We start from the raw sequence: 143,726 nt of genomic DNA, 5'->3' as shown, positions 1-143,726 counted from the left end.
CCCATTCTCCTGAACCTCCTTTCCAAAGGGAATTGTACCTTGTCCCCAAAAGGGAGCACCCCACTTCCCTGGGACTACAGCCGGTGGGTGCTCATGTGGCCCTGCCTCTTCCAGAAGGGAGCCCATTCTTGCAGGAAGATTCTCTGTTCAGCCCCCAAACTTGGATTCTGGCCCACAGAAGCTCTCCCTCCATGGGGTCACAACCCTCTCAGCTTAGCCCTAGGGGAAAAGGTTGTAGAAAAACAATGAACATAAACTGATTTAATGTTTTCAAAATATCATTCCGGTTGGAAACAAAACCCACTGTTTGATAACCTTTCTTTATGTTGACGATACACAGTGAACATCGCCAAGAGACAGCTCTCCACCTGCGTCCTCTGGCCTGCCCTTTCAGCTCCATTCCTGACGACCCTCTTTGTTCCTTCTTCACACCTGACACTTTCCCGATATTTGTCAGTGCACGCCTCCTTGCCCCACCGGGACTCTTCAGGGATCCCTGCACTTAGAACAAGACGATGGGACTCTTCAGGGATCCCTGCACTTAGAACAAGACGATAGTTTTGCAGATTCATGCAAGGGGAACTCCAGCTCCCCTGAGCTCACACCTTCAAGCATATTAGCTGGTCACAGAACAGAGACATTTTTGGAATAAAAACTTGAGTTAAAACTACCCCCACAGGTCACTCATGGTTTACTGCTTTACTATATTTAATACAGTAAATCCTTTTTGTGTGAAAACTGTAGTAGTGTCACGTATTTGTACAAAAGAAAGCACCCTTTCAGATGACAGAAATACTCTGGGAGTGTTTTTCATTGAAACATGAACAGCTTGCTTTACAGATGTAGACTGTGCTTTAATTGCACTAAGAATTTCCAAAGGTGGGGTGCCTGGGTGGCTCAGTTGTTAAGCTTCTGCTTTCCACTCAGGTCCAGATCCCAGGGTCCTGGGATCAAGCCCCGCGTTGGGGGGGGGGGTCCCTGCTCAGCGGGAAGCCTGCTTCTCCCTCTCCCACTCCCCCTGCTTGTGTTCCCTCTCTTGCTGTGTCTCTCTGTGTCAAATAAATAAATAAAACATTAAAAAAAAATTCCAAACGTGAGTTGAACAGACATAGGGTCTAATCGGATTCTTTCACCAGCCCCTGCCTTCTCTGCCTTACCACCCCCGAAGTGTCCCAGATAGTTTAAAGCAGGACTTGGAATGGAAAGGACGATATAAGAAGTCCTCATACATTTAATTCTTCCGCTTTATAGTTTTGTGGTGTTGTGAAATTTTATTTTAATAGAATGAGTCAAAAAAAGACAATTTCTTAATACTGTTTTAATTGAAATTGGTGATTTATCTTATTAATTTTATTTTTAAAAACTATATCCTAATTAAACAATAATGAGAAATAACACAAGGGGTTTTCTCTCCTTCATAATTTATTTGGGGAAAAAATATTTTATTTTTTAATACCATCTATTGAATGATATACAGGCCTTCAAAGCACAATTCAAGTTTTCATTCCAGAACTAAAAACTACTTTTGATTTCTCCTTCTTGATTATTCTTCTCACTGATTAGGTGACAAGCTATGTGAGGATTCTACTCCAAAAATGAATCCACCCTGTCTTCACTCTGGGCGTGCCTTTCCTTGCGGTGGCCCCACTGGTTAGGCTACACCACCATCAACCCCATGGGCTCCAGGCTGGCCCCGTCCCAGTGGTCTCTCCAGAATATTCCTGGGCTTAAATTCAGGTAAGTATTCACTATAGGATGACATCCAACTTCTTTAGCATGGTGTCTTGGTCTCTTGGTAGTCTTCCAACTGTATCAAGAATTCATCATTTTCATCTTCCAAAGTCTGTCTTCCAATGCTGGGCTCTGGGTAACATTTAAATAACTATTCTTGTGGATGCTTACAAAGAGCTTTCATGTCATAAAACCATCATCTCTCCAGACATGCTCTAATGCAAACATGGGATTTTACAGTAATTCAAAGGTAATCTATAGTAAAGTTTACTCTTGTATTAACTATTGTTTAAAAAATTTTAAACTTGGCAAAGCGAGCGAACAATGTAAATAAAACTTCAAGAAATAATCTCTTAAATGAATAAATGCCATGAAGTAATTCAGAAACCTAAATTTACATACAAATGACTCACTAATTATAAACCATTCTTGGCTGTTCATTAATTCAGAAAGCCTCCCACACTCTCCCTCTGGTTAGGCTACCTATTTCCAGGCCTTCTGCAAATCCTATGGACAAACTTCCCTTTATATACCTTTGTAGTGGCAATTCCTAGTGAGGGTCACCTTTAGTTTTCATTCAGATTAGAAAAGGGTGACCACTCTGGATGGAGAAACCCACATGGATGAGTTTGGCCAGCAGAGCCTGGTCTAAATGCCAGTTCCCACTCACTCCCTTTGCCAAATGCCCTTGTGGATTGAGCACTAGACACAGCTGAATGTTGTGACTGTCCTTAATATTTTTAATTATTACATACAAATTATAAAATAAAATTCATTTTTAAAGTTAATTAAATATAAAAGAATGTGATCATTTGGTATAGTCATGAATTCTAAAAGTAATGTAAATTTATTGACTAAGAAAGTGGTCATTAGAAGTTCCATTTTTAGTAGACTAGGATCAATCTTCCTTCCTGGGACTCTTATAAAAGCTACATCATGTTTTTTTAAAAATCTATTTGTGGGCATGGAAAAGCTAACAACACAGACAAGAAGTATAAGAACATATCCAGGAGAAATTCTGAAATCCAGATCAAGGAGCCCAGCCCCTGAAATCAGCCCAGCCCCTTGCCCTAGTTCTGTTGGCTAAATTGGAAATTGTTAAGAGCCTGGTGTTGTTGGCTAACATGGAGTTTGGTGAGACCCCTAGGTTTGGGGAGACAAACATGAAAGACCAGTACTTTCCAAGGGTTGGGACCCGGCAAGCCCCCTGAGTTTTGGTATGTTACCAAGCTATAAGAAGACTGAAAATAACCCAGCTTTCATAAAAACCAAACCATGGCTTCAGGTTCTCTGAGTGGCTTAGAAACAACTCAGTCTATGCAGTTGGATTAAGGAAATCTTGGATTGGTAGTGTCCCAGAAACTCGACAAAAGAAAGAAAAATAAAAGCTCTCTGGAAGAAGATAAGCTCAAGACTGAAATTGTTTCAAATAAAACATTCATCACAAAATCAAAAATAACAGGCATAGGAGGGGGTATGACATAAAAAAACAAGAGACAATAGAAGTAGACACATAGAGACTTTGATTAAAATAAGACTTTAAAATAAACATGAAATTGGGACCCTAGAACTGAAAGTAAAGTAACTGAAGTCAATGTAAATATCTTAAATATAGAAACTAAAATTTAGTGAATGAGTTTAACACTCTGGAAAGTGGAGTCGGGGAAGTCGCACTGGGAGGGAGTCGGCGGGGGTCTTTTATCGGGCCAAGGCAGGGCATGGGCTCACATCCATATACAGTAGGGTATTTGGTGATCGGAGGGTATGGGGTGGGGGTGGGGGTGTCCTGATATTTCTGTTTCCTGCATTGGTGTCGGGTTACCTATGGAGACGTGAGCTGGGCATACATCCTTTTGGTGGGAGAGTCAAGGGTTGAGGAATGGGGGGGACTGGAAGATGGCGGCCCCAGCGGTCATTTCTATTGTTCCTCCTGCATTCCCGGAGCCACCGACCCAACAGTGTATAGTGAACGTCATACATATGAGTGAAATGTGAGTTTTCTTTTTTAGGGATTAGGACAAGGATATCCTCTATCAGTGTTTCTTTTCAACATTTTTCTGGATGTCTTAGTCAGATCAATAAGGCTAAAAGAAAAAGAGAAAAAACAAAGGAGGGAAAGGAGAAAGGGAAGGAGGGAGGGAGGAAGAGGATTACCATTATCTATGGGTGATATAATTGTATAAATAAAAACTGCAAAAAAAAAGTATAGATAAGCTATTAGGATCAATAACTGAGTTTAGCAAGATTTCTGGGTGTACACAAATCAGTACTTTAAAAATCAATTGCATTTCATACATGTAAATAATCAAATAATGAGATACAAAATATCAGATATAATAGCAAGAGTCCTGAGATATATCATAGCATCAATAAATGGGAAAAGTGGGGCGCCGGGGTGGCTCAGTGAGTTAAAGCCTCTGCCTTCAGCTCAGATCATGATCCCAGGGTCCTAGGATCAAGCCCCGCATCCGGCTCTCTGCTCAGCAGGGAGCCTGCTTCCTCCTCTCTCTCTCTCTCTCTTTCTCTCTGCTTGCCTCTCTGCCTACTTGTGATCTCTGTCAAATAAATAAATAAAATCTTTAAAATAAATAAATTAATTAATTAATTTAAAAAATGGGAAAAGAATTTAACAAGAAATGTGCAACACCTCCAGACAGAAAATTAAAAGTCATTAGTAAGGAAATTCAAGATCTAAGTAAATGGAAAAACATATCATGTCTATATGTCCATGGATGGAAAATTCAATAACGCTATCAGTTCTCCTCCACTTGATAAAGATTCAGTGCAGTCCCAACAAAAATTTCAAGGGGGTTCATATATGTGTAGTTTTACAAGCAGATTCTAAAATTCATATAAAAATACAAATCATCTAGAAGAGTGAAGACACTCTTTAAAAAAGAAAAATGAACCAGGTGGGCAAGTTCACTCTGTTGGATATCAAGACTCATTATAAAGCTGAAGATCATTAAGACAGTGTGCTATTAGCCCAAGGATAGAAAGAAAAAAACCAATGAGACAGAATGGAGACCCCAGATACACATCAAACATATATGAACACTTGATTTAAGACAAAGATGTAGGAAAAGGGGTCAAAGATGGTCTTTCTAATAAATTGTACTGGGACAATTAGATATCCATATGGGTAAAAACTAAAACCCGACCCCTACGTCATGCCACACACTAGAACTGATTCCAGGTGTATTACAGATCTAACTGTGAAAGAACAGATAGTAAAGTTTTTACAAAATAATATCAAAAGAGAACTTCATGTTTTTAGGCTAGGGAAAATTGTGTTGGGAATACAAAAAGTACTAACTTAAGGAAAAGACTGACACACTGGACTACACTGAAATTGTGAATTTCTATTTATTAAATGATGCCATTAGTAGAGTAAAAAGGCAAGTTATAGAAGAAGACATTTGTAACACACACTACTGCTGAGGGCTCATACTCAGAACATATTTTCAAATGCCTTAAAATTATTAAGAAAAAGATAGATATACTAATAGAAAAAATAGGGAAAATGCTTGACTGGCATTTAACAAAAGAGGAAATCGAGATAGCTGATAAACATATGAAAAGCTGCTCCATCTCTTAGGGTTCTCCAGAGAGACAGAACCAATAGGCGATCGATCGATCGATCGATCTATCATCTATCTATTCTCTATGAGAGAGACAGAGAGGTTTTTGCCCATCTTCCTCCAGACCCTTTTTCATGAGTCCTCTGCTTGGCCTCAATATTCCAGCTCCCCAGTTCCCTGTGTCTTTTTTCCCTGGTTCTAATATCCTTCTCTGCAACTTGCCCCCTCCAGAGATAGAACAGGAAACAGCTCTCAAGGTGCATAGCCCTGGGTCCTCACATCACCTGCTTTCTGGGGCAGGCCTGAACCAGAGTGGCTGGGTCACAGCACCCAATTCATTTCAGTCGTTCTGTTTTGCAAGGAGAGTCTTGGAATAATCAAAATCTCAGCTCACAGAAATGAGTTAGGCTGAGTTAAAAAAATTAAAGGGGACAGGTCCCATCCATAGCCTAGAGTGTCTGCAACTATTCCATCCTCGGGAAGAGAGTGTCTGGTTGATGATTGGCTAAACATAACAGGTCACCGTTGTACTCAGTGAACAGATGAAACTGAAGCCTAATGGCCAATCTAAAGGAAATGTATTTCCCTGGCCAATGTCATACAATCAGCTTCTAAGAACTCAGAGAGGACTTCTATCTCATCCTTTCATGACGGGGTGAAATATGAAGCCTCTTTTGGGATCCAGGGAAAAGCAGCTCCTGGCCACACATATGGCACAGTTGTCAGTTCCTAATGGCATGTGTAGAGTTCCCTCTGAAACCCACAGAATTAAGAGGTTCCATCATGGAATGAGGTGATTACACATTAGCATTTACACCTGCAACTTGAGGGAAATTAATTTTCCATTCTGACCTGTGATTTCTAATCAGTGTTACCTTTAATTAAATGCTTGATGATCACAATTCAAGTTTTGTTTAAACACCAGCCTGAGCCAGAGGTAGGAAGTGGCCAAAGGACGACAGTCCACCAGACAGGTCCTGTTTGCTGCCAGGCCTCTGGTCTCAGCAGGAGGAACTGGCATCACAGAGGGGAGGCAACCTCCTTAACGGAGGGGACACGGAAATAAAAGAGTGATGGTATAGGATAAAAGCCAGGGGACCCACAGAAGAGCCCCTTATGCATTTCACTGCACGTTAAGTTTTGTAAGCTAAGGAGCTGTGGCCGGCAGGCACAGCAGTTGGCTTGCAGACACGGTGCTTGAAGAGCTGAGGTTGGGTCTTTCTTTGCGTTCTAATCCTTTCCTTCTGCCTTATTTCACATTCCTACAAAAGGGGGTTGGGATCAGAAAAATAGTTATGCAGAAACTCACTTTGGAAAATCTCTTGAAAGAGGATCAGCAAAATTGATGTGCAGGCAGTTAATAACTTTAAAAGTAAAGCAATCTCAGAAGATCTTTGACTTTTTAACAAAATAAGGGGAAGGTGGGCAGCACTCAAAACAGAATGGTGGTAATTATTCGTAGAAGGAAGTCCCTAATGAAGCTGAAAACAAAACTCTAAAGGAGGAGAAAGAAGATCAGCTCCAAGTACTGTTTACGTAACCTCAGGGGGTTTGAACACCAAGAACTCACAGTGCCTGAAACACTGTGAGCAAACGAGATGGAGGGTGGCTGAGCCTTAAGAAATAGAGGTTTTGGCAGAAGGTCAAAGACAGTGAACGGATGTGGTGGGGCTGGGGGAGAGGGAGGGAACCGGGGGTGAGCATAGCTTTCATGTTGAAAGAAAGTTAGCAAAAATAAAAGCTTGGTTGCTGAGGAAAACATAGAGGGAGGAGGTTTCTGTTGACTGGGGCATGAAGTGTGGCTTTGCCCCACGCTTCCGGGCGTCTACCCCAAGGGCCTGGAGCCCAGGCACCATGCCAACAACACTGAGGCAATGCTCCTTTTCAACCACCTGGTACCACTCAGCTGAGCCGGATGTGAGTCTACGGCGGAAACTACCAGAAGAACACGATGGCCTAAGGCTGTGCATCTCTCCTCCATGTTTACTGACTGCCAGAGCAGGTCAGATCTTAGAACTAGTCAAGTAAGCACAGATGAAATCTGCCCCCTCCACTCAGAGCCAGGCCAACTGAGGCAGAAGTGCTGGGACCCACAGCACTCCCTTATTGTGGTTGAGTAATCACAATAACAATTTAGACTTGGACATCCTCGCAAAAGGGATTCACACACTTTAGCTCTCTGGGGCCTCAGTGACCCAGTGAGACAAAGGCCTCAGATCATACTAATTACAGTATATACACCTATCATATTAGCATGCCTATTAGTGCACACACTAGTAAGTAGTATGCTTACTCTTGCTGAACCGTTCTATAAAGAAGAAAATCAAGTCTTGGGAAAGGTTCAAAACCATCAAGAGGCAGAATGTGGTTAACACCCTGGTTACAGAAACTAAAATGGTCCAGGAATTTGAGCACACAAGGCTTCAGTATCGTCCTCCACGCTCACGGAAAATCTTTCTTATAGGAGACTTGTCCTGCCCCAGCTGCGCTGTCACTAACCACTCCTCTCCTCCTCAGGGACCCCTTCCTTCTGCAGGTGGGCCTATGTCACTCCCTCACTCATTCACTCAGTTCACGATTATTGCTTACTTCCCACGCACTAGGAACTGGGTTGGACGCCAGTACCACATCTGACAGGTGGCATACCTCCTAACTTAGAAATAATCTTTCAGATGACATAAAAAGACCTGCTTCATTTATGTGAAATCCACTTAAGATAGAAATTTAAGAGTAAAAAAAGAAAGAAATTTGAGGAATTTTAAGTCGTGTAGCATAATTTGGGTAGAGAGGGGGTAGGGCTTCCTACTTTTGCTTTGTTGAAGCAAAAGCACTAAAATACAGGGCCTGCTGAGCTGGGAGCCCTGAACCATTTGCTGAGGATGTGTGGGTTTGAGAATAAGGCTGGACACGCAGGTTGGAGATCAGTCTGAGGAGCCGTTGAATCCAGGCTGATTTGCAACTATTTGCACAGGCAGAACATTCTAAGGTAGCAAAAAAAAAGGCAGAGGTGGTATAATTGTTTTTGAAGAAAGGTGTCTAGGAGGGCAGGCAATCTAAGACCCCTGGGCACACTCAAAGAGGCATTCAACAATGTCTCCTGAATGAATGAAACAAATGATTGAATGAATCAGTGATTATAGAGGTGGCAACCAGGACCCTTGTCAGGAGAGGGTTAGTGTCTCTGCAGCAGACAGAGGCTGCCCACAAAGGCTGTGACGCGCCACATTCATCTGAAGGAACACAGCTTCTCAGCATGTGATGGTCACAGTGAAGCCACGGACGCTGCTGGAGACAAGCCTACAGAGGGAAGGGTAGGGAGGACAGAAACTCTCGGTGGTCTCGGGGCCCCTCACCGCAACTTCAGCAAGGAGAGGCGGGAAGAGACATGCAGGGGACAGGGTGCCTGGGGCGATCTGCTCCCCGGTGCCCGCCGTGGTCACCCCGGTTCTGCATGTGGAATCAGTGCCACGAATTAGGTCTACGGGGCTCGACCTGCTGCAGCATCTCTTCTTTAGATGGTCTGGAAGGACCCGTTCTCCTCATGCGAAAGGAGAGTCACATACTTTGTGGGAGAGTTAGAGGGTCCCCTTAAGAACCTGCCAGGAAAGGAGCTACATCACTCTTCCTCAGCTTCACCTACATGTTTTCCTGCCGGAAGTCACCCCCATTTCGCCGTTCTGATGAAGTGTCACCCATTTACACAGTATTGTCCCCTGTTGTTCCTCTCTGGAGGCCTTCCTAACTTTATGAAGCAACCCACAGGCATGAAGAGGACTGACAACAGAGAATGTCCGGGTCCCCAGCACCTGCACCCATGTGGAAGTGGAGGCAGGCAGGGACTTCATGGGACTAGGTCTTAATACTGAGGGCTGAAGGGTCCTTTGTACACTTAAAACTAATACAATGTTAAATGTCAGTTATTGCTCCATAAAGATGGGGGCCCAGATGTCCTATTAATAGTAATAGCTATAATATTGCCTTAAATCTTCCTTCCGGAATAAATAAAACAATTATAGCTAAAGCAGCAATAACCAAATGATTTCACATCTTTACCCTGTTTACCCTCCACACGCAGGAGCTGCACATAAATGTCAAGGACCCTGAGACCCTTTGGCTGATAGAAGTGGCGGTTGAGTGGATGATCTCTAACATCGTTCCCAATGCTCTAGGCTCAGGGTCAAAGATTCTGTGTATTTGCATACGGAAGAGAGAGCAGAATTGCATTTTTTTTTCTTAACTTTACCTACTCATTTGAAAGCATCATCAACTGCCAATGCCTGATGCTCTTCAAAGGCTATGGAATAAAAAATTAAGAGAGCTTTTTACCATGGATATTGGGATCAAGATGCTTGGGATATGGAAGAGCACAATGGCGAAGGAGCTCAGAAGTGTGCAAATGTTGACTCACTGGCCCCCACCCTTTCGCTATGATGTGCCAGTCACAAGGGAGATGCCATGCAGGAGGACAGAGCATGGAGCATGGAGCATGGAGCATGGAGACATGCCATTCCCCACTGGGAGGGCAGGGGGAGGTGGGAACACCCTTCTGTTTGGTACAAGGGCTAGAAGGGCCAGCATCGCTTTAGCAGAGCTCAATCACCATACAGTCAACTATGGCTCAGTGTTGTCTTCATACTTTCAATTAGCCATGAGCATCAGGTATCAGTTATCAATAAAAATTCAGCAGTGCATTTTTTTTTAAAGATTTTATTCATTTATTTGACAGACAGAGATCACAAGTAGGCAGAGAGGCAGGCAGAGAGAGAGGAGGAAGCAGACTCCCTGCTGAGCAGAGAGCCCGATGTGGGGCTCGATCCCAGGACCCTGGGATCATGACCTGAGCCGAAGGCAGAGGCTTTAACCCACTGAGCCACCCAGGCGCCCCAGCAGTGCATTTTTTAATGTTACCAGGAAATCCTTGAGCTCAGAGAGTTTGCTCCTCCTTACATCCACAGGACATATGTTTTAACCTTGAGCACATAAGTCGTTGCTCCCTTGGAGGAGTGCTCCATGAGTGGCAGCTCTAGAGGAAGCGGGGCAATTCGGAAACAGGCAAGGAAGTGGCCTCTGGCGGGAGAAAGAAGACAAATGGCAGGGAGGTTACCATGCATGCTGGGAGGCCTGCCTCACCTAACCTACCCCTTTCCCAGGGTCAGGGCCCCTCATCAGCCCAAGACCTCATTCCTGGCCTAAGTTCTGCTTCGGATTCCCTGAAAAGAATAACAAACAACATTTGCACAGCACATCAATGCTCCATCCACATTAGTCCCTCAATAATGCCGTGAGGTTTATCACCATTCCTAGAATGGCAGCCGAGGCTCAGGAAGGTTCAGTCCTACCCAAGGTCACAGAAGTAGGAGGTAGGTGCAGGGTTGGAGCCCCAAACTCTTGGTTTTAGGTGCCTTGGGCTTCCTCAGTTTCATGCTGCCTTCAAAGGAAGAAAATGTTATTTGTCTTCAAGATTCAATCTTTCCTTATGTCTTCAACAGCTCTACCTTGAAGCCCCTGCAAAGAAACAGAATGCCCAGGCTCTGGGCGGGGTCAAGGAGTGTCCTGCAATGCCCAAAGGGGAGTGTGTCCAGCAGCGTGGGGAGCACACAGGGGACAGTTAAGAAACTATGCCAAAACAGGTGTTAAGTGAAAATATTAACTATAGAAAAGCATGCACAAAACATGCATGAAGACAAACATAAATGTAAAAACAGAAATACATGTGGTTTGACATGACTGGTGTTGGTTCTGTTTTTTCTTGACATTAAATTTTCAATGATTTTTTTTTAAGTAATTGGCAACTCCGAACTAGCAACCATCATGAAATATGAATGAGGAGCCATGTTGACCTTTCTCCCAGCCTAAAGGGCTCTGAGCTTTAAGGATGTAAGAAAAATAGGCTGCTTTCCCTCACTTAATTGCAGGATTTATCCAGTGTGTCCTCCCCAGGAGATCAGGACTGCTGGTCAGTCTTCTTTCCCCTTGCTTGAAAGTTAAGAAGGGACCAAGGGAACAGTTGGTACCTCAGATGTGCAAAAATTGGCCATTGAGAAAAATACACTTTCTTGCCTGTGCTGAATCCTCCTGAACTATTTTTCCAGGCCTGGGAAGGACCTGGTGTGCACTCAGCTGCCTCTCTATTCTGATCAGCTCTGGATGGACACACGTTGGGAGCCGCCCTGCCAGGCAGGAATGGGGTCTGAGTCTGGGACGTGATCGTCAGGGTCTTTGGAAGGGTGGAGGGAGCACTATGAACAGTCATGCCTCGAAAGGAGGTATCCCCTGGGACTGTCCCAGTCCCACTGTGGGAAGTCAGAAATCTGAGAATTAACCATGTGGCCACCAGAATCTCAGCATAAAGCTCTAACAAGGGCACTTTCAAATTTTCTTATAATGATGCCAAAGCATATTCCAAGAACGCTGCAGGCTGAATGCTTGGGTCCCTGCAAAGTTCACTTGTAGAAACCTAGTTCCCAGTGTGATGGGACCTCAGAGAAGCACGTGGGGCATAAGTACCACTAGGGCCCTGATAAGAAGAGACATGGAAGAGCTTGCCTCCTCTCTCTGCCACATGAGGACAAAGGAGAAGGAGGCCAACTGCCACCAGGAGAAAGGCTCTCACCAGGAAATGAATTAGCCAGCATCTTGATCTTAGACTGTGAGAAATTAATTTTTGTTGTTTAAGCCACCCAGCCAATGGTATTTTGTTATAGCAAAATACCCTGATACCTTCTACTCTAAAATCTTCCTGCAAAATTTTGAAGTTTTTGAGAGTAGCTATGCAAAAATGCAAAGAGATGAAGGACTGTTTGCTGATGTGATCTGTTTCCTATATACTTAAACTGACAAACATTGTAAGACAGAGTTTATAAATTGCCCCAATTTTATCTTTTTCCTGAGTAAGTGTATAGAGAATTTTTTTATACATTCATGATAACATTTATCTTCTCTTCTTGAAACCACGAAACTGTTTTACCCAGAAGTAAAAGCAGTGATCACAAAGCATAGGCACCTTATCTTTTTTTTTTAAAGATTTATTTATTTGACAGACAGAGATCACAAGTAGGCAGAGAGAGAGGAGGAAGCAGGCTCCCTGCTGAGCAGAGAGCCGGACCCTGGGATCATGACCTGAGCTGAAGGCAGAGGCTTTAACCCACTGAGCCACCCAGGCGCCCCACCTTATCTTGAAGAAGTAATGAGACTCACTAGGTAGAAACAGAGAGCTCTAACAGTAGTACCCGCAGACATCAGCAAAATTGTGGCAGGAATGCCTGGCAGCAAAAAGCTGTTTTAAATCTCCTTTTAGTGACTTTTTCTTTTATTGTTTCATACATAACAGTTTTCTGCAATGAACATGTATTACTGTTGTGATTAAAAGGGCAATTTTTTAAAAATAGCTCTCTAGTTGTCCTGTTTCCTAGATTTTCTTTCTTTTTTAATTTAATTTTGTTGTTGTTGTTGTTGTTTGGTCACTAAGGTTGGAATTGCTCATTGTAGAAGGCAACAGTGCTAGAAGCTCTGTCCATCCTGGGGCACTGCTGATAACTTAGGACAGCCCTGCAATTGGTGATTATAATGTTATAATGATATTCCTGAGTCATCATGAAAAGGTGACCTACATTATGTACTTTCTACTTAGGAAAGACCAGAAGTATTTGTACATGTCATCAAGGTGCTCATGAGAAACGGTGACTTTTTAAAGTTTTGACACTGCAAAGGTTTGAACGACCGATGATCCGGAAAATGCACCTTTGTGAGCGCACGCTCTGCAGGAACACCTCCCAGTGTGAGGCCATGCACAGGTGAGCAGCGTGGACGCGGGCTATCTGAGCCCCAGTGGAGTCACAGCTTTACCCCAGAGAATGTTCACGGACAAGGTGGTGCCCCAACACACACCTCTGTTTTAAACCATTGATTCATTCCTGACAAAAAGTTGGTCCGTAAAGCAGTGGTGGGGAGGAATGGAATTTGCCGAGTATTCTGGTGTTTAGTTTGGAAACAGGAAACAGGCAGAACTGAAAACTCACTTCTGACCATAGTGTTGCTGATCCCCAGCGGCAGCCCGAAATTCTCTGGGTCAGCTCAAGACACTGCAGCAGGACGCCGGTCCTCGTCCCCAACCCAGAAGCAAGGCTGAAGGGCAGAGGAGTGGAGGTGAAGGGGTGCCGGTGGTGGTGTCAGCAGGAGCGGTTGCTGGAGCACTGGCCTCCTGACCTGAGCACAGTGCCAATCAGTGCCCAACACGAAGGCAAGCCAGGACCCACAACTCTGTGCCACTGTTTCCAGAAAGCTTTTGAAACCTGCAAGTCTCTGTGCAGGCCAGTCGGAGGCTTGTGTAAGAGCCACATGCCATGGTCGATCCGCAGGCGAACTCCTGCTTGGCCCCAGGGTCCATTTCAACATCTAGAGCAATTCTTAATCCCTGGAGAGGTGAAAGTCATGTCCTTACAGAGCCCCTTCTCATTAGGAAGGAGAAATTGTCTTAAAGGGACTTTATTTGGATTTCCAAACACCCACGTGGCTGCTTCTGCAGTCCCCTTTTTGCTGAACCTCGGGGTGCTGTCCTGCCGCTCAACAACGAGGTAAAGCCTCCCAGGTCCTTTGCTCACAAGCCCATGTTGCCTGGGCCATTGCTGATGAAAGAGAAGCCGCTAGAGAGGCCAGCTGTCCTCATAACAGCTTCCTCTTCCTCCATTCCCTAACACCCTCCTGATGCATCTCCTTCCATCCGTCTTCTCCTCCACGTCCTCAGGCCCATAAATCTCGGTCTGGTGCCAGGATTCAGCATTCATTAGGCAGAGCCCTTCTTTGCCATCATTTCTCATGCAAAGACAGGACTGTAGCTTATTGCTTGATTAGCACTGAGCAAATTGCCCCCATCCAGAAACAACCCACGCAGCTCCTCAGACTGTCTTCTCCAGGACCCCGTACCTCTGCCGTAGATCCCTCTCTACCATTTCCCAGTTCCTTTTGCCAGAAAAGGAATTTGAAATGATTTAAAGTGGCTCCTGCTTTCAGAGGCAGAAAGTGTGGCCCACCTGGCTTTACCAGTGCCCTCTGAGACTGAGGGACAGCCTGGGGGTGACGCTCCCTCTGGTTTCTCCCACCTTAACAATCGGGGTCTTCGGGTCTCTCACTGAACATTTCTGCCACCATGTCCCCCAGACAAACAGTTCACCCTCTCAATGCCCAGACTTGCGAATTGTTTTCAGCAGGCTAGGTTTTTGATAATACTTTAACTGTTAAAACTAAAACCGCTCCCTATTGTGGGTGGGTCTGAGCCATAGTCCCCTGGTCAAGCAAACCTGTCTGTCTCTCAGCCAGCCTCCCTCACTGACCTGCTGGTGGTGTCTCCTTTTACCACTCCCCACGGGGAGATGACAGTCAATGTCATCACTGGGCTGCTTCTCCCCAGCCCGGTCCAGGGCAGCTGCTCAGCGGTGATATACTCTCTGGGCATGCGCAGCAGAGCTCACCAAACAACTGTGTCCTTCGCCCTGGGATCTATGACTCTGGAGGGTTTTCCTTCTTTGCTCTCACTGAAAATAGCCTTCATCTCTGGAACCTTCCGCTGACCTCCTCTCCTGCAGGCTGTTCAAACGGGAGGCTGTTATCGGGAATTCTAACCTCCTTCGTTTGATCTTGGCCTGTTTCATAAACTGGGGGAAAGGTGATTACAGGCTTCTTGTGGTGGCTTGTCTCTGATGTTCCCCTGAATGGCCAAGCTTTGAACAGTGTGCTGGCAACATCTGTGCTGTTTACTCTGCCTGTGCTCACTGCCTAGGGCTGCCTTTGTTGTTGTGCAAACGGTGCTCCTTTTGCTCCCTCATCGTCCTAGCACGTCCTGCCTCCCTTCAGAAGCCCCTTCCCCGTACTCACCGTGAGGAAGTCATGAAAGGAAATGAACAAATCACAAGAAAAGTAGTGTAAAAACATGTCCCAAATGGTTCCCTGTTCAAACAACGTTGCTCCATGGAACACACAGCCCCAGAATGACCCCCTTTTGTTTCCTCAGCCCCTGTGTTCCCTGGGCTCTGTAACTGCTCGTTTAGAGCAGGTGACCCTAGAGCTCTGTCGCTGGAGATACACACATGTCCCATGCCAATGGAGAGGATTTCAGAGCTGTATTGATTAGAAAGAACCACTTGGTAGGGACTGAGCTCACTAACAAAACATAAAACCCCAGACTTTTATTATCATGTGGACCGAATAAGCCAATGGCTTCAAACATTGTTTATTCAGCAGACAGGTAAGAGGGAGATGGATGGATAGATAAATGAGTAGAAAGGCTGATTCTTTTTAAGCCAGTAGGAACCTAAATAGAAATTGCATACTGGCAAAAACCAGTGAGGCAAAAATCAAACTAGCACATCAAATTGCTGAACCAAACCAAGCACTCTTCCAAGATAGCCTGGATCCTCTGTCCTTCCCGTGAGGAAGGATCTGATCTAGAATGTATGTTTCTGGACAACAGTCATAAGTTCTAAGTGCATTTTAAACTAAATGCCCGTTCCGTCTGTTCAACAGACATTGAGTACATGCTATGTTATCAACACCATTCCAGTGCTGGGTCCCAACCAATGGTGAGCAAAAACCTGCTACCCTTACAGATAGTTAAAGAATGTATTGGGAGAGAAACTTAATCCAATAAGCAAATGTGTGACTCTGTATGCGGTAAGTGGTGTACATGTTTGTAACAGGGGAGCTTGACTAGAGGGTCAGGGTAGTTCCTCTAAGGAAGTGATGTCATTGCTGAGCCAGTGCCTGAAGGGGATAAGCTGCAGCTAATGACTGAAGCGTGGAGAGGGGCAGTCCAGACAGAAGGAAAGCAACGCAGGAGGCTATGGCTGCCATGGGAAAACAGTGCATAGTGATGGTGCACAGGAAGGAGCCAGGTCTGGCTGAACTTCCAAAGCAGAGGGAACCACTGGCTCCCAGGGTGACAGGGAGCCTTTGGAAGGAGTTATTCAAGAGGCTAGGTGGGGCTAGAAGGATGACATGAGCCTGTCTGTTTTGGAAGAAGACCACTCTCAATGAGGTGCCACAGAGCACATGGCAGGCCAGTTAGCAGGTGGTAGGCTATTCTGAGTGGGGAAGGCCTCACTCAAGTGATTTTGCAGTTTTGCTCCTAATTCCTTCTATCCTGCTTTGAGAATCTCCATTCCTGGGTCTGCCAGTGAAAGTTACTTTCTACTTGCAGAGAGAAGCTAATTAATAGGATAATAAGATAGTTATTTATCCCTGTAATAGAAATCTTCATGTTAAATTTATACTTGGCAACATTTCACTTTAAGTTATAATTGGATAGGCCTAATCTGCCCATTTCTGACCTTTTGTTGATTCTAATCCCGAGGCAGTGGTCTGATTTTAAGAAAATGGTTACCAGTGCAAATGCTCTTTTTTAAACAATAGGCATCATTACCTTTGCTTCACTGATGAGGCATCCATGAGATGTGGAAGTCAGGGATAGATCTCCCTACCATTTTAACTAGAATGTTCCTCACCTCAACGACCATTTCCACTACCCTCAGGCAAAATTCAGCATGATTATCTTAAAAGCAAAGACAGTATATAAAAATGGGACTGCCAAGCTCAGTCCCAGCGAGGTTTAGACAGGTGTCTTGCCCCACAGCGAGGTTTAGACAGGTGTCTTGCCCCCTTCCAGACTGAGGGGTCTCTGCCCCTAAGAGCTGATTGTTGCACTGTGAGTTTGTTCACCACAGCTCATGGCAGGCTGAGTGCATCACACATCCGAGGGTCACCTTTCCATTATAAAATATCCACTGACCTCACGTGCCAGTTTTGCCCAATAAAATAAATAAATCACTATAGAAAAGGAATGGAAAAAACAAGGAGCTAGAAAAGTCACTCTAACTCAGCTGGGTGAGGTAACATTTCAAAGGCCTTCTTTCAGTTCATACAAAGGTTTCTCTGAGTCTGCCCAATAGTGTCTGAGAAAGAGAGGCAGGAAGTCAAAGAAGCCAGGCCAGCCAACAGCAGGATGAGACACCACTACCTCCACTGTCCTGGGAATTCCAGGGTCTGTTGCTCCCGCTGAATGCATGCTCTCTCTCTCGCTCTCTCTCTCCTCCTTAGAAGCTGACAGGAGGGATCGAGCATGCTAAGATGTCAAGTCATTGATTCCATGGAGCCTCGGGATTACACCAAACGGGTTACATCCCTCTGCTGCCTTAGAAAAATAGTGACATATTCTGGGCACAGGTGAAGAGACAGCATTTCCAGAATCTGAATTCTCACCTGTCCTTCATAGTAAGAACCTTTGGCAACCAGAGAAAGGCAGGGCTTCCCCTGGATGTGAATCAAAACTAGAGCCTTTCTATGCTGATTTTTAAAAAGAGAGGGGTTGTGAGAGAAATAGAAAGAGAGAATGTGGTCAGTATAGATACATGCTGAGGAAAAAAACAAAAAAAAAATGGCCTCTCTGCAGGTTCAGAACAACCGATCTTCATGCACCACGCTTTGCAGTGAGATTCTGAGAGCAGATTTCCTTCCTAGGTCTGCCTCTAAACCACCCTTCACACTTTAGCTTCCATGCCATTCTTTTTTTTTTTTTTTTTTAATTAACATAAAATGTAATAGTTGTTTCAGGGGTACATGTCTATGATTCAATACACAGCACTCACCACAACACATACCCTCCCCAATGTCCATCACCCAGCTGCCCCATCCCCCAACACCTCTCCCTTCCAGCAACCCTCAGTTTGTTTCCTGAGATTAAGTCTCTTTTGGTTTGTCTCCCTCTCTGGTTTCATCTTGTTTCATTTTTTCTTCCCTTTCCCTATGATCCTTTGTCTTGTTTCTCAAATTCCTCATATCAGTCAGATCATATCATGCCATACTTCACGTAACCTTTCCACAACAGTTAACTCACTTTGAGTTAACAATTAATTAACATTCCCGTTCTACCTGCCAGTGATCGCCACAATTATGCTGAATGAAGAGCCACCCCCAAACTCCCTGGTTTAATATCCTCACTTATTCTCATTCACGCATGTTCAGACTGTCTGGGCAACAAGCTGGCTTTGGCTCTGAGAAGTGAGTTGGGGCCGGGTCTGCTCCACATGTATCTCATCCTCCCCATATCAGAGAGGGGTAGTTGGGACTTGCCACTCTCATGACTGATGGCTGAAGCTTAAGAGCACAAGTGGGAGTATGTAATACCTCTTAAGGCTTAGGGGGACACTGGCTTGCTGTCACTCTATCCAGACACCGTTGGCTGAAGAAAGTCATGTGGTCAAGCCTAAAGTCAAAGGGTGAGGAAGGGCATTCCACTTCGAGAGGAGGAACTTCAAAGGCACGTGGGAAACAGAGGATATAATATTGGCAACAATAACTCCCCTACTACACCTGTTTAGAAAATAACAACAATCACAACAATGATGATCCTTTCTAAGCACTTTCCACTTGCTGGTATGTGCACTTCCTATATATTAACATATTTGTTCCCCACCACACCTCGAGTTCTATTCGTATTAGTGGAGGAGGAGAGGGAGGAGAACAGACACTAAGGAACTTGCCCAAGTCCGTACCACACACCTTGTTGGACCTGGGGTTTGGACGCCTGGTCTGGCTTTGTACCCTGCACCCTTCACTCGCAAGCCATCCTGGATATTCTAACAGAAAGTCTCTGAGGATGTGGGCTTGGGGGGGGTGTTGCTCACATACATTCTGCACTCTGGAGAACCTTGTCAGAAACAGCATTCCTTATAACTTTGTTCTGAGTCCCAGGAACTTGTGCAAGGGATACAAGTCACCTCTTCCTTGCATAAGGTTGCCAGTGAGTCACTGGTTGTTTCTAAAATAGAAATTGGCTCAGGGACACGTTTCTATTTCAGAAAATCATGCCAGCATTTATTGGACAATGAATGTTTTCTCTCTTGTTCATTGATACAGACTATAGATGCTGAGAAAGGAGCCCCAGACTCTACGGAAAAAGATTCCAAACCACAGGGAGGCCCTGCCCAGGGAGCACAGGCCCAGAGCACATTCACACCAGGGGTCTGACGTGAGTTATTACCACATGGCCTTCAACACAGCCTGAGTGTCTCACTGTGTTTCCATTCAGGACCTTTTTATCTATCTCTCAATCTTCAATTGTTTAAGCAATGACTGTGTGGGCAGCCACATTGAAAAGAAAGGCTGCATTTTCATGGGTAGAAGATCTTTATTGTCTGGCAGGAGAAAATATAATTGATTCCAATGGCTTATTTTAAAAATTACTTCATTGGGACACCAGTATGCTACAGTTAGTTAAGCATCTGACTCTTGGTCTCAGCTCAGGTTGTGATCAAGAGATCATGAGATCAAGGTCATGAGATTGAATCCCCCATGGGGCCCCATGCTCAGCACAGAGTCTACTTAGGACTCTCTCTCCCTCTCACCCTAACCCCTCTTTGTTCTCTCTCTCTCTCTAAAATAAATAAATAAATGTTTACAATTTTTTAATTTATCATAAAGCTGTTAGTCTGGCTTGTCCATAAACAAATCGTTGTCCTTAAGACACCTGCATTCTGGTTAGTTTGTCACACTGTCCAGTAAGACCAGAATTGGAATAGTTCCACTGTTGTTCAAGAGTGGGGAGCAAAATAACTGTAACTGACTTTTGAACATAGACCTTACCTAGTAACAAGCCATAAATGGGAGTAGGCAAAAGCCATTAAGAATGATTAAGAAGAGATTATCCTGCACTTTACAATATAAACATGTTTAAATAGACATCTGTGTGTGTCAAAGAATTGCTTTACCACTAGGCTGCCAGAAGCACACTCTCCTCTGTTTTTCTAATGATGTGTTTGTGCATTATTAAATCATCTGTGACCCAAGCCTTCTGACGCATCCCATTATCTTCTCAAACTGGTCAGGTGTGCCTCTAAAGTGAACCACCCATTCTACATGGAAGAAAAGTGGTTTCTTCAGGACAGTAAATCATTACACTGAAAATGACGCACATAACCTCATAAGCTAGTATAATTACCTTTTTGTCAAGCTTCCATTAAAGTTTTCTAAAAGGAAGCAAACAAAACTCCCAGCCACTTGCTCCTTGAGAAAAGTCAGTTGTAAAGTTAATAGTTAATCACCAAAAAAACTATGCTTACCACAGTGATAGCTTATGTATGAAAAAAAAAATCTAAACTAAAAAGTAAGTAAGAAAGAAAGAAAGAAGGAAAGAAGAGAAGGAAGGAAGGAAAGTGCTTTTCACGTTGATGATAAAAAGGTCTTTCTTGGTAAATCTGCTGTGAACTTGGAAGCAGATGACTGACAGGACATGTCTGCAGAGATGAAACCCCTAGTTAATACCGAGTAGGGAAGAAAATGAATATCCTTACTGAGTTGCTTGCCCCAGGAAGGAACCAGAAACTTATGGCGTGAGAGTTAGAGAAAGTGTGTGAATCAGCCAGTGGACGAGAACATGTCAGAGATGCACCCCTTGGTTGGAATGACACAAAAGTGTTAGGTAGGTACTAGCAAACTTTTTACCCCTGTTGTGAGCAAGGAGCCACTAGACCCTTCTTCAAGGTTCGCTGGCATTGTTTATAGAAACTTCCCCCCCAACCCCAAGTATAAAAAGTTCCTCTCTTCTGAAGTTTAAAAAAAATTTTTTTTTAAGAGAAGGACAGGGTTGCCTCTTTTTTACTCAGGCACAAAAGAATCAGACTCCTCTGTTAATCCTGGATCAGCACAAATGCCTCTTCGAGCTAAGTCAGTACCTTGATGTGGCCTGTTCGTGAATTACCTGGGAATGAAGACACCTTAAATTCCTGGAAAAGGTGGTACCTATTAAGATACTGACTTGAAACATTACCTTTGCTACCTCCCAAACCTCACCAAAATGGACAGAAAAAGGAATTTCCAAAAGGACACAAGCCGTGGAGGACTGAGAAGATGAGAGATTTGACAACAGAACAGCAGAGGCTGCAGAGCAGGTGGGTACTTGCAGACCCCAAAGTCACAGCCTCAGTGGCAGGAAAAGCCGGGCACTGCTCCTCTGCCTTGCATGACGACTGCCACATGATTTGGAAGGTGACAGTGCAGGTGACCAGAAAAGCAGGGCAAAGGTGGGGCTAAAAACAGGATTTGAGGATGTGATGTTTCATTCTGTGCAGTGTTAGAGAGAATACCTCAGAAACAGAGCCCTCACCTTCTCCTTCATTCCTGCTGCTCTGCAACCCAAGGCAGGGCCAGAAGTGAGGAGGGAGCTGGGGAAGGTGACAGAAAACCCCAGGTTGGATCTGTGGAGGTTCCTGGACTGTGGGATGCCAGGTGAGGTGAGTCTGTAAGGAATCAGGACTGAGGGAATGCTGACACACCAGGCAGCCCTTGCACACTGGCAGTCAAGCTCATGTCCTCCAGGAGAGAGACAAGATCCTTCTCAGGAAAAGGAAAAATCCTCAGGATACTGATGAGTCAAGGTCCCATAAAATGGTTCTGCTGTGTCATCACAAGATAAAGCCTTATGTTGACAAATCTCCAAGCTTCCAGTCAGATTTTTAATCTCCTGAGCTCAAATATGAGCAGAATACAAAGATAGCCAGTTATCTAAGTAAGCCTGAGATGTGAAACATACAGACAGAACCAGACAAATAAAAAAAAACACAAGAAAGTAACTTGAAAAGACACCAGTATTAATATCTTCAGAAGGATAAGAGAAGGCATAGAATTTAAGAAAAAAGAAAAGAATCATTCACAAGTACATGATTTTTAAAGGAACAATTAGAGAACAAGAAGAGTTTTTGGAAATTAAAAAATGATAGCAAAAATTAAAAACTAAATAGACGCATTTGAAAGTAAAACTGAGGAAATTTGCTGAGAGGTAGAAGGGAAAAAGGGCAAAACCCAACCAACCAAACAAATGGAAAACAGAAGAGGAAAAGGAGGAAAAATAGAAGACTCAGTTCCAGAACATTCCAACACACATGTGGTAGGAATTCCACGAAGAGACAACAGAGAAAATTAAGGTAAGGAACTTGGTAATAAAATTACAGCCCACTGAATGCCCAGCACACTGAATGAAAAGCCAAATCACACATCATCACAAAATTTTTCGGAGCTTTAGGAACAAAGAAGATCCTGTGAGCTTTCAGAGAGGAAAACGAACAAAAAGAAGTATTACATACAAAGCCCAGAAATTAGAATGGCTTTGAACTCCTCAACTTCAACACTGGATGCTTAAAGAACATTTCTAACCCGGAATTAAGAGTAGGAGTACACTGGAGACACTGTCAGACATTGAAGACCTGAAACATTCACTGTTAACGAATTCCTGTCTTAAGTGTTCCTGATGATGTGATCAACAGAAATGAGAATATAAACCAATAAAGGGGAAATTATGACATCTAGGGAATAGGAGGTCTAGGACAAAAGAAAAGAGGTAAGAGGACTCACCTGGATGATGAAGGGGATCCCAGGATGAAACACTGCACCAGCTACAGAGCATGACCAGTCCTGACTGCAACAGGCTGGACTCCTTCAAGTAGATAGGGTTGGTATTTGAATTGGGTTAACATCGCTGAGCCCAGAATTCTCTTCCTGAATGATTCCGGATTAGCCTTGGCCATGCGATTAGCCTTGCAAATAGCCTTGCATGAGATTTGGAAGGTGAAAAGGTGGGCAGCCCTTTTCTTACATGTTAAGAAGGTGAGTACAGGGCCCCAGGAACTGTAACAGCTCACACACATTGTGACTCATCTGCTGGCTCACCTGTGGCAGCCAGGCCCACAGTAACCTCAGCTGTTTCTGGGTCTCCTCTTTTGGCTTCTCTGAATCCTGGACAAATTTTAACTCTGGAGAAACAAAGAAATGTGCCAGAATTGAAAAGTAATCATTGGTGGCTTAGTAGTTCCTTGGTGGCTTAGTAATAACTAGCATTTGCATGCACATAACAATGTAATATAAATGCTAAACGCTAATATCACCAGAGTTATAGGAGAGACGAGCTGAGGAATACAGGGATGAGCAGTATGTATGTGCGGTAGGGCCGAGCTGGGTGGGGGGAGGGGAGTGGTGAAACACAGCTAAATGTTTACCTTCTGTGGAGAAAGCTATTAGTGCCTAAAACTGAAGACACAAAAATGCATTCATATAAGTACATTACTGCAAAATATGGAGGTAAATTCCTAAAAAATCAGCGAAAAGAAAGTGATTGCCTCAAAGGATCCAAAGGCAGAGCACAAGGAACTGCTGCTTTCATAAGAAGATTTTAAAAACTCTGTAAACTGTGTAAATGTACACATTTTTAAAAATGTTTTGAATGGAAGTATCCATTCACAATGTCCTGGCTTAGAAGGATTGTTAAATACATTACAGTGTATCCAGGAGACAGAACTTTCAGTAGCCACTGAAACTATCCTTTCAAGAAATATACATAATAGCAAGGGACATGCTCAAAATACAGTTTCGATAAAGAGGGCAATCTATAAAGTTGCATGTACCTTGTGATCCCAATTATGAAATTAAAAATGGTTGAAATAATTAATATCAAGGTCTTGGATGGTGAGATTATAAACTCCCTAGGTTATGCTGTATCGTCCAAATTATCTTCAACAAGCCCAAACTCCTCTTACAAGTGAAAGGAAAAAATAAGAAAAATTATTTTTAAGCTCTCATATAACAAAAATTCCCCACAGAAATTAATCAAGCTATCTTTTTACCTCAGTATATAAAATGTAAACAGTATCAGGTACAAAAGGGAGGTCACTGTATATGGAATTTTTTTCTTATTCACTTCTTAGCAGTTGCCAACCACACTCTGGCACCACATTCTGACATGGGAGACAGGATGAGCACCAAGGTCCCAGGGCCCGGTCCCAGGTTCTCATGACTGGCATGGGTTACCGGAAGGCACCAAAGTACTGGTTCTGTTAAAATACTGCTTGGTTAAAATACTGAATTTATTTCTGCAATTCGGTGTTTAGTGGGTGCAACTGGGAAGTTAATGATAGTCCAGTCTCCTTCATCTGTGTTATTCCACCTCATTCATTCATCCATTCATTCATTCCATAAGCGTGAATTGGGCATCTACCTTGTGCTTACCTTCTCAGCTATGTTCCATGTGGAGACTCGGAGTTGGATCCTGACCTCAAGAAGCCTGCTCTCCAGCAATGGAAACATATGTGCACACAAATGACTATGATACAGGATCTAATTTGTTAAGGGCCATGAGAACAGTACAAAGAGTTTCTGAAGGAATGGAGTGTGAGAAATACTCTCAACTCTTTGTAAGTGTGGCACCAGGTCTGTAAAATAGTGTTGTGTTGCTCATTCCCTGCATGACTTCTCATTTCACAAAAAGGCATTCTTTAAAAGCACACTTTGAAACAAAGAACAAGTCACCCTGAGGTGGTCAGCTCACGCTGCGATGTCTGCTCTTGCCTGCCTGCTGTTCTCTGGTCACTAATGCTGCTGACAGGTTTAGATTTCTTCTCTTAGTTTCTTGATTATGTAAGTGTGCAAGAAGGCTGCTTTTCACCATTTCCATTAGACAAGAGAACTGATCTCTGTTTTCTAAGACAACACAGATGAGATGTCCATTTCTAGCCACACCCATCCCAATAAAATGCCTGTTATTAATGGAGTTTTCTCTTTCCACCCACAAGCAGCAGGCAAAAGGTCCACACTGAAGATTTATCTCCTTCTCTGACTTGTCCTGATCCCCACACCAACCCTGTGCTTTGTGGGAGGAAGTGGGAGTCAGAGGGAAGCCCCCACACCCCTCAAAGGGCGGCCCTTAGACCCCAAAGACAGTAAGGTGCCTTTGTTGAGTAGAGGTGGCAACAAATACAGGGTGAGTTAGACTGGGAGTAGCTGCAGCCTCACTCTGAGGAACTAAAAGCTATAGACACATATTGTATAGCCAGGAGAGGCTTCCAGAAAATCAGAATGCTAAATTAGTCAGCCTCATACAGTGTGACTACAGTGTACCCCCTCTGCAATGGTTTTCCAAGAACAACAGGCATGTATCTTATCTGATACAAACACTAGGGGGTGGTTGATCAAAAAAGCCAATTAAAGTGGGCGAATCCATTAAATATATATAAACATAGCCATTTTAACTTAAAACTCAGAAACAGTACATTTATTTGTCAAGCTTCTGAATTCAGGCCAAGGGCTTCCCTTGAGTCTCGGTGGTCCTTTTTATAAAAGCCACATATGTAATGCATCAAATATGATTTCCAGTTTGGGTTTCTTCAAAACACAGAGCTAAAAGACACCCTAAAAGCAATCAGAGTACAGAGACCCCTATATTTTTATAACCTTCACCCCCTTTCCCCAAAGTTGTCTCACAAGCATATTTGACAATCATTTTTCATTCAGTTCAAGTTTTCCAAAGTAGTTAAATTTTTATTTAAAAAATATTTTTTTCAAGGATTAAGAGTATACTAAGGGTGATGAGCACTGAGTAATAGAATTATTAAATCACTATATTGCACACCCGAAACTAACATACCACAGTATGTTAATTATATTGGAATTTCAAAAAAATAATGAAGTTTTTTCACTCATATTTCCATTTTACTAAACAATTTATGCGACATCAATTAAGTTGAAAGGTTTAAGTAATTGACGTCGCACGCATAACTGCCCTGAAAAGATTTAGGAACCACCCCACTTAACGCTTGGTAAGCATGCAAGCCCCCCAGAGGAGCTTTTGCAACTGTACCTGCACCTGACCTGCTGTCCCTGAACGCTGCCACAGCAGCGGAGGTCAACGCCCTGCTTGACCCGGTTAGTTTTGCAGAGAAGTGGGACACACCGCTCCAGCCAGTGGAGTGGAGGTCGGCCCACGAGCTTCTACTTTTGCTTGTGACCCACCGCCACCAAGCTTTGTCCTCCGGACTTTGCCCTGAGAACAGCCAGCAAGGACAAAAGCAAGACCCGCCCCCAACTGAGGTCATCCCTCGGCTGCAAAGACACTCATGCATGCATTTTAATCAGCAAAATTACCTTGTGTTTGCTTGGCCTTTTAATGTAAAGAAAGAAAACACTTCCGAGTTCACCACGGCGGGCCACACTCCCAACATGGCCCACTTGTGCCTAGCTGCACCTCCAGCACGTGGGCCTTCAGTGGGACCACGTGACTGGCGCTGGCCAGTGGTGTTGGTGGAAGCAAGGCGGACACTCAGGCCGTTGGTGGGATCCGCCCAGGACCTGCTCACGTGACCTCTGCCGGTTCTCTTCCGCGCTGAGCTAGATGGCGTGGGCAGCCCACTGCTCTGAAGCCACTGGAGGGGGCATGTCGTCGGAATGAGCCTGCGTCTAGCATGACCAAGAGGAACAGGGTGCCCATCTGTTGGGTGGTGACGAGAAAGCGTCAGCTGCTGACACTTGGGGTCAGTGCAGCTGCCTTCGGTGGAAAACCGTGATACTGGCTGCGAGAGAGCGTGGAGTAAGCAGAGGCACGCAGCGGGTGACCCCGTGCTCGGGCTGGAACCTGGGTTCTGGGGGGGTGCAACGAACGCTGGTGTAAGAGCTGCTCGTGAACCCTGTGGTTTAATTTCAGGGACATAAGTACATGTAAAATGGTAATTTATGCCACAGGTCAGTATGTGTTCAGGGCCAAAATAGGGGAAAGGAAGCATTTCAGGCTGTGACTGTCCAAGAAGTTTCAGAGATGTGATGAAATAGAAGGTGCTTCTGCAGGCCGGGTGGGGAAATAGGGTATACCAAGCAGGAGGATGGGGCAATCAAAGAACAGTCGTGGCAATGCCCATGAGAGTTTGGAGGGACAGTTTGCGGAGGACTGGAAAACTGACTCCTAGAGGTCCAGGCTGTAGGTGGTCTGCATGGAAAGCTAAGGAATTTGGACCTGGTCCTCGGGACAACATAGGAAACACATCGTGAAAAACTTATGAGTAGGGGCTTGAAATGATCAGTTTGGGGAGATTAGTCTAATAATAGTATACAAACTGGATTACTGAGAAGAAGACCTGGAGGAGAAGGAATTGATTATTAATCCTCTAATGATTCAGAAAATCAATTATTCAAGGGCAAGTGTTGATTCTGCTTTTTGTCCCAGTGGGGGCTGGCACAGTGCATTTCAGGTTCTAAGTACCTAATAAATATTTCCTGAATTGGATTGGGAATAAGAGGGTCTTGAGAGGAGTTGAAGCTGGGAAAACAAGGAGCAAGAAATTACATTAAACCTATCACAGGGGGGTCTGTGGAAGAAGGTGAGAATCCATGATTGCTTGTAAACCAGAGGCTTTTCCAGCACAAGGCTTGGCCACAGGAGGCCCTTGGTAAATAATTGTGAGAGGGAGGGAGGGAATAATGGCCAAATGAAGTGAGATTACTTAAACTGGGAGAAAATGGTGAGTTTTCAGATGTTCCAGATTTGAAGTTGTAGTAGACTCTGCAGATTGAAATGACTAGTAGGGAGAAAAACACTCAAGAAAGAAGTAAGGAAAGAAATTGGAGATGAGAGGTTCTCCCTGAGGAGTTCAGAGCTGGAAACAGGTTGTGGATTAACCCAAGGGAGAGACTGGAGAGAGAAAAGAGGCCCAGGAAGAACCCTTCATTCACCATCTCCTCACTCCCCACTGTGCCTTCCCCAGGGATGGAAGCCACCCCTAGACCCCAGAGCCAATTCCAGAGAGGGTTGGGCTATGAAAGTGCTTCCCAAACCTGAGAAAGCATGGAAGTCATGTGGAACATTCATTAAAACTCAACTTACTGGGCTCACCTCAGAGTCTCTGTTTCCAGAGGTAGAGGAGAACTTGACAATGTGTGTTTCTAACACGTGGTGATGCTCATGCTCTGGGACCACTCTTCTGAGAACCTCTGAACTATGGGAAAGAAGTAACAGCATCTTTGAGCTCAGGTCCCATCCTGAGACTCAGGGCAGGTGACAGAGGTCTATGGGAGTTTCAATGTCATTCCCACAACTTGGGGAACTTGGTTTACAAAGAGATCCCCTCAGGCTGTTCCCATAAAAGACCAAGTCTCCTGGGCTTGCAGCCTTTCTACCAAAGTGATTTTTCCATTTCTTTACAAAAATGTGCTTATTCTTTTCAGAATAAGCAAGATAAGGAAAACTTATCTCCTGTTTGTTTTTTGTCAGCCGTCTCATTTCCCTCATGACTGCCAGCTGTCTTTGATGTCAACCAACCAAGACTAGAATGTCTGCCACTCAGAGACCTGGGAGACCTCATGGCTCTGTGAGGCAGTAAGGAATGACCATTCCAGTTCAGGCAAACCAAGAGCCAACTAAACAGCTCTGCCGGTGTTTCTTTTTCCTCTGCTGTGACCATGCCCGGAAAGCTATCTTCCAATATCCCTTGCATGCACAATTTTGTTCCCACATGCGGAATAGAGCTGCTTGAGTCTACTCTCGCTCAAAATGAGAGCATTAAAGGAGATGACCACACTCATTCATACTTCTGGCAGTTTATTGAAAAATTGCTACCATGTGCCTGGTTCTATGCTAAGTTCAAAAAGACTTGTTCTTTGCCCCGACGGAGCCAACAGCTGGTGAGGAAGACAGGCAAGTGAATACATTTCCTGGCATCTGGAAAGCCTTCAATAAAGGGACATCTTGGAGGATGGGCTTCATGGGTGAAAATGGGTGAGGGCATTCAGAGCAGAAGAGACAGTATTGGGGCACAGCATGACACCAGTTTCTGCAAACTGTGAGTGTGTTAGTATGACCAGAATGAAGGATTTTTATTTATTCCACCAAAAAGCCCAAGTGTCAGACCCTGTATTTAGAGCATGCCTCCTTCTCCATGAAACCGTCACCAGTTCCCAAGTGGGAGAAACCTGTTCTGCCTTGTGCCTTCATAGGACTCTATTTGCATCCCTCCTTTGGTTTGTGAGCTTTCTACATCAAGTGTGTGTGGTTTGCTTGCTCACCTTCTTGTCTCACACACTATTTTCTGCCCTGACCCTGACAATCCCAGATAGGTCAGAATTTTTTGCAGGACAGATGTTCTGGCCCTGCCACTGCTTTGCTAAACTTCTGCCTGATATCTTCATGCTCCCAGAAGTTGTTCCTGTTCCCGGTTTGGGTACAGGAAGCACATCGGTTTGTCTAGAACCTATAGGTTGCCTTTGGGTGCAGGCAGTTACTTAACTAGGACATGCGTAAGGCAGCAGCCCAGATGCAAGAGCATAGGATGAGACTGAGACTGGGCAGGTTAGAAACATTGATGAAACCTGCATCTCTTATAGCCCCAAACTCAAACAAGCCTGTGACATCTGCCACTGATGGACGGTCACACATCCAAAGTGTCTTCATTTCTCTCCATGATCTCTACCATATTTGTGTAAAAGTAAAATGGGAACTTTTTTTTAATTATTCAGTATGTACCTTCTAGAAGGCCTAAAACCTTTAACCACAGAGATTTCACAAGCTTTCACGAAACGGAAGAATGGAATAGTGCACACTTCACAGTTTGTGCTTTTTGCCACCAGCCCTATCAAGAATCTCCGGATGTCACCGCCATATCAAAGACTGGCAAGCCTCTGTACTAAAAGATTAAAAAGTCACGGTTAGTGGCCTCATCTCAAAATGAAGCAAGTATTTAATATTTGATCAAGAACAGGGTCTCCCTGCTCAGTGAACAATGTGGAAAGCTGTCTTGGTTCCTTTCGTCCTGAACTGCAGGGAGCGGCTGAATCCATAAGTCACCTTAGTTATAGCCAAAGGTAATTTTACAGAATGAATTGGGTAGTTTGAAAAGATGGCTAAATTCTAATTAATGGGAATAGGAGATAATGTCACTTGACAGCTATGCCAAGTTCCAGGCTGCGTCTGTGCATATATTAGAGCACTCACAAAAACCCTATGGAGTAGACACTATTATTATCACTAATTACAGATGAGGAAACCAAGGTTTACAGAGGGTAAGTAATTTAGACTCTGTGCTGGGAAAAGGACAACTCTGTCGAGCATGAAGGCCTCTCCGGACAATTCCATTTTTATGCTAATAAAAATTTTAAATTCTTTGGTCATCTGAACAGTAAGAACATGAAATGGGTGCACTTAGTTGCAAAAATCATTTCAGAAAAACAGAATGGCCTGAGACTGTAAGCCTTTGGATGCTAGGAGAGTCTGAGGTTCATAGCAGGCTTGGGGACCCATGAGACTAATGTGGAACCAAGGTCTGGTAACAGAGGGTACAGGTTCAGCCCTCAGCTTTCAGTTCGGAGAGCCACCACCTGGCAGCCCAGGGACCTAATCTAGTTCAGAGATTTCTGTGTATGTTTGTTTGGGCCACACAGATTAGTAGCCAGTATTTAAAAATGAGAAGATTTCATGTTTTTTTAAAGTCCAGATTTTTTTAGTTTCTTTTTTTAATTGATATATTCAATATCATATTTTTCAGGTGTACATCATACTGATTTGATATTTTTATATATTACAAAATGATCCCCATAAGTCTCGTTATCATACGTCACCTTACGAAGTTATTACAATATTATTGACTGTGTTATATATTCATCCTTGTGACCTATTTATGTTATAATATTATAAGAAGTTTGTAGCTCTTAATTCCAGTCACTTATCTCGCCCCCCTCCTAAGCTTCCCCCAACCTCCCGGCTCTGGCAGCCAACAATTATGAGTCTGTTCCTTTTGTGTTCTTTTTTTTTTTTTTTTTTTTGAGCTTCTTGTGGAACTCTGTGTACCTACATTTCTGCAACAGTTGGCAGAAGTTAATGAGTGGATGCCTTCCCCATTCCTTTATGAAGGACTGTAGCCTGGGGCTCAGGATTTGAGTTCTTGAGTCAGATGGAGGCTGAATTGGGAAGTCAGAGACAGGAGTCAGAGTCCTGTCTCGAGTCAGAGACAGGAAAAACAGAAGGATGTTATAATCCTAAGAGGACATCATGAGAACCTGAACTAGGGCAAAAACAGTTGGAATGGGATAGAGGGAGTAGATGTGAAACATATCCAGGAGGTGGAACTGGCAAGATTTGGGGTCTAAGAAAGAAGACAGCCTCCCCTTAGGAGACTTAGTGTTGGTCCCAGCTGAGCTAGGGAATGAGGTAGAGGAGCAGGGTTGGGTTGGGGAGGATGAACTGTCCACAAAAGACCAAGAATCACTCATCAGAGACAGATATAGGAACCCCAAGGGTTGCAGAATGCAAAGGAGTTGGGTTTCACATGGAAAGAAGGGACCGATGGTCTCGGTTGTAATGGGGTAAGAAGCTCCGGGAGAATAAAGACTAAAAGGCTTCTGTTGGCTTTGGCAGTTAGGAGGTCCCTGGTGACATAGGCAAGAACAGTTTCAGAATGTAGGGAGAGCACCAAGTTCTAGCAAAGTTCACATACAACCCCTTCATTGTGAAATTCCGTATAACCTCGTGAGAGGCAACCACCGTTCTCAGGTGTGTGCTCTGAGACCTGCTGAGGGTGGGTGGACAGTGAGGGAGAGCAGGCTCTCAAAAACAAGATCTTCAGACTCCAGGGCCAGAGCCTCCAGCCAGCCGCCCAGCCTCTTTACATCGGTGTTAGACAAACAACCTTGATGAACATGCAATCTGTCCTCTGGTTCTTTCTAAACCATCAGCAACCATAATCCTTTATTTTCATATTAGGCCACCTATTTTTCATGCCAACTATTTAGAAATGGATCTGGAGGAACAGACAGAAGTTGGATGCATTTTGGTGAGACAGTGTGAGAAGCTGTCTTGCAACAGAGAAATGTTATGCATGCACAGATCCCATTTTCTCTCCCTGGACACATAAGGACACTGCATTTCCCTCAGTTGTGGTCAGACTGGGCACATGTGGTGGGGTTTTAGCCTTTTGAAATGATATGCTCCACTGCCAGGCCTCACCCCAAAGTGTGCTCATCCACACTTACCCTCCCCTGTCTGTCCTGGGGTACAGGACTCCAGGATGGTGGGGCCACAAGATGGAAGGAGCTTGGATTTCTGAATCACTTCTTACAGGAGAACCATCCAGAAGAGCCACCTGACCCCCATCAGAATGGGATGTGAGCAAGAAGTAAGTTGTCACTGCATTTTGCCACCAAGATTTCCGTCAACATCACCTGGCCTCCACGGACTGTTCCTGGAAGGGAAGATGACTAAGGCCCATGCTTAGAGAGCAAATGAAGATGGTTAACAACACTGAAAGTTAACTCATGCTTCAGAAACTCTTTTTAAAAACATGAAAACATTTTGGCAGCCTTCTCATGTGGTCTGATTAACCCTGTTTTTACCATGTAAAAGAAATCATAGGAGAAACACATCCCTAGATTTGATATGAGTAATACACTGTTTCTTGTATTTCAGACACTGGCTATCAGTGTAAGTGGAAGTTCTAATGTTCTGGCCCCACCCAGTGAATTACCTCGATCACGTCTGCGGTGTCTATTTCCACTTTGGAGAGCCCGCGTACTCAGTTAACAAGGACAGTATCCTAAAAGTTGCCCACCCATCCAGAATCTTTCTTATACTTCAAGCTGCCCAGTGAGCATGGTTGGAAATTGTTGAGCACCTTGAAGGAGTGGGCCAAAGAGAGGCTTGTTGTCTAGTCCCATTGGGATTGTAAGAAACCATGTTGAACTTACACCCATACCTCTGCATCTAGGGTGTAAAGATACCTAAAGTGCGTGGCTTAGAGTGGGACCAGCCCTTGTCCACACCCTGCTGGGGTTCAGACTGGGTCAGAAGCTGCAGCTGGGCAGCTCTGGCTACTCCCTGGGCTAGAGTTTCTGGCCCCCAGAGAACCACAGTCAGGCAGCAGGGGGCTCTCATTCTTCAGAACCTTTTCAGTTAACCAGCATTCAGTTCCTTGGAGAGTCATTTTGCACTCTGAGTGATACCCAGTACAACCTGGTTACATAAGCAGTGAACGTGTAATTGAAATTGATCTTCACCAAGAATGACTTTCTCTGTATGAAAGCGAAGATCGTCATAGAATAGACTTTCTTAGACCTTGGTTATCTAGAAAAAAATGACTTGCATATCCTGATTTATCATAAGGAGAGAGGGACACCGTGCACATTATTTAGGCTTTTAGTGACAAAGGCCTGAGCACAATGGCTAAAAGACACAAGGACTACTCCTTCCATCAGTGAGGTAGGTAATTCAAGGCTGACATGACCACTCCACCCAGGGGCCAGAGCTCCTCCTGTGCTCTTGCTCTGCCCTCTTATACCAGTTGTCACATTCACTGAGTGACAGCCAAGAGTGAAGTGGAAGGCGGCACAACTGCTCTCTTCCAAGAGGAGAAATCCCCTTACTCAGGCTTTTTGGAAGTCTCACACCTCTGCAATGGTTCCGTGGGTGGTCTTGAAGCAGGGGGCACACCTGCCACATGGGGAGTTGGGGACTGCAGCCACTGAGCCAGCCATGTTGCCCTGAGCAGAACCAGAAAGGTACGAGTGAGATGGGAAAGGGGAGCAGGTGGCAGGGACAGACCTGCCAGCCAGGTTGAATTCCCATTGAAAAACATTTTTGTCCCCATTCTGCTTTTCTCTCAATAACCACAGCTTTTGAGGGCAGTGATCTCCTGTCAGTGGTAGGTGACAAGTACAGACATACTAAGTACTCTGTAGAATCACATGTCTCCCAGGAACACATTGGCACTCATAAAGTAATTATTCTTCTGCCTATAAATGTAATGAAGTTTCATTAATAAATTGTATTAAATATAACCCAATGAACAGATAATTTTGTGCATTTATATTATGGACTCTTATTTCCCCTACTGTGAGCATTCACTGGTATTAGAATGATAAGCTCATGAACCACTCACTAACCCCAGAGCCATGAATTATGTTAGAAATATGAACTCTTCTATTGGAAGAATGAATGTGTTGATTTTTAAATGAAGACATCAATATTCCATATTTCCAAATTCAGTCCCAACCCCCTTTGATTTTTCTGGCTGGTACGGTGCAAATAGGTTTTATAATATTCTTGTGGTTTTCTTTTATTAGAAAAATATACTGATCTGTACTGTTGAGCTAAATGACAATATCAAGGGTCATAAAAAAGATTTAGTATTTTGAACCTTTGCACTATTCAAGTTCCCAAAGTCATTCTTGGTGAGGATCAATTTCAATTATACTTTCACTGCTTATGTAACCAGGGTGGGGCAGAGTGAAGGAGGGGGATTGGGGTAGAGGGGGTGGGGACCCAGTAGCAGGAACAGGGAAGGCCAAGGGCTCAGCAGAGGGTTCATGATAGTACTCTCTCCGTGTGACCAGACTCATTACTGACAGCTGAGAGTTCCAAATCCAGGTGACCTTTTTCTTAAACAGTGTCCAGGGTAAAGGAAAGCCAGACTTTTATTTCTTTAATTAGCAGTGGGGGGTTGAGTATGGCAAAGTTAGTTAAATAACTCAATGCAGAATCTCATTCTTCCAAGAGAGAAAATCAGTGGGAAGTCCTGCTTGTTTACATTGCCTCTGACTTGGAGTTGTCCCCTCTTATTTTGCGCTGGGAGAAGACAGATCACCCAGGCTTTTGCTAACCACTCACTCAGCCCTGTATTCCCCGGGGACTGGTGTGCAGAAGACCCAGGGCCCAGCATGTGCATGTGCCCACCCCAGGGTCCCCAGACTTCGTCTCTCTCCTTCCTTCATTTGCTGATGTTAAAACAACAGTGACAAAACTCAGTGGAGTAAATTCTCAGATCAAATTGGCTTTATTAAGCAATTCATGAAGGGTAGCATCCCATCTAGCAGGTAGAGAGATAACCCCAGGAGGTGCCCCAAATGGGAGGTTTTTATAGGAAGGAGGGTGGGGCAAGATGGTATCAAGAAAAGAAAAGAAAGGACTGTTCCCGAGAAGGTCATTTTCCCTTATCATGCAGGTGACTTCATCTTTCTCTGGGGGATGGAGAAAGCCCATGTGACAGAGCATCTAGTTGGTGCTGACCAGAAAATTCCTGTCTGACCAGATAAGACTGTTTGTCTGGTGGAGGTTGAAACTGCAGTTAGGTTGGGTATTGACTGGACCCTCAACTGGGTGACAAGGCTTAGCATAAGTGACTCCATTTAGAGCTGTGCTTTTGTTTTTGACGCTAGGGATAGAGGTGTATTCTGAAATATAATTGCATTATCTTCAAATCATGATATACTTGGAATAAAATCCAAACCCCTTTACTGGGCTGTGGTCTCTACGGCCCTTCCCAAGTCCATCTCAGCCTACTCAGACCAGCTCCCTCACTGCTTTTGTCCACATGGCTCCTCTCTTGGGTACCTCGGTATGCTTGGCTCTTTCCCAGGGCTTTTGCACAAGCTCTTCTTTCCACCCAAAACAACTTTCCTCCCTTACTCGGCAAGACTCCCTCCTTCCTCTCAGAACAACCAGTCCTGACCCTTTTATCAGCCAAAGCCTCACCCTCACACATGCTCTCTCACCACCTCAACTGCTGGCTTGCCACTGACCTCCATTTATAGCACTGAACTCCATTCTCGCATTTTGAACACCTGTTTGCAAACCAAGGCCCTCCACGGGGTTTGTACTTTGGGGAAAACATTGTAAGGGTTTAAATCACCAGTATTTATATTCCTGCTTCTTCTGCTTGTGGAGCTGTAATAAACATGGGCAGCAAGGAGCTTTGAAAACTAGCTAGCCCGCGCTCTCGGGATGGCAGAATTGAAGCACTGACAGCTAGCAGAGCCGGGGTCTTGCATTTTCTAGAGAAAGGGGAGGCATTGGGCCAGGGCAGGCATGAGGACTCTGGCGTCCTCATCATCACAAGGGCAGGTTCCCCAGGAAAAGAATTTCAATTCCACTCTAGTTCTAAGACAGATTCGAAGCTGCAAATTCCATGCCACAGACAGAGCTATGGTCATCTTCTTCTGAAAACCTCTGTGAGTGTTACTGAGCACCCCGTATGGGCATACAAAATTTCACGAAACCCTCATATGCTTCCTGTGAGTTGAGGAAAATAATTGCCCGGAAGACACTCCAAGGGAAACTTTGTAGGTAACCAGAAGTTTACTTGCTGCGGCCACTTGTCGTAGGTCAAGGCAGTTCAGGGTTTGGGGTGCACTGCCGAAAAGCAGCATCCCTATCTGGGGGATCGCTTTCCCAGACAGTAATCAGATGGCAGGAAACTGTCACTAGCAGACAGTCACACTGCAGCCCACAGTGGCCAAGCATCCGGCAGCCCCTCGCCCACTTATCACCTCCAGGAACAATATATTATGGTTATTTCAGAACTTGGTGATTCTCTGCCTCTGTGGCGCTTTCTTGAGGCCAGAGTTTGTCTCTCTCGTAGTATCCTGGCTCCGAGAGGTGAACCATGCACTTGCTGAATGAGTAAATGGTGCCCAACGCACAAGAATGCTATTCTGATAGCAGGAGCGGACATCAGGAACCTTCTCTCCAGCTCACCCAACAGTCATGACCCAGGGATGACCAGAATACAGCTCAGTGTTGCTCACTGGTTAATGATCTGATCTGCTAGATTGTTCCCACCAATGCATGAAAGTTTTCTACAGGCTGGAGAGTCCTACTGAATCTCTGCGAGCATTTGTAAAGCCAAGGTTCTGCGGTGCTGGGAGCTGACACCTGCCCCAGGCAGCGAGCCTCAGGGGTGCTCTGGGCTCCCAGCTGCATCTGTGCTCGATCGCTCGGGGAAGGGACACAGCAGGCTGGGCAGGGTCCTGCTATGTATATCAAGCATGCGTTCTAAATTACACTCCATTCTCCACAGCCCCAAGAGACCCCAGTCACCCAGCCGTGGTCTGCACTCTTGATTCATGTTTTTATTTAAAGAAATGCTATTGATAAGCTTTTGCTATTTCTGCCTCAGTCTTCTAGAAAATGTACAAAACAGAAAATCACATATCTTCAAAGCTCTGGGGCCTTAAGTGATGGAGATAAGCAATAATCTCTCTTGTTCCATTCTTAATCAGCTGAATTAATTTGAATACTCCTTTTCATTTGGCTATGATGGCCGTGAGCATTGCAAGCGCGACCATCTACAACCCTTCTAAATAGCATAATGTTTGGGATTTTTCAAAAGAGAAAAAAAAACTCTGGGGGGCTTCTGCTATGTCATTCATATTCAGCACCTATTCTGATTCTTCCTCCTTTGTTCTTGTCTTTTGGAAATATCAGTGTCCTCTCTTTTTAGTAAATTTAAAGTCACCAAAAAATGTTGCATCTAAGATAATCTTTAGCCTCAAACACACTTATCAAAATGAATGTGCTAAAAAGTCAAAATTATACACAATAGAAAAGATTAGCCCAGAATACTTACTTCCTTTTCATTTTGTAGGTTCTTAACTTAATAATTTTTAGTGTTTTCAATTTATCACAGACCCTCAGCTTGAGCTCCATGTGGGCATATAAAAGACTGAACCTGAAAGTTCAGGTTAAAATTCTTATTTGGGAACCTACGTTATGTGGATTAACCATTGACATTGCTCAAGTAAATTGGGTAAATACCATTCTGCCCCACCTCCCTGCCCCAGTCCCAGACATTTCTGTCTCTGTGTCTCCCCTGGGCTCTTTATTTTCTCATGTGTGAATTAACTTGCATGTATTCAGGACAGAGAGGACAAGATGGAAAGGGACAACATAGAAATTCAGCCCCAAGTTGTTGCTCTGTTCCTCTGTGTGTTGGTGGGCTTGGGGGTGCAATGTCCTTTCAAAATGTTTGTGTTTCAGATATCTTCCTGATTGTCAGCTGTAACTAGGGTGGAGGGATGGAAGAGCCCTTGGTGTGGGGGTCACAAACAAACCAGGCTCGGCCACTCACCGCTGACAAAAGCCAAAGGCAGAGAGAGGAGTAGTGGCGAAATAAGAAGGAATTTATTTCAGTGAGGCCAACACTGGGAGGACAGTAGACTAATATCTCAAGACCATCTCCAAAGTGCTAAAAACACATCCAGGTTTACATAAGGAAAACATGGAACAAAGTCTGGTGGTACATGTAGGTGGGAAATAAAGGTCAGCTTGGTCATTGTCATGGGGTTGGTCATAGGGTCTTCCTGGCTCAGGGAAGTCTTTACCACTTGAGGGGATAGTTTCAGTTCCCATAGAGGGGGCTTTACCCACAGGGTCTTTTGCCTGAGTTAAGAGATAAGCTAGAAAGAAGAAGTTAATCAATTAGAAAGTACAGACTGAGGTCAATATGGAGGAAACTGAAGTCTTCTTTTATATTTATATGTAAGAGATACGTGGAGTTACATGGGATATATATGGCTGTCTGGCATTTAATGGGGTAGATATGGCTATTTGGAATTTAATGGAGTATACATGGGTATCTGGAATTCAATGGGGTATAGGTGACTATCTGGAATTTAATTGCATATATTTGGCTATTTGGAGTTTAATGGGGGTATACGTGGCTATCTGGAGTTTAATGGCATATATATGGCTGCCTGGGGTTTAATGGGTTATATGTGACCATCTGGGGCTTTGTGGGGTATATGTGACTGGGGCTTTGTGGGGTATATGGTGGTGGGGTGTCAGGAGAGAGGAGAGAAAACAGATCTGGGGACTCAAAGCCTGCTGTAGGTTTGGGGGGGAGAAGGAGAGGAGGACAGGAATGTGCACAGACATGTGAACATGTCTCGGAATGATGCAGGAGTATCCATGCCTGTGGCCAACTCAGTAGGGGGTCCTTGGGTGAACAAGTCTTGATTAATGGACTTTTAATGCTAATTTAGTTTTTTGGCACTCCAGTTGCCAAAGGCCTTGGTTGTTCTGATAGAAGCAAGTTTCCTTCTCTAAAAAAGAGAAATTGATGATTTTACAGATTCCAGCTGGTGTTTCTCAGGGCAGGAAGTCAAAAGCCAGGTGTGTGTGTCAGGGCGGGCTGCAGAGGGGGTTAACCTGCGCAGCGCGGCGCCGACATCTCAGTGCTGGGAGAGGCCTCTAGATGGTGCAGGTGAGTCCGCAGTGAGGGAAAGCCCCTCTTCAGGGACCCAGTTCGCACACTCGCAGACGGGTCGGAGCAGTCAAGGAAGAGTTCGCGGACAGCCCTTTGGAGTAGAAGGAAAGTGGGGCCGGCCAAAGAGCAGTGCCTCGCCTCAGGCAGCTCTGCAGTCCTCCCGAGACGCTTGGCCACCTGCCGCTCAGAGCGCTGCCTGACGGCCACCTGGGAAACCTGTCGGCCCTGCACAGGGCCCTGCCTGCCTTTCTCCCCAGACCGTCTTCTGTTGGGATTAGAAACTGACCCGCCAGCAGGTCCAGGTAAGTCTCGGTCCTTCTCTTTGGGTTTCCTAAACTCTTTAGCTGTTGGAGACAGAGGTGTCATGGGCTGAGAAACTGCCTGAGTGCATTTTTGAAATGCACGTCATTTTTGGGTTGCGTTTGAACAAGCTTTACCAATTACAGTGCATCTGCACTACCAGTTCTAAGACTTGAGATTGTTCCTTTGTTTTCAGGAAAACATTAGAAACCCCGCTTTGCTCCTGGTTGCACATTTGGTTAGTGAGCCGAATTCTCTGCGTGTTTAGCTGGCTTTAAGATTTTGGCTACCAAATCCACAGGGGTCTCTGGAGAGCGTGAGCAGTATGTTTCCGAGGTTTGCCCCTGAGCCTGGCTCACGGGACCACAGGCAGTTGCTGGAATTTAGCTGCATACCTGCGTCTCCCCTGAGTTACCTGCGGTGCACTAGCAGAACTTCCCGGTGCAATTTTGAATCAAGTCTGAGACCCCGTGTGTCAGATGTCTCTGGGGTGCACAGTGGGGGATGTATGTATTTCTGATGACTGAGGCATTTATTTCCAGTCAAGAGGCTCTCCTGGGTGCTCTGACACATCACGGAGTAGTCTGGGTCCTGCACAGGAGCCTGCTCTGATTCCCCGTAGCAACCGCTCCTGAGCTGCGGGGGCGGGAGGGGTTAGGGCAGAGCAGAAGGGGATCGCTGAGTGGGAGGGTGGCTGATGGCAGTCCAAGAGGGACAGTTAAAACAATAAGTGATGGGATAGCAGAGCAGAAGCCCATCAGCAGGGGCATTGCAGAGTTGGTGGGACGCAGGGTACAAGAAGGCTGGCGGAAAGGACAGAGAGCAGAGGCTGACCCGCCTTCTCTGCTGTCTAGCTAGCCACTACTCTGTTCTGAGGCTGCATGTCTGAGACACTCCCTAAGAATGAAACAGCAGCTAATTCAAAATATTAACAGGGTCAAAAGCCATAATGGACTAAGGAGAAAGGAATCAATTCAAATAGCTAACATAGAGACTATTCCTTGCCTGACTTGATGCTCTGACATTTCAAAGGTAAAGCCATTTAAAGTTACTTTTTGACAAAGCCCACCAAAAAGAGAGTTACTCATCCAAGTTGGGATGTTCCCATTTGTCCTGGTGATTGCCCATGTGTCCACTTCCCCAGTGGAGGAGAAGACTGGGGGCCCTGCTCTGGGCTGGGTCAGCTTTCTCCCCATCCTTCCATGAGCCAGGCTATACAAGGGAATATTAATTTGTGATGGCACAGTGGAAGAGTAATCCTGGAAGCACATGTTTTTGGGAGGAAAAAGTAAATAAAATTTCCCTGAAATGTTTGGTTTTCACTCTCTGGCCACTACTTGATTTCTAAAAGTAAACACGATTTTCATTTTGTTGAAGATACATACTTGCAAAGCTCAGAAGTGTCTGTCTTAAGCATCAGCATGTCCCCGTACCCAGCAGAGCACCTGCCACAGGCAGCAGCCCCATGTTGGTTCGGGGAAGTGAAGACAGACCTGGCCTTACCTCCTATTTCACACATTACAAACCAGATTGACTCTTTTCACTGGGGAACATTCTCTCATCGAAGCTCCTTAGGTCCCAGAAGACCACAGATGGAAGCCAGGTCACTCGAGTCTCCTCTCTGTGTCTGGCTGAGTGAGTTTTGTGGTCTCTAAAAAAATGAAGTTCATTCTCGAGGAACTGCCCAGGAGCCCAGCTGCAAAGACTCAAGCAGATCTGAAATTCAAACACAGGAGCTATAAACAGGATGGCATGTGGGAAGCCAGCCTGGTGCTTCCGTGGCTCAGCCTCTCCCATTGCCTTCCTTCCCCAGGCCTGCTCAACATGCTGCCTGCACGCCTCCCAGCAACTTTCCTCCGGGGCCCGGTTTGCCCAATTATCCCAGAGGACACCTGCCTACTCTCCTCTTTGATGCTGTGTGAGGCTCTGCCTAGGTGATTCCACCCCCCCAATAGTATCATTAATTAACTTACATTAAGCTCACTTAGCACATTAGGTCAATTAGGAAACTGAGGCCCCAGGCCTGTCTCAGAGAGGGCCGCCCATCCCAGCGGGTCACGCAATCCATCCTGAAGTCACGTACCAGGGAAGGACTTTGATGCAATCTCCAATTATTATTTGCCAAAAGAGTGAAGAAGGGACGATATGCTAACGTCCCATCGCTTCACTTCTGCCCTACATTTCTAGACCATTTGCAAAAGTGTTTCCATGCATTTCTCCCCTATTTTCCAAACAAGGAAATGGAGACTTAGAAAAGTTAAGTAGCCTGCCCAACCCTATATGGCCAATAATGACTGTGATGCCAACACTAGTCCAGGGCATCATGTTGTGTAACTTGTAATTTGGAGGGGCGGGACTAGAACCTCTGTCCCCTGAGTCTGTGGTGGACATACTTGCTTCTGTAAGGACATGTGGCGAAGGTTCTGGGACAACCACCTGATAAAACTGAGGGTAGCAAGAGCAAACTTCTGCCCTTTTTGGAGCTCAGCCCTCACACCACACTGTTGGCTGGCCTCCCATCATTATCAGAAGCAGGACCAAGGAGGAAGCAGTCTAGGCTCCATTCTTGTGGGCTGTCCCTGTGAAGACTCAGTAGTAGAGGAGATCCTGCTGTGGGAAATACCAAGTTGCTCTTTGTAGATAGTGCAAACAGAGTCAAATAAGGTGACTCCGTCCAGGAACTAAGAGAAATTGCAAATGGCTTTTAGGGTTCAGGCATCCCAATGATTTCTTGGCCTCTGTTAGTATAAATGAGACTGGACTCTAGTTTTTCACTGTTGTCTGTCCTGAGGTCATCACAGAGAAGTGCCCAACGTGGGTAACCTGCACAATTAAAGCCAAGGAAAAAACTTTGCCCTGGGTCTTAGCATCGGGTGGGCCACTCATTTGCTGGTAAATAAGGGATCCTACAACCCAAGGTGTCTTCAGTCCTCCCATAGGACATAGTGGGCACTCAGCAAAAGTGCAGTTGACCTTTGAACAATGCAGGTTTGAATTGTGCAGGCCCACTTATATGCAGATTTTTCTTTTTTATAAATACAATATAGTATTTATACAGTCAGTATGTTTTTTCTTCCTTAGGGTTTTCTTAATAACATTTTCTTTTCTCTAGCTTACTTTACTGTAAGACTATGACGTGTAATAGATATAACATAAAAAATGTGCATTAATCAACTGTTTATGTTACTGGTAAAGCTTCTGGTCAACTATTAGTAGTTAATTTTTGGTGAGTTGAAAGTTCTCTGTGGAATTTTGATGGCTCAAGGGTTGGCTCTCCTAACCCCCACATTGTTCAAGGGTCAGCTGTATGTCCATGAATGAATGAATAAGATCCTTCCAAGAAAGGCCACCAGTTGCTCCAATCACACAATGGGGAGCAAGGGGGTGCCTAACATCAAAGTGTACCCCAAGTCAACAAGCAAACCATTACCAGTAGGCAGAGCTACCCTCTCTGGGTACAGAAATGCGTGTTATTTCTAAAAGGGTAGGTGCCCCGGGTGTCAAACACACTGTTTGGCTACAAGGTGGAACAGACATGAGCTGGCAAGGCTGGAGGACCTGTCTCCTCTGCCCAGGCCTCCGCCAGAAAGGCCCAGGAGTCTGTATGCACAGTTTCCCACATAACCAGGAGGCCTTTGTTTTCCATTCTGACAAATCAGATCACTGTGCAAAGCAGATGGGTGGTAATGAGCCTTACATAGGGAAAGGCCCTTGTATTGATAGCCACAGCTGTGCCACCCACCAAGCCAGTTACTTCCTAAGATGGGAAATCAGACTGTGCTCTGCACGTGGTCGGAGGTGCCCTGGTGTGTGAGTCCCGACAGAATCAGCAGACAGAGCCAGAACAGCCACAGTCGTGTTGTCATTACTCATAGTAGCAGGACCTAAGGTGCATGGAAGCCAAGCTTAGCTGTGGTGTTTCTAGATCCTTTAAGACTGACACTGTTAAATGATACCATCCAGTAGCTGTGTACAAGCAACTAAAAGGTAAGCCCAAATACTGAAATAAGATATTAGTCTCTTGCAAATAATAGTGAGATAATTCTGCAACAACACGGTAATCCTGACAAAAGGTGCTTTCTTAGGAGATGAAGAAAGACATGCAGATCTAGACTACAGATGAGAAATGGCGGGCGGTGGGGTGGGGGGCAGTGTCAGAGTTTTGACAACTGTCAGACCATTACCAAATCTTTTCTCTTGAAGTTTCCATCCTGCCATAGTTCTAGTTCCATACTTCTTAAACGCCAGGCACAAAAGAGAGAAGAAGGTAGAATTTCATGTTGGTTTTAATATATACATTCTTTCAGCGAATCTTTTCTGAGCACCTGCTTCACGGCAGGCACTTTATAGGGACACAGTGATGCAGTGTTACTGTGCCTGGGTGAGGACAGCAGATGTTCTGTTTGGTGGAACTTACATTCTAACGTGGAAAAGGAAGCCATAATACATTAATATGGATGTAGTTTTGGGTAAATCCAGGGCCATGAAGATACAAGTAAGCAAGGGAAGCAGAGAGAAGGCCCTGGGGAAGCGGACCCCTTGAGAAGATGTTATCTGGGTGAAACCCTAAGTGAAGTAAGGGAGAGAACCAAGGGGGGGCCCTGGGGATGAACTCAAGACATGCCAGCACCAGCAGGAAGTCAGTGTGATGACAGCAGAGGAAAAGGTGGGAAGAACAGGAGATGAGAGAAGAGAGCCAGGAGTCAGAGGATGTCAGGCTAGAGGCCATGGTAAGAAGTCTGGGCTTTCACTGAGGGAGGTGGGAAGGCAAAGAAAACCATGTATTAACTCAGGCTGAAGTATTCACGCCCCATGCCATTCGGGGACCATCAGTGCCCACAGCACCCTAGTTGGAACATTGTGAAACCCACGCCCACGTGCCGTGAGTCTGGTCTCCAGCTGTGCTCTTCTCGAGAGGGCTGGTCTGGCTCATGTATAGACCGAGGCAGGACAGATCCCTTTCAACCCAACATCTGCTCCCTTTGCAATTTACAAAGGACAGAGGGGCCCTTCCTGAGAAATTTTTAAAGATACCAACTTGAAACACGTGCTTACATTTCTTTACAATCTCAAACTCGGAAGAAAACACTGAACATTCCCATAGAGTCCCACATTGCCTCCTACCCTTTCGCACCCTACCTGATCCTGCTGCAGCCAGCCCCAGGTCAGTTCCACTCACCCGTTTCTCACTTGGAGAGATGAAGAGGCACTTCCCAGCACTGGGAAAGATGGAGTTGGGCTGGCAGAGCAGCTCTCATAGCGCAGCCCAGCACCCTGACATCCAGTTAGGAAGCCTCCTCTCCCAGGATGCTGTTGAGGAACTAATTGAGAGATCAATTTCACAGCCAGTTTGGCATGCCAGAGCTATTCTTGTCCATTGCCCATAGCCCTAGGAGCTGGGGAGAACCCTAACTGCTCGGCCCCATGCAGCAGCAGGTGGCTTGCCAGCACCTGGCAAATTTGAGTTCCTTCCAATAATAGGACTGTGGAGATGGATGAGGATGAGAGGTCAACCTGGAGGAAAGAGATCCCATTGCAGGGAAGCCCAGAGCACTGAGGGCACATGGATGGGTCATGAGGGAAGAGGTAGGGGTGGACTCAGGGGCGTGGCATCTGGCCGAGTTCCTAAAACTATGTACGGGGCAAGGGGTGGGGGGGGGGGGGCTAGACCACAGAGGACAGTCAGATGGGATGCACATGTCTGTTGCTTTGGCTGATTTTGTTTACCCGGCAAATATGGTTTTGTGGCTTAATATTTTGATTGAGGTTTTTTGTTCTTGCATAACAAATATTACCTCTGGCCCAGAAAAACTGTAATCCTTAAAAATCCTGGAATGCACCACACTTGCTTAAAAGCACCTCAGAGGACTTTCAAGGTTCATTTTCTTTAAGATTTAGTCCTTAATAATGGCTAGAAATGGTTGTTCCTAAACCCTCCTGTCCGTAATGAAGAAAATCCTTCAGAATGGACACTTTGGGGATGTGGCTGTTCGATGCTCCCCCCTCTCCTCCCCCACAGAAAGCCAGCATCTCTACAGAGGAGGGGCTGGGCAGCTGGTGGGGTGGCACTGGTACATGGTGCAGGGCGACTGGGCATGAGGGGATTTGCAGAGTGGTCTTCTGCTTGATGGATTCCTCCCTGGGTAATAAAATCTTCAGTAAGTATCATTTAAGTTAGAAGAATTTAAAGCAATTCCGGCAGAACCCCTTTCAGAGTTTAGCTCATCCTTGCAGACTGGGGGAGCAAGACCCATCCACGCAGCACACGTCTGATCTATCCCGGTGGCCTCCGGCAGAGACCAGCTCTGTTCCTACGACCACTGTGATGTGAGCAATTGCCTTGGTTCCCCTCCAGCACTCATTTAAGCAATTTCGCTCCTCATTTTATGGACAGAAGAAACCAAGACAGGGACATGCCAGTGACTTGGAACGCTTGGTTTTGAGTCAAGTCTGCAAACCAAGAGACCCAGCTTCCACCACCATCGCTGCCAGTCGGTTTCCAACGTGAGTTTTCCACATGAAATTCATTATCCAAACAGACCACACACAGCTCTCTGACTTGACTTCTGCAATTGGCGTGTGTGAGGGAAGCGGCACTTCAGAATATTACCCTGATGATTATCACAGTTGTTGCTTTTGAAGGCAAATATTTATTTTGTGAGGATTGCAAAACTAAGAATAGTAGAATGTGGGGCTCCTCCTTATGTTTACAGAATAAACAGAACTGAGACAGCGACAAATGCTACGTCCCCTGTTCTCGGAGGACCCAGCTATTTGCCTCCTGCTTATAAAAACAATGAAGTAAAAGCAGGGGCCTCTGGAGAAGCAGGTCTCTGTCGAGCTGAGCATCCTTCTGCCCACCCCACGGGGCTCCAGTCAGGAGGATGCGGGCTCCCTGCGTGTGCACTGGCTGGTGGGTTTGGGCGGCATCTGTCCTGTTCACCCCGGTGGCATGAACAGCACTTCTCCAGGGTCTCCCTGGAGGTTTTCCTTGTGAAATTAGAGCAGCCACTGCATTTGCCGTAGAATACCAGGCTACAGATGTTGCTGGAGGTTTTGTAAGAAGAGCTAAAAGAAATGGAAGACCTAGCCCCTGTTCTTAGGGCGCATGGTATCGAAAGGAAGAAGTAGGACAAATAGCCCCATATTCACACAAACAGAAAGACAGATTGATATAAGAAATAGAAAAAAAAAAAAAAAAAAAAACCAGCACTGACCACGTTGCCTTGCATCGTTCAGTGTAGGTCTCTGGTGTTGGGCTGTGTGGTGCTCTCTGAGGCAGGAGCACATCTCCATGGGGAGCACCCCAGAACCTGTAGCACTGGGGATGTACGTGCCTCACATGTAATAGACACTCAGTTAATGTTTATATAAACCAGCCTTTATGAACACTTACTACCTTCACATTTGCATTTTATTTAATCTGTGTAACAATCCTGGGAGGTCGAAATTATCATCACGGAGTCACAAATGTGCAGGAGAGGTGAGGTGACTTGCCCCAGACCCCCTCCTGGTAAGTGGCAGCATTTCAGCTGAGGTTTACAGACATCAACTTGGTGTCTTTTCCATGGGTTCCTTCAGAGATCAGGTCTGGGGCAGGCTGTTGCAAATTAGATTGAAATTTAACTTTATATCATAATCCTTTCAGGGGTGGGGCATGATTTCTAGATGTCTAGATGTCTAGAACCCTAGACATCTCTGAGTTCCCCAGATCCCTTTTTTGGCGGGGAGAGAGAGAGTGGTGGGGAGAGATAGAGAGAGAGGAAGAGAGAGAATCCCAAGCAGGCTCCACGCCTAGCATGGAGCCTGAGCCAGGGCTCGATCTCATGACCCTAAGATCATGACCTGAGTCGAAATCAAGAGTCAGTCACTCAATGACTGAGCCACCCAGGTGCTCCTCCCCAAATCCTCTGCAGTAGCCCTGCCGGCTGGGCCCAGAGCCTGTGCATATGTTATTTAGGGCAGCAGGATGCTGGGAGCTGTGCAGAAAACAGAACCTCTCTTTCCATCCACCAAGGGTAAGAGTAAATAAGGCAGCCAATGTCCTCACAACGGCAATGTTAGAACTGCATGAGACCCAAGACAAGCCAGTTCCACATCAACTTCAGAGGCCTTTCTTCCCTGATGTTGGGCTGGACGTGTCCTGTTGGGGTCAGAGAGAAGTGGGCACACCATGGGAGGTAGACACAGCCACAGGAGGTGACAGGACTTGAGAAAGGATGCTGAGGCCAGGGCCTATGTGGAAGTGTGGGTCAGAGTGAGAGGGAGACATGGGCCCAAGTCCTGGCTCCTCCATGGGCTAATGATGAAATGGGACTGTGATCGCTGGGGAAGTATGGCCTACCGGTTACCCTGAGAAGGATAACAATACTCAGCTCATGCAATCTTTGTGTGGATTTAAGTGAGGTGAGGCAGGCAAAGCTCTGAGAACAGGACAGGGCACCTGTAAGTCCTGCCGATAGTCTGCATGTTCTTATGGGATGAACTTAATACGTCAGCTAGACCTTGGCTTTATTGGTCACTCACAGTGGTTTGGGGAAGGTCAAGGCCATCTGAGATGTCCATCTTTCCCTGGAATAACCTATCAGTTTGGCCAGGATCCAGAATAGCCCTGGGGCCCTGCAGTTAAGGTGCAGCTACACAGAGGACAGAGAAGAGTCTCTGACCCCGTGGAGCATGGTATCTGGTTGGTCCCCCCTGACGGCACTCGGGCCACTCCAGCCTCCCTGCTGCTCCTCACACAGGCCACAAGGTGCTGCTTTGCTGTTGCTTCTGCCCAGAATGTTCTTACCCAGGATCTTTGTGTCCTGTTCATCCCCTTCCGGTCTCTGCTAACAAGGCACCTCATCCCAGAAACCCTCCCGAGCCCCACTCAGAATCAAAAAGGGGCTCCCACCTCCAAACTCCTGTTTTTTAGCGTGGATCGCTAGAGGACTCCTTATACACACAGTGTAACCTAGAGATCATCATACGGATGTGAGCCTAGGACTTGGTGGGAAATCAAGTTTAGAGTCTCATTTAGAAACACGGGTGGCTGCTGAGACCAGAGGCAGTCATGCCTGCCAACCTGGGGATGGGAATTTCCTCCCCTGCTCCTGACAGCCTCCCAAGGGAGGTTTCACTATGCCCATCCCTGCTGCGGTTTCAGGATGTGACTCTCGGGAGACTTCCTGGGAGCCTCTCACTGCAGCTCTGTATGGAATCAGTGAAGCAAATAAAGGCGAGGATGGACCAAGCGGAGGTTAAAGATCTACTAGGAGGCTTGGCCGCTGTTGAGTTTCCTTCCCATGAGGAATTCCTAAAGCATCGAGTGTCCAGTGCCCCACCCACACCCCTGTCCCCAAGCAACCTACAGTGGCCGGCGTGGCTCTGCACAGGGGTGGGCACAGTCACACACACAGAGCAGGCGTGGGGGGCAAGTTACCACACTCTGTCACAGGTCGGGGGACTGCAGTCTCCTCCCCACCCCCACCCGCCTCCCCAAGTGCGCAGTCAGGGGCCCATTAGGAAACACAGAAGGTCAAGATGAAAACACTTCGCTCAAGGGGCCAGTCATCCTCTGAGAGCCATGCAGAAGGGACCACAGCTTTGCCTCCCCGGATACCCCGAACTGTCCTTTCACCTGTTGGAAGCCATCGTCTGAAATCCGCCGGGGTCCTCCGCCTATCTTCAGTTCTCGCCCTAATGCCTCTAACCCTGGGTGGAGCGGCAGCGTCCGGCTCTCAGCAGCCTTGCCATTGGAAATCTCCCCATTTCCTGGGGCTTCTTTCCCATCCTTTCCTTCTCTTGTTGCTCATTCATCCTGCTTTGGCTAAACAGCTCCACTGATGTGTGCAGTCCCTGCGTCCGAATGACCGGGTGGGCAAGGCTTTACCATCTCTGCTCCCCAGCCCCTGGCACCGTCCTCAGCTGCTCTGGAGTACCACGTGGGGCGCGTGTGTGTGTGCGCAGTGCATCAACCAGAAGAGCTCAGGATGAGGCCGGGACGGGGCTGGGGTTGTGGAGGAGTGAGGGGCAGAAGCAGCCTGGCGTGGGCACCGGCAAAGGGGCTTGTTGGAGGAGCCGAGGTCCCCCCATGGAGGCAGCAAACCTGGCTCGAAGTTTCTCCGACTGGATGATACCTTTACTTCCTGCACCTCTGGGGTCTAAGCTACAGTTAAGGGAGCTTAACTAACTGCAAGAAAGGTCTGTTCCTTAAGTGGAGTTAAATACTTGAGAGGCATGACGAAGAAAGGCAGAGGGCGGGTAGGCGCGTAGGCAGGAGTGCGTCGGCTTCCTCCGGTGGTTTGGTGTCTATGAGTTTCAGTTGAATCTCCTTTTCTACAACCCTGAACATCTTTTAAGCTGGTACTTCTCTGGTTTCCAAGTAGACACCTGAGCCCTCACTGGAAATGGACCATCTGCTCCTTATGCACCACTCCCCTCCCCCAACTGAAAACTCTTGAGGGTTAATGGTTTCCTTTTGGAAAACTTTCAAATTGTATTCATCTGAGTTTACATTAGCTGCTCCCTTCTGTTCTGTGTGTGGAGTATTCTCCTGCTGGGTTTAATTTAACCAGATTCTCAGCTGTGCTAACAAAGTCATTGATGCCCTCCTGCTTTCAGAATGGATTTTTCTGAGTCTTTTCTCTGGCTTTACTAATAGACTGTGTCCATACTGAACAAGCCGTGTCGGACACTGTTTGGTGTTCCTCTTGCTTCAAAACCCATTTCCTCTGACCATACTTCTTATCTCAGAGGCTAACAGGTTAGTTTTAATATATTAATGGTTAAAATTTATGATTTATAATAATCACTGTTAAACACAAAGAAACAACACAAAAAATGTTCCCCTTAGTGGAGGCAGCCTCAGCAACTCCTAGAAGGATCTGTGTGTTCCATAAATATGAAGACCCCCTGGGGGCCTACATTTTAGAAATACATTGTGAAAGTCTGAGTCTTAAAAAAATATTTTAAACATGCCGATTGGTAAAGACACCCAGAACTTGCCAATTTCAATTTTTTTTTAATTTTTTTTCAATTCCAATATTTTTGGTGAATTTTTTTTAATGAACTTCTTGTATTTTATTTGACTTGAGAAGAGGCCTGGCCACCTAACAAGATGGTGGTTATTGGGAGCCAGAGAGAGAGATACAATGGGGTGTTGTAGGCCCACAGGGTCTACTTTACCCCTTGAAACACTATTCCTGTACATTGCCTGGATCCTTTTGTACTTCAAAGATGGGTTTCTAAAAGAGATTCTGGGTGAAGGCGGCACCCCAGCAGGCACGCCCCATGCAGGCCCAGTGCTGGCTGTCTTCGGGCCCTGGCACTTCCCTGTGCGGACACCCTTTATCAGAAGGAAAATTGCCTGCAGCCCAGTTCTGTTGGAGGAGGTTGGTTGGAGGTCTTCTATTGGGAAAAAAAAAAACTCCTTGAGGGATCTCATCCATATCCATTGATGCCGTGAGTCCTGTCCATGAGTAAGAATACGCATGTGCTATCGGACTCCAGTCCATCCTACAGTATCATGTCTTGGATTTAGTAAGGGCTCAGTGATTAGTTTGTGTGTATGAATAAGAGACTGAGTGAGAAAAGAAAACACAAATGATGATTTTTCCCTCTCAGCAGTTGTGCTAAGGCCCAGAAAATCCTACTGGCCTTTCACAGACACTGAAGCCCACTGAAGCTGCCACAGTCGGCTCTGAAGTCTTATGAGTCTTGCTAGCTTCTTCAGCAATGAAAACAACAAAGACTCAATGAGAAAGTGCCCTTGAAGTCGAGGAAGCAGGTATTAGGACAGGGGACTTGCAGGCATGCTGGGTCCTTCATAATTCCTGGAATCACTTTTTACTTAAAGACTGCTCAGAGAGGGTAAGATCCTCAAAGAGCCAACGGCAAGAGGCCGTGGACCTCTGAGGGCAGCACTAATGATCCGTGAAGGCAGAGCTCGTGGTGAGCAGTCCAGGATCTGGAAACATGCAGGGGCCAGCCACTGGCAGGCTGCCAGCATCGTCAGGGCACAATCACTGACTTGCTGTCACAACACCGTCACCTGCATAGTGGAAAGCTGGTTCTTTCCTGCCCTGAGAGGTAACGGGCACCCTCAGGCATCTCCTCATCTTGCCCCACACCCAGACCCACATTTCTAATGCCATTTGCAAGTGGTATCAGAATTCCTTCGAGAGAGGGCTCATCACAGGGTTGTGGCAGGGAAATAAAGAAAAGCCTGCAGCATCCTCTAGTGCCAGAAAGCAGGGAAGGGCAAAAAACAAACAAAACAAAAACAAAAACAAAAGACAATGGGGTTAAGTCTGAGAGACATAGGAATCAAGTGAAAGAGCTCCCAGTCACCAGATCTGGAATAATGGAGCAATAAGGTACTATTGGATTATAATCCAAAATTTGATGTAAATATCCCTGCATCCAAAATTAATAATCATAAATGATTGCATGAATAGAGGACAAGATACAAATCACCGGTGCAGAAGACTGAAATAGAATATGTAGACACACCTGTCTCCAGCCCTTAAGTGTGGCAGCTCACAGTCATCAGAGGGCACAAAGGACAGTACAGGATGGAGAAACATAACTGGAGAGTGGGGAGGCCTGGCACGTGCTCCAGGTCAGTATCAGCAGTGACACAGGAGGCTGACAGGATGTGCATTTGACAGGACGTGATGAAAAGGGTGCTTTACCCCTGTGGTCTCCCTCCCCCAAACCCATGAACCCAGCCTGACCATAAGAAAAACCGAATGAACCCCTCAGTTGAGGGATTATCTGTAAAACACCTGACCAACCCTCCACCAGACTGTCAAGGTCATCAAAGCAAAGAGAGTCTGAGAAAGCTGTCGTAGCCTGGAGACGATGTGGAGATAAAATGTGCTGGAATGTGCTGTCCGGGATGGCATCCTGGACAGAAAAAGACATGAGGGGAAAACTAGAGACAGCTGAATAAAGTATGAATGTTAGCTACGTATCATGGACTAGTCAGGCCCATTTCTGGGTTCAGACCCAGAGCCCACCTTGCCCCTCAGGCTTTGGGAACGTTCCAGCTCCTGAGGTGCTGGCCCAGGGTACTGCCCCATCTCTTGCCCCCTGAACACTGCCTGAGCCCTGTAGGCAGTGTCCTTGCACTTAGGTGTGGACTCAGAGGAAAAGCAAATTCAAGGACGGGTTCTGGTTCTCCAAGCCAGCTGTAAAGGCAGTCCTTGGGCAGGAGACTACCAGTGGCTGCCTGCATGGTGTAGGGGACAACTGAGTTCCTGCCTCCAAGGGCTGCTGCAGCTCCAGCAGACTCCTGCAGGCTGCCTGTGTTCTGTGCCTGCCCCGGTGGGGGCGATGCAGGTGGCGACACGAGCTAGAATTCCACCTTTGACACTTACATTAAAGTCCTTCTCCTCTGTGAATCTGTCAGTGAGATGAGAATAATGTCTACTTTCCATGGTTTAAGAATTGAAATAATGCTTATAAAGAAGGTACCTCTGATTCTAACCCATAATCCACCATCAATATGTGGCACCTGTTTGTTTCTTTTTTAAGGATCTTATTTGTTTATTTGAGAGAGAGAAAGAGAGAGAGAGAGCACAAGTAGGGGGAGGGGCAGAGGGAGAAGCCGACCACTGAGCAGGAAGCCCTACTCGGGTTGTGATCCCAGGACCGCGAGGTCACGACCTGAGCTGAAGGCAGGTGCTTACCTGACAGAGCCACCCAGGCACCCCTGGTACCTTTCATTTGTATTATTCCTGTTTGGAGAATAAATGGACGGGAAGGTCTAAGGTCTCCTAGAAGCGGAATGTGGAGCCTTTTGTGAACAAAGCTGAGGCGTACAGCTCCATACTTCGATGAAGATGGGTAAGGACTTTGTGCTGAACATATCCTGGGGGGCTGATCTTAAAGCCCAGGAAAAGTTATTAAGTTATTTTCATAAAAGCAGTGGCCAGTGGGGTGTCCAAAAAGAGCCCTGTGTTAGGGGCCTTTGAGAATCCTCATGTTTTTCTTACCAGGAGATGGAAAGCCAAGCTTGTGGCCAGATGCCAGGCACTTTGCTGTGTTCGGAGTCTATGGTGAACAAGTTATAAGTGCAGCCTGGGCTCCCTGACTGGCTCTCTGGAAAATGCATTCCTCGTTTTTTTCCCCCCAGAGAAAGCTAGTACGTTGGCAGGTAGAGGGGGAAAGGCAAGTGGTTCCCGGAGCCACTGCTTGCAGGCTGTGACTGTTCTAGCACAAAGTAGAGAGTCAGAGGCTCTGCTCAGTGCCAGGTTTCGGGCCCAAGATGTCCTTGGGCACCAGAAGCAGCCTCTGGGCATCCCCACCTGTGCTGCTGCTGGGACAGCTGGCCAGCTGCTGTTCACACCCCACTGCCCTCCTCCTCTGGCCACCGCTGGGAGGAGCCATCCCACTTCCAGTGGCCTATTTTCACTCAGGGCAGGTACGTGGCATTATGAATACCTCGTGAAGGCCCTCCTAGGAAATGTGAAAGCCCAGCTTAGAAAGTTCACGAAGGCACAGAGAGAATCTCCCTAGCCAGGGGAGGTGGTGGAGAATGGGAGCAGGAAGAGGTACAGAGCCAGCAGCAGCAGGCGGCCTAGTGACCACCACCTTTTCTCACACCCTTTCTGAGTCTCAGTGTCTAGTTTCTGGGCCACCGGCCATTGTGTGGCCATTAACAGATCAGCTGGGTGTTGTTTGTTTGCTTTTCAAATTAGCCAGACAAGTTCCCACTCCAGAGCAATCACAGCCATGGCTGGGAGACAGGCGAAGTAGGGGAAAATCCTTCCACCCTGCTCAGACGCTGGTCCTGCCAACACTTGGCAGGCAGGGCAGATATCCCGCTCTGAACCCAGGTTGCATCTCCGTTCTCTGACGCCGCCGGCGCCTGCCCCAGCCCTGCCCCCAGCACTCCCGCAGCCTGGCAGGGCAGGAAGGGGCAGTGGCTCAGAGGTTGCCACCAAAGCCAGCCAGAAGGGCAGGGCCAATGCCTGAAGGGCTTCCAGAAAGGAGTGGGAACCATAGCACGATTGTGTGGGCTGGGCGACCACACTGTGCCGGGCCTTGCCTCCCTCTGAGTTTAGATTCCAACGTCATTGTCTGCTTTAACCAAAGCTTCTAAAGAACTGGGTTAAGCTTGTCTATTTAAGTTCTGTGGAATAGAGCCTGATGCCACACGATGTCTCGCTGGGGCGCGGCCCACAGAGTGGACTCACAGGTGAAGTAGATCAAACAAACCCAACACTTAGCAACTTCAGACCACAGGCCTTTGCCATCTCACTCCATTCTGGAGGGTCAAGCTCAGGGTGTGGCTCAGAGTCTCACGAGGTTGCAGTCGGCTGGGGCCACACTGCCTGAAGACTCGATGGAGGATGGGGAGCCATGTCTACAGAGGCTGGCCAACATGGCTGCTGGCTGGAGCCTCTCCATGGGCTGCTCCACGGGCTGCTTGAGCATCCCCACAACATGGCAGCCACATGGTCCAAGACAGAGCAAGCAGGAAGCTGCAGTGCCTTTTAGGACCCAGTCTCTGAGGCAGCACACGGCAACTTCTGCTTTTTCGGGTGGTTGGAGGCAAGTCACTAAGATCAGCCTGTAGTCATGGGAGAGGACATAGGCTCCACCTTCTGAAGCCAGGGTCAGAGTTTGTGTACACATTTGCAACCAGCGCACCTGATTTCTAACGCTAGCTTGTCCCTGACTACTATGTGACCTTGGTCAAATCACTTCAAATCTGGAGGCTTCAGTTTCTTCTATAAAATCAGAGAGCTGACCAGGTGCCTCAGAGCCTCCCCTTGGCCCTCATGCCCAATTGTTCATTCATTCTATGTATTTGTTAATTAAACATTTACCCAGTTCCTCTGTGTCTAGCTCTCTTTGCAATTCCCATCCTCATGCTAGAATAGCTGGGGAACTTCTAAAAAATGCTGGTGGCCTAGAATCCACCCAAGAAACCCAGCTTTAATTGGTCTGGAGTGGAGCCAGATCTCTCCCAAGGATGCCATTGTCCAGGAAGGATTGAGAACTCTTGTTCTAGACTCATAACCTTTAACATCATGAATTACCTGGGGATGTGGTTAAAATGCAGATTTTGATACTGTGGGTCTGGAGTGAGGCCTCAGATTCTGCATTTCTAACAATCTCCTAGGTAGTACAGTACATTCCAAGGACTATGCTTTGAATAGCAAGTTTCTAGTTGCTGGGGAAAGGTGCAGAAGTGCAAGGATAGTTCCCATCCCCAAAGAGCAAAGAATCTAGCTGGAGAGGAAGACATAGCATGACAATGTAAACAGCACCCCAAGACCTCAATGCCCCATATGTGGTCCAGATAGGACGTACCAGGAATTGTGTTGAGGTGGTGAAGAGCATCCCAGATGACCCGCTGACTCCTGCCGGGACTGTCACAGCCATGACATCGTTCTCAACACCCCCCCAACCCCTGTTCCTCCATCAGCAGCACAGAAGGTGGACAGAAAACCCAGGTCCTTCTGTAAGCTACGGAAGTCTTTCACAAATTAAGTGAACGGTAGTTCTTTCCACAGGGTGAGGAAAGAATTAGCAAATCAATGATTTGTATTTGCTCAGTCTTGTAGTGTATTCCCAAGACACTTTTATTGTTTAGTGAGCCTGCTTTTATTGGCGCCACTAACAAATTAAAATGAGTTTTCTGAACTTATGTTAATGGTGTGAAATTCTAGGTTTATGGAAATTCTAGTAAAATTACTTTTCATGAAAGCTGCAAGTAACCATTGTCCTAGTTTTTCTTCTTTCTCTCTCATGGTTTTTCTGTTTGGTCTGCTGTGTCGTCTCCTGGTGCTCTGCATAGGAAGAAACTGAAAGATTCTCAGAACCTCAGTTCTTAGCAGAAGCCCTGCTCCTCCTTGGTTACTCTCTTCCCTCAGAACTAGTCCTGACTCTGGGGTTCACTGCTGTGTGTGGGCTGACCACACTTACTCAGCCCCTCGGCCCCAGCATGGCTCCTGAGGGCAGGTCCAGCCACGTCCATGTGGTGCTATGCCCTCTGTCAGACAGCATGACATCTGGAATGACCCCGGGCCCCCACAAACAGACTCCTAGTTGAACTCTGGCTTCCAGGTTCTCTTCCATTAACGGACTCATTGTCCTGAAACAGTTCCTTTGCCCTCACCCTGGTTACACACACTCCTGGCTCCTCACATCCCAATGAAGTACTTCTCAGATTTTTTTTAAGTGCAGTATAGTTGACATTCAGTGTCATATTGGTTTCGGGTGTGCAACATGGTGATCCAACATTTCTACTCATTATGCAGTGCTCACCTCAGTAAGAGTAGCTACTGTCCATCACCTTGCAACATTATTACAATATTACAGACTACACCCCCTGGGCTGGACTTTTCACCTCCATGACTTACTGATTTTACATCTGGAGGTTTCTATCAGTGCTTCTCAGATCCTGAGGTGCACCACCTGGGGACTCGGTGGAGGTGGGGACTGAGCTTACAGTGCTGACCGGCTCCCTGCTGCTCCCCATGCTGGGGCTGGGTCTGAGCCGCAAGGTCCCTCAGGGTGCACTCCAGAGGGCATACCATCCAGGGTTCACCGCCCTCTGGCCGAATCCTGCCCATCCCACAGGGAAGCACGGGGCTCTGCACATCGCCCTGAAGCCCATGATCCACTTTGACGTGAGCCTTTGCACAGCTGTCCCCTCCATGAGCAGCTCTCCCACTTTATTCCTCCTGTGTTTAAAGTCTGTGTCATCTCTGTGACCCGTGTCAAATGCTCACATCGCCTTGAAGCCTCCCTGGCTGTCGTTTCTTTTACCCTCTTTGGCTCCCTCACGACTTGTTCTTGGCTGTTCTTTTGCTCTTAATCACACTCTGCCAGGCATTGTTATTTCAGATTTTTACATGTTTCTGACTGTCTTTCTAACTGGATGGTGAAGCCCCAGGAACTGGGACTTACTCATCTTTCACTTCTTTGTATTTCTTTCAGCACGGAAATGGTGCTGTGCATTTATTAGGCACTTAATAGATTTCTTTAAATGACTCAAGGTAAAATTCCTGCACTTAGTCAAAAATTAGTCTGAGAAATGGAATAAACAGCTAAACGGCAACAGAATCACCCCGCTTTATAGCCGTCCCTGAATTGTGTAATTGTCTGTGGACATTCCCCCATTGGATCCCCAGAGTGTGACCTGCCTGTTGTCAGAGGACTAGCAGGGTTCCTGGCCCAGCAAACATTTGGCAAATGGAGGGTTCTTGAGTTTGCTGACTCTTCTCTTCTCACTGGAGGTGTAAGTCAATCTGTCTTCTGCTGTCACATTTATGAGTCGTACAAGTCAATAGCAGCAAAAACAAGACCAAGAGGAAAATGGGTAACTTCAAAAGAGATCTTAGAAAGACAGAATCTGTGTATCTTTTTAAAAGGTGGGGGAAGGGTGTGGCTGCGTGGCTCTGTTGTTAAGTGTCTGCTCAGATCACGATCCCAGGATCCTGGGTTCAAGCCCCACATTGGGCTCCCGGCTCAATAGGAAGCCTGCTTCTCCCTCTCCCACACCCGCTGCTTATGTTCCCTCTCTCGCTGTCTCTCTCTGTCAAATAAATAAAATCTTAAAAAAAAAAAAAATGTTAGTGGAGGCTACCTTAGGACCCAGACATAGAGAAGAACAGAAGTAAAGGAAGGGCATAGGGCAAGTCAAGTTCAATCTCGCGCATTCTCTTTGGCACGTCAAACCAGAGCGGATGTTGTCCTGTAGGCTCATTTCTCAAAGCCAGTGCCGGATAACTGAGAGGAAGAGAAGCCCTAAGAGCAGATGTGTGTTCTTCATTGGGCCTTGTGGAATCTCATTGTGAAGGAGCTAAAACTGGGGCTTTTACACAGAAACTGAGCATGTATCAGGGACTTCTTCTGCTCATTAGTGATGGGGCCCGGGAGGTGGCAAAGCCACTTCCAGAAGCATCTGAGGAGCTGGATGTTTAGAGGCATTTTTAAGAAGAATGTTAAGATAACAAAACTGCTTAAGGTCCTACAGAGCAACGAAACTGTAATCTTTGGGGTTACCTTTTCTACGAGGCCCAAATCTGCAAGCTGACATGTAACCTCACAGTGACATGGCCTCCAGACAGTGGCTAGCAAAGCCCCCACCAGGTACCCTCACCTGGAGAGTGACATCATCTCGGGCGGTCCTAGGTCATGGTGGCCTGCACTGCCCTTCCAGGTTGCATTATTTGCAAGTGTTGGTTCTTTGATCAGGCTCAAGCTTTAGGCCACGGTGACCCAGAGGGGTAAAGGGAATAAGCCCCAAGAAGAAAAGAAATTCCCTTGGCTATTACCAGGGGACTATGGATAGTCAGGCCTCCCTCTGGCCAGAATGCAGCCCATGGTGCTGCTCTCCAAAAGCTCCTCCCTCCAGCCTGCCCCCCAAGGATGGGGGGGGGCGCTGGGCACAACCCAGCGGGCTGGTGACACGAAGGTCCTTCCTGCATCTTCTGCTTCAGCTCCCCAGGAGCCACAAGGGCAGCTCAGAAAAACCTGCCCATTACTAACATGGAAAGCTACAACCCTGGTTTTCAAAGTTTAACAACCATAGGAGTTTTGCACCATTAGCAAATAAATAATTGCTTTTTTTCATCTTAACCTCATGCTTTTACTTTCTGTATCTCTATGTACAATGTACATAGCATCTTAGTATAATAGGATATCCCACATAGAGGATGCTTACTCCATCTTTTTACTATTAAAGATGCCCAAAAAAGCTTGGAGACCTGTGTGCAAAGCCATTCCTCCTCAGGTAGTTCAGCATTTCTGAATCACCTGGAATCTTGTTGAAATGCAGATCTTAGGAGCGCCTGGGTGGTCCAGATGGTTGGGCATCTGCCTTCGGCTCAGGTCACGATCTCCAGGTCCTGGGATTGAGCCCCACGTCAGGCTTCCAGCTCAGTGAGGAGTCTGCTTCTCCCTCCTCCCTCTGCCTCTCCCCCTGCTTGTGCTCCCTTTGTCTCTCTCTTTCAAATGAATAAATAAAAACAACCAAAAAAATTTTTTTTAATTTTTTTTAAAAACGCATATTTTAATTCTTATAGATCCAGGAGGGCAGAGACTCTGCACTTCTCATGAGCTCCCAGGTGATGCTGATGTAGCTGGTCTACAGGCCACACTTTGAGGAGACAGCATGTTCTGGCTCCTAATCCGTAGAGAGTTGCTGATTCAGTGCCCCCCCGCACCCGGGGGTGGTGTGCACCCAGACACCAGAGCAGAATGAAGTGCTCTCCAGCCCACCTGCTTTCAAGAGATGGGAGCAGTGGCTGCACTAGGGTTACCCAGCATGGGGCAATATTCCTAATCTATCACTCACTGGTTATCATCACCTTAACTAAGTTATTTAGCCTCTCTAGCCCCAGTCTCCTCCTCTACAAAGTGAGATCAATAACAGCACCTCCCTCAGGTTGTTCTGTGAAAATCCAATGATACGGTGTGTGTGCAGCCCTGAGCACAGTGCCCGAGGTGTGCAGGTTGGGGGCTTCCGGGATGCAGGATTCTGTTTTGAACCCAGGACAGCGGGATGCTTGGTCACATAGTCAGTGCTCAGCAGCGCATCTGTATGCTGTCTCCGTCGTCCAGGCTCCGCGGCTCCATTCTTGGGTGTCGGTCCAGTCGTGGGAGTGAGCACAGGCTCTGCTCCTGCCAGAACACCGGCTGTTCTCAGAGCTGGGGCTGCTGGGCCAGGGGGCTTCATCACCCAGAGCTCTCTCTGACACATTTTAGGCTTTCTAATCTCTAGGGGGTTCCACCGTCTGTCCCTGAAGTTGCTGCTCTCGGTAACATTGTGACACCAGGAGAAATTTATCTTAATTGGCTCTTTCCTTTTTTAAAAATCCACACATGAAGCCCTCAAACAAACAGAAATCCATGGTCTACTTTTATTCAATAGATGGTGTTATCTGGAGCTCTGAGGGAAAAGAGGAAAGAAAATGGTTTATGAAGTAAAAGTGAACCAATTAAAAGATCAAGCCCATCTTAACTTTTTCTACAGAGACCCACTTCTCCATGTACGGACAGCACCCAGTTCTCTTCAAGTTTTATAGCCACCTCATTTGGGCAGAAAAATCAGGAAGTCACTTGCTGCACATAGGACTGTTATAAGCCTCTTTGATAATAATAATTTTTAAAAAAGGATGAAAAGCAAGGAAGAAACCAGTAAACACTCATTTTAAAACCCGAAAGCAGTGGGCCTCGCCTTTCCTCTGCTCCCTTTCTCACCTGCAAACCCCCAACCATATATTCCATAGCAGTCACTGCAGCCTCAGGGAAACATGAAGTACTGAAGTAAAAGAAAATTCTAGCCTTTGATATTCTTAATTTTTTTTTTCTGGTTTTCTCTGTGAAATATGAACCCACTGCTGATTATCCCAGGGACTTGATCTCAAAAACACACGATGGGCCGGTGCCGGTGGGGGAGATCCTGGTAAAGGAGATCCCACTCTCTGTCCCCCGCTTCTCTATGCACTTTGCCTTTGAGTACCATGCTTACGGGTTTGTCTGTCCTGTGTGGCCAGCGTTATAACAAAATGCCGTAGCTCGGTGCTCCTGAAACCAGATAGGTTCTCTTACTGTTGGGTGAACTAGAGAGGTAGAGCTCTGTTATCACTGCTATCCGGATGAAAGACAGACTCTCCCTCAGAGGCACTTGGCATCATCTCAAGGAAAGCATGCGATGTATGGCTGAGGTCACAGGCTCCATGCTGTGGCCCCACAGGACCAGTGAGACATCACACAGTGGGACTTCCTGTCCCTACAAGGAACACTGTCCCAGGGGACTCAAGCCTCGGTGGGCCTCCAGTGCCACTGCCCATTTTAAATTCTCGGGGTGACCTCTTAGACCCTTCACCACAGCCCGTGCATTCCTTGTAAAGATGACCCAGGGGTAGACATTCGTAACAGACATGACAAAGATGGAACTTGGAAAACTACTCAAGGGCTGCCACAGATACACCCGTGAATACTTGGAGTGTAACTCGTGAGAAGAAACAGGGGCAAAAAAGACCAGGAGGAGAGGATTACATCCAAGTTAGTCTGATCTAAACACCTTGATGTGCAGATGCCACCAAGTGCATCAGACCCAAGGATACGTGATGTCAGATGCTTTACCTGCGCACACTCGGAGCCAGCGGGACACGGCAAGGCGTCACTTGCAGATAAGGGAACTGGGCCCAAACTCTAGAACCTAATTTAATTAGCACTGATCTGAGGTGACTGGTACCCGGTTTTTCCAGTTTTCAGGAAATATATCTTGGCCTGGGGGTGATGGGGTGCTGAGGGAGGACGAGTTCGGGGAGGCTGGCGGGGAGCTGGGCTGCAAGACTTGAAAGGCCTCGATATTGGATTTCACCTGTGATGTGATAAAACCTCAGGCCTCCCTCTCTTCACCTGCCAATGTGCACAGAGAGCCCCACCTATCCTACATCAAACATTCAATTACCATAAACCCCAAGGAAGGGCGAAGGAGACTTTCCACTGTGGCAGTCACTGGAAGGGAAATGATAGAAGTGCACAGACGCCCAAAGGTAAGAGGAAAATACCCAAATCCCTCTAAAGCCTGTGGAGCTCAGGATACAATCCTTAGGGGGTGAAAGACTTGGGAGGATCCTCCTATGTTTGCTGTCTCTTTCTGTCACTAGAAGAACCGTATCGGGGGACAACTGGGACATTTAGGATCATTAAAAGATAGAACACCTCCACATACACACACACACACACACACACACACACATTTTCTGATCTGTGGGATAATATTTAAAGGGGGGTAATATGAAATAAGGAGTAAGTTTTTAGGGAATTGTAAAACAAGCCGGTTATGTTACTGAAGGTGAAGAAACTTACAATATTCAAAATACATAGAGTATTAAGCTGAACCTTATAGGATTTAATTAGAGTGAATAAATTATCCCTTATTCTCAAAATGCTGTTAAGTATGTTTCTATTGTGCTACATGGCTTGGAGAATTTCTGCCCCGTGCAGTATCTGCCGCTCTCTGGAAGCTCATGATGAAGGATGGGTCTCCTGGGGGAAGCCCACCCAGGGGGCTGGTGTCAACCCTGAATGAGCCAAGAGCTCAGCCCAGGGGAAATAGCGAAAATCTCTTATTTTTTGAGCTTTCATGTGGATTTATCTTAAATGTTTTTCTTTCTAGAGTTCTTTGCTATTTATTGTTCCATTTTGCTCACAGAAACCTGGTTCTTTAAATAGGAGTGTCTAAGTTGTCAAAGTCTTATCCTTATTTCAGTCATTGGTTACCACGTTTTGCCTTTTTTTTTTTTCCCCCAAAAGTGCCTGTCTTTCTCTTAGTTAGAACATGAACTTTTATTGCCCATATTTTGGATTTCATATTCAATGTAGGGGGAGGTTGGACAGTTGCATGAGTCCATTTTTTTAATCACAGTAAAATGTTGGTGGGGTTGCATTTGACTCATCATGTAATACAAAGAAGGAGGTGATGTGGTCTAAAACTCACATGACCTGGGGTATGCAGCGGGCTCTAGCACAATTCACCAGTGGGACCTCAGAAAATTCCTGGAACTCTCTGAATCTCAGCTTCCTAAGGGTTAAAGCTCACCCCATCTCACAGGGACACCACGGCAATGGGGCGGTAGGGACAATCTGGATAAGCTTAGATATTGTAATTAGTAAACATTTGAGAAGAGGGAGGAATCTGAAAGAGCTTCTCCTGTCCTGCCCAGTGGTATAGCCACTAACCCCATATGGCTTTACATTTAATTGATTAAAGCTAATAGGCATTAAAAATTCAGGTCCAGAGTCACACTAGCCATGTTTCAAGAGCTCAGCAGCCACACGTGTGAAATGGCCATCATACTGGGCAGCTCCAGCTCAGTGGCCCCATCTTATGGCCAAGGAAGAGGATCTGAGAAGTGAGTGCAGGACTGGCCAGTGCTGGAGCCAGGGCTGATCTCTGGTTCACTGTTAGTACAGAGGGTGTGGCCATCCCTCCAGCCAGCTCCCACTGTCCTCCCTCTGCCCACATCTTTTCACGAGAAGGTAGACTTACAGAAAAAAGGGGTCCCTCATTGTAGTTTGCAGGTAAGGGGTGGGCACTTCTATGAGACCTGCAGCCTGGGCATTGCCCTAAAGTTGTCACAATGTCCTGAAGAGCCCCGGTTCCTTCTTCTGTCAAAACAGCAACCTGTTTTTGCAGATGATGGAGTTTTACAAAAGAGCCTCTAGAAAGTCTCATAACCGATCTGAATCCTGACTGCATGAAGGTCAACGGCCGCTGTGAGGGCAAATTACACTATAATTTTGCAAGATGAAACCATTGGGGTAAAGAGGACACCGGATCTCTGCAGTATTTCTCATGACTGCATGTGAAGCTATAGTTATCTCAACACAAAAAGTTACTTTTTTTTTTAAAGGATTTTATTTATTTATTTGACAGAGAGACACAGCGAGAGAGGGAACAGGAGCAGGGGGAGTGGGAGAAGGAGAAGCAGGCTTCCCGCTGATCAGGGAGCCCATTTTGGGGCTCCAACCCTAGGATCATGACCTGAGCCGAAAGCAGATACTTAACTGACTGAGCCACCCAGGCGGCCCCCAAAAGGTTAATTTCTTAAAAGGTCCTTTTGCAGCTCTTACTGCAAAAGTCCTTTTGCATGTCTTTTTCAATTTAAGAACGTCTGCATTCTTAAACACCCTAGAAACAGATTGTGGACAGCCCCTAGATGCAAAGAGAATTCTCTTCTCCTAGCTCCTAAGAACCTCAGTTTTACTAAATTTAGATTTCATGATGATATTTCACTTACAGCAGCCATTTTGCATTGAATGTGGGCCTCGAGTGGGAAGTCTTGGTTGGACTTCCGTTTTCATCACTTAGTATTGGTTGTGTGAACCTAGATGATTCACCTAACCTCTCTAATCCTCCGTTTCTTTATCTGTGAGACAGGCACAGCAACACCCACCTATTTCATGGGATTGTCATGAGATGTAACTTCAGTTAATATGTGCCAAGTGCTTGAAGGAATGAGTGCGGCTCTGCAGTGGGGAGTATGGTTTGTGGGTTCATAGAACAACAAGGAAAGGCCAGGACTGGGGTGCCTTGAAGGCGTCGCATGCACTGGCCCCAGACGGGGTTCATATTCCCGCTTAGATGTTTTTGTACATTTCCCTTCTGTGTTTCACAGGCAAAGTCCAAGCAGGAGAAAAATCTCTCTAGGATTTTATCCAAACTGTTATATTCTGAGACCGAGTGTTGGGAGAAATAGCTCATGACTCATCTTACAGCTGCATATCCCTTCCTCGGTTTCCCTGAACACAGCTGGGGCTTTTCATACAAATATAAGCTTAGAAAAATGAGAGTTGGCCTGGCCATGTGTAACATGGACACACAGCCTGTGCGTTTTCCCAGCCTGGCAACCACTCATGAGGCAGCAAGCCCAGCACACTCGGGCTGCAGAGCTGGGCCCAGGACCCCTTGCATGAGAACCAGTTCATTTTGACCCCAGAGCTTCAGAAAAGAAAACAGTTGTTAACACCTGCCTATGAATGCTCATTTAATACAAATATCTCTTCTTTTTAGCATCTCCACAACCAAAAAGGCAGCCCCACCTATGACACATAAATCTAATGTTTGTTCCACAAGAACTTGGCTTGTCTCTCTTGGGTCCCCTCTGCTCCAGGCATCCCCATTGCACAAGTCCACCAGAGAAAGGGTTCTTGGAAAGATTCCAGATGAGCGCCTGGCAGCCTCTCTCCCGTGTGAGTCCCAGAGCAGCTGAGCCCGTGTGAAGAGAAGCAGCTACAGCAGATCCGCTGCGAGAGGCCAGGCTGTGATGGGGTGGCTGGCCTCCAGGGGGGCTGTCCTTCAACTCTGCTTTGCCACACAGGAGCCCCCATCTGAGTCACCACAGCTAGGCCAGCCCAGGGCTGGTGGCTCAAGCAGGCAGAGGTGTGAGCTTAGGCCCTAGCCTCCTTCCATGAAGATCTCCCTTCAGCTTATCTAGAAGGGAGAGAGCTGGACGGTGCTCCCTTGCTTCTATCTGATTCTTTGTTTCTGTCATTTCAAATCATGCTCCCTTTTCTTCTTCCCTCTGCAACTCCAAAATCTAGTCAAAGACCCCCAGAAGTCCTTGGTGGTAGCCTTCCCGCTGCGCCCTGCCTGCTGGGAGAGGCTCTGAGGGAGGCACGGTAAGGTGGCTGAGATCACATCTGTGATCTTTGACCCAACAATTCTTTCCCTAGGAATTTATCCCAAGGAAAGGATTAGAGTTCCTCTTACTGTGTGAGTTACGTACATTGTAATGTTGATGTAACAGTAAAAGGGTTTAGAAGATGGGTCAGCTATTCATGGGCCATCCCTGTTGTAGAACACTGTGCAGCTATGCTCCTGGAGAACATTTCATGACAAAAGGAGAGGTGCGTTAAATCGGTGAGCAAAAGGGATACAAAACTCTATGTACAAAATGATTCTTGATTAGATATATAACTGAATAGATAAGATGATAAGGTAAGATAAGATAAGACAAGATAAAAGATGATAATGAGAAACATCAAAATCTCAATAATTCTGGATGGTAGGACTATAGGTGCTTTCTAGTTTTCTTCTTTATAGTCTTACATATTTGAAGGCTTCCTACGACTAGTAAGTATTGTTATTACAGCCAGAGAATTAGGGAAAACTGTCAGCGAGGCTGATGATATGATGAATGAGATCATGGTCCATTGTTCTGTTTGCTGGGAGGGCAGTGGAGACAGAAGTGTGTACCCCATCTGCTTCCTCAAGCTCCTTACGGACGTTCTAGGAGATACACTTGATGATCTGGGTTTTTTTTTTTTTAAGCTTTTTTTATTTATTTGACAGAGATCACAAGTAGGCAGACAGACAGGCAGAGAGAGAGTGGGAAGCAGGCTCCCTGCTGAGCAGAGAGCCTAATGCAGGGCTTGATCCCAGGACCCTGGGATCATGACCTGAGCTGAAGGCAGAGGCTTTAACCCACTGAGCCACCCAGGTCAGATCATCACCCCGATGATCTGGTTTTAAGAAAGTCAGATATCAAGTGTTTTGGAGGAGTTTCACTGTGATCTGTAAAGAAACTCACCAACAACATCACCTCATGAGCTCAACCCATCCTCCACTAAAAATTCTAAGGTATCGATCACCTGTTCTGTTCTCTTTTTTTAAATTAACATATAATGTATTTATGCTGTGAATCATCAGTCTTGTACAATTCCCAGCACTCACCATAGCACACACCCTCCCCAATGTCCATCACCCAGCCACCCCATCCCCCCACACCTCTCCCCTCCAGCAACCCTCAGTTTGTTTCCTGAGGTGAGTCTCGTGTGATTTGTCTCCCTCTCTGGTTTCATCTTGTTTTGTTTTCCCCTCCTTCCCCTGTGATCCTCTGTCTTGTTTCTCAAATTCCTCACATCAGTGAAACAATACGATGATTGTCTTTCTCTGATTGACTTATTTCACTCAGCATAATACCCTCTAGTTCCATCCATGCCGTTGCAAATGGCAAGATTTCATTTTCTGATGGCTGCATAATATTCCATCCCAATCACCTGTTCTTTGTTCAGTCTCCCAGGAAAGCACCAAGTCAGGTCCCAACAGAGAGTTAGAACTTCAGGGATCCAATGCAACAATGTCCACCTGTGGAGAAATGAGCCCAGAGAGACTGGTGGTTGCCTAAGGCAGCCAGCCTGACCAGGACTAGGGCCCATCCTCCCCACTCCCAGTCTCCTTGGCACTGTGTCAGATCTGTAAGTCCCTCCCATGAGCTGCCTTCTGTTCTCATTGCTAATCGAGAGCATTTCGTCAGCAGCATTTTGTCAAACAGCCAGGTGCCTCTCCTTAGTGCATCATGAGATTGACACAGTGGGTCAAGACTCGTGTTTATTCGTTTTGCTGGAACGAAATACGTAGTACAGCATTGTATCACATAGTGGGAAATATCAGGTAGAAAGGGTGGTTTGTAAATCTTTTATTCCAGTTATATGCATATGTGCCTCTGTGTACCCATGTTCAAAATACTCGGGCTCATGGGGACAGACCCTTGGAAAAGCTGGCATCTCAGAAGACACATCTTCCTCATTTTCATGCAGCATTTTGTGCCAAGCTGCAGAATAACATGTGGACATGCGCTGAGGAAAGCCTCGGCCTCTGTCCCCTCTGTGAGGCCAGTGTCCCACCATGACTGTGCCACTGGAGGGGTAGCCATTCACCGGGCACACAGAGCTGAGTACTCAGGGTGCACCCCACACTAGGTGCTGGCCTGGCTGGGTGCCCCAGAGTGTGAGGCCCCAGCTCCCCCTCAGCCCAGGGACAACGGCTGCAACAGGGCTCCTGGAAAACCTGAGACTTGAGTCATTTCATCCTAGGTTTGAAATGTCACAGAAAAGCAAGCAGTGAAAAGAGGCAGTGTTCTGGTCATGAAAAACCAGGAGGACCCCAGATTGGACCAGAGCAGGGGGAACTCCATGAGACAGGCCTGGCAACATGACACTTGAGCTTCTGCATACCAAGGTTGGCTCTCTTCTTCGCTCCAGGCCCCACCTTCCTGGGACTTTCTTAACACCAGCTAAACGGCAGTTTGGTTTCCATTTTTTAGACTCACCTCCAGACTTCTGGCTCCCTACATCCTCAGACAGTATCACAGACACCAGGAAACACATTTCCTTTGCATCCGCTTGCTCGCTGGGAAAGCTGATTGCCAACCTCAAGTCCCCTTCTCCTCTACCCACTAGGCTATGTGAGCCCCCGACCCCAGGCCACAGGCGTCCGTGGAGTTTGGTCGGCCCTGCCCACACTTGGCCTTGCAATGCCTCCCTTTGGCTTCACCTGAGTCATCTCCACATCCATATACGCTGGCTTTATTAGGCACGATTCCAACATGTTCTCAGAGTCAGGAATTCCAGGGAAGCCACAGAGAGCTAGATGTTGACACAAAGGATTCTCTGGCTCTGGCCCATTTTCTAAGCATGACCTGGAGAGCACCGTGTTCCATTCTCTGTGGGTGCCAATTCAAATTGCGTCAGCCCCCAGCCAGAGGCCGCTTTGTGTGGACTGGCCAGAGGAGGGTGGTATGTCATGAGGGGGCCGTAGCTCCCAGATTCTTTCACGGCTCTGTTGTCAACCTGGTGCCTTTTCTCAGCCAGCCATGAGCCTGGAGAGCCCACTCCCCGCACTGGTCTTTCAGATTGGCCTCAAGGTCACAGCGTCCCAAATAAAGCCTCGCTCTTGGGCTTTTAGGTTTCCTGAAGGACCTGATCTCTCAGGCTGTTAGGGCTGCTGCAAAGGCTCAAGAACCACACTCCAGCCCCTGACTCCAGGGGTGAGTGGCAAGAGAAACGAGTTCTGACTCTTGGCTTTGCCATTTTAAGTAAGGGTCCTAAAGCATTGGAGGGGCTGTGGAGTGCCCCCCAGCTTCCCTTCCTGTCCTCTGGGTGCTGTGCTGTGTCTGAGTCTTTCTGAACACTTCGCTCTGTCCTCAGCTCCTTGCCTCTTCTCCTCTGCCCCATGCCCTCACCCTCGACCCCTACCCTCACCCTTTGACCCCTGCCCCCACCCTCTGCCCTCTGGCCCCTGCCCTAAGGAAGCCCTTCCCCACAAGCCTTCAACCTCAGCCCACTGAGTGTATTTGCCTGTTTTATTTTCTTTTTTTTTTAACCTGCTGAAGGAAGGAATATTTCATGGTTATTAATGAAAGTGATAGCAATCCCTTGTGTATTTATCTTAGATTATGTGGTCGTTATAAGATGAAGTACCTCAAGCAGTCAGTCTGCGGTTGATTTGAAAACAGACGAGTCTCAACAATGAGCTTAAGGAAAGGTGTCAGGTATAAATCTTGTCTTCAAACAGCCAGGGTGCATTCCAGACTTCAGAGACACTTCTTTGTATAAAGGTGCTTCCCCCCCACCCCGCCTTTCTTTTCCTTGGGCCTGGAGGAGGATGAAAGTGCAGGGGTGTGTGCGTTCGTTCGTTTAGTCTGATAATGAGGGCGAGGCTCACGGGCATGGTAATTTGGCAGCTTTGGCACTTCCTGTAACAGTTTTAATTTTTTTTTTTTTATCCAAAGTCTGCTTAAAGACAAACATTTTTTGTTAAACTGCTGGTAGTTCATTTTCTGCAGGAACCGTGCAATTAATCTTGTTTATATTAAAGAGACAGGTTGCCTTTGTCAGCTTTCCTGAGCTATAATTAATGAAGATCAAAAACGTTACAAAGACATAATATTTAGCTTAATGCAGATGAGGCTGGGCAACAGCTGCATCAATTAGAGGAGCAAAAGGGAAAACAAATATCCTTTCCTTTGGAGTACCTCCGATACGTTAAAAAGCAAGGATCCCGAGGCATCCTCCCTCCACCGGCCTTCCCGGGTAGGCCTGGTGAAAGACGGGGTTTGGATAGCAAATGGTGGGTGATGCCCCATCAATTACACTTTAAAGGCAGTTGGAGGAACCGCACGTCTCTCTTCACTTAGCTGAAATGCATCCAGGTGTGTGGCTGTGGTCTGAGAATGTCCTCATGGAGGAGGCTGTGAGGAAACTGGGACGGCAGGTAGAACCTGGCAGAACCACCTAGCCCATGGGAAACACGAAACACAGCCCGATAACTTTACTTAGGACCTCTGTTTGAGGGACCGTTATTAGAAAAGCCCAAGCAGAACCGACGAGGTGTGCTCCCAACAGCAACATTAGCGGCCCCGCCCATGACTTCCTGACCTGGTGACTAAGACCTGTGGTCTCCAAGCCAGAGCGTAAGAGGGATCGCCTCCGCCTCTAAACAAAACAACCTGGGCTTTCATCTGCCGCAAGAAGCCAGTGGGAGACCTGGAGGGGCTGGGACTGGATGTTGGTGGCAGCCATGACAGACCCTTCCCCCCAAGCTCGGGAAATAGGACTGGGGAAATTGGAGAAGATAGTGCAAAGTCAGCCAATTAGAGTCATCACCTCCTCAGCTGGGATCCTAACTGCAAAAGTCCAGAACAAGGAGTAAAATGCAAAATAAACCATCAGCCAAAGATTTTCAGCAAATTCCAGTGATGCATGATGATGGCTGAGCAGGTGGAAGGAGCTGCCCATAACTGGGTATCTACAAAGGAAAGGTCAGTCCATCAGCCAGGTTATAACCATCTAACCAGAGAAGCCCCCCGTGGGACCCCTTGCACGACACCATGTGCAGAGTCTACCTGGAGGGACTGACAAATGTCAGAAGCTTCCTATCTGAAGGACTTGGTGCACAGCTGGTGAGCAGTAGGTGGAGGACATGAAATGTTTTCGGTGGCATCAGGAACACCCAGTGTTCAAAACCAAACTGTGTTCTTACCCGAAACTAAACCAGAGGTCTTGTCTGGGTCATAAAGGATGCCTATACAGGAACCATCCTCACACATCATGCCTTTAACTTTGGAATTGCCCTTTTATGGATCAGTGTCATCATTGACTATCATCAGACAGCCTTAAAGATGCTTATTGTTCAGTATTTGTAATAGTAAACATTGGAAAATGACCTGAAGATCAGATATTAGGGGATTTGTTGATTGAATTATGGTCCACCCATATAGAGGAAAAGTTCTAACCCATTAAAAAGAATGCAGTTTATGAATAATTAAAGCTATAAGGGAAAAAAAGGCAAATGCTGAGGAGTATGTATACTGCTATCCTAATTTCATTCTTAGAGATATCTATGTGCAAATAGAAGACTGAAAGAAAATGCATCAAAATGGATGGATTGTGATTTTTATTTCTTCTATTTTTCTTTTATTTTCCAATTTTTTTCATTGCAGAAAATTTCCAAAATTGGAAAATAGCTTGTGTTCATTAAACTTACTATGCACCAACCACTGTTAGCACTTTATACATATCTTCTCTCTTAATTCTTGCATGCTGAGATAGGACCTAATGGTATAATTTTACTAATGAGACACCTTAGACACAGAGTAAATTAAATGATTTGCCCAAAGTCACATAGCTAGTAAATGATCAACCCAGATTTTGAACCTAAGAAATCTGACTTAAGGGTCCTAAAGATATAGTCATCACCCTCTAATGCTATTATTCCAATCAGTTTGTGAGTGCCTTCCTGGGAAAGATGCCCCAGTCACTTGCAACCTTGTATGAATTTCTGTATAAAATTATTTTCTTAGGGACAGTTGGCTGAATCAAAATCACAGAGGGAATGGGTAGAGGAAAGCAGGTAAAAACAGAGAATTCAGGGACCTGACAAAACACCATACAAGGCACAGGTCTAAGTGAGAAAGGCACTGACTGGAATGGAAAGACAAAGCATATGTTTCACAAGTTTGCCAAAAGGAGTTGGTAGGGAATCTTTTTCCAAATATAGTTTCTGGGTGGATAGCCGTATGGATGGGATAGAAGCCACACTTACCCAAACCTATCAGGGTCTCCAATTTGGAAGAGAGAAGACAGGTTGACTTCAGAAAATCTGTGAAATTCCATCAAGTCATTAACCATTTAAATGATAAACAGGAATTTCAGGCCATGTATCCTTTGTTTCCATCCATAACCATCTGCCCAGCACGCTACATTCATCCTGCTGGTTCTGGAATGGGTTTCTTGTTCTGAAGAGAACATGCTCAAAGACACAGAATTCATGCCTTTAAATACTTCCTGTGCTCTTTGCGTGGCTGTAACTGAAGGATCTTATAAGGATGTGGTGAAGGAATTGGTGGGTCAAAAGTGTTACATCTCTTCATCAACTGAGTGATAATAGTAAGAAGTCTTGGACAGGACAGTCTCCTACACAGAGAGTCTCCTTGAATTGTTTTTCTGACCCTAGAATTTTTATCATACTTTTCAGGAGAGAGCTGAGAAGTGCAAGGATCTTGGCAATCTTTTGTGTCCCATTTGTAGTTTGTAGGAAAATATTATTTCAAAGAATAACCATGTTCTTGGTCCCTTCTACCTACCAGTCTGGTTCAACTTCAGTTGATTCTTGGACAAACAGATGACGGTAAAAGTGCAGAGGAAAGACTCGGCAACTCTGAAACATTTTCTTCTGTCCAGCTTGCCCCCTCCGTCAAGTTTTCTAGATGCTTCTTTTTTGTTTCCATTGCCACCACCCTACTTTAGGACCTTATTTTCATATACCCACCTCCAGTGTCTCATCACTCAGAGCTATCCTGCAAGGACACCATCAAACTAATTTTCCTGTGTCCTGGCCCATCAAAAAGAACTTCAGAAATGGACAGATATAGGAGCCAATTTCAACTGTTTTCAGGCATTGGGCAACAAACAACACAGTTTGTGTTGTGATCCTTAAGAGAAGAGAGACATATTCATTACCCAGCTTTCTGCTGGGAGGCACTTTCTAGGCCACAGTGAGGCCAAGCAGAGAGGCCATCTCACTGAGATGAAAAGGCGATGATATGGGAATTTGGGGCTTATAATGTATCTAGAATCTATCGGACAAGATACCATATAGGAAAGAGCTACACTGAAGGGAAACCCATAAACTGACATGAGGGTTCCCCATGGGTCCTTGGCTAAGACTCAACACAACACAGCAGAGAGCAGCTTCTACAGGGTTATGAGCTGAATAGAGCTCAGAAGTTTCACAGAGCTGGGAAAGTTTGGAGTGTTGGCACAACCAGGGTGGAAAAGCCTCACTGAGAACTTCAGGCCATCAAATGGCACCCCCAAAGTCCATGCCTTAGGTGTAAGGATCATGCATTAGGACTAAAGAGAAAAAGCTAAACAGATGTGCCCTAATAAAGAATGAAGTCCAGCCTGACGGTTCCAAGAGAATATGCCAGTAATTTACACCTTCTGTAGTGAAACCCAACACTCTTCCAAAGTTGATGCTCTACAACAAATCATTATAATGTCCAGCAGTAAAATGATAATGTCCAGCAGTAAAACCACTACCAGACATAAGAAGAAGGATAATGTGACCCATAATTCAGGTAAAAGTAGTCAATAGAAACAGATCCAAAGACAACAAAAGTGTTGGAATTAACAAAGACTTTAGGACATTTAATATCCACATGTTCAGTGATTTAAAGGAGAAGTTGGATGTAATGAGTGAATAGATAACAATTCTCAGCAGGGAAAGTGAAATTATTTTTTTAAAAAAGGGAACTCTAGGGCACCTGGGTAGCTCAGTGGGTTAAAGCCTCTGCCTTCAGCTCAGGTCATGATCTCAGGGTCCTGGGATCGAGCCCTGCATCGGGCTCTCTCCTTGGTGGGGAACCTGCTTCCCCCCCTCTCTCTGCTTGCCTCTCTGCCTACCTGTGATCTCTCTCTGTGTTAAATAAATAAATAAAATCTTTTTAAAAATAAAAAAATAAAAAGGGAACTCCAGAACTGGAAAGTACAATATCTGAAATATATTCACCAGAGGATTTAACAACATGTTGGAGATTGTAGAAGAAAGAGGCAGTGAATTGAATTCGGATCAACTGAAATAATCAAATCTGAAGAAGAGAGATTTAGAAAACACATCCTGTTTTCCTGTTGTTCAGAAAACCCTTGTTTGGTTAATGAAAACTAAATCCTATTATTTAAGGCCCTTTGCAATCAATCTCCAAACTACCCTCCAACCTGATCTGCTAATACATTTCATGTGAACACACCATTTCAAACAAACTGCCCCAGCACCACCTGTAACCTCCCCACCCTCGCCCCTTCCACACATCATCCCCACACCTCAAATTCTTTTCTCCGCCTCAGATTCTTAAGACAATATCAAATGCCACTTCATCCATGAAATTTTCTTCATTCTGCCCAACCAGCAATGTAATTTTTCTCTTTTGATCTCCTCCCAAAAAAGCAAACAAAAAAGCAAAGCAAACAACAACAAGAAAAAACTGATGTTTGTGCTCCCTAATGGAAATATTCTTGATCCTACTTTCAAGGTCATTTGCCTGCTATCTAAGCCTTCTCGTTAGACTGGAAGAGCCTCAAGGGCCAGTCTGCATCTTACTCATCCTTATGTTCCTTTTGGTATCCCAGCAGCCCCTGGGAGGATGATGATGTTTGTTGAATTATTCAGGATATGATAAAGCAGTCCACAACATGGGTATTTGTTCTGGTAATAGTGTTGCCAAAAGTTTTCACTGCATATCATAGATCTAAGAGAACCTCATGGACTAGTAGAGATGGAGGAACATTTAGCTGTGATCTAATATAGTATACCCACTTTATAGTTAACGAAATTGAGGCCTCTGGAAAGGAAACACCATCCTAGTCCAGTGCTCTTTCCTCTAAAACCATGTTACCTCTATCTGTGTCTATAAACAGGATTACGTATAGGATTTGAAACAAAGAATTTCAGTTTAAATTCTGGTAAGACTAACACTTCCCATCAAGATACGCTTGATATTGGAATTCCTTTTGATTCTAACATTCACGATCTGGTAGAAAAGTAATCATCATACCCTTTCTGGTTGAGCTTTTGTCTGACCCCAGACACAGTGCTGCCCAGATAACAGAAATAACTGACAGCTGACTTCTTTGTGATCATCTACTAAGGTTAGGGTTCCTCTACTATGGTACTGTGCTGTAGCCACTGGAATTAAGGTCCACTTGCCAGGACATATCTGCAAGATGGATGTTGAGATGATTCTCACTCACCTGTGGGGTGACCACGGAATGGGAAAGAGGGGCCTCCGCATGATAAGAGTCCACTGAGGAAGAGCACCAAGCTATATAGAATTCCTTCAGGATGCTGAGAAACCCCCAGATAGATGGGTATCAGCCTGGTGAACAAGCACAAGAAATGGGTGCCTCCCTGAGGCTGGGACAATGCCTGGAAGATGGCTCACAGCTGGGTCCCCTAACCTGGCAGCTGTCCTTGGAGGTAGAAGGCTGCCTCACCATGGTCACCCCCTTCTCCTGGGTGCATCCCACATCCAGTGCATGGCTGATATGGGGGTGTAAAGGCCTGGTCCCATTGCTCCAAATCAAGACAATTCTGTAGGTCCTGCCTGGCTCCCTTGATGTCTTTCTTGGGATTGCCTTTGCAGCCCAACTTCTCCCAACCACAAGTGTTGATCCCCGAAGCTCTCTCTGATAAATGATGTGTACTTCAGTCTCCAATTCAGGGAGCTTTTTGGAAAACATGACCTGAGAAGGGAGAGAAGGCAGGGGAAAGTTCCAGAAGAGCAGAGGTGAAGCCTAAAGGCCATTTGGTACTTCAGAAGCACCACTAAGAGCCCTGTTGACATGCTATGGGGAGTCATGTCACACTGAAATGTGAAGGAATAAACAGTCCCTTGCACTTCCCTGATTACTCTGGCCCTGGCCAAGCTCACCTGCTCTTAACGCCTTCAGCCCTTATGAAAGAAATACACATCTCAGAGGGTATTATTGTCTGTTTTGCCTTGCAGGGTTGGGTATTTCCCTATGGCTGTAGCATTCAGTTCCCCAGGTGGGAAGCTCCTTCCTGTGATCAGAAATCATGCCATTGGGGCTGCCTCCCCACAGAGCCATGGCCCAGGCAGAGCTCAGTGAACACAACCATCTGGTCATTGACTTGTCCGTTTTGCTGCAGCCAGTCCTCCCAGCTCTTAGAGGGATGCATTCCACCTCCTCCCAGACACACTAACTTCTTCAAAAACTGAAGGAAATGAGGGCATTAGCCTCAGTGAGCTCATAGACTCTTCAATTTAGAAGGGACATATTATTCTGAGGTCATTTTCCAGTCACATCTGCTTCGAAGGCAGCATGAAGACCTAGCCCATGATAAATCATAAGCAGCGTACGTCATTATTTCAAGTGAGTCATTCTTTGGTGTTCAGGAAGAAATGAGAACATCCGTTTTCCATATGGCATAAGGGGCTGGGGTGGGTGGGGAGGGCTGTCACCCAAGTGGGCTCTCTGACTCCACATCAGTCCTCGACCCCAGATGATTCTTGTTTACGATGGAGAAAGAATTGTTAGGAAAAAACTGTTTTCATGATAAAGCTAATCACAAGTTGTGTCCTCTTCTCTGAGGAGCTATGGCAGCAGGAAGAAGATATTCACTTAGAGTAAGTGGGATACACTAGGAAATGTCATTCCAAAGTGATGGGCCCTAGGCCCCAGCCACACATGACTGTTTGTAAGGAAAGGATGGATGAGCTCAGGCCACCCATGTTCTTCCGGTAACTAGAGAGCAAAATTGCCAGACACTTCTTGTGCCTTTGCTTTTTCCCTTAGAATAATTATTTATTTTTTTATTCAAAATAGTGTATGCTCATAGAAAAAAATCAAGCAATATAGAACAATGTAAAGAGGAAAGCAAGAAAAATATTCCCAATTCTCCCACCCAGAAACGACCATTACTAACATTAAGTGGACATTCCAAGTGTATGCATATGTCTGTTTGTATGTGTGCACGTGTGTGTGTGTGTGTGAAGTCCTAGGAGTATCTTCAATACTTTTGCTTCTTACACTGGTGAAAATAAAGGAATCCATAGTACTTGAAAGAAATGTGAAGACCTCTATTTTAAAAATAGTCTCTTTGGAGAATAATTCACTCCAAGACCATTTTGCTTTTTTTTAAGGTTTTTTTTTTTTTATTGACATGTAATTGACACATACCCTTCTATTAGTTTCAAGTACACAGCAGAATGAATCAATACATGTATTTATGTACTGCAAAGTGATCTCTACCACAATACATTTCGTTCATACCCATCATCACATAGGTCAATTATTTTCTTGTGATAAGAACTCTTAAGATCTGCTGTTTTAACTTTCGAATATACAGTGACAATATTATTACTGTAGTCACCACGCTGTAATTACATCCCCAGGACTAATTATTTTATAACTGGATGTTTGTACCTTATAACCTCCTTCATGCCTCTCCCTCAAAGCCCCCACCTCTGTCTCTGGTTAACTGCCCAGCTCTTCCTTCTATCTGGAGTTTGAGGTGGGGTTTTGGTTTGTTTTTAGATGCCCCCTAGAAGTGAAATCACATGGTATCCATCTTTCTCTGTCTTCTCTGCCTTAGTTCACTTAGCCTAATGCCCTCGAGGTTCATCCATGTTGTCACAGAGGGCAAGACTTTGTTCTTTTCTGTGGCTGAATAGTATTTTGTGTGTGTGCATGTGTGTGTGTGTGTCTGCGTGTGTGTGTCATATCTTCTTTATCCATTCATCTCTTGATGGACATTTAGGTTGCTTCCCTATCTTGGCTATTGCAAAGAATGGTGCAGTAGACATGGGAGGAGGGCAGATATCTTTTCGACTTACTGTTTCTGTTTGCTTTGGGTAAATACCCAAAAGTGGAATTGCTGCATCAGATGGTATCATACGGTAGAGCCATTTTTAATTTTTTGAGGAACCTCCATATTGTTTCCCATGGTGGCTGCATCAATATACATCCCCACCAGTTTTACTTTTTTTTTTTTTAAGATTTTATTAATTTATTTGACAAAAGATCACAAGTAGGCAAAGAGGCAGGAAGAGAGAGAGAAAATGAGAAGCAGACACCCCGCTGAGCAAAGAGCCTGATGCGGGGCTCAATCCCAGGATCCTGAGACCATGACCTGAGCTAAAGGCAGCAGCTTAACCCACTGAGCCACCCAGGCACCCCAATTTTACTTTTTGATACATAAAAACTTTTTAAGCGTATAAGAGTTTTTAGCATATAGGCTCTGGACAGAGAGTAAACCCTGTAAGAACTGCTCAGTGCTCAGGATAGACCTGCCATCAGTGCCTGGCGGGTTACTGTTACACAGAGTCAGGCTCAACATACCCCCCAAGCCCTTTGCTGTGCGTGAGCCTCAGAGGGATGCCGAGTGTGCTCAGGTGTATGGGTCCTGGGATCTGCCTCCCATCACACCACATGGAGCCACACTGCCCTGTAGGTACTGAAATGAATGTCTGAAAAGCCTCCGTGAAGTGCAGGGAGAAATGGAAAGGGGGGCATTCCGAGGTCTCAGAATATCTGGTAGTGCACCCAGGTTAATCTTGTACCTTGACGGCCCCTCACATCTGGAATGCTCCCCAAGTACATTTTCCAAGTCCTGTGGAGGACTGCCTGGAGGAGGAGGCTGGCGTGTCCTCAAAGACACAGCATTTGGAGGTCGTCCCAAACAGCTGACTCCTTCATGCCCAAGGGGTGGATGCTTCTGGTAACAATGCAGAGAAATGGAGGAAATGCACACACAGGCCAGGAGACATCATTCTGGCTGATTGTGTGTTAGATAGAAGAGAGGTCAGATGGGAAGACGGGGTGGAGGGTCAACATCCGCGTTATGAAAAAAATTCTGTGAAGCTGGTAGCCTCTGCAATCTGACTGTCCTCTCCCATGGTCTGCACTCAGATGCACTTCAGCCCCCACTGTGCTCCCGGCCCCTCACTTCCTCCCCCTTGGACCTGAGGCTCAGTAAGCCCAGAATCTGTCTGATAGGAGCTTGTATTCAAACCCATGTTCTCTGCTCCTCCTGGAAAGTCTTCCTTGCCCTGCCTTTTCAGCTTTCTTTTTGATTTTTATTTTTTAAAAGATTTTATTTCTGTATTTTACAGAGAGAGAGAGGGTGAGAGAGACAGCACAAGTAGGCAGAGCAGCAGGCAGAGGGAGAGGGAGAAGCAGGCTCTCCGCTGAGCAGGGAGACAGATGCAGGGCTCCATGATACCACCCTGGGATCATGACCTGAGCCAAAGGCAGATGCTTAACCTACTGAGCCACCCAGATGCCCCGCCTTTTAAGCTTTTATTCTCTATTCCCACCCCTCTCCACTTCAAAACCTTCTCACATCATACTCATCCTACCTGCCCCATGAAGCCAGGCAGACAAGGCCTTTTAGATTGCACTTCTCTTCCCTTTTTCTCTGCTCACCCTTCCCGGGGGTTTACCCATACAGCTGTACTTACATGTGGGTATGGCCTGCTGCCCTTAGGGGAGACACAGGTGGCCACGCAGGAGAGCAGCTGTCCTCACAGACCTTCACAAGTAGGCAGACTCACAGGCCCACACACCAGCCCGAGCCAGCATCTCCAAAACTCTGTTTTGCAAAGCTTTGGTGGATTGCAAAAGCTCTACAAAGCAGCCATCACCACCATCCATCTCTAGAACTCTTCCATCTTCCCCACCAGAAACTCTGTCCCCATGACCTGCCAGCTCCCCATCCCCACTTGTCCATCCCCCAGCAACCACCATCCTTCAGTCTGTCTCCATCTGGCAACTTGAGAGACCTCACATCAGTGGAGTCACCTGGTGTTTGGTCTTTGGTGGCTATCTCGGGGTGGTATCCTTCAGCTGTGTGACACACGTCAGTTTCCCCCTTTTATAATGCAAACTAGTATTCCATTGCATGTGTCTACCATATTTGGTTTCTCCCTTTGGGATCCACGCCATTTTAAAATATATATAGATCATTTTTATTAGCTGTATTTTTATTTTTAAATCATTCAAGATTCTCTTTCCTGGCACTCTTGCTGGCTGACATGTAAAACATTGGTGGTCCAAATAAACCAAGTTATATTCTTTCTATCCCGACCTCTAATTAGCTCCCCTAAAAACTCAAGAGACATTTTCACTATTTAAGAATTTAATATTTCTTACTAATTACCAGGTTTCCAGGCTTTAAACATTTTTTTTACATTTTAATACCAGCATACTATAATTCCAAATCCTTTGGCATCATCTTAGGGCTGTTGGCATGGGAATAAATAGCATTCAGACTGCCAAAGTAGTGAAATATGTAATGAAACACCTAATAAAAGGTGTCTTTAACTGTTGTGTACTTGGATTCGTTGGCATAACATTCCTTATCAGCCCCTGGAATAAACAGAGAGCTCCACTAGAGCAAGAATAGGGAGTGGGCTCGGGAGGGCTCAGCCACACACACTGCCTTGGTTTGGCTGATGGCCACACAGCCATTCACCCTCCATGAGGACTCCTGTCCCCTCGGCACAGACAGTGAGGCATCTTGGTGGATGCAGTCACAGCTTCTGAGGCTTTCCCCAGGCCGGAAAGCTATGAACTGCACTCAGGCCCTTTTTGGTTTAGAAGGCAGGGTGCAATTTCCTGAAATCACCAAATTCATATACTATGGTGATCCTGGAAACCCTCGCTTCTTCCTACTAGGGGAAATGTCAGAACTTATAAATAAGCAGAGCCACCATGGGCCCTGTGCTTCCCCAGATGTCAGCTCCTCACGGTTGGGTCCACATCCCTGGTCTGTGGTGTAAGAGTGTGGCCTCTGCAGCCAGGTGTCTGGCTCGGCCACTCAGCCCAACCATGTGACTTCAGGAAGGTCCAATCATGCACGGTGCTACAGTTGCCTCATCTACACAGTGGGAACCCCGGCAGGACCACCTCGTGGGCTGATGTGGCAACTGGACCAGTGCCTGCTCCGGGCAGCGCCCCAGGGGTGTGGGCGTCTGCGCCCATCCTAACCAAGCACTGAGCTCGGCATGTCTTCATTGAGGTCTACTGAGTGTGTGAGTGCTCTGATCCTCCCCAGCCTGCCGTCCTCCCCAGCAGGAGACGCTGCTTCACCCACTGTGAGCGTAACAGCTGTCTCAGGTTAAAGGCAAAAGTGTGGGCTCCATGGCCAACATCTTTCAGGCTTGGTCGGTCTATTTTACTTTTCTCGGAGAAAATACCATTCCCACGGAACAGAGGAGGGCTTGCTCCTCAATAGCTGGGCGGTGTTTGCTTGTGCACACTCCTGAGTAAGTACCTGCATGGAGCCTTCACATCAGGATGCCTCTGCATAAGAGTATCTCATCCTTTCATCAGAGAAGCGGGCAGGCAGGCAGCGCTGTGTCCCCACCATTTCAGACTTGTAAGGTGACTGAGGCTCAGGGAGCTTACCCTCCGTCAAGAGTACAGGGCTGTGGCTCATGGGAAATAGTGCCGCCTGTGGCGGATCCAGCCAGGCCACCCGCTCAGCCACCCCGCTCACCCCTCCCAGCCCAGGTCTGGGACTGCTGAGCTGGCTGGTGGTCACCCATGTCCCACGGGGCCTGGGGCACAGTGCGGGGCACACTCCATGCACACGCACAGAAGGGAGCCCACTAGCCCATCTCCCAGGCTTGGAGAGCGGACAGCAGCAGCCAGGACGCTCAGAGCAAGGGCCGACTCCTGCCGCTCTCCTTCCATGCCCCAGCCAAGGAAAACACGCCACAGTCTAGGCTGGGAAGATCTCCTTCCAAAAGCAAGCACTACCCAGCCTGTGGTGGCTCTCCTCACGTGGGTCCTGGGTCATCCAGACTAGTCGCTACCCGTCTGGGCAAGGACAACGCACTACCTTCAGTCGCTTTCTAAAAAGGATACGGTGACTCCAGCTCCTCCTCTTTGAAGAGAGGTGCAGGGTGGGAGCAAGACGGGGAAGTGGTGACAGCACAGTCTGTGTCACATTCATGTACACCCTAGCCGCGCAAAGAGTGAAGGAAGCCATGGAGAAGGGGCTTCAGTCTCCGCCCCAGGGACTCCTCGGTCTCCCAGAAGGCTCATCAGAGCGGATCCATCTCTGGGGGGCTCCGATGAACCCACAGGGCGCCTTCCTTAGCTCACCCTCCCCAAGGCTTGCCTGTTACTGTGCTTGAACACAGAACATTAAAAAAAAAAAAAGAAAAGAAAAGAAAAAGAATCCTCTTTCAAACCGGTAGAACAAGACCTTGAGTTTGACAGGAAGGATCCAAGTGTACAAGTTGCTTGCTTCGTGCTGGGACTCCAATGCAGGCAAAAGGGCCTCTCAGAGGGGCACAGAGAGCGCGTTCCTGGCCCCGCACCCAGGTCAGCTGCCGGCGGAAATGCCACCTGCGCTGGGCCGTTTCCACGTCAGGAGACTAAGGCGGGAGGTGCGGCTGATCCCAGTACTAAGAGCAGGGAGAGATCCATGGGCTCGGGAACAAACAAACAAACTCCGACTTCAAAGCCCGGGCACGTGAGAATGTCTGTGTTGCTGCCCGTGGGTTGTGTTAGAGCTGGCCTCCCCAGGTTCTCAGGGCAAAGACTCTTCATGGGAGTCCACGGCATGTGTGCCCGGGAGTGAAGCAGCCGCGGTGCTGGCGCAGTGTTGAAAGGGGAGAGGAGATAACAGGAAGCCATCGCTGGAAGCCAGAGGCTGCAGGAGTCTTCAAAGGCCCCCTGTGAGAGGGGGTACAGAGCCCCGCTCCCAACAACAGACCCACTTAGCGAGGCTGCAGGGGCAGCGCTCTCCGGAAGACTGTCCAGCTCTCACAGGTCTCCATTCACGTTGCACTGACACTGGGCTCCTGTCCTGACTTGCCCCTCTTACCCCGTCCCCTCCCTGCTCTCTCTGTGGCTCTCTCTACAGCTCCCCTGTTCCCAGGATGAGCAGAATGGTGGGAAGTAGAGCAAGCCTGGGTTTGTGCCCAGCTCTCCAGCCTCAATCTGTGTGGCCTCAGGCGAGTGACTCAACCTCTCTGAGCCTCTGTTGGCTCCCTAGTTAAACGGGGAATAGTGAAGACCTACCTTGCAGTGTTCAGAGGATTAAACAAGAGTGTGTGTATGAACAGGGCCTGGCGCTGGGTACGCTCTCCATAAATACTCCCAATAGGCTAAGAAGACATCTGCCTGCAACAAACACACCTGAGGGTTCCATTCCCAAAACACGATGCCTGAAGAAACCTTCCTCTCAGGCACTCCCCGGGTTTTCATCGGACAAAGGTCACAGAAAAGGCCCCTGCTTTCTCCAGCTGGAAAGGAACCTTCAAGAGGGGGACCTTGCCTTGCAGCAGAGTTGGAGTTGTGCCCGCTGATTTCCCCACACCCAGCACATAGCCCTGCTTCCACCTCCCTGGACACACACGTTCCCAGCCTCTCAGGTCCCCAGGACCACAGCGTCCTCGGAAGTGAGGATCACATGCACGCACCGTGTCTGCTTCTTCTCTGAGCTGGTTCCATGTGTGACCATAAAAGCATCACAGGACAGAAGAATGTTGTTGAGGATGACTATTTATGGTGGCCAACAGGCCATTGTCTTCAGTACTACACCAGCAATCTTTCCAAAGTGACCGGAAAGCATCGCTAAATTAGCTTTGGGCAAATGCTATCATTTTTCTTCTCCTTCACTTTTGGCCACACTCGAGCTGGTGTGGGAGGGGCCTGCAGGTTTCATCTGTGGACCCTCACCTCGGGCGTGCTGCCTCTCTGTGGCAGCCATCAGTGGGGCTGTGGGTGGCCAGGGCAAGGGGTGGAGGGGAGTCCTTCGAAAGGAGCAGGTCAGTAGAAGCTGTTTGGAAGCTCTGGGGTGGTTCCTTCCAGACAGCTCTGTGACTAGAGGCAACTGAAAGTCCTCTTCTGGGAGCGTCTAGAACAGACTTAGACCAAGCCCCGGAGCATCCGTGCTGGGAACCTGCCTCATATTTAGGTCACTCACTGCAGATGCGCCATCCATGAGACAACCGAAAATCACTTCTAAAATGTACGCTGAGCAAAAAGAAATCAGACAAGTGAATGAATAAACGTGGTAGTATATCAGTACCTAGGAACTGGTAGGAACAAACTAGGGACTCCCACACCTGGAGGAAACAAGGAATCACGTTCAGTGGAAGGAGCCAGATACAGAGAATGCACGTGGCATGGCTGCACTCCCGTGACAGCTCGAACAAGCAGAACCAATCCTTCCTTTCGAAACTGGCCCAGTGGGGTCGGCAGATGATAATAGGCTGCACCAAGACCTTCTAGAAGCGATGGGACTGTCGGTGTCACAACTGGGTGGCGGTTACATGGCGTACACAGCATTCACAGCCTCAGAGTCACCGCCCTGCACACGGGAAGCCTGTGGGTTTTACTGTGAGTTAATTACACGTCAGTAAAGCTGATTGTTTTTTAAAGCACAGTCTTAGTGATAAGAAGCTAGAAGTATGTACCCATAACCAGAAAAGTAAGCCAGCGGCTCTTAGGAAACTTGGGGACTCTGAAACATGGCTTCAGTCACGCTGAACTGTCCCCCCTTGGATGTGCCCACCCACAGGTGGCCATAAGTGTGCGGCACATTGCACGCATGCAGTGACAGGGCTCACTGCCTCAGAAGCCACCCTTCTCTCGCTCTGAGCCTCACTCCACACGCACGTTGCGTGACGATGCTGTTGGGCTTTGGCTACAGACAATGAAGAGATTAGAAGCCCTGACCACCTCCATTGCCAGCGTCTGTCTGAGGCTCAGGGCCTCCTAAGAGCCCAGAGTGCAAAGGCCTCTCCAACAGGGGGCCGTCTTGTCTCTCTGGGCTCAGACTTCAAAGAGAGGTGTGAAGCGTAGAGCAGATTGGGGGGGCGGGGGGGGGGGGTGTAGGCACTTATGAGCGCCTGCCCTTCGCCTGCCTTCCGCACACCCTCAGCTCACCTTTCCTCTCAGACAGCCGTCTGGGAGGCCCCCCTGCCCCAGCCTCCGCCACCCAAGTGGGAGCCGTCTCAATTACCCACAATAACCATCCTCAGAGAGCAGCAGGCTGTCTGAGGGCCCCTCGGGGGCAAATAATAATAGCAACAATTTTTGGATCCTTCTTGCCTCATTGCTTGCCACAGCTTTGTAGCTAATTTAAGATCTATTGATCCCAGTGCCAATAAGTGGTTTATCTCCTTCAACTTCCTTTACTTAAAGGATATCTTCACCGTCAAATTAATGTCTCTTACTTGGCTGACATGGCTTAGGATTCTCGCAGTGTGTCTTCCGGTGATTGTTTTTTTATGTTCTCGTCTTTCTTGTGCTGTTGGGTAAAATCGGGTGCTTCCGATAAGTCCATGCATCAGGCCTCACCTCCCTAACCCAGCCAGAGCCCTGTTCTCTAGTGGACCCAAGCCCAGGAAGAATGGCTGGATTGGGGAGTGACAGGTGGCCTGAAAGCATTGCTTTCCAGCTATCACTGAGCTGCTGGGAGCAAAGAAATAAAGCCACTGAGTTGAGAGAGAACCCAGCACAGTAACCTCTTGCCAGAAAAGGAGAAGGAGTTCTCGATTTTTCTAGAACTCAGGTTAGGAAGTAACTCACCTCTCTGTTGCTTAGAGAAGGGGACAGAGCGGTGACCTGGAAGGAGTGCTCTGCAGCTCTCAGTGGCCCCAGTGGGGCACACCCTGCCCAGGCCTCAGTCCACGCCCATCCTCCCTCCTTTCCCTGTCCCTGGCTTTTGTGATGCCAGACTATCCCCACTGCCCAGCAGCCCCTCCCCGTCTATGCAGGCTTCCTGATTCCCCCACTGGTCCCCTGCTCCCGCTGCCCCCATCCCTCACCTCCACCCGTGTCCATCCCACTGTGCCTCCTTCATGTGGCACCCCTGGCGTGGGGACTATGCTAGTTTGTTTGTTCAGCCTGGTCTGGAGTAGGTGTCCAATAACTGTTGCATGTACGGAAGGATGGGGAGACGGATGGATGGATGAATGGAAGGACAGATGGACAGATGGAAGGATGGATGGCATGCCTATTGAGGCTCTGGAGAGTGGCTGTTATTACGTCCCAACAAAATTTTATTTATATGTTTATATAAGAGCCCTAGAAAATCTTTGTTGTGTCATTTAAAGTAATGGACTGGAGTTACAATAACCTCCCTGATTTCACCCTCAAAATGCCTTCTGCTGATTTTGATAAGGCAATAAAATAGGCACTCTTTTAAAGCTTCACCTGACTTTATCTCTTCTACAAGATCCGTTCAGCTCTGAGGCACTAAATGAAATAGAAATGAAACTGTGAGCACATATCTTTACAGCAGGAGCGCCGGGTAAGGATAATTGCTCTCCCTCTGAACTTTCGCGATGGATATTTGCTGGCCATATTATCTTCATGAGCGAGCCATCAGGATTGCAGAAGTATCCAAGCACCACATCCTGTCCCAAATGTAGGAGAGACCTCCCCTCCTCTTTGGGCTCCAGCCCCAGCTCTCTGTGCACAAATGCAGATGCACCTGCTGAATGATGTAATTAGTATTCTGAGAAGCCAGGGCCTCGTCTGACAAACAACAATAATAATTTTGGTGTTTAGGGAGCGTTCTCAGGCCATGGCTGTCTAGAGCACTTCATAAACAATTACCATCAGCGCTGGTTTTTCTGTAGGAAAATGAAAACTGACAGGAACGGGTGAGTCACACAGAAAGATGTGATGTGAACAGAAATGCCCAAAATGCTGGTTTCCTTGCTCTTTGCTGCCTTCCCGGATTCTGCTGCTGAAGAGCTAATGATCCCCATACAATCTGAAATAGTTTGACATGCTTATTTGTATTAGTAGTGATCCTTCAAAGGGAAAAGCTAAAAGTAGTCCGAAATAAATGTTTCGTGTGTTACATCCATCCTATCTATGCAAGAGTGTCTATTTTCTGAGTATTATTTTGATTAAAACTGAAAAATAAAATGTAGGGGCTCTCATTCTCAATCTTCAGCTCAGAGCACCAGAGCCTTTGCCAATATCCTGTGGGAAAGCGCCACCCAAGGGGTTTAGCCCAGCGGGTTATCCCAGCTGCCGGGTCTTCTGTGGGGGGCCCTGTCTGTGGCTTGCCAGCAGAGTAGGTAGACTTCCTCTGGCCTTCCTGCCCAGTGGCTGATCAGCTGGCCCCCTGCCCCTTTCCACTTTCTTCCCACCCTCCCTGTGTATCACCCCACCTGCCCCCAAAACTCTGGCGAAACCAGGGTAACTCGTCATGCTTCTCCTTGAGAACCCATCAACCCTGTGCCCTATTAATCGTTTTAGAGTACGAAAGGCATGAAATGATCATCTTATGATGAAAGCCCCCAACGGCCCCACTCCAAGATCCCATAGGCTGACATGAGAGGCAAGATCTGGAGCCCTAGAATTATCCCAAGAGTAAATTCTAGTGGGTGCAGCTGGCTGGCACCTGAGCACGGTGCCTCCAACAGACAAGGAAAGATCTTTGACCTTAGTAAAAATATTGTTATGTATATGCACACATGTATAGATACGTCTGTACATGTACGTGTATATACACATACATTATGTGTCTATGTTTTCAATCGGAATTATATCCTTGAGACAACGCATGGACACTGTCCCTACCCCGGAGATGTTGGTAAAGTTCAGTTAAACTGCCATGATCCTGAAACCTCCACCAAGGAGCTCTGGTTAGAAGCTTCTCACTGCGGTGGTCAAGCATGGAGACTGGCCTTGGGGCGCCTGGGAGGCTCAATGGGTTTAGCATCTGCTTTCGGCTATGGTCATGATCCCAGAGTACTGGGATCAAGCCCAGCATCAGGCCCCTGCTCGGCAGGGGAGTCTGCTTCTCCCTCTCCCTCCAACCCTTCCCCTGCTCATGCTCTGTCTTTCTCTCTCAAGTAAATAAAATCTTCAAAAAAAAAAAAAAAAAAAAAAAAGAATGGAGACTGCCCTTTAAAATCCTCTTGTGGTGTGATTTAAAGCTCTAAGATACCCTGACGAACGAACGGCACTGCAGGAATTTCTCTGGGCTTCCTTCTCCGCTCCTCTGGGATTGCATTCCTGAGTCCCGGGAGGCAGTGAAGGGCCTGTAGGCCTTGGCAAGGTTTTAGTGCCTCTGCGCCTTTTCTTGGGCTCTTCCTGATCCCTGGCTGCACTTTCCTGGGGCGGGAGGGTGTCCAGCAGCAGGCCCTGTGTGACAGCCCTGCCTGCCCGGCCAGAGAGGCCAAGAACAGGACAGGCCATTGAACTTGCAGGGCTGTGCAAAATGGAAATGGGGTGCCCCACCTTTAAAAATCACTAAGAAGTTCCAAGACGGCAAGTTCGGGGTCCGCCCTATGGGCCAGTGTGCCTGCAAGACCCCAGTCCCCTGTTGCAATGGGATGGCCTGTCCCAGGACATCTTCCAGGCGCTTCCAGTGAGACAGACTTGACTGAAACAGAAGTGAAAGACAATGAGTTAAGCTCTTCACAATCCAGCGCTAATTAGCACTATCCAACTGGGGCGGGAGGGGGGGGGTGCTTCCTGAGAGCAATAAATCACATCAAATGGAAATGTTTTCAGCTGCTCTGATAATGACCTCCACAGACTCCTGGAGGGTGAGCGAAGGTCTGTCTCTGTTGGTGGGAAGTGGAGGCCTTCTGGGGAGTCTGGGGAGCAAAGGAATCCTGTGGATGTGTGGGGAGGAGGCCACCAGCAGCCTTCCCCCCGGGGCAGCCTTCTGTGGGAGGGGAGAGTGTGGGAGGCCCGGGAGGAGAGGGTAGTGTTGGGTGGGCAGGGAGCAGGGAACGGCCTCCCCGGAACACAGGCGGCTGCCAGCACCCCGCCTCTCCACAAAGCACTTGTGCAGAGGACCAGGGTGGGCCGGCCACAGACCCTGCCATCTCTGTCTCCCATCCCCCACCCCGCAATGTGGTCCGAAAGGACAGCACTGCGCCCTGGGAGACTAGTGGGACCTCTGTCCCGAGTCGCTGCTGCTGGATGACGATGAGGGGACATAATTGGCTAGCACCACCTTCTGAGAATTCTCTGGCAGGTGAGCCCATGGGAGGGAAGGAAGGGGCCCAAAACATGACCCTCATGCTTCAAAAGGTAACTTTGAAGCCCTCATTCATGCAAATGCTTCCCCAGCCCCATGGCTCTGCCCCCTCCCAAGGATTCAGGGCGGGCAGTGCCTAAGGTGTGGCTGTGTGGTTTATACCACCTTCCCAGAGAGAAGCAGCCTTTCGGAAAGAAGGAGCATCTTCACATTCCAGGGCTGGCCCTACGGGATCAAGAAGGTGAAGCCATGAGACTCAGCTGTCTGTTGGCCCTAGCCGTGACTGTCTGTTCCAAAGGTGATAGCGAATACGGAGCAGGGCCTCCTTCCTGCCGTGGTGCCTGCCAGCTACCTGGAGGCAGCTGTGATGACAAGTGTCTGCTGAGGCAGAGCCAGCCTTCTGAGGGTGAAGGTCATCCCGAGGGCAAACTGCTGTAGGAGAGGAGAATTTTTACTCTCCTCCTTTCTCGGTTCTTTGGCTGGTCTGATCATTAAGTTGACAAAAGACAGACGAACAGGGGAAAAACAAATTTAATTTTGTACCTGTAGGAGCCCATAAAAACAGGAGACTCAAGTGGCCAAAGCAAGCAACTTTGTACCTTTTAGACGGAAATGTAAATGAGGGAGGGATGGACAAGACAAGGAAGTTTTGGACTTGGGCTGGTAAACAAGTAAAGGCTTTGTTTACTCTGCCTTCTTGGCCCTGAATTCCTACCTCTGGCAATAAGGATGTCTCCACCTGTGCAGGGAGGGCACCTTTCACTGGGGAGCTTTGTCTCCGCTTTCAGGGCCACAAAGGAGGGTCAAAGTGCCCTTCTTGTACCAGCTGTTTCTTGAGTAACTTAAATTCAAAATAATATGCCAAAGTGCATATGTGGGGGTGGCCCGCCCTGAACCCCATTATAGCCCGGAATGAACCTCATGGAGTGGCCCTTAGAAATGTAAGAAGTGGCCTGACATTCTGTATGTAATTGTGTGTCCTATGTCTGTCTCCTGGGCACAGAGATGTCCTGGGCCAAGACCCTTGTCTGTCTGTCACAGTCCCCGGGGTGTCTGTCACACAGGAGCAGCTCACAATTGCTGATGCATAAACGATAAATGAATACGACTAAGAAGCACATGAGTGAGTCCCCATGTCTAGTGCATAGTATAGGGTGGGGTGAGGCCAATGACAGCATTTGTTCCTTGGGAGAACATCAGAATTGAAGGAGAGAGAGACCCAGAAGAAGCCCTTGCCTGGGTCTGCAAGGACAAATCAAACAAGGTCTGAGTAAAAAGTTAGTGGAGGTCCTTAGAGCTGCACTCCTCAAGCTTTCAGGTGCATACAGACCCGCCCCCACTCCCACCCTCACCCCCCACACAATGTGGCTGGAAAGCAGATCCTGAACCAGCAGGTCCTCCAGGGGCCTGAGACTGGGCATTTCCACCCAGCTCCCAGGTGGTGCTGCTCCTGCGGCTCCAGAGACCGCCCCCCCCCCCGGAGGGGGGGTGGGCAGCAAGGCTGGATGGATACGACTTTTGGTGTATTTTACCTTATTTCAACCTTACCTGACTATCCAGTCCAGCTTGAGACTCAGAGGAAAGGTCCATTCTGCATGTGGCTGTGTGAAAGGAAAGCTGTTCCCACTCTGCTCATGTCCAAGGGTGAGAAGGCCAAGGCCTGAGGTCCATGGGCAGCCTCTTCCACCCCTGAAGGCTTTCAAATATCATGTTTCCCCATACCTCACATGTCCTGCCGGTTATCCAGTCCCCAAGGCAAGACAGGTGCCCATAATCCTTCCACACAAGCACGCAGAATCCTTCTGCTAGCCATGTGGTCTTACCAAAGGGCAGGAATACCACAGGGAGCTTCTGAGAAAGAAAGGCAGGATGTCATCTCCTGAGAAGACCACCCACATAACCTTCCTGACCTGCTGCTCTTAGAACACGGGAACCAACTGTCTAAGGACCCTTCTAGGAGCCAGTGTGGGAGAGAGTGTGTGAAACTGCCAAATTCTGTGAAAGAAAAAGGCATTCTTGTTCTTTCTAAGCCACTTGTGCAGAGGGCTGTAACTCCCAGCCTTGCCCTCAGTAACTCAGACCTAAGAAGGTCAAATCCCCTCCCGCAGTCTGAGATGCAGCCACACAACAGTCAATGCTAAGAACATCATCAGCTTTTCCCTTAGTGGTGTTTCCAAGTCACTAAGCCCTGCCACGCTTGGGGTCTCCTGCATTCCTCATAGCAATCCCTCAGTTGGAAAGGGAGCCAAATTCTTCCATTTTCATGGAGGAGAATGTGTGCTACCCCTTGGGGTCATAGGACTACCAAGAGACCAAGAAAACAAAACCTGAGACTGGCCCCCATGGGAACCCACAGTCCCATGAACCTTGTCATTCCCTTAGAATAAAAAGATATTTGGGGGGCCTGGGTGGCTCAGTGGGTTAAGCCTCTGCCTTTAGCTCAGGTCATGATCTCAAGGTCCTGGGATCTAGCCCCACATCTGGCTCTCCATTCAGTGGTGAGCCTGCTTCCTTCTCTCTCTGCCTGCCTCTGCCTACTTGTGATCTCTCTCTCTGTCAAATAAATAAATAAAATCTTTATAGAATAAAAAGATATTTGTCTACATCGTGTGTAGCCTGGACTGTGTTTGCTTATATCCAGGGGGGCAGTAGCAAGCAGTGGGAGCAGGTTGTGGGGACAGACTATGCGGGTTCAAATCCTGGCTCTGCCCCACTGCTGTGCCACCTTGGACAAGTTACACAGCCTCTCTGCACCTTGGTTTCTGCCTGAGCAAACGGAGTTATAGAAGTCCCTACTGGCTCCGCAGTAGTGGGGATTAGGTGGCTAATACAGGCTAAAGTGCCCAGCCTACTGTCCGGGAGGTACTTAGCCCTCAGGAGGTGTTAGCAAGGAGGACCGTTGATACTGCGTGCTGACACCACCAGCAAGCACCCCTGGCCTCAGGGAGTGAGCGAGCACAGGGTGTGCTACTGGAGGGGCCCTAGGCAGCAGGTCAGCACCGTCCGGCATGTACAATCCCTGCACCCTCTGCCTGGATGGGGACCCAGCGCCGAGGTTCTTGGGCTGCAGGGGCCAGTGAGGACCCCCCAGGGAGCCTGCAGCTCCGCGAGTCCCCACAGCCTCTCTCTTCACACCATCCTGCTTCACGTGCAACTACAGGCACAGGCCTCATTTCTTGTCTTCTCTGGAAGACTGGCCATGGAGCAATTTATCTCCAAACGATCAAGACTTTTCTTCAGCTCTCCGTTAACTGTGGTCGAGGTGCAGCTATGTGCTGGCATGTGGCGTCCTTTCTTTCCTTTGTATCTTGAAATCATTTCCAACTTACCGAAAAGTTGCAAGCATTCATATCATTTTGCCAGCTGCGGTGTCTGTTGGTCCCCGGTTTCCCTCCCCATAAGCACAGAGGGTTGTGCCTCCTCATCTGTGGGAACCTGGGCTTTCTCTGGAGCTCCAGAAAGGCTCCTGGAGTGGAGGGAGTGATCCAGTGGTCTCCAGCCTGGAGCTTTTCTATCCAGAGAAAGGAAGGCTCCCGAGGACAGGGGCTCCTCTGTTTCGCGCTCCACCCCTCCCCAAGGCCCAGACCAGGGCCTTTTCTCATGAACAGGTCCTTGGCCACATGACAGCGCGGGACAGCCTATTAAAACCGACACTGTGACAGCCATATAAACTCTCCCTTGCTCAGATCTTTCTCCCAAGCTCAACTCATATGTGAGCTGCCAGAGGCTGCCTCCTCTTGGAGGCCCTCCAGGCTTTTCAATGTGTTCACATTTGTAACACCTCCCGTCTGCCCCATTCCTATTCAGTAGGAGCCTCACACACCTCCTGCACACCCAGGAGCTGAGCAGAGATGCGGGCCAGTCTCGATGCTCTGTCCCCTCTGACAACCTGTCTCCTTAAGTCCTGGACCCTCCACGCCCTCCTTTCCACCTCCTGGCTCCCCCTGAGATCGGGCCACCATCAGCTCCTTGCAGGCTTCCTCCCTCCTGCCTTGTCTTCATCTAGACCAGTGGTTTTCGGATTACACGTGGTGGTTTCCCCAGTCACTTTCGTGGGCTGCAGCTACCGCCATTGTTCCCATGGAAGGAGAATAATAGGATGGACTAGATCATAGTCCACTGTGTGTGTAAGGTTTTATAGGCGAGATAAACATGACACCAGGCGACATAGGTACAAGGCAAGATTTATTAAAGGCACTCTCTGGTAGTTTCAGGGTCAGGAGAAGGGGAGACAGGAAAGTCGCGCCGGGAGGAGGTGGGCACCCTCGGGCAAGGTTCCGAGACTCTGGAAAGCTGAATCGGGGAAGTAGCACTGGGAGGGAGTTGGCAGGGGTTTTTTATCGTGCCAAGGCAGGGCATGGGCTCACATCCATATACGGTAGGATATTTGGTGATTGGAGGGTATGGCGGGCGGGGTCCTAATACTTCTGTTTCCTGCATAGGTATCGGGTTACCTGTGGAGACCTGACCTGGGCATACATTCTTTTGGCGGGAGAGTCAAGGGTTAAGGAAGGGGGGGGTAGGGGGCTGGAAGATGGCAGCCCCAGCGGTCATTTCTATTGTTCCTCCTTCACTCCCGGAGCCCGCCGAACCAACAGTGTGCACTAAGGATACCGTTGTTTCACGTGACTTAGTGATACGTGTGTGTGTATGTGTGTGTGTGTGTGTGTGTGTGTGTGTGTGTGTGTGTGTGTGTGTTGGGTGGCACTGTGACACATACTTCTTGCCAGACTGGCTCCTTCTGGCATTGCATTGGGAAGGTGAGCTTGCCACTCTATCACTGCCTTGCCCAGCCTGTGCACGAGGACCATGACAGCCCCTGGACTTCCTCTGACCTTGTGCTTACCCCTCTGGTCCAGCCGTGGCTTTGCCTCCAGCCACGTGGGGCCCCTCCTCATACTTTCTGGGAGACCTTTTTCCTACCTCTTTCCACGCAAACTCTTACCTGCCCTTCAAGACCTTTGTGAGACTTTGGCTGCCCTGATCTCCCCAAGAATGGGTCAGGTGCTTCCAAAGGAGCAGGCTGCCTGCCCACCATAGCTTCTTCCTAGTCAGAGGTCTCCGTGGGTAACTTCAGTCAGTGGCTGAAATGGCCACAGGTGAGGGTCTATCGCTGAAATAGCCCAACAGGACAAATCAGGCCCTTCCTGTCCTGCATACCACGGGCTGCCCCTGAGCTTCTTGGACTTCCAGGCCCGAAGCTGTGGGTGACCGTCTGGCCCCCTCACTCCCCAGTCACCTGGAGGGCAGGAGGTGGGCCTCATTGTGTGAGTCCTCCACCTACAGCCCAGAATTGGCCCTGACTGGAAAGGTTTGGAATGCTATGAGAACGACACCTCAGAGTTGATGTCTCAGCTGCATTCAACGCTCCAGGTTAACAGACCATAAGCTTCTTGAGGCCCACACCTCTGCCAGCTACCCTGAACCTTCTGGTTTTATGCTAAGCCCCAAGCTCTCCCTGGAGCACTTCGAACCAGGTGCCCAACAGCACTCCTCCCAGCCCCGGGTCTCCAGAGTCAGCCTCCTTGGTGTCAGCCGAAGTCTTGCCACAAAGTGAGGATGTTATAGGGAAGACCTGTGCGGTAAATGTCCAGCTGGAGCTGAGGTGGTAGTCACAGCAGGAGAGGCCAAGTTCAAGTTCAGGAATAGTCAGGCCTGCCTTCCTCCCCCACATGAGGTAGGCATTCGTCTTATGCCCGTTTCATGGATAAGTTCTATATAACTGAGACACTGAGTGACTACACAGCATGCCAAGATGTGATTCAGCCCTTGCTCTGAATCACCACCCTTTTTTTGTCCTCTTTGGTTAACAGCAAGTCTGAGGCTGCAGGCTGAGGTCACAGAGGGAGAGGAAAAGAAACGTGCCAGTAATCCCAGCAGCACTCGTCCCTCCACGTGGTCCCACGGTTCCAGCCTGTTCTCCTCTGACCGTGATTGAGAGCTCATGCGGTGAGGGTGGGGGCGTGGTGAGGGTTAAGCCAAAGTAGTGCCTGGTCAGGGGTCAGAGGTCCACAGTCACCGGCTGTCGTTTTCATGGTTGTGTTGTTGTTCTAGGAGGAAATAGTACTGAGGAAGGAATGGTACAGTCCATGGGAGGCAGGGTAAGCTGTGAACAAGGGCCGGGTGGGCCATGCTTTCCTGCAAACGGCTCACCCGGTCCCAGGTCTCTGTGTTGTCACAAAAATGGCCACAGGCACGAGGCTGCAAAGACGAGGCCATGAGACAAGGCAAGTGTCCTTCCCAGACTGGGGGGCGGTGGTGGACTCCCCTGCAGCCCCCTGAACAGGGTGCCCGGCAGCTGGACAGCTGTGCGGTGAAGCCAGAGCCTTGTCTTGCTGCCACCTGCGTGTCTCCATCACTGTGGGAGTCTACACTCAGCTACTTCCGTTCACACCTCTGACAGCCCGCAGGCTAAGATACTGCCCTCCTCGGGGCACTGGGAATCCCCCAAGGAAAGACAAGCAAGAGGTGAATTCTGGGAGCAGCTTGGGCCCCCCTGCTCCCAGGCCAGGCTGGCTCCAGAGAGCAGAGCTGCGTCTCCAGGGGAAGTCAGGCCTTGGAAATGAAACCCTAACCAGAGGCCTCCCCCGCTTTCCTCCCCCAGCCCAGTCACCTTCTTGGAGAACCGGTAGACATGCCAGAAATGTACCCGACCCCACAGACTTTGTTTCCCCTTGTGTATTTTTTTTTTCTTTCCTGTCTTCTTGGGTTCGCCTGGAAACCTCCTTAACGAGCCTCTCAATAAATGCTCCAGGTTGACACTAAGGTGCACCCAGCCCAGCCCTTTCTCTATGTTTACAGGGAAGCCCTCCCAGACTCAGCTATAATTAGAAGTCAATTAAATTAGAAACCCTTAGTATTGTTCTTGGAAGGCCTCCAGGGCTGCAGCTCTCCTGGGGAGGGCTTCTGGCCCTGCTGCCTGCACTCCTTTCTGCTACCCCCCATTCCGAAGCAAAGGCCAGGCTGTCAGTCGGGCAGAGAGCTGGTTCTTTTGTTTGTACCGTACCCTTCCCCCGGCGGGACTGCAGGTCAGGCCTCCCTCTGCCTCCCTCCGCCTCCCTCCCTGCCTGCCCCAGCTTGCTCCATTGCTAGAAGGAAAACACCCAGAAGTTCACTGCTGGGGTGGCTGGGTGCTTTAATCTTGCCTTAGTCCATTTAGTGTGTTTCAAACGTAAATGTGGCACTGAATTGCAAAATAGCAAGCATGCCAGCAGGTGAGAAAAAGCAGCTTTTGTATCTCAACAAGAGTTATTGGAAACCTAACCCTTCCAAAGGCCCCCTGATGTTACTTACCGGTGAGAACATCTTCAGGTAAGCAGGGGAAAGATCCAGGGCCCCAGGGCACTGCCCATTCCCCAGTGTCTCCAGTGGGTCCTCTGTCTCTGGAATCATGCTCCAGACATCCTTCTCTGCCTGTTCTCAGAGCAATCATATGCTTCCTCCCAAAGCGAAATGTCTTTACTGCCTTTTTTTCTGATCACAAAGTTCACCCATACGCTTGTACATCATTCTGAAGCTAAGAACCTTATGGAAAGGGAGACTTCCCCATAACCCTCCTTGGTCCGTAGTCACCCCAACTCTGTTCCACCCCTGCTAAAAAAATCTTCGTTGAAAATTCAGTGGATATCACTCCAGGGGAGGAGGTCTGGATGGCTCAGTCGGGTAAGAGTGTGACTCCTGGATTCAGCTCAGGTCATGGTCTCACGGCTTATGGGAAGGAGCCCTGAGTCTCCACATTCCATGGGAATCTGCTTGGATATTCTCTCCCTCTGCTCCTTCTCTCTCTATGTCTTTCATAAATTAAAACAAATAAATAAATAAAGTGCTTGAAAAAAAAAAAAAGATACCGTATTGAAGAACAAAGGTCAAGGCTTTTCTCCAGAAACAAGAGTGAATTTCCCCATTCGTCAGGTCTCCTGCTTTGAGCTATCCTCCACAGTCTTTTTTGTGTGGTATTGGGAATTATGGGTTTCCATGAGCAGACACGGCTCACCCAGATAGAGGGCTTAGAGGGTACATGTTCTTGGGGGGTCTGACTCCTGTCTGAGTCCATGGTTTATTCTGGAAGATTCCTCACACAACCCAGACATTAGAAGAGAGCATGCTGTTTTGTCTGGAATTGTCAAAGCAAGACAGCAGTGAACCAGCAGTGGCCACTGAGGGACGTGAGCCCTCCCACGAGCCCGTCTCTTGTCTTTGTACAGGCAGGCTCCCAGGTAAGACTGCTTTTGGTTAGAAACATAGGCCTCCCATCCTCACGATGGAGAAATGACAAACAATACCTCCTCCTTCAAATCAAGCACCTGAACACCTGGGCCATAATCACCCTCTGTCCATAAGTGGCTGTGTGGCCTTGGACAGGTCACTACACCCAATGGTCTTCCATTGTCTTGGCTATAAAATTAAGTGGTCAGACTCGTGTGCTCTTAACCACTTTGACCACAGCCTCTTCTCAACAGAGAGAGGAAGAACCTGGCAGCAGGGCTGGCAGTGAGTGCAATGGGCTGGGCCAGACTCTGAGTCCTGGCACCATTACCCGGAGCAGGAGGACTGGGGCCTGCTGGGACCCCCACTTTACGCTCCGTGTAAGACCAGGCTTCTTCAGACTCTGTGCATGGGTGAACATTTGGTCACTGCCCTGTATTCCATGATGGGCCCTCCATGCTCTCTGGTCTTTCCTCCCTGGGATGGGTGTGATCTTGGCAGGGCCACGGATGGAGTCAGCCCAAGGGGCCTGGGCCTCAGCTTAAAATCCACCTTTGCTTTTATGTTGTATTTGCTTCCTGCCCCACTTTCGGGGAGACCCCTTATCCCCAGTGGGACATGGTGGCAGCCACCGGACTGAGGAAGGGGGCTAGGCTGTGGCCAGGCCATGCAGGCCCCTGGGTGCTATGAAGTGTGTCTTACAGGCAAAGTGGTGGGAGCAGATGGCCTACGTGGGAGGCTGCAAGCGTGTGCCGTGGCTCCCCGTGCTGGTGGTAAGTGCACCCTCCCGCTGTGAGCACCCACAGCACCCCGGAGGAGGCCCAGGGGCTGGGGGTTGGGGAGCTCCTCTGCCTGCCAGCCTACCGGAGGCCAGATCCTCGGCCTCTTCCATGTCAGTCTGTGCAGCTGTGCAGTGGGATGGAACCTGCTAGCAGCCCCTTCGCTGGGCTCTGCTGAGGGTGCAGAACACTGAGCAAGACTCCCTTCAGATTAGACTGCTTGGTGGCTCCCTTTCAAGGGTTCCGCATAGAGAAAGGTCCTTAAATGCTTCTTTGTGTTGCAATATATGCAACCCAACGCCTGTCGGTGAGCACCACGCCTATGGCCCCACTGCCAGGAGGGACCCAGGCTTCTTGCAGAGAAGGGGCTGCATGTGACAGAAATCCACTGTTCCCAGAGGCTCTGGGAAGAGGGCCGCCTCCTCCATGACCTTGGGGAGGGTGGAAGCAAGAGTTGGTGGGTGAAAGGAGTTTGGAACAGGCCTCGAAGATGAGATGGAGTTTTGATGGAGGGGTGAGGGGGACCCGCAGTGAGGTCAGCTGGCAGGAAGCGGGGTAGCCTGCCCAGTGTAGTGGCTGCAGTTAGAGGGACCCGAACCCCAGGGGACCCCACCCAGGCTCCTTCCCCTGCAGAACCGCTCAGGGTGCTCCCCGAGGAAGCGTGCGTGTCTCTAAGGAGGCACAGAGGCTGGAAAGACACCCTTTCTCGTGGCAGGTGTCACTGCTGTGCTCGGCCAAAGCAGAGTACTCCAACTGCGGCGAGAACGAGTACTACAACCAGACCACGGGGCTGTGCCACGAGTGTCCGCAGTGTGGCCCGGGGGAGGAGCCCTACCTGGTAAGGCCCCTGCCAGCCACCCTGGGGCCCAGGCAGCTGTCCTCCGTCACACGGCGGTTGTCACCGGCGCGTGTGTATGGCTCTATGTGTGGTCCCCGAGCTAAATCAGGCCGGTTGCCTATGGGCCTCAGATGCCCCGGTTAAAGGTTTTGAGCAGCAGTGAGCCCAGGAATGGCACGTCCCTGGCGACAGAGAAAGCCGGCCATTGTGACAGATTTCTCGGGAGCTGTGTCCATTTATTTTAGAGGACAATCGCTTGCCTATTGTACCTGGATCAGATGGGTTTCAGGGCGTCTGAACAGGAGGCATGACTGATGTCCCGCAGTAGCGGCACACTGACTCCTGAGCGCGGCGTCTCCCTCTCCTGCGCGAGAGGCTCAGCTTGGTGTTCAGCCTAGAGAAAGGCCCCCAGCATCAGCGTTCAGGGTTGTCGTAGAGAGCTAAGAATGTCAGAAGCCATGGGCTATGTCACTGGCAGGGCAACCCCTCAGCTGGCCGAATCTATTCAGGGACCCCGGGGAGCGCGGCAACATCTGAAGCCCAGGAGCACTGGGGAAAAGAGCTCAGAGTTGGAACACGGGGGGCTTGCAGTTAGGACAGGTCAGGAAACCAAAGCCCAGCAAGAGAAGCTTCTGGAAGCAACCAGTGTGCCCAGCGTGCCTGGTGTGCCAGTGCCCCCAAGGACCGTAGGTGGAGTCACGGCAGGTGCGGCTGGCATACTCACCTGTGTTCCTCTGTCCTGTTCCTTGGCCAGTCCTGCGGCTACGGCACCAAAGACGAGGACTATGGCTGCGTCCCCTGCCCAGCAGAGAAGTTCTCCAAAGGAGGCTACCAGATATGCAGGCGCCACAAGGACTGCGAGGGCTTCTTCCGGGCCACCGTGCTGACGCCAGGGGACATGGAGAATGATGCTGAGTGCGGGCCGTGTCTCCCTGGGTAAGCATGGCCACTGCTAGGCCTCCCCCCAGGATGCGTCCTGCAGAAAGGCCCAAATGTCCCATTGGCGAGGCCCCAGGGAACATGAGCACCTCTGACCACAGTGTAGTATCACTCCCACTGGCTCTAAAGGGGGCGGGTCCGCAGGGAGGGGGCACCTCTCTGGAGTCAGGAAGCATGGGGTCTGGGATGGCCAGTCCCGCCACCTAGAGGATGGGCAGCCCACCCAGGCCCAGCTTCCATGTCTCTTAAGTGGATGTTAGTCAGAATCACGATAATATCTTCCCAACAACCCAAATCAAACAAATTTGTTAAATACCTTAAGATAACACGTGTGGAATGCTTTGAAGAAAAGAAAATTAATAAACTGTATAATACACTGTATAAATCCAGTGTTTTTTGGTATTGTGGAAAAATCTGAGGGTAAAAGCTATTAATAGGAATATGTGAATTGTTTGGTAGCTATAATTCCACCACAATTCTGTTATGTATCAAAAGTTTTCCCAAAAAATCAAAATGAAAATGTAGCTAGCTTGAAAGAAAGATAAACTCTTCCTTCTGACAGGCAGGACACATTACCAAGTTCCGCCTGGAAGAGGGAAGCGCAGGCTTGACACCAAGGATCTACCAAGCCTCGGCTCTTGCTGCTGCCTCCCTCTAGTGGCCACACAGCACAGTGCTTGCAAGGGCTACAGATAAAAACAAAACGGTGGCAAAGGCTACAGTGTGGTAGTAGAGGAGGTAGATGTGGTAGAGGTGGTGGTGGTGGTATCGATGATGAAGATGGTGATGGTGGTGATAGAGGTGATGTTGGTGCTGGAGACAATGGTGATGATGGAAGCAGTGGAGGTGTTGATGATGGAGGTGGTGATGGTGATAATAGAGGTAGTGATGATGGAGGTGGTGGTGGTGATGATGGAGGTGATGGTGGTGACGATGGAGGCAGTAGTGGTGATGATCGAGGTGGTAATGTGATAATAGAGGTGCTGATGATGGAGGTGGTGATGATGGAAGTGGTGATGATGGAGGTGGTGATAGTGATGATAGAGGTGCTGATGATGGAGGTGATGGTGGTGATGATGGGGGTGGTGGTGGTGATGATGGAAGTGATGGTGGTGACGATGGAGGCAGTGGTGGTGATGATCAAGGTGGTGAAGGTGATGATAGAGGTGCTGATGATGGAGGCAGTGGTGGTGATGAGGGAAGAGATGGTGCTGATGATGGAGGTGGTGGTGGTGATGATGGAAGCAGTAGTAGTGACGATGGAGGTGCTGATGATGGAGGCAGTGGTGGTGATGATGGCAGTGGTGATAATAGAGGTGGTGGTGGTCATGGTAGTAGTGGCATTTTGAATAGCACACCATACTTTGAAAAAAACCATTTTGTGCACCATATCTTTCTGGATCACTATACTGAATTAAGAGAAGAAAGAATGTAAGAAGGATACATTCAAATAAGAACACGAGGCATTAGTTTGTAAGAAAAAGGAAATGCGAAGAAAGCAGAAAGACCCACCAACCTAAGAATAGATTGAAAGTGAGTAACTCTTTAAAATGAGATCTTAAAAATCTTAGTTCAAATTTGTTACAGAGAAGCATTGATTCCCATGGCTTCTTTCTGCTGGTGACCATCGCCCACCCATACCCTCTCCAGTGTTCTATCTTCAGTTCAGAACTTCCTCCAGAGCTACAGACCTGCATTTCCAAATATCTGCTTGACAACCCCATGTCAGTGTCCCTGACACAGCATGTGATTCAAACACATCGGTCAAATGAATAAAGAAAGCAGGGAACCTTATTGTGGAGCCTTGTTTTTCAATATGCAAAAAAAGCAGATAGCTATACCTAGGGAAGATATTAGATGGTTCTCTTAAAGAATATCATAAAAATAAAAGTTCTATAGCTGACAGTCTTTAATTTGGTTGTTAAGGTTATTGCATTAGTGCAGGCTTCACCAAAAGGAACATGTTAGAAGAAGCAGAAGCTAGGCATTCCCACCCAATGAATGGTACAAACATCCATTGAGAGACTCTGGTGCACAGGTGCTGTGCTTAAAGGAGAGAAATTCAGCATGGTCTTCCCATTAAGTGGCTACTGAGAACCCGTGTGCTTCCTGGAACTTCATCATCACTAATTCTTATTGGTGCAGATACATAATTCAGGAAAGAAAGGCAGAGTTTCATGGAGTAACTATAGGTATGCCAAAGAAAAGCACGCACACATTTGCCATGCTCACCTTGGAAAGCAAATAATCCTCTTTTCAAAATCCTCACTTATTTGAGAGCCCCTCAGTGTGAGGAGCTGACTTGACCATCACAGCCTAGCCTAACTGCTCCTGCATCTGCTTTAGTAAACCCGTGAGCTAAGAGGGTCAGCACTTGTAAGGCCAAGTGCTGACCCGTGAGCTATCAGGTCAGCGCTTGTAAGGCCAAGAGGAAAGACATGGTTCCTCATTTCTGTGAGAGAGTGAGACAAGGAAATCAGTGACCCCAGCATTGTGCGGTGGATGAACACGGTGTTCTAGAAGTCCAGGAAGGACCCCTCCCTTCATGGTTAGGTAGGTGGGTCGGGAGGGGTCTCTGAAGACTTCTTAAGGTGACATTGGGATGGTGGAGTTGGTCAGGCTAAGAACTAAGACAGAGCTCTCCAAGAGATTCAAGGCAAAGCTCAAAGGGGCAAGCAACCTGGTGGGATGTGAAGATGAGGGTCCCTGTGGCGACATGGAAGGTGCAGCCATGGAGGTATGAAGAAACCAGCGAGGGGAGGTGGGGGCCAGAGAGAAAATGGCTCTGGAAAATGATGTGGAAGACACTGGTCTTTAGCTCGATGCTGAAGCAGGCCACCATGCAGACTTTAAACTGGGATAGGACACGATTGGGCAGTACCTTGGAACAATCTTCTTGACAGCAGCGAGGAAAAATGTGCTGCGTAGGGAAGACATGGAGCCCAGAGGCATTGTGAGAACTGGGGCCAGATGGGAGCCTTGGAAGTCGGAGGGAGAGGAAAAATTTGAGAGTTCACTAGAAGATAGATAGCACAGATTGGAGTTGCAGACCGAGGGCATAGGGGTTTCGGAGGAGGAGATCTTGAAGAGGAATCTCAGATGGCAGCCTTGGCCAGCTGTGAGGACATTGATGCCATTTGCTGGGAGGTGGAATACAGGAGGATTAGGATTAGCAGAGAGAAGGGGGGGGGAAGATGGAGGATGCATGTGTGCATTTGAGGTGGTTGTAGCCTCCAGACCAAGGTATCTGACACATAGATGGATAAACAGGTACAAAGCTCAGGTCAGATCTGGAAGTCATCTCTGCATTAATGGTGTAGGAGCCACTGGTCCAGACAGGTTCCTCCAGTGAGGCAGCCTCACAGAGGGGGAGCAAGGGTAGGTACTGAACAGAGGCTCATCCTCAGCCTTGCCAGCTCTGACCCAGCCGCACAGCTGTGGCCCAGACCACGTATGCATCCCACAGTGGTCTGGGAGATACAGCCATGATACTATTCCAGGTGATCTAAAAGGGGCAGCCATTATGAACTTGGAGCAGCCCGTTTCATCCTTACCTCGATCCACAGATACTTTCTCACCAGAAAGCACAGCCCTGGGACCAGTGCAGGTGTCAGCGCTGTCACAAGAAGGGCTGTTCTGTGGCGGTGAAGACAATTTCTTTGGCCCTCATACATTTCCCAGAAAGAGGATTGCCAGTGGTTGTGCGTGCCCTGCCTCTAGAAGGCTTCAAAAGATAACTGTGTGTAGAATTAGTGGGGAGGCTGACATCTATACTCTACTCTTAAATGGGTGTTCCCAGCTCTGAAGTCTTGAGTAACTCCCTCCCTGCTCCATGAGAAAAGCGACCCGCTTCTTCCACACCTTGTCTCGGCCCCCAGCACCCTCGCAGAGTGGGTGAGGGCCACACAGAGTGGGTGAGGAGACACATCTCGACTTGCACGGCAGTGTGTCCTCACATTGCTCCACGGATGTGAAGGTGTAGCTGGTTTCCAGTTTGACCTTGTCACTCCCAGCCCCCGAGGCCACTGCCACAAAAGGGCCCTGATGTACCTCTCATCCCCCATCCTCCTTCTATAGGCTCTGTGGAGCTTGGTGCGTGTCAGGGGAGGGCCGCAGGGTCTCCCACCTCCTGGTACCCGCCCTAAGTCTAGGGAACAAGTAAAGCTCTCATGCTGTGTCACAGGGGAAGAGTAAAGGAGTTTTGGTAAGCTGGTGCTGGTGGCCCGGGGAAAGGCTGTTTTCATTCCTGAGTCCTCGTGCCTGCCAGGCCGCAGCTCAGGCCTCCTCAGAGCTGCCTTCCTAACGCCACAGGTTACCTTGGCCCTGGCCCCCTTGTGGTTTGGCAGGCATGCTCTCCCTCTCCTTTGCCCTCTGTGCTGTGCACCAGTGTGTGGCTGAGAGGCTGGCAGAACAATGAGCTTTCCTGGTGAGAAAGGCTGTGTGGGAGGACCAGGAACAAAAACAGGAGAAGAGAAAGACAGCTAAGGCTGGATTTTGTAGCCTGCCTCTGCCCCCTGCCTGGGTGTCAGCTTACCCATGGCTGGCTATGGCCCATCTCATCTTCTGCTGGCCGGCTTCCACCTCGCATCTACTCCCTTCAGATGAGGCATTGTGGGGCAGTTGGAGGACCAAGCAAGGACACGGGTCTACATACCACATTGTGTGGGAAGACAAAGCATCCAATGGCTCAGTGGCATCCACGACAAGCTTAGGAAAGGAAGTCTTTGGGGGAAATCTATATATCTATTGACATGGAGGAAGTCAGTCCCTTCACAGAAGATTCTAGAGGTCCCATTTATCTTTTTTTAAGATTTTATTTATTTATTTGAGAGAGAGAGAGAGAGAGAGAGAGAGAACGAGTAGGGCAGGGGCAGAGGGAGAAGAAGAAGCAGACTCCCCGCTGAGCAGGAAGCCCAACATGGACCCCCGGGATCATGACCTGAGCCAAAGGCAACTGCTTAACTGAGCCACCCAGGTGCCCCTAAAGGCCCCATTTAAACTGGGTTTTATCTTCGTCTACTTACCTTAATCAACCTTTGAGGAAAAAAACAAAAAAGAAAAAGAAAAGAAAAAAAAAAAAACAAGAAAAGTCTGAACATAGATGGAAGTATAGGAAATTAAGCCTCTACAGAAGGACGGAGGGACCCAATACTCTTTGTCAGGGCCACAGACCCTGAATGAACACCCAGCTTCAAGCGTTTGGGAATGGGTCGGAAGGAGGCCCCCAAACAATCATTCTACATGCCCGCGCAGCTAGGATGAGAGATTCGGGTATAAGTTGCAGCAAGAGTTGCTGAGGCTCTTCCTGAAGAGGAAGCACTCGCACTCGGGAATGTTCTGTGCAGCAGACCATGCCAGGAAGTGTGTGAGGTAGTTAACACCCCGACTCGGGCAGTGCAATCCCACAATGGCGGCCTGGAGCCGACTTACTTTTTTTTAAATGGATAGTCCCGGTATTTTGTTTCTTGGCCAAGTTATTTAATACGTCACACAGCTTGGTCCAGACACACGGTCAGGACGGGAGGCCAGCTGTTGAGAGGCCCCGTGGGAGTCAGGCAGAGCCACTTGGGAGCGAGAAGGAGCCCTGTGCTGACAAGGGGCAGAAAACCAGGCCCCCCAGCAAGGGCAGACCAAGGACTCCCTGGAGCCCAAGGGGAGCTGTCCTGAGCTGGCTGTGCCCTGCCCACTGGAGGGCTGTGGCTCTTCATCTAAGACTGAGCTCAGCCCCTGGGGCTCAGAACTCTGAGGTTCTGGTTTTTAAAACGGGAGGAAAGAGGCACAGAACTCCCTCAGGGCTCTTGTCAGTCTGTGAACTTTGAACTTCCATGGAGAAGAATTTCGTCTCATTCATTTATTTTTCCAACCAATGTTGGCCTAAAACTGTCCCTCCTCAGTACCCAGCACAAGGGCCTGGAGGACAGCGATGAATGAGTCTGGCCCTGAGGGACTCCCTGGCCAGGCACAGAGACAGTCCTGACCTGGCAGCAGACTGTGCTGGAGGTGGGGGGGATGTGGCTCAGGGTCCCCCAGTGCCAGCACTGGGTCTGGATGTCAGACATCTGGCAGCTGACCTGGAGCCTGTCACCCTTGTGAGGCCACACACAGAGGGCGCCTCCTAGGAGCAGATGCGCCAAGGCCCCATGGTTGCTTCCTGCATCCCAGGCCCAGATGGCTTCTGGAGGGTGGCAGCATGTGTGTTTGAGAGAGGCTTTTTCCAGAAGGCTTAACTGGAAAACTGGCTGTTGTGGCTTCTCTGAGGGGTGTTTTGAGATTGGTTAATTAATGTTTACGAGATACACAGGGATCTGAGGATAAAAGGCCCTGAGGAAGGGCAGGCAATTATGATCATAATGTTATTGGTAATGGTCCAGCTTATGGCGGCTGGAGTCCAAAGACAGCCCCCCGTCCAGCACCCCTGTCACGCTGACATCTCCCCCGCCTTCAGCGGGGGCCTGAGTGTGCACGGCTAGCAAAAAAGAGATTAAAAACCAACCATGGAAAAATCCAGTAGTGCAGAGGGATTTTTCATCTCTTGAATTGTAATGAGGGAAAACTTTGGCACCAGCTCATGTTACTTAATCGACCTCTCATGATGTGATAAATGGCTCCATGATAATCGCCGTATGTGTGTTTATGGAAAGCAGGCACGCGCCAAGAGAAGTGCCAAAGTCTGAGGGTGGAAAGGAGCCAGAGCTGTGAGCGCCGGAAGCGAGGATGGCTGGGTTGACAGGGTGGCAGGTCCCATAGGGAGCTCTGACCCAGGGTGCAGAGCCCGGCAGGGAGGGCATCCTGAGAGTGAGCACGGTCACTGCAGCTGCCACATTGACACTGGGAAACTCGAAAGATGTGGCATCAGTGGGGGGAAAGGACTTCACTGTCTTACTGTGAATGATTTGTCCTTTTCCTTCCTTTCCTTCCTACCTTCACACCTTCCTTCCTTCCTTCACACCTCCAGCCCCGGTGTGAGCTCTTGCCCTCAGGCAAAGGAATGTCAGTCATGACCTGGTTGTAAGCCAGGCCATGCCAAAGGCCTTCTGTGCTGACCTCTCTAGATGCTGCTGCTGTCCTTCTCTCCACTGCGGCCACCTCTGTCCAATCTCAGCAGGCCTGCAGGAGGTCTGGAAAGTGCCCATGTCTGAGGGGCTCAGAGATGCATTCACCAGTAATCCCACCAGGCTAGAGGCTGTGAGATGGGCACTTGCTGGGTTGGGGGTCCTCCTCCTACAGGGGGTTCTGGCTCACTGTCTGGGACACCCAGAGAGCTAATTGGGGTCTACTGGCAGATACCCCAGTGACCAATGGTGGGGACAGGATGATCACTCACACTCTGAGCAAATTAATCAGTGAAAAGAGCCAAATAGGAGAGGAGATGGAAAGGCCCAACATGGCCCAGTGTTGGAAAAAGAATGTTCCATTTCAAGTCATGCCAAAAACTCCTGAGGAAACTCAGTGGTAAAAATGGGCTGCTGGGGGCACCTGGGTGGCTCAGTGGGTTAAGCCTCTGCCTTCGGCTCAGGTCATGATCTCAGGGTTCTGGGATCAAGTCCCGCATCGGGCTCTCTGCTAGGCAGGGAGCCTGCTTCCTCCTCTCTCTCTCTCTGCCTGCTTCTCTGCCTACTTGTGATCTCTCTCTCTGTCAAATAAATAACTAAAATCTTTAAAAAAGGAAAATGGGCTGCTGGTTCTGAGGGCTCCTGATTCCCATGGTATATGCTGACTTTGGTGATGCTAGGATCATGCCTGAATCATGGGCATGCCGAGTGGTCAGTGCCTGCCTGTAGTGACACCGGGCTCAGCTGTCTGCTTTGTCTTGTCTCTCTTCCTGCAGCTACTACATGTTGGAAAACAGACCCAGGAACATCTATGGCATGGTCTGCTACTCCTGCCTCCTGGCACCCCCTAACACCAAGGAATGTGAGTGCTCTTATCCTTCCATCAGAACTGTACTGCTTCTACACTGTATCTCTCATTACCCGGGGAGGGAGAAGAAAACCAGTCCCAGCACCTGGACAGATGAACTACAGTGAGGGCAAAACCAGGAATGTTCCGTGGACTGGTCAGCCAGGTGCAGGTCCCTGCAGGGAGGTTTGCTATAGCAAGAGACTTAGGTCCTTCAGTCACCAGCCACCTGGAATGAGTTTTCTCATCTGTGATGCGGGGACACAAAAATCTGAACCCCCCTCTCATGCAATTATTGGAAAAACCAATGAGATCACAGTTGCTGAGGTGTTTTGCCACATCCTGCAAAGCACTAGATGATCATAAGTTCTCATACATGTATTTTCAAAGCAGGTAAGGCCAAGGGAAAGGTGAGGAGTGGTCACAGTGAATGAACCGGATTCCACGAAGCCCACGTGAGCAGTGAGGCTCACGAATTCAGAGGCCGGCTGCGGGCTGGTGCTTTCCTGTTTTCCTTCTGGTTAGTCCTCACTGCATGTCTCTGTGAGGAAGGGAGCTCTGCTCCGGAGAATGTAGTGTGTGGCCGCTTGGAGCTGTGGTCTGGAGAGACACCATGGAGGTGGGTGGGTGGACAGCTGTCCCTGGCCGCAGGAGCCCTTCCTTGCTCTCCTCCAGCCCCACCCCCACTGCCAGGGGCACACCCCCTCTTTCCTAGGTTGCTTCAGCAGATGCCCCGGCAGTCATGGATTTGTGTGTCTTTGAAGTGGAGCTTTATACACAGCCACATGCTCATTAATTCACAAATTAGAGGAGGCCCAAGGGCTCCAGGCTGCCAGCAGATCCTGTGGTGAAGTCAGCTGCCACACCACGGTCTCCTGCTAGGGATTCCCGACCGATTCAATACCAGGTAGTTCTGGGATGAATGGAGCCCTCACCAAGATGTCAGGCACGGCCCACCTGTGTTGAAAAGGCCCTTGGCCTGTGGAACCTGGAACACAGCTCACACATGGGGTTTGTCCCTGTGCAAGACTTCCGTAACCACCTGGCCAGCTGGAAGGTCACCTCCCTCCTCATGCCATCTGACAGTGGGTCCATCACATGGAGAGAGAGCTAAGCCCCTGAGCCCTGGACACTTCAAGAAGGAGTGCATCCCTGCCCTAATTTCACCCTTGAATTGCTTAACTGAAAACCAGCTCCCAGTAAGGCCTCACAGCATGTTGGTAGCAATCAGTCCCGAAACGGGCCAGCAAAACCACTGAAACCTAGAGTCAGGGTGCAACCAACCAGACTTCTGTGTGTCCGTGTGGGATATGGGGAGAGGCAACGGCCTAGGTCTTGTCAGGTAACTTAGTGCACAGAACGCCATCTGGGTCAGGGCCTCGAGTGTGGACATAAGGTTATCCTCTCCAGCTCTGGGCTCTGCACCTCCCTCTGCCCCTATCCTCAGTCCAGGGACCTTTTGACCCCAAACTCCTGCTCAGGAACAGCAGATGGAACCAGAAAATCTGGTTGTGACTATAGCCTCCATGAAGACCCTGGGACTCAAACTCCCAGGCCTTCCCCTGACAAGGTCACCCCAGGAAAACCAGGAACTCAGGGAAACCTCATGCATCAGACCCTGATGTCGTCAGCTGGCTGCCTGAGCCCCACCAGGCACTGTCCTTCCTGAGCCTGCAGTCAGTGGCCAAGAGCACCTTGGCCTCCAAACTGAGACACTTTCCCTGGTTTTGATGTGATGTCCCTGGGCCCTCGCTGCACGAAGCTACACTGAGTCCGTGTACTGGACTGTGCAAACCTATGGTCAGAGAAGCTGGCACAGACCTGGGGAAAGTGTGCACTGCCTGTATTATGTCTGGAGCAGCCAGGGACAACGGGCAGCTCCCAAGAAGACACCTGTGCAGGGGGAGCCCTGGGTGCCCTGGTCGGGAGCTCCTCAACACAGAGGGCTGGCCAGGTGCTGCTTCCTGGAGGGCTGCTCCCCTCTCTCTCTGTGTGGCAAGTGCTCTCCCATCTTGGAGTAAGAGCAGGTTCAGCACATGGCTCTGTGAAGTGTCGGGCCATGGGGCCATTGGTTACAAACTTTGGGCCCGTGGTCATGCCTGATGGAAACAGAAGTTATTGGAAGTTGCTCCAGAGCCTGGTACTCAGGGACTCTAAAACACCTTGTAAGCCACAATCCCTCTGTGTCTGTTTCCTCTCCTGGACCATTAAGAAAATACCAATAGGGCTGACACACCCACACCCCAAATGCTTGGAGTATTGACACCACAAATCATGTGTAAATGAGGACTCTTCTCTAAACCACCAGAGCCCAACAGGGAGACCCCCAGATGCCTAGGGCACCCCCACAGTGCTGAAGAGCCTTGAGAGAAAGGCTTCCCCATCTCCCTTGCTTGTGACTTGCCCATCAGAAGAGCGTAGGGCTTCCTTCCACACACTGCAGTGAACGAAGCCACTTCCATCACACCACTGTGTGTCCTGGTAAATCAGCACCAGATGGAAGAGAGAGAAGAAGCCCTTCGGTTATTTTTCAGTGAAGTCGAAGAGCAACATCCACTTGGTGAAACAGCACTGTCTGGCTTTCTTTCTTTCCTGAGAAATGAAGTCATGGGAACTCATGCCAGAAAGCTGGCATGGAAGGGATCCGTGTTGTAATGACACATGCATGGCCTGGGGTCATAGCAAGGAAGAGATGGTGTGCCTTCAGATTTGGATTTCGTAGCTCTTGGGAAAGTTACTTAATTTTGTGCCTCAGTTTCCCCATCCTGGGATGGCACATCACCTGCTGCCGCAGTGCCACACATGGCACTTAGGGAGCAGGGGGCAGGTCCCCAGCCCGGTGGGTGAGCATGGCTCCAACCCAGTTCTCCCAGGCCTCCTCAGGCCACACATCCTGTCCTCCGTCTGCTCTCCTGGAACCCCACTGGCAGGAGCCCTCCCTCACAGAGTGTTGGAGGGACTAGCACAGCAGCTCACTTGTCCCATCGTCATCATTTTTATGAACACTCCTCTTCATTTTTATTTTGACACCAAGCCCTGTGCCAGGTCCAAGATGGACTCACCTTTTGGAAAAGTCTGCTCAGGAAAGCAGATGCCATCGTGCGATGCCCAACAGCAATGCCACTCAAATGTGAAGCCTTCATGTCCCCAAAGACCAGCAGCCAGCTGTTTCTAACACACTGTTTCTCCAACTTGAGTGCGTACACCTGTCACCAGGGTCCTGTTAAAAAAAAAAAGATCCTGATGCAGCAGGTCTGGGGTGGATTCCCAGGCTGCATTTCCAGCAAACTCCAGAGAAATCTCACTTGGAGCAGCCAGGTTCCAACAGCTCTGCCCATTGTTCCAGGATCTGCCACTGGGGGGCGCTAGGCCGACGCAGCAGCCGGGGGGCACCCTCGCCAACGACTCTTCAGAATCAATAAATCACTCCTGAAAATCCAGCCTACTTGCCCCATGCAGAGAATCCCAGCAGTCTTTAAGACGCACAACATATTTATAAATTGTGTGGATTAACAAACCTCAAAGGCCCTGTAAATCCTGTCATCGCACTGAATGCAAGCATTACTGCATTAAGCCACATGCTTACAGCTCTCAAAGTCCTCTTGAGGAAGGTAGACGAACACCGCCTGGGGCCCCCCAGCTCCCGCACCGACTGTCCCAAGTCAGTGCTGGCCCGAGGACACCAGTGAGCAGGGTGGAGTCAGGCCCCACTGACTTTCCTTTTAAAGTAGCCTGGTGTGGAAATCCATGCCGATTTTCCAGGACCACGGTTTCCATCAACCCTCCATTACTCCTCTCCTGCAGGATCTCCCCTCTGCTTGTTCAAAGCTAGGCTCCAGTGGGAGCATTATGCAGGGAAAGATGGATCGGGAGTGGACCACCCAGCGGAAACAACAACTGAAGAACACTTGCATCTAATGCTCTGTTCCAAGGAGACCAAATGAACCCAAAACACAAAGCACATATCAGAGTGCGGGGGGAGGGGAACTGCCCAGACACCAAATACTCATTAGACCAGAGCCAGGAAACTTGCCATGCAGGGACCTGGTGGCCGTAGCATGCTGGTCCTGGAGGCACCTGCCCAGAGAGATAAACCTCTGTCTTCCCGCCCATCCTCCCCCTTCCTCTGGGATGTGCTCAGAACAGAACGTTCTCCTGGTCGGCTCAGGGATCACGGAACAGCCGGGCACACCCCACCCAGCACCTGCAGCCCAGGGCTGTTCAGTTGACCCTGGCTGGAGCTCAATTAGGGGAACGTCTAGTACACCTGTGGACGTGCTGCGGCCTGTATGCGGTGTTTGCTGCCATGGGAGCAGCCCTGCCAGCCAGGCGCAAAGGCATCTCTAGAAGTCTGCGTGCAGCCCGGCTGTTCTCATTGTTCCTCCCTGGACCACAGGCCTGGGCACATGTGTGTCCCCAAGCCCAGCAGCCCCTGTCACCCAGCCTTGGCCAGCAAGCCCTGGCAGAAAGGGACAAGAAGAGACAAAGATGACAAATCCACAAACAGAGCCCACGGGTATTTTTTTTTCCCCCTGAGGAATAGCTTAAGCTCCCTTGAGTCCCTTACCAAACCGATAGATTAGCTTTGTTTTCAGTGTCATGTTTTCTTTTAACAAGGAAAGCAGGTTCTGCTTGAAGCCGTGCCCCATGTCGCTTCTAGCACTTGACTGGATGCTATTAAAACCTCCTATCCCACACTGGAGGGGAGCCTCGTGGTCTGCACTGAGAGCTGTCATGAGTTTAGGGATGGGGGTGCATGAGAAAGCTTTGATCTGTCCTCCAGAAAGGCAAAGGAATATCTCTAAGCTCTGGACACTAGCAAGGCCCCTCCCAGGGAACCGCAGGCACAGGAAGGCCCAGTGGAGGAAGCAGAATAGCCCCTTCCAACTGTCATCAACAGCCTTCCTGCTTCAGACACCCTCCCACTCCCATGTCCCATAGTCCTGCTTCCCATCGCCTCAGAGGGCAGCCACTAAAGGAAGAAGGGGTGTGGCCATGGGCCTGAGAGCTGGTGGGGGGCCTGGGCTAGGATGGGCGGCCTCTGTTCTGAGCAGGTCAGCTCTGCAGTCTGCATTCATTCAAGGGCAGCCCGTGCCGGTGAGCACTCGGGTCCCGCGGGCAGGCCTGCTGCTTCCAAACCTCTTGCACCCCTCAGCATGCCTCTCTTATGGTGGGAGGGCTAAGAAGTAAGCCCAGGGACCAGTAGTTGAGAAAGAAGGAAAGAAGCAGGAGCCACAGAACTCGTGGTGCCCTGCAGGAGGCAGAGACCACCCCATTCACTGTGCAGTGGTCTGTGCCCACCAGCATCTACACCTGAGGCAGCCCCGCAGGGAGAGAGACCAGGTGAAGGACCCAAGACCAGGACCTCCAGATAAGCTGGGTCCCTGGGCTCCGGAAGCGGCAAATCCCCAGAGAGGAGACGCCTCTGGTGCCGAGAGCTCTGACTTCTCAAGATGGCTCCAAGCATGGGTTGGAAGGGGTACAGGACAGCACCAGCAGCTCCCTTGTTGGCCTGGCCACCAAGCCTTCCCGGGCTTCCCAGGCCAGCCTCGGTCCCGAAGTGGTTGGGGAGGGTGTGGTCCTCACACCCCTCAGTGCTTCCCTGCGGTAGGCATGCTGATGAAAGAGCCTGCAGACGACATTTCTCATCCAGTGGGCAACAGTTACATTCCTGGCCAACCCAAGGGATGGACCGGCCAGCTGTGAGACCTGCGGTACCTCACAGAAGCACAGTTATCCGGGAGCCAGTCCTCAGCCTGGCCCCATGCCCTCCCAAGCCTCCCTCTATTTTATTTGCAGAGATTTCTTTTTTTTTTTTTTTTCTTTAAGGGTTTATTTGACAGAGAAAGACACAGCAAGAGAGGAAACACAAGCAGAGGAAGTGGGAGAGGGAGAAGCTGGCTCCCCCCTGAGCAGGGAACCTGATGTGGGGCTCAAGCCCAGGACCCTGGGAACATGACCTGAGCCGAAGGCAGACACTTAATGACTGAGCCACCCAGGGGCCCCTATTTGCAGAGATTTCTCTTTGTGAAAGGTTGTAAGGACAGATGTTTCTGGCCCTGCTCTCCGGTTACACACATGTGCAGCTAATTCAGCAGGACTCACCAGTTGGCTGTGGTCCCCATCTCCTGAGTTGCCCCATGCTGTGTGCACAGGTGGCTTTAGAGACACCAGTCACAGAGTGTGGTTTCTTCTGAGAAGCTTCTCTTAAAGAAAACATCCTACAGTCTGGAGGCCAGCGGACCAAAGCCCCCGAGTCAGCGCCAGTCCTCCTTGCTGGGCTGGCTCCGGGGACCACGTGTGTGACTTTGGGGGAGGTCAGCTCATCTGCCCTTATTTGGCAGTGTGCAAGGACCCTCCATGAATTCCGCCAGCATGGGTACGGACAAAAGCCAGACAGAAGGAAACCTATTTGAAATAAGATCATTTTTATCACTGGCAAAACTTAAGTCCCGCCAAAAGGAAGGCTGACCATCAGCAAGCTGTGTTTTCTGCAGCACAATGTTTTTACTTTGTTTTAACCACACAATTCCTTAGTGAGTCGATTGATCACAAAACCAGCTTCTGTTTCCCCCCTGCTAAAGTGATACTTTTTAAATAGAGAAGGGAAGATTTATGAGTCTCAGTTTTGAGGGAAGGTACAGTTCATCTCTGCTCTTAAACTGTTTGGTCACAAGTCTTTAAAAAAATGAATCACAGGAAAATCCTAAAGAAAACATACCAAATTGTAACCTCAGGTAGTAACGCTGTCAGTGATTCCCATTTTCTCCTGAGTTTTAACGATGACACATATTACTTTTGTAACTAGAAAGGGGATTAAAAATACACTCCTGTTTTACATAACTGAAGAAATTTCTCAAGTATTATTTTCCTCCTACCCTTTTGTATATATACGGACTTTTCTCATCTCTGTAGATGGCATATATTTTACTTTCATTCATAGAAAAGTGAAGTTGGTGAGACACCACTGTTTAGTCTTAGCGGATTTACTTATGTGTCTTCTTCCTGAAGAATAACCCTTGGGAGGTCAAAGTGCTCGTTAAGGATTATGAAACACGCTAAGAAATGAAAACATTCCCCTGTCCACCGACCCTGCTGCAACACCCATGTGATCTAGAATTCTAGATCTCCCGGATCTGCGGCCACACCTTGCTTTCCATCCTCGAAGGTGGGGTCTGTCCAGGTCATCCCAGGGAACATGCAGTGACTGGGTTTCCCTTGCAGGTGCAGGCGCCAGCCCCGGAGTCTCGGCCAACTTCCCCAGCACCTCCGGCAGCAGCACCCTGTCTCCTTTCCAGCATGCCCACAAAGGTACGGATAGTGCTTCTGCAGGTAGCCAGCTGAAAATAAGGGGCTAGGATGAACGCATAGTGGGAGCCTGCAATGGCAGTGGGGCTCCTCGGTGCCCCCAGGAGTGGGAAGTCGGTCCAGATCTCTGCAAGGATGGGAATCCATCTCTCCGTGGGTGCCCTGGGCCCCTTAGAACACACTGGCAAGAAAGGCACACCTGGAGGGGCAGGGTGGCGCTCTGGGGACAGGCGGCTAGGCAGCACAGAACGAGCTTCCTGGCCGTGGCTGGGCCTGATGGCAGCAGCCATTCTGTTGCTGGCTTTCAGATCAACCTGCAGAGCCCAGCACTTGCATATGCATTTCCAAGAACTACATTTTGCTCCCCAATCCCTTAGGGATGGAAAGGCTTTGAGGAGGGAGGAGGCCCCTGAGGCTGGTCCCTCCCGCTGTCTCACACTGCTCCTTCCTACCATCTGGCAGTTTCAGTGCCGTCCATTATTTAAGCCTATTTAAGGCCCAGGTCTCCGTGAGGTTCCGGGGCCTTCAGAGTCCCACAGCACACTCTCACACTCGCCTCAGCGTCGCCCACCCGAACCTGGCCCTCCTGCACATTTGCAGAGCATCAAAGCAAGAAGACTTGGCCAGGATATAGGAGTCTTATTTCCGCCAGGCCCCGGGTTGGGGGCAGGGAACAGCACACAACACAGCAAATATTAAATCATTTATAGCACCCATTCCTGGGGTCCAACCAGTGAATTCTTGCAGACACACCCCGCCCGGGAGGACTGGCACGGAAACCAGCAGCGCCGGGCCTACGAGCCCTGGCACCTCTTTCCAAAACAGCCTCTGCCTCCTTCAGGGGGTCCCTGGTGCTTTAGATCTTGTCCCTTCCCTGTGGAAATGGTGGGTCACCTGGATCCTGCCTCATGAGGACCAGAATCCTGTTTATTTCAGAGAATGAGTGTCAGGGCATTGCACGTGTTGACAGCAGGGATTATGGGGGAAACCAATGAGAGCCCCCTGGGGAAGGGCACCCAGTGGTGGGGGTGACAGAACAGAGGAAGAGCTGCGGCAGCGTCTGCCCCACCTTTGCCCTGGGAAGCTGATTATTGACGCTTAGGCTGAAATTGCATGAGACACAGGATAGCGTCATGCCGAGGATCGAATCTCTGGCCCTCAGAGGCGACTTCTGCTTGGATGGGACTAACTGTCTTTAGGACACGTGCTCGTGGGCTTCGTCCTCTCTGCATCCCAACCCGCCCCGGGCTCCCAAAGTAGTAGCACCAAGAGTTAGCACCTCAGGAACAACTGAGCAAACCCAAAGCCTGGTGTTCCTGATGCGTCGTCATCAGCCTCAGTTAAGACCAGCCAGGGTTCCGGAAATGGCGGCCAAGGCAAATCTGAGGCTAAGCAAGCATTTAGGATTCTGAGGGTCCCCCAGACGCGTCCCCTGCCTTAGGCACTGCGGTCTTCTTAGAGGGCGGACTCTGAGGGCCTCAGGGGCACCTGTAGGGAGTCCTGAGCTCTGTGTTGCCCTCTCTCCCTGCCTCCAGCAGAGCTCTCAGGCCAAGGGCATCTGGCCACCGCCCTGATCATTGCCATGTCCACCATCTTCATCATGGCCATAGCCATTGTGCTCATCATCATGTTCTACATCATGAAGACGAAGCCTTCTGCTCCAGGTGACTGGTCCCCGATGCCCCCACTCCCTCCCTGCACACCCTTGCTCTCTGACGGTTCTGCCAGCTTACCCAGTCCACGAGCCAGACTCCTCACACCTTCCCTTTCTCCAATCAGCCTGCTGCACCAGCCACCCAGTGAAGAGTGTGGAAGCCCAAGTGATCAAGGAAGAGGAGAAGAAAGAGGCCCAAGGTCTGCAAACTGAACCTCCAAAGCATGGGTGCCCATCTAGGGTGGAGGTTGTGTGCCCCCCTTCCCCCCCCCCCAGAGAAGCCTGGCCTCCCAGCTGCTGGCACTCTCATGCCACCTAGAACACAGCTGCAGGGAGAGGCGTCGGGGCCCCCACGTCACACTTGGCCCTGGGGGTGGTGTGGCTTAGTCACTGGGAAGGCCTGCTAAAGAGGAAGTGAAGGGGAGCGGGGACGGATGAGCTCAGAACCAGGGGCTGACTCCAGTTCCCACCCCCACCCCCCAATCTTCTCATTTGCCTGCAGACAGTGTGGTGATTTTCTCCGAGAAGGACGAATTTGAGAAGCTGACCACAGCTCCAGTAAAGACTGCCAAGAGGTAAGTCAAGCCAAAGCAGCCCCTCATCATGGGGTAGGGCACCCTCCACCCCCAGGTCAGGTCAGGGATCCTCCTGGGGTCCTGAGCAGAAAGGGGAGTAGACATGCCAGATGGGGAGCATCCCCTGGCCACTGGCCTGGAGACTCCAAAGGGAGCAGGGCCCCGGGACCAGCGCCCCGGGACCAGCAAGACAGAAGAGTACCAGGCCTCAGGGCTGCCTCTGACCTGCAGCAGGGGCCAGGCAGTGTGAGGGGCAGTTGGTCAACACCTTGCTTCAGGGTCAGCTGTCTGCCACCCCTGCCTCGGCCTTCCTCTTCAACATCCACTTTCTGTGTGCTGACCCGAAGCTAGAGAATGCCCCCTTCTTCTCCAGCAGCCCACCATGGCCAACAGCAGCACTGGTGTTACTAGTGCTAAAGCCAGAACTGGTGTCCCTAAACCCCGAACAGTGCTGGTGATGATGATGGCTAACGGACATCTGGGACTGATTGCCCACTGGGCGCCATGCTAAGTCTGGGAGTGCCCCACGTGCAAGGTCTTCATATTACCCTGATCTGTGGGAAGCTGAAGTTTGGAAGCTGTCACGTTTCTGAGGTCACACATCCAGGAGCAGCAGGGCAGGGGACCAGTCCAGGCTGTCTGGCCCCACAGCCCATATTGTGCACACTCCAGACCAACCACTAACACTTGTGAAGTAAGGCCTCTTAAGGAAGAACTGGGACATGTGAGATTTTTTCCATACTTACCACACATTAGGATGTAGAATCAGCGCTGGCTTTAATATCCAGGGCAGAGAAAAGTCAACTTTTCCTTTGCCCCCTTAGATGGTCATTTGGACCTGGTCCTGCTTAGGTTCCACAAATCCACCCCATGGTGTCGGTCCCCTGTCTCTCCTCTCGCACAGAGGCCATGCGGGGCCCCAAACTAATTACAGAAAGAGCAGAGGAGCACTGTCTCCTGGCCTGGCCTCTGGCCTGCGACATTCCCGAGGTGGGTGGACTCCTGCAAAGCCTTTCATTTGTAGGAGGGGTCTTGAATCCAGGGTTCGTGGAGAACTTTGGCATTCACTGAGCACTTCTAAAGTTGTTACCTCATTTAGAAAACTCCAGCATCTCTCAAGACCCCTGATGCAAGGGCAGGAAGCAGACTTAAATCATGAAATCTGGGCATGCTGGGAAAGAAAAGAAAGTGTGGATCCCCCTGGGCAATCCCTTAGGTGGGGTCACTTCCTGTGAGTGTTTCTGTTCCCACCGACTCCATTTCTGAGCCCCAGGCTGGGCCAGGCTGGGCCAGGCTGGGCCGGACTGCAGAGGCTGGCTCGGCAGTGTGCCTCCCCGGGACGAGGCTCTCCTCCACCCTCTCGTCTGTCCAGCCTCTTGTTGTGGCAGCCTCTCCCCTTCTGGGTTCCAGCCTTTGCTCATTCTCAAAAGTAGGAGAGAAGAGTACCCAAAGGGCAGGGATGTATCCCTAGGACTTAAGTTTCGTCTAAGGACTGGGGAAAAGGGGGACTTGGAAGAACATTTGGAAAAATAATACTTGTTTCCTAAGTAAATATCAAATAAAAATGAAAACAGGACAGTTGTGCTGTAAAAGACAAGGCACAGAGATCCTGTCCTCTCTGTTTTCTCTCGGGCCTTAGCGGAAGGACCTGGGGCTGTCAGTAGTCTCTGGGGACAACTGTGCTTTTGTTCCTAGCCTGCTGTCGGGTGGGGACAGTGGCAGGCCAGCCAACTCCGAGAGAGGCCCTGAACTTACTGAGCCTCACCTGCATCCCCCCTCTAGGGTTGCATTTGACTGCAGGCTTCATTACCATAACCCAGTGGCTAGAAAAGAATTCTTTGTAATTTGTCAGCCAGACCACAGGAAGCGAACAGGATGCCTTTAAAAAAGAATGTTGTTTTTCAGATATTTGGAATGATTTTGAGAGTTTCAGCTCCAACCCACATGTGCCTAGGGCTGTGGACGGTGGGCCGTGGTGGAACGTGGGCCCACCTGGCTTCCTGGGGGAGCTCCTGAGGCCCCTGTCGCAGCTTGCTGTGACCCCACCCACAGTGCACATGTTTCAGCAGGTAACAGGGGGCTCCCCAGGAAGGCTCATTCAGCTTTGTTTTGGGTTGTTCTGGAGAACTTGCCCAGATTCTGCGCCGGCCACATAAACCTGTTTGCCTTTAGACCGATGGCTGAACTTGGAGCAGGCCTGCACTGAAACAGGAAGCTGGGACCTATTCAGGAAGGCTTAACTGAGCCAGGTCAGGGGGACAGATGAGCAGATGCTGTCCCCCTCCCTGGTAAACCCCAGCCCTGTGGGGGACCCCACAGCCATCCTGCAGCCAGGTCACTGGTTGGGAGGAGAGCAGAGAACAAGGAGTAGCAGGTGCGGCGTGTCTGTCTCACCTGGTGCCCAGGAGCTGCTGGTCCCCGCACCCCAATCGATCATCTTCCCACTGGGAGAACATGTCAGGGACACTGCTAACAAGCACCCTCCTGTTCCCGCAGCGAGAACGACGCGTCATCGGAGAATGAGCAGCTGCTGAGCCGGAGCCTAGACAGTGACGAGGAGCCAGCCTCTGACAAGCAGGGCTCCCCAGAGCTGTGCCTCTTGTCGTTGGTCCACCTGGCCCGGGAGAAGTCGGCGGCCACCAAGTCAGCCGGGGTGAGGCCCCAGTGCTGCTCATTGCACACTCATTGTCTCCCAGGGAGACAGAGGCATGAGGCAGGCGGGCCACAGGAACGTAGATAGGGTGGTGGGCTGAAAGCAAAAAAATAGGAAACTTGTCTTTGTATCATCTAGCTTTACAGAAGAAAATGGAAGCTAGTAAGCAAAGAGAGAAATGTTAAAGTTGCTTGGAATACCGTAGGACAAAAAAAAGCTTTTGTAAATGTATGGGCATGTGTCTAAGCAGATCAAAAAAACCCCACAAAACACACACACACACTCTTACATACATACATACACCCAGTGTGCACACTCACACATACATATACACCCCCAGAGTGTACACACATTCACATCCAGAGTGTACACATACACACACACCCAGAGTATTCACACTCACACACACTCACACACCCAGAGTGTATACACTCACACTTATACACACCAGCGTACACACTCACATGCACACACACCCAGTGTATACACACTCACACACACCCAGAGTGTATACATTCACACATACACACACACTGCTGAGTGTACACACTCATGCATACATAATATGCATTTTGCATGTAAAATGGTCCAAAGAGCTTGTCGCCCAAAGCAGACCACCCAGAAGGAGCCGTGGCAGGGTGCACGGGCAGAGGGGCACAGCGTTGCCCAGGCTGCCTGAGCGTGTAGCACGTGGTTCACTGGCAGCCTGATCCAAGCGTAGGTCAGTGTGCGGCTAGGTAATGTTAATGGTGAACATGTCCCCGCCTGGGAAGCTGGTCCCGACAGGGATGCCACACTCTGTGCTGCCCTCAGTCCGGGGACATCTGTCATGGAACCCATCACTTGCAGGGAACCTGGAGGTCTATGGAGTTGTTCTGAGAGGTACCAGCTCCTGTGGGGCATGGGAACTTTCAGCCAGGACCCCTCCTGTGCCCATCCAGCATGGCCTCATGTCCTTACCCGGAGCGGTGGGCTCTGAGAGAAGAGTCTGTGGATGGCTACAGACACAGCCATGGCATCTCAGGCCCCCACTGGCCAGCTGGGGTCCCCACCACTCACCCTCCCACACAGACTGATGCCAGGTGTCTTGTGAGCTGAACGTCCAGGGGACCCTAAAGAGCAGCTCCACCTCTGAACACGGAAGGTGCTCGAATTTCCTGATGAGACGGTCATGTGAGGGCGCCAGTCAGCATTTCTGACTCTCAGTCGGGAGAGCAGCTGCCAGCACTGCGATGGAGAACGGGCATTTTTGTGGGCTTCCACTTTCTCTTATTCTGAAAATTAACATTCCCTTAACTTTTCCCATAGATTCAAAGTCGAAGGAAAAAGATATTGGACGTGTACGCCAATGTGTGTGGAGTCGTTGAAGGTAGGCATGGACATGCTCTTTGGGGATCTGTACCCCAGATCTCCCCAAGGATCTTGCCCCAACCGTCAGCTTGGAGGAGGTGGCTCTGGCAGGAGTCCCAAGGTCCCACGGGGACCAGAAAGGCCACCGCCCCCCCAGCTTGTCACGTTCCTCATCCCAGTGGCTGGCGAACCCACATCATGTGTGGAGGGACGTGGAATTTGGCATCAAACTATTTAAGGCCTTTTCCGTGGCACTCCCCAAGCCCCTTTCCCTCTCAGGACCAGGAGATGACACCCAGCCAGCCCTGGGACAGAGCCTCCCTGGGGGACCATGGAGTCAGGAGAGAACAGTAGTGGAAGGAGCCGGCATCCTCCAGTGTCTGTCAGATGCTGCCCTGCTCTGGTGTTTTCAGTCACTTACCCAGTCATTAGCAGGCCCTTTCCTTGCCCTTTCCTCGGGTACCTGCTCCCCTCCTCAAAGATGCTTCCCAAGCCAGCAGAGTCAGGCTGTTTCACAACAACTACACGTTGTGTCTGGGCAGCAGGACTAGAAATATAAGCATTTCAACCTAAAACCAGAATCCACAGTTCCCATTTCTTCCAAATCTAGGCTCTAAATTACCTTTGTCTTCACCCAGGGGACAAAACCCCTCATCGCTGAGGTTAGGGAATGCTCCCCAGCTTCACCAGGCCACTTGATCCTGGTCTCACGGGCATCCCTCCTTGGACTTCTGGGTCTGGCCCAGGCAGGAGGAGTGGAGCCAGGGAGCCTCTCATTTCTCCGCAGAAGTGGAGCCCAGCACACCAAGCCCGGGGAAGCCTTGCTGGCTGAGTGCTCCTTTAGCCAGAGGTAACTTCCAGGGGCCAAGACCTCAACTTGCCTGCCTGTTGAAACACAGCATCTCTCCAAATGAACAATGCCCCATGTCTGATAAGCCTGGCATGGCCGCCCTATGATGGATGGTCTGAGGTTTGCATTCCATCGCCCTGGAAAGTTCTTCTCTGTTCCAAAAGATGTCTTGGCTTTTAGCACCCACCCCTGGGACAATGGTTTTCAGATTAATTTCGGGAACCCCACAGAAAAGAGGAGACTTTCCAGTGAGACTGGGAGGATGAAGTGTGTGAGACCCATGTGCCTGACCACCCTCTCTCAGCCTGGGGTGTGTGGTGTGCTTATCAACCCTTAGGGACCCTCACATCACCAAGGCAGAGAACCTTAGACCAGGGCCTAGTCCTGGGGGGATAGTATATTCACCCAGACACTCACCCAGAGTTTTCCACTATTTGCCCTCTGCCCAGCCCAGCCCCCAAATGCCCCAAGATCCTGATGTAATTTGGCTGGGGTGAGTCTCCGGCATCCATTTCTTTTGTTTGTTTTTAATTAAACTTGTAATTCTGAGATCACAGCAGATTCACATGTGGTGGTAGAACACTATACAGAGAGTTCCTGTGGACCTTTTCCTCAGTGTTCCTCAATGAGACCATCCCTCTGAACCATCTCTGAAAGTCACAATCAGAACATTGACATTGATACCCAAAGGCAGAGCCCATTTCTTTCACCACAAGGATCCCTCTGGATACCCTTTTTAGCCTCACTCTCTCCCCCACTTCCCGACCTCTCCTTAGCCACAGGCAACCGCTAATCTGTTCATTTCTACAGTTTTGTCATTTTGTGAACATTAAGTGGACTCAGGCACTGTGTAGCCTCTTGCCAAAGGCCCTTTTCCTCCACCTAATTCCCAGGAGACTCATGCAGATTGTTGTGTGTTGTAGATTTTTCCTCATACCCCTAGTACCTGCCCACATCATGGACGAATCACAACTCGTCGAAGCATTCATCCATTTAAGAACATCTTGGTTGTTGCTGGTTTGGGGCTATTATGAATAAAGCCACTATAAAGAGCCATGAATAGATTTGTATGTGAACATAAGTCATCATTTCACTGGATAAATGCCCAGGAGTACAGTTGTTGGGTTGTATGATAGTTGTATGTTTTGTGTTTTTGAAAACTGCTGGGGCGCCTGAGTGGCCCGGTCGGTTGAGCATCCGACTCTTGGTTTTGACTCAGGTCGTGATCTCGGGGTCGTGGGGTCGAGCCCAGCCTTGGGTTGCAGGCTTGGCACAGCACAGAGTCTGCCTGTGATTCTCTCTCTCTCTCTCTCTCTCTCTGCCCCTCCCACTCATGCTCTCTCTGTCTCTGTCTCTCTCTCTCTCAAGTAAATAAATAAATCTTTAAAAAAAAAAAAAAAAAACTCCAAACGGTTTCCCAAAGTGCCTGTACCGTGTCCATCCCCACCGGCAATGTGTGAGTCATCCTGTTTCTTTACTTTCTTGCCAGCATTTGGTAGTGGTGCTGTTTTTTATTTTAGTCACTCAGATAGTTATGTTTTCTTATCTCATGGTGGTCTGAATTTACATTTCCCTAATGTAGCATCTTTTCATGAGGTCATTGCCATCTGTATGTCCTCTTCAGTAAAATGTTTCACTCTATCTTTTGCCCATTTTCCAAATGGATTGTGGAGGGTTTTGCTGTAACCTTTGTTGGATATGTGATTTGCAGTTATTTTCTCCACTCTGTAGGTTGTCTTTCCATTCTCTTAATAGGGTCTTTCACAGAAAGGTGAAATTTTGGTAAGATTGTGTTTTTTATAGATTGTGTTTTTTGTATCCAGGCTAAGATCTCTTTGCCTAGTCCTAGATCACAAAGATATTTTCCTGTGATTGTTTTCTAAAAAGTTTTATCATTTTGTTTTGCCTTTGAGTCCATGATCAGTTGGCGTTAATTTTTATAAAAGATGTGAGACTTAGACTGAGGTGAGTTTTTGTTTTATTTTGTTTTGCTGTTTGTTCATTTGTTGTTTTTACCTTTAGATGTCCAGTAGCTCTAGCACCATTTTTTGGGAAAAACTATATTTTGTCTGTTCAATTGCTTTTGCGCCTTTGTCAAAAATCAGCTTGGGCATATTTGTGTGGGTCTAGTTTATCATTTAAGATTGCTACTTTATTTTTTGTTTACTCTTTTTTGTTTCTGTTTCTCATTTTCTCTATTTTCTTTTTCCTGCTTTCCTTTGGGTCACTTGAACATATTTTAGAAATCCATTTTGGTGTTGTTTTGAGTGATGCACTTTATAAGTTCTGAGTACATAGCCTTTTCCATAGCTATTTTAGGATGATTGGGGTCATCCCTTTACTAGTTTGAATGAAACATAAAAAACTTCCCTTTATGTCCTTTCCTGTTTAAAGTTGTCTTAAATATTTCCTCTACATATATTCAGAACCACATCGGTTGTTTCAACTAGCAAACATAATTCAGAAAACCTAAAAGGAAAAGGAAAGCTATTGTGTTTACCAATATTTTTGCTTACCATGCTCTTTTCTGATATTCCAAGGTTCCTTCTTTCATGCTTTCCTTTCTATTGAGAAATTTCTTTTAGTCATTCTTTTAAGGTAGTTCTGTTGGTGACAAATTCTTAGTTTTCCCTTCATCCTGAGATTGCCTTGAGTTCCCCTTCATTCTTGGAGGCTATTTTCACTGGGTATGGGACACTATGTTGACAGTTCTTTCCTTTCTGTAGTTGAAAATACTGTGCCATGTTCCTCTGGTCTCCAGGTTTCTGATGAGAAATCCACTGACCTTCTAATTCTTTTCCACTGTAGGTAAGGTGTTGATTTTTTTTTTTTTCTGCCTTCAAGACTTCTTTGTCTTTAGCTTTCAAGAGTTTATGATGTGTCTTGATGTGAATTTCTTTGGGTGTATCCTGTTGGGAGTTTTTTCAGCTTCTTGAATCTGTAGGCTTATGTCACTTTCCAAGTTTGGGAAGTTCTCAGCCATTATTTCCTTTTTCATCGATACCCTCTCTCTCCTCTTCTAGGCCTCCATGGCACAAATGTGAGATCTTTTGTTTCAGCCCCACAGGTCCTTGGGACTCTGTTTTTTAGTTTATTTTATATCTGTTGTTCAGATAAATAATTTCAATTCTATTATCCAGTTAACTAATTCTTTCCTCTGTCTATATTCTGCCATTGAGCTTATCTACTCAGCTTTTGATCTCATTTATTGTCTTTTTGTGGTTCTATCATTGCCACTTGGTTCTTCTTTACATTTTCTATCTTTTGTGAGGCTTTCATTTTTTCATTTGTTTCAAGCATGCATGTAATTATTTGTTGAAGCATTTTTATCATGACTTCTTTAAAATATGTATCAGATAATTCTAATATTTCTGTTATCTCTGGTTTTGTCTTTTTTCATTCATTTGAGATCTTCCTAGCCATCAACAACAATAGAGGATTTGGCTGACTTTCCTCACATTCTTTACCCCTTTTTGGAAATATTTTCAAAAATAAAATTAAGAACATTTGAGATCTGCCTAGTTCTTGATGTGATGAGTGGGTTTCTTCTGAAACTAGAAGATTTATGTCACATTCTGAGACTGGATTTTATTTAAGCTTTCTGATGTAGCTTGTTTCTTCTGATATCTCTGTGGCAGTAGATGTCTAGGTTCCCATTCACTATTCATTGACACCCAAGTAGGGGCTTCTTTTTGTTCCTGGCAGGGGGGTGGGGTGGGAATCTGTTTCTCTGTGTGGTCTCCACTAAGACACTGGAGTGGACAGGCTCTCAACTTGGCTTTCCCTAATAACTGGTGCAGTCTTAGAGCCTTCTGAAGGTGGACCTCCAGACTCTTACAGCCTTTGCTGGCCTTAGTGGGGACTGGGCCACAGTTTTCTCTGTGGTGTTCAGCTGTAACAAGTGGGTATTGCCTATAAATGTTTTCTTCTTGATGAGCTTCTCTTTTCCTAATGCTTTGGCTGAGAAAGCAGGCCTCTGTTGGGGTTATTTTTGTTTGTTATTGGTATTTCTGGGTTGCTGAACTCTTCAGCTCTATGTCTGTGATAATGAGGCAAAAGGAAACCAAGGAACTCAGCACTATGTCACGCATCATTGCTCTACTCCCAAGACCCCCACCAGTCTGTCTTTTTTCTCCATAGAGTCTCTTTATGTTTGCTTTGTCCATACCATTCAGGGTTTTTAGCTGTACTTACCAGGTGGAAAGGGAAAAACACATTTACTCCATCATCCAAAAGTGAAAATACATCATTCCCACCACCCCCCCACCCAATATCCCAGGTAAGTCTAATGTGCAGGGAAGGCTAAGAACCATCAGATGGTGGTGACTTGGCTCAGGTAGCACCAACTTCAGGCTATCTTTGAAAGTACCTTCATAAGGGTGATTGCTATCCTCATAAAGGGATGGGATACTGTTCCTTTGACTCCCTCCTCAGCACAGCTCCAGGGGAAACGGTCACCCAACTAAAGGTAGCCCATACTCAGGACTTTGGTGACTGCTAACAATGGTATTGAGGGGATTACTCTAACATTGTGGTGGCTATTTTCCTAGGAGGAGAGGGGGCTATTACTGAGGTTAGGATACTTGGGCTTCTCTTGGGGCTGGCAAAGTCCTGGGTATAGTTAACCTCAAGCTATGCATTTATTTTGTGTGGTTTTCTGCATCTGTGTTTTATTTTAAAAATTTTTTTAAAGTTTTAAAAATAATTTTTAATTGTGTTGTGCTTCTGTTAATTGCCATTCACAATGTCTGATGGTGGCCCTTTGTCTCTGCAGGTCTCAGCCCCACAGAGCTGCCATTTGACTGCCTTGAAAAGACAAGCCGAATGCTCAGCTCCACGTACAACTCCGAGAAGGCCGTTGTGAAAACATGGCGCCACCTGGCCGAGAGCTTTGGACTGAAGAGGGATGAGATTGGGGGCATGACAGATGGCATGCAGCTCTTTGACCGCATCAGCACAGCAGGCTACAGCATCCCAGAGCTGCTCACAAAACTGGTGCAGATCGAGCGGCTAGATGCTGTGGAGTCCTTATGTGCGGACATACTCGAGTGGGCCGGGCTTGTGCCCCCGGCCTCCCAACCACCCACGACATCCTGAGGAGCCAGCCTGTGGGCTGTCCTCCCTGGGAGGCACCAAGGATCCAACAAGGGCTCTGGAGCTGTGAGTGCTGCCAACAGACTGCTAAGAATTGAGGCTTTTTCTGCTGTCACCAGGCTTTGCCCTAGGCTGTTCCCAGGAACAAGAGGAAATGAGGCCCATCTTCTAATCTAAACAAAGATAAAATATTAAAGCTGGGATGTTCCCAGCTCCCCACCTGTACCTCACCGGGCAGGATGATAATTTATTCATGAACTCATTCAAGGGACATTGCTGGGTGCTCAGATGAACCAAACAATGTGGGGATGATAGAGGTGAAGAATCTGTCCCTGTCTTTAAGGAGTTTACAACCTAGGGAGAGATAGAAGACGTGTTTACAAACCACCTTGCTAGAAGACATCAAAGAGTCTGGATGAGGGGATGCTAAGAAAATGTGAGAGAAGTTCTGAGGGAGGAGATGGCTCCCCAAGCATGATGAAGGAGGGAAGCCTCATGAGGAAAGCAGCTTGAAAGCCTGGTGACGTGTCTACAAAAGGCAGACACCCCACTCCATGTAGTGTGTCAGGTTTGGTAGTTGTCTGTGGCTTCTTTGGGATAACTTTGCCTGTTCTTTAGGCCATCTGTATTCCTACAGCCCTTCCAGGCACTGATGGAAGATTTCACTCTGTGGTCTCCCTTCTGTCACTGATATACAAGGTGTGTGTTTGTTCAGTCAGGTAGACCTGTGTCCAATCTGTGGCCAGTTTCTACTGCATGAGTCCCGGCCTGGGACCCGGTGGTTTTGTATTACACAAGAATTGCTTTCCACTCTCATCCTTAGTCAGGTTTGACCCTTTGTGGGAAGCATTGCTCAAGAACACAATCCATGATGTGTCAGCCTGTTTTAGCTTCAAACAGAAAGGAGTCGTCTGCTGTATGTATAAAGAGAAATGGTGACTTCCTAAGAGTTCAGCCAAGCACAATTGTAGATTCTGAGCATCCAAAACTTGTGGATGAGACTTGAGGCATGAAAGCTTCTGAACCAGTCGAGGAAAGTGGGGCCTCACAGCACAGGGATGGCCTGGGCTTGGAATCAGGGACCTGGTTCTAGTTGTGCCAACTTGGACCATTTTCTTCTCCTTCCCAGGCTTCAGTGTCTCTTCTAAGGAGAGGTTAGCCTGTGGCTCTGCAATCAGGGGAAGTAAGGTGCAGGTGGGCAACAGGGAAGTAGGGCTGTAGGAAATGCCAGGCCTTCAAGGTGCACATCCAAGTGAATACCGGGAGTCATCAAGTAAAATGAGACTAGAAGCAGAAGAACTCAGAGTAACTACAGTTGTTTGACATATGTTTAGAGTTCAATAAACTGGCATTGTTCTTGGAAGATTCTCTTACCACACGTGCTGTTGCCAAGAGCGTGGGAGCCAGTGTAGTGATCATACCAGGGGGTTAATTTAGAGTTCATGCTGAGCTTCCTAATGACAGATCTATGGGTTATTACTAAATTAAAACCAGTCTCTGGCTTACAAAGCGATGTTTTTAAAATTACAAGTCGCATGACTGAGCAAATGCTTTAGGGGGAGGAAATCAGTCATATGTTCAGAGCCAACAAGCAATTTCCCACCAGTGAATGTAGAACATACTGTGATAGGATCATAATTAGGTCCTGAATATTTAATATCATAATTTGCTGTGTCTGTTTGCTGCTGTTTTTCAGAACCTATCTGGTATATCCTGCAAGCTAAATACTCCATGGCAAAACTTAATTATCCTTTTAATTCCTCTTTGAAATTCTACGGCGCCCCTTTCTCATGCTTTGTGATGATGATGATGAGATGCTCCCCCTGAACAGGCAGCAAATGTCACATGTGATGAGTGTACCATTCCAGGGAGACAGCCTGCAGTTTCCCAAGAACAACATTCTCAGTGAAGGAGCAGTGGGGGCTGTTCCCAGGCCCGGAGCCTGGCCTCATTTCATGGGGCTGGATGTCCAGCCAGCATCACGCCACGTTTTGGTGACTCTAAACTTGCCATTTTTAGGGATCTCATCCTTACAGAGTTAAACATTCCTTTGTCATTCACTTATTTGGAAACAAATCCAAGAAAAGTCTATTTTGATGGATGTTAGCCTACGTTATGGAATTCAAATCAATGAGACCACAATGATTATCACTGACCAGAGCTGGGAATTCCACCTTGCCATTCTGTATGGAGACAGGCATTGTTTTGCTATCCTTAAAAACATTTAGGGAACACCCAAGGCTAAGAGCTATGGGTCCTAGCCAGTGAAGTCTTAATTTTCAATAATTTTGTCTAATTTTGTATATATAACTTATTATATTTTACAATTTCAATAAACTAATAAAAAGGAGATCGACAGATTGCTACAATGTGAGTTCTTTCTGGGGGTGGATGGAGGGAGGAGGTAGGTGAGTGGAGAAGCCTTTGATTACTCTGGTCCTGGTTATTGCCTGTGCATGATGAGACTGCAGGATTGTGACCAGCCTAAATGAATTGCCTACATTTTTATGGCCTAGGTCATGTGTTTGACAGAAGCAAACATTACAACGAGTTTGTGTAAATAAACACCTGGATCATTGCTTTCCAAGTTGCCATCACTGTAACACTTAGCTCCTGCTGTGTAATGCTAAAATGCCCAAAATTCAGTGTCTTAAAGTGACAATTTATTACTACAGTTCAGAGGTCAATAAGGATCTCAGCTGACGTAAGGTGGCCTCAGTTGGATATGGCTCAGCGGGGGCCGCTGTTTGTTGGGATACTCTCACCGCGGTTGCTCTGTTCTGTAGTCCCCCATCCTAGACCTCAGACCATCATTTAGGTTAGGCCTGCCTCAATGATGACAATGAAAGAAGAGCAATAGTGAGCGGACATACAAAGTTTCGTCAGGCTTACACCCAGAGCTGGCACATCATCCCTTCTAGCTCACTCTTTTGGCCAAAGCAAGTCATAACCCTAACTCTATGAAGAACAAAGTCAAATCACAAAAGGTAAAATATTAGGCCAGACAATGCAAATATCCACAGGTATGTTTGTTTCCTATGACTGCAGTAACATGTTACCACAAACTTAGTGGTTTAAAGCAACAGAATTTATGGTCTTACAGTTCTGGAGGTCAGAAGTCCTCAAGTCAAAGTTTGAATGGAATTGCATTCCTTGTGGAGGCTATAGAAGAAAATGTTGCCTGTTCTAACTTCCAGCCTCTGTCCATATTTGTTGGCTCATGGTTCCTTTCCGTCTTCCAGGCCAACAATCCTGTCTCTCTAACCTCTGCTTCCTTTGTCACATATCCTTCCCTGACACCCTCCTGCTTCCCTCTCTTTTCCCTTGTGATCACACGGGGCCACCCAGGTAATCCGGAATCATTTCTCCATCTCAAGCTTAATCACTTCTATGAAGTCCATGTGAGGTCACATGGTCCCAAAACATAGGGGTTAGAGGGTAAATGTTTTTGAGGAACCATTGGTCTGCCAACCACAATAAGTACATGATGACTGGACTATGACAATGTAACATCCTCAGAGGAAGTGTTCTGTCAAAGCATACTTTCCAGGGGGGCTCTTTTGCTGTGTGAATACTAAGCAGTGACCGCCTTCCTGCGGGGAACTGTGAAGAAAGGACGGACAGCTGGGCTGCAGGTGCTCAGCAGCAAGAACTTCAGTGGGCCACCTGCCCTGCAACACTGACTGGGGCGCACGAGCTCTGCTCTCCTCCACCTCCAGCCTCAGTGGGCCAGGGCGACATGGCAGAGTCTCATGAGAACCCAGTTTGGATTAGAGGATATCTCTTTATTCAGGACTTTGCTTATACTTTTCTTCCCCAAACATTTCTAGTGAATCATTCACTTTGGCAACAATGACGGCTTTTAGAAGCTTGAAAGAGTTGTTGGCTTTGGGTGGAAATTTTGCTGCTCCACTCAATGCATTTGCAGCCCTTCAAAGACATCTTGCATTTTGTTGTAAAAAGCTAAAATTCTGGTACTACTTCCAATGTGTTGGAATGCTTTATGGACCAAGTAAACCTGGAGACAGCACAAACATTGTTGCTTTAAAAAGGTATTTTGGAGAGTCAGAGGGGTCCTGCTCAGCTACTCGTTCTGGTGCCAAAAGACCTCATGAGAAGTTCAAGTTTTCTATGTATTTCATTTTTTAAAAACTCATAGAGAGATAACCAGAGGGTGAAAATGGAGAGAAGGCTTAAAACCATTTTTCTAAGAGTAACCCTGAGCCTGGCTTGTTACTCAAAGTTACATAGTGATTCCAATGAAACAGATTATTCATATTCTGTTCTTCCTTGTTTTCTTAATCCTGATCAGTGTCACACATACAGGGTAACGACTTCACTGAGTGAAAATGTTCCTGTTCTCTCATAATCACCCATGTGGGACTCTTTTAAAGGCAGTTTTTGTAAGGTTTTATAAGCGAGATAAACACAACACCAGGTGAAGTGGGAGCAAGGCAAGATTTATTAAAGGCACTTTCCAGCGAAGTTTTGGGGCTCAGAAGAAGGGGAGCCAGGAAAGTCTCACCGGGAGGAGGTGGGCACCCTCGGGCGAGGAGGTGGGCACCCTCGGGCGAGGTTCCTCGACTCCAAAAAGAGGAATGGGGGAAGTCGCACTGGGAGTGAGTTGGTGGGGGTCTTTTATCTGTTTCCTGCATAGGTGTCGGGTTACCTAGGGAGATGTGACCTGGGCATACATCCTTTTGGCGGGAGAGTCAAGGGTTAAGGAAAGGGGGGGAGGAGGCTGGAAGATGGCGGCCCCAGGGGTCATTTCTATTGTTCCTACTGCACTCCCAGGAGCCCTCCGACCCAACAGTTTTGAGTCCTTTTTCTATGCTTCAGTTTTCTCATCTGTAAATAGGGATTTACAGTATTAAATTACAGCACTAAATACAGTATTTTTAAAAGATTTTATTTATTTTTTATTTATTTGGCAGACAGAGATCATAAGTAGACAGAGAGGCAGGCAGAGAGAGAGAGAGGAGGAAGAAGGCTCCCTGCTAAGCAGAGAGTCCGATGCGGGGCTCCATCCCAAGACCCTGGGATCATGACCTGAGCTGAAGGCAGAGGCTTTAACCCACTGAGCCACCCAGGCGCCCCTAAATACAGTATTAAAACAGTATTATGTTGTTTTTTCTTAGAATTGTGAGAATCACATAATAAAGTACCCCATCTGGCACGTATCATTACGTTATTTAATCTTGAAGGGCATAGAAACTAGTAAACTCATTGCAAAGAACTTTCCAAATGGAATTCAGATAGGAAAGATGATGATGATTACAAAATGATTAGTACAAGGGAAAATGCCAGTGCAGGAGAGAAGAGGCAGTCATTGTGACCAGAGAAAATACTGGCACACAGATTTCTGCTGTCTGCTGTGGGGACCTGAAGGGACCCCACCCCCTAAGAGCAAGCACCAGTAACCCTACACCCAGCGGAGGTCTATGCTTCCAGGCCCTGCAGCAGCTCTGCCTGGACTAATAGCACATGACAGGAAAAGGCATGGCAGGGGCCTCTTCTAATTCAGAGGTTGGATTTTTTTTTTAAATTTCCCTTCAGTTTATTTAAATTAAAAAAACAAAGAGACAAAACACAGTTAACTCATCCATTCCTCCCACTCCCACCCTCAATTCTTGGAACCACCAATCTGTTCTCTGTGTTTATGAGCTTGCTGGGTTGGGTTCTTTTTTAGATTCCACGTAAAGTGAGATCATACAGTACACTTGTACAGTTCTTTGGGTATTCAAGGTCTTTTGTGGTTCCATACAAAGTTTAGACTTTTTGTTCTATTTCTCTGAAAAATATCATTGTAATACTGATAGGGATTGCACTGAATCTGTAGATTGCTTTAGGTAGTATGAATATTTTAATAATATTAATTCTTCTAATCTCTGAGTAAAGAATATCTTTACACTTATTTGAGTCTTCCTTCAATTTCTTTCACTAATATATTTTTCAATATACAAGTCTTTCACTTCTTTTGTTAAATTTATTCCTAGGTATTCAACCTATAGTAAATATATGAAAAACTAACAGCTAATATCATCCTAATGGGGAAGACTGAGAGCTTTTCCACTACAGTCAGGAACAAGACAGGGATGTCTACTCTCACCACTTTATTTTACATAGTATTAGAAGTCCTAGCCTCAGCAATCAGACTACAAAAAGGAATAAAAGGCATCCAAATCAGCAAGGAAGAAGTCAAATTTTCACTATTTGCAGATGACATGATACTCCATATAGAAAACGTGAAAGACTCCACCAAAAAGCTGCTAGAACTGATACTCAAAATCAGCAAAGTCCCATGATACAGGGGCACCTGGCTGGCTCAGTTGGAAGAACATGGGACTCGATTGCAGGGTCAAGAGTTTGAACCCTACCCTGGGTGTAGAGATTACTTAAGTAAATAACAATTTTTTAAAAGGTGGCAAGATACAAGATCAATATACAGAAATCTGTTCTATTTCTATATGCCAATAACAAGGCAACAGAAAGGGAAATCCAGGAATCAATGCCATTTACAACTGCACCAAAAACCATAAGATACCTAGGAATAACAAAAGAAGTAAAAGATCTGTACTCTGAAAACTATAGAATGCTTATGAAAGATATTGAAGATGACAAAAAGAAATGGGAAAACATTCCATGCTCATGCATTGGAAGAAAAAATATTTTTAAAATATCTATACTACCCAAAACAATCTACACATTTAATGCAATCTCTATCAAAATAGAACCAGCATTTTTCACAGAGCTAGAACAAACAATCCTAAAATTTGTGTGGAACCACAAAACACCCCAAACAGCCAAAGCAATCTTCAAAAAGAAAAGCCAAGCTGGACGATGCCTGAGTAGCATAGTCATTTGGGTGTCTGACTCTTAGCTTCAGCTTAGGTCATGATCTTGGGGTCACTGAATCAAGCCCCATATCGGGCTCCTTGATCAGCATGGAGTCTGCTTGGGATCCTCTCTCCATCTCCCTCTTCCCCTCCCCCCACCACACTCTCTCACTCTCCCTAAAATGAGTAAATAAATCTTAGGAAAGAAAGAAAGAAAAAGAAGAAAGAAAGAAAGAAAGAAAGAAAGAAAGAAAGAAAGAAAGAAAGAAAGAAAAGGGAGAGAGAGAAAGGAAGGAAGGAAGGAAGGAATGAAGGGAAGGAGGGGGAAAGGGAGGGAAGGAAGGATGGAGGGAGGGAGGGACGAATGGAGGAAGGAAGAAAAGGAAAGCTGAGGCATCACAATTCTGGACTTCTAGTTATATTGCAAAGCTATAGTAACCAAAACAGTATGGCATTAGCACAAAAATAAACACATACGAAGAGAACACAACAGAAAAACCAGAAATGAACCCACAACTGTATGGCCAATTGATCTTCAACAATGCAGGAAATAATTTTCAATGGGAAAAAGATAGTCTCTTCAACAAATGGTGTTTGGAAAACTGGAGAGGAACATGGAAAAGAATGAAACTGGACTACTTTCTTACACTATACACAAAAATAAAATCAAAATGGATGAAAGCCCTAAATGTGAGACAGGAAACCATTAAAATCCTAGAGAACACAGGCAGTAACTTATTTGACATTGGCTATGGCAATTTCTTTTTAGATATGTCTCCTGAGGCAAGGGAAACAAAAGTAAACATAAACTATTGGGACTATGTCAAAATAAAAAGCTGCTGTACAGTGAAGGAAACAACAAAACTAAAAGGAAACTTATGGAATAGAAGAAGATATTTGCAAATGTCATTTCTGATAAAGGGTTAGTATCCAAAAATCTACAGAGAACTTATCAAACTCAACACCCAGAAAAATAATCCCATAAGAAATGGGAAGAAGACATGAATAGACGTTTTCCCAAATCAGATATACAGATGGCCAACAGACACAAGAAAAGATGCTCAACATCACAGATTATCAGAGAAATTCAAATCAAAACTACAATGAACTATTACCTCACACCCTCACATCGGAATGGCTAAAATCAACACAAGAAACAACAGGTGTTGGCAAGGATGTGGAGAAAGAGGCACCCTCTTGCACTGTTGGTGGGAATGCAAACTGGTGTGGCCCTCTGGAAAACAATATGGAGGTTCCTCAAAAAGTTAAAAATAGAAATACAAATAAACAAATAAATAAATAAGAAATACCATATGACCCAGCAACTGCATTATTAGGTATTTACCCAAAAAATGCAAATACTAATTTGAAGGGATACATGAACGCTGATGCTTATAGCAGCATTATCTAAAAGAGCCAAATAATGGAAAGAATCCAAATGTCCATCAACTGATGAATAGGTAAGGAAGATGTGGTATATATACAAAATAGAATATTACTCAGCCATTAAAAAAAGAATGAAATCTTGGCATTTGCAGCAACATGGATGGAGCTCTAGAACATTATGCTAAGAAAATGTGTCAGTGAGAGAAAGACAAATACCATATGATTTCACTCATATGAGGAGTTTAAGAAACAAAACAAAAGAGCAAAGGCGGAAAAGAAGAGAGAGAGAGAGGCAAACCAAAAAAATAGACTCTTGACTATAGAGAACAAATTGATGGTTACCAGAAGGGAAGTGGATGCGGAGTTGGGTTAAATAGATGATGGGGATTAAGGAGTGCACTTTGATGAGCACTGAGTATTGTATGGAAGTGTTGAATCACTATATTGTATACCTGAAACTAATATTACACTATATGTTAACTAACTGGAATTTAAATAAAACCTTAAAAAAATTTATTCCTAGATATTTTATTCTTTTGGGTGTAAGTGTAAAAGAGATTATTTTCTTAATTTCTCTTTCTGCTACTTCATTATTAGTGTTAAGGAATGCAATAGATTTGTGTATTGATTTTTGTCTTCTACAACTTTATTGAATTTGTTTATTAGTTCTCATAGTTTTTTAATGGGGTCTTTATGGTTTTCTACATATAATATGTCATCGGCAAATAGTGACAATTTTGTTTCTTTTCCAGTTTGGATGCTCTTTATCTATATTTTTAAACAAATTTCTCTGGCTAGGACTTCCAATACTATGCTAAATAAAAGTAGTGAGAATGGACATCTTTGTCTTGTTTCTGATTTTAGAGGAAAAACTTTCAGCTGTTCACTATTGAGTATGAGGTTAGCTGTGGCCTGTCATATATTACACTGAGGTACGTTTCTGCCTATACCCACTTTATTAAGAGTTTTTATCACAAATGGATGTTGTATTTTTCAACTGCTTTTTCTGTATCTGTTGAGATGATCATTTGATTTTTATCTTTAATTTTGTCTTTGGGATGTATTACATTGACTGATATGCACATGTTGAATCATCCTTACATCCCTGGAATAAATCCCACTTGATCATGGTGTAAGATCCTCTTAATGTATTGTTGAAATTCAGTTTGCTAATATTTTGTTGAAGACTCTTTCGTCTTTGTTCATTAGGGATATTGACCTATAATTTTGTTTGTAATATCCTTGTCTGGTCTTGGTATCAGGGTTGGCCTAATGCCTCATAAAATGTGTTTGGGAGATTTTCCCCTCTTTTACTTTTTTGAAGATTTTGAAAAGAAGTGGTATTAATTCTTTGTTGAATGCATTCTAGAATTTGCCAGTGAAGCCATCTGGTCCTGAATTTTGCTTGTTGAACGGTTTTTAACTATTGATCAATCTCCTTTCTAGTTCAGATTTTCTATTTTGTTATGATTCATTTTTGGTAGGCTACATGTTTCTAGTAATTCTTCCACTTCTAGACTGTCCAATTTGTTGGCATATAATTGTTCGCTGTAGTCTCTTAGGCGTCTTTGTATTTCTTTTTTTTTTAATTAATTTTTAAATTTTTTTATGAACATATAATGTATTTTTATCCCCAGGGGTACAGGTCTGTGAATCGCCAGGTTTACACATTTCACAGCACTCACCAAAGCACATACCCTCCCCAATGTCCATAACCACACCCCCCTCTCCCGACCTCCCTCCCCTCAGCAACCCTCAGTCTGTTTTGTGAGATTAAGAGTCTCTTGTGGTTTGTCTCCCTCCTGATTCCATCTTCTTTCATTTATTATTTTCCTGCCCCCCAAACCCCCCACGTTGCATCTCCACTTCCTCATATTAGGGAGATCATATGATAGTTGTCTTTCTCCAATTGACTTATTTCGCTAAGCATAATACCCTCTAGTTCCATCCACGTTGTCGCAAATGTCAAGATTTCATTTCTTTTGATGGCTGCATAGAATTCCATTGTGTGTGTGTGTGTGTGTGTGTGTGTGTATACATATATATATACCACATCTTCTTTATCCATTCATCTTTTGATGGACATCTAGGTTCTTTCCATAGTTTGGCTATTGTGGACATTGCTGCTATAAACATGTGGGTGCACGTGCCCCTTCAGATCACTACATTTGTATCTTTAGGGTAAATACCCAGTAATGCAATTGCTGGGACATAGGGTAGCTCTATTTTCAGCTTTTTGAGGAATCTCCATGCTGTTTTCCATAGTGGCTGCACCAGCTTGCATTCCCACCAACAGTATAGGAGGGTTCCCCTTTCTCTGCACCCTCGCCAGCATCTGTCATTCCCTGACTTGTTAATTTTAGCCATTCTGACTGATGTGAGGTGATATCTCATTGTGGTTTTGATTTGTATTTCCCTGATGCCGAGTGATATGGAGCATTTTTTCATGTGTCTATTGGCCATCTGGATGTCTTCTTTGCAGAAATGTCTGTTCATGTCTTCTGCCCATTTCTTGATTGGATTCTTTGTTCTTTGGGTGTTGAGTTTGCTGAGCCTTTTATAGATTTTGGATAACAACCCTTTGTCTGATATGTCGTTTGCAAATATTTTCTCCCATTCTGTCAATTGTCTTTTGGTTTTGTTAACTGTTTCCTTTGCTGTGCAAAAGCTTTTGATCTTGATGAAACCCCAATAGTTCATTTTTGCCCTTGCTTCCCCTGCCTTTGGCGATGTTCTTAGGAAGAAGTTGCTGCGGCTGAGGTCGAAGAGGTTGCTGCCTGTGTTCTCCTCAAAGATTTTGATGAATTCCTTTCTCACATTGAGGTCCTGCATCCATTTTGAGTCTGTTTTCATGTGTGATGTAAGGAAATGGTCCACTTTCATTTTTCTGCATGTGGCTGTCCAATTTTCCCAACACCATTTGTTGAAGAGGCTATTTTTTTCCATTGGACATTCCTTCCTGCTTTGTCAAAGATTAGTTGACCATAGAGTTGAGGGTCTATTTCTGGGCTCTCTATTCTGTTCCATTGATCTATGTGTCTGTTTTTGTGCCAGTACCATACTGTCTTGATGATGACAGCTTTGTAATAGAGCTTGAAGTCCGCAATTGTGATGCCACCGACTTTGGCTTTCTTTTTCAATATCCCTTTGGCTATTCAAGGTCTTTTCTGGTTCCATATAAATTTTAGGATTATTTGTTCCATTTCTTTGAAAAAAAATGGATGGTATTTTGATAGGGATTGCATTAAATGTGTAGATTACCTTAGGTAGCATAGACATTTTCATAATATTTGTCTTCCAATCCAGGAGCATGGAACATTTTTCCATTTCTTTGTGTCTTCCTCAATTTCTTTCATGAGTACTTTATAGTTTTCTGAGTATAGATTATTTGCCTCTTTAATTAGCTTTATTCCTAGGTATCTTATATTTTTGGGTGCAATTGTAAATGGGATTGACTCCTTAATTTCTCTTTCCTCTGTCTTGGTGTTGCTGTATAGAAATGCAACTGATTTCTGTGCATTGATTTTATATCCTGACACTTTACTGAATTCCTGTGCAAGTTCTAGCAGTTTTGGAGTGGAGCCTTTTCGGTTTCCCACATATAGTATCATATCATCTGCAAAGAGTGATAGTTTGACTTCTTCTTTCCCGATTTGGATGCCTTTAATTTCCTTTTGTTGTCTGATTGCTGAAGCTAAGACTTCTAGTACTATGTTGAATAGCAGTGGTGATAATGGACATCCCTGCCATGTTCCTGACCTTAACGGAAAAGCTTTCAGTTTTTCTCCATTGAGAATGATATTTGCGGTGGGTTTTTCATAGATGGCTTTGGTAATATTGAGGTATGTGCCCTCTATCCCTACACTTTGAAGACTTTTGATCAGGAAGGGATGCTGTACTTTGTCAAATGCTTTTTCAGCATCTATTGAGAGTATCATATAGTTCTTGTTCTTTCTTTTATTAATGTGTTGTATCACATTGATTGATTTGCGGATGTTGAACCAACCTTGCAGCCCTGGAATAAATCCCACTTTGTCGTGGTGAATAAACCTTTTAATGTACTGTTGGATCCTATTGGCTAGTATTTTGGTGAGAATTTTCGCATCTGTGTTCATCAAGGATATTGGTCTGTAGTTCTCTTTTTTGATGGGATTCTTGTCTGGTTTTGGGATCAAGGTGATGCAGCCCTTATAAAATGAGTTTGGAAGTTTTCCTTCCATTTCTATTTTTTGGAACAGTTTCAGGAGAATAGGAATTAATTCTTCTTTAAATGTTTGGTAGAGGGGTGCCTGGGTGGCTCAGTGGGTTAAGCCACTGCCTTCGGCTCAGGTCATGATCTCAGGGTCCTGGGATCGAGTCCCACATCGGGCTCTTTGCTCAAGCAGGGAGCCTGCTTCCCTCTCTCTCTCTGCCTGCCTCTCTGTCTACTTGTGATCTCTGTCTGTCAAATAAATAAATAAAATCTTTAAAAAAAATAAAAATAAATAAATGTTTGGTAGAAATCCCCTGGGAAGCTGTCTGGCCCTGGGCTTTTGTTTGTTTGGAGATTTTTGATGACTGTTTCAATCTCCTTACTGGTTATGGGTCCATTCAGATTATCTATTTCTTCCTGGTTCAGTTGTGTAGTTTATATGTCTCTAGGAATATATCCATTTCTTCCAGATTGTCTACCAAATTTGTTGGTGTAGAGTTGCTCATAGTATGTTCTTATAATTGTTTGAATTTCTTTGGTGTCTGTTGTGATCTCTCCTCTTTCATTCATGATTTTATTTATTTGGGTCCTTTCTCTTTTCTTTTTGATAAGTTTGGCCAGGGGTTTATCAATCTTATTAATTCTTTCAAAGAACCAGCTCCTAGTTTCGTTGATTTGTTTTATTGTTTTTTGTTTTTTGTTTTTGTTTTTGTTTTTAGTTTCTATTTCATTGATTGCTGCTCTGATCTTTATGAGTTCTCTTCTCCTGCTCGGTTTAGGCTTTCTTTGTTGTTCTTTCTCCAGCTCCTTTAGGTGTAGGCTTAGGTTGTGTATTTGAGACCCTTCTTGTTTCTTGAGAAAGGCTTGTATCGCTATATATTTTCTTCTCAGGACTGCCTTTGCTGTGTCTCACAGATTTTGAACCAATGTGTTTTCATTATCATTTGTTTCCATGAATTTTTTTCAATTCTTCTTTAATTTCCTGGTTGACCCATTCATTCTTTAGAAGGATGCTGTTTAGTCTCCATGTATTGGGGTCTTTCCAAATTTCCTCTTGTGATTGAGTTCTAGCTTCAGAGCATTGTGGTCTGAAAATATGCAGGGAATGATCCCAATCTCTTGATACTGGTTGAGACCTGATTTAGGACCGAGGATATGATCTATTCTGGAGAATGTTCCATGTGCACTAGAGAAGAATGTGTATTCTGTTGCTTTGGGATGGAATGTTCTGAAAATATCTGTGATGTCCATCTGGTCCAGTGTGTCATTTAAGGCCTTTATTTCCTTGTTGATCTTTTGCTTGGATGATCTGTCCATTTCAGTGAGGGGAGTGTTAAAGTCCCCTACTATTATTGTATTATTGTCAATGAGTTTCTTTGATTTTGTTATTAATTGGTTTATATAGTTGGCTGCTCCCACGTTAGGGGCATAGATATTTAAAATTGTTAGATCTTCTTGTTGGACAGACCCTTTGAGTATGATAAAGTGTCCTTCCTCATCTCTTACTATAGTCTTTGGCTTAAAATCTAATGTATCTGATATAAGGATTGCCACCCCAGCTTTCTTTTGGTGTCCATCAGCATGGTAAATTGTTTTCCACCCCCTCACTTTAAATGTGGGATTGTCTTTGGGTCTAATATGAGTTTCTTGTACACAGCATATTGATGGGTTTTGGTTTGTTTTTTTTTTTTTAAAGATTTTATTTATTTATTTGACAGACAGAGATCACAAGTAGGCAGAGAGGCAGGCAGAGAGAGAGGAGGAAGCAGGCTCCCTGAGAGCAGAGAGCCCGACGCGGGGCTCGATCCCAGAACCCTGGGATCATGACCTGAGCCAAAGGCAGAGGCTTTAACCCACTGAGCCACCCAGGCACCCCAAGGGTTTTGGTTTTTTATCCATTCTGATACCCTGTGTCTTTTGATTGGGGCATTTACATTCAGGGTAACTATCGAAAGATATGAATTTAGTGCCATTGTATTGCCTGTAAGGTGACTGTTACTGTATATTGTCTCTGTTCCTTTCTGATCTACTACTTTTAGGCTCTCTGTTTGCTTAGAGGACCCCTTTCAATGTTTCCTGTAGAGCTGGTTTGGTGTTTACAAACTCTTTTAGTTTTCGTTTGTCCTAGAAGCTTTTTATCTCTCTTGTTTTCAATGATAGCCTAGCTGGATATAGTATTCTTGGCTGCATGTTTTTCTCGTTTAGTGCTCTGAATATATCATGCCAGTTCTTTCTGGCCTGCCAGGTCTCTGTGGATAAGTTTGCTGCCAATCTAATATTTTTACCATTGTATGTTACAGACTTCTTGTCCTGACCTGCTTTCATTATTTTCTCTTTGTCACTAAGACTTGTAAGTTTTACTATTAGAATACGGTGGGGGGAGTGGACCTATTCTTACTGATTTTGAGGTGGATTCTCTGCACCTCCTGGATTTTGATGCTTGTTCTTTTGCCATATTAGGGAAATTCTCTACAGTAATTCCAATCCAATGCTTTTAAAGCCCTTGGTAATTTTCCGACTGCTCTAATGTCTGTGCCCCTGTTTGACTCAAGGAGGCAGGTGGGTGAGTGTTACTGACTATTGTTGTCTCCTGCTGTAATGCCCTGTACGCTAGGATAAGCAAACCAAGAATTTCTGTCTTTCCCAGTGAACAGTGTAACTGTTTGTCCACAAAATTTGGCTCTGACAGTCTAACCAAAACAGCCTTGTCAATAGAAAGAATGTTTCCTGGAAGAAGTGGGCTGAAGGGAATTTCCTTTTGGGCATTTGGAAACTAGAAACTGATTATTAAGGTCCCTCAGGTTGGATACTAAAGGAGAGAGGGCAGCTTACCCCCCACCCCTGGGACTGATGCCTGATAATATTCTATAGGGTTTGACCCTCTCTTCCTCAGTTATTTCTGTTTGTTCCTCCTTTCTTATTGCAGAGTCATTAATTTCAGTGTTTTAAGGTGTTACACCATATAAAGAAAAATATTAGCTTTAAAAAGTTGCTTAAAGAATTGAAAAATCTTCACGATTCAAACAAGTTTGAATAATGGGATTTCAGAAATATCAGATGGGGTGGAAGCTTTTTATCTCTCCTTCTATTTTCAATGATAGCCTAGCTGGATATAGTGTTCTTGGCTGCATGTTTTTCTCGTTTAGTGCTCTGAATATATCATGCCAGTTCTTTCTGGCCTGCCAGGTCTCTGTGGATAAGTCCACTGCCAATCTAATATTTTTACCATTGTATGTTATAGACTTCTTTTCCTGGTCTGTTTTTAGGATTTTCTCTTTGTCACTAAGGCTTGTAAATTTTACTATCTGGTGATGGGGTGTGAACCTATTCTTATTGATTTTGAGGGGGGTTCTCTGAGCCTCCTGGATTTTGATGCTTGTTCCCTTTGCCATATTAGGGAAATTCTCTACAATAATTCTCTCCAATATACTTTCTGTTCCCCTCTCTCTTCTTCTTCTGGAATCCCAATTATTCCAATGTTGTTTCATCTTATGGTGTCACTTATCTCTCGAATTCTCTCCTCGTGGTCCAGTATTTGTTTGTCTCTCTTTTGCTCAGCTTCTTTATTCTCTGTCATTTGGTCTTCTATATCACTAATTCTTTCTTCTGCCTCATTTATCCTAGCAGTGAGAGCCTCTATTTTTTATTGCAGCTCATTAATAGCTTTTTTTATTTCAACTTGGTTAGATTTTAGTTCTTTTATTTCTCCAGAAAGGGCTTTTATCTCTTTGGAGAGGGTTTCTCTAATATCTTCTATGCCTTTTTCGAGCCTGGCTAGAACCTTGAGAATCGTCATTCTGAACTCTAGATCTGACATATTACCAATGTCCATATTGATTAGGTCCCTAGCCTTTGGTACTGCCTCTTGTTCTTTTTTTTTGTGGTGAGTTTTTTTGCCTTGTCATTTTGTCCAGATAAGAGTATGTGAATGAGCAAATAAAATACTAAAAGCGTGGCAAAGACCCCAGGAAAATAGGATTTAACCAAATCAGAAGAGACCCCAAATCATGGGAGGGAGAAAGGAGATAAAAAGAAGCCCAGAAAAAGAAAGTTAAAAAAAGAAAACAAATAAAGAAAAAATATTAAATATATATATATATATATATATATATATATGTGTGTGTGTGTGTGTGTGTGTATATATATATATATATATATATATATATATATATATTAGACTGGTGACTAGAACAGGGTCGCCCACTTAATTTTCGGAGTATTTTGGTCTCTTAGAAGAAACTACCTCCCAAAATTTTACAGAATGAAAAACATATATAAGGGTAGACACAATGAAGGGATGGAATATGCCTATAAAGATGAGAAAAAAATTTTTTTTTATTTCTAAAAAAGGAGTTGATAAAGTAAGTTGGTTGGGAGAATAAAGAAAAAGAAAGTGGAGAGAATTTGCTTGGGCTGGAGACTAGAACAAGCCTGG

At 47.3% G+C, this 143,726-nt stretch overlaps 1 protein-coding gene across 5 annotated transcripts; it reads left to right on the top strand.

Annotated features, from left to right (window-relative positions):
• The first annotated feature begins 39,370 nt into the window (after positions 1–39,370).
• Positions 39,371–129,203, top strand: EDAR (ectodysplasin A receptor). Of its 5 annotated transcripts, none has more exons than XM_032842411.1 (12): positions 39,371–39,435; positions 97,643–97,711; positions 98,433–98,555; positions 99,310–99,491; positions 107,323–107,408; positions 114,618–114,704; positions 116,240–116,365; positions 116,481–116,555; positions 116,858–116,930; positions 119,427–119,583; positions 120,892–120,952; positions 126,558–129,203. In XM_032842411.1, the coding sequence occupies exons 2-12, from the start codon at positions 97,661–97,663 to the stop codon at positions 126,878–126,880; spliced, it is 1,344 nt and encodes a 447-aa protein (XP_032698302.1). In that variant the 5' UTR covers positions 39,371–39,435; positions 97,643–97,660; the 3' UTR covers positions 126,881–129,203. The 5 variants fall into 5 exon arrangements, with proteins under 5 accessions (XP_032698302.1, XP_032698303.1, XP_032698304.1 ...); XM_032842412.1 differs by lacking the exon at positions 39,371–39,435 and adding an exon at positions 96,596–96,949; XM_032842413.1 differs by lacking the exon at positions 39,371–39,435 and adding an exon at positions 97,260–97,343.
• Positions 129,204–143,726: the final 14,523 nt, after the last annotated feature.

This window comes from Lontra canadensis, unplaced genomic scaffold (assembly GCF_010015895.1).
Source record: "Lontra canadensis isolate GAN:19392208 unplaced genomic scaffold, GSC_riverotter_1.0 scaffold130, whole genome shotgun sequence".
Taxonomy (NCBI): Eukaryota; Metazoa; Chordata; class Mammalia; order Carnivora; family Mustelidae; genus Lontra; species Lontra canadensis.
This window is presented reverse-complemented; position numbering and strand designations above follow the sequence as displayed.

What these genes read in the sequence shown, in the direction of transcription:
- EDAR (XM_032842409.1), top strand. Translation starts at nt 97,625, where the DNA reads ATGAAGTGTGTCTTACAGGCAAAGTGGTGGGAGCAGATGGCCTACGTG. An exon ending in TTTCCAGCATGCCCACAAAG is followed by an intron (nt 114,705 to 116,239) that starts GTACGGATAGTG and finishes TGCCTCCAGCAG; the next exon opens with AGCTCTCAGGCCAAGGGCAT. An exon ending in TGTGTGTGGAGTCGTTGAAG is followed by an intron (nt 120,953 to 126,557) that starts GTAGGCATGGAC and finishes TTGTCTCTGCAG; the next exon opens with GTCTCAGCCCCACAGAGCTG.